Source organism: Catharus ustulatus, chromosome 23 (genome assembly GCF_009819885.2).
Source record: "Catharus ustulatus isolate bCatUst1 chromosome 23, bCatUst1.pri.v2, whole genome shotgun sequence".
Classification (NCBI taxonomy): domain Eukaryota; kingdom Metazoa; phylum Chordata; class Aves; order Passeriformes; family Turdidae; genus Catharus; species Catharus ustulatus.
The window spans coordinates 2,005,110-2,142,141 of record NC_046243.1 but is presented as its reverse complement, the minus strand read 5'-3'; the positions used below and the strand labels follow the sequence as shown (position 1 = coordinate 2,142,141).

The window sequence follows — 137,032 nt, the reverse complement described above, 5'->3', positions numbered from 1 at the left end:
AGACTGAATTGTATGTTCAAACACAATGGTGCTACCATGAAGCTGCTGTTACACTGTAGAACCGGAATTCTGATTTTGAAATATATTAAAAATGGGCTCACAGTGTGCACGTGCTCCGAAACAGAGGCAGGATCTGGTTTAATACTCAGCCTTTTACTTCAAAGGGTGTGATAGAAACAACATGCAGTCCCTGTGGTCGTGTTCAATGGGAGGTCATGGAAATAACATCCTTGAGTGGTTAATTCAGTTTTAAGTCTTAATTAATGCTCATGATTTTAATTGCTGCCCTGTGGCATTACCCAAGTATCACAGATATTCTGAGCAATGTGTGTTTTTATGACATAGCAGTTCAGTGGCAAACAAAAGATGAAAGAAAAGGCAATTCCCCATACGGGAAGAGCCGTGAATCACCTGTGACACATTTGGTGATGCGACAGTGTGACACCTGTGCCACTCTGAGCGGCTTTGCTGGGGCAAGGCTCAGCGTTTGGATTTTCACAGGGGCTCTGTATCAGGTTTTTTTTCCCCTTTCCCCACATCAGCGCTGCAATCAGAGAGGACAAACCACAGCATTGCCCGGGCGAAGGTGAGGACGTGAAGATGGGGACGAAGCACATTCCTGGGAGTGACACGTCCCGGCCGCCCCCGCCTGCTGCGCCTTTTCCATCTGCACCTGGGCAGGACCAGCAGCGAGTGGGTGTCCCCTGGCCCCGTGCCCGGCGCTCACACGACCTGAACACGCTGACTCCGAGAGACACAGAGGCCAGAGCCGGCACAGACTCCGATCCTCCAGCTCTCCAAGTTGCACAGACTTGTCTCCATGCACCAGTGGCAAATGGGAAGATAGGGAATCACCTCTCCATAGCAGCCAACTCCTGATATTCCAAAATCATCCCACTCCTGTACTGTCTCCAGCTTTCTGCAGATGGAGGGGAGGGAGTTGTGCCCTTTGAGCTCCTCAGCTATGCACCTTTGTTCTTCTTTCCATTCCCTTTCTCCCCTCCTTTGGCAGCTGATCTAAGGAAGAACTTGGCTGTTGGGAAGGGGCTGTTGGGGCCTGTCTGTGGAGACAGCCCAGCAATCCATGAGCACACATGAGCAATCCCTTCCCCTCCACACCCTGCACCACCAGCCAGGGACACTGGGATTGGTGGGTTCTGCTGTGCTGGGGGTCAGCAGGACAGGTGACAGCAGGGCCTGACCACGTCACTGTGCTCCTTTCTGCAGCCTGTTTGCTTGCCAGAGACAGCTGCTGTGTCTCTTGATCTCCCTTTATGTGGGAGCCATAAACTCCAAACTCCCAGTGAAGCTGTCCTGCCTGGTCACAACTGACAGAATTGTCCATCACAGAAAATATCACTGGCATCACCTGCTGAGCTGTGCTCCTGCCACCTTTGTGCTCCTCTTCACAGGGCTTACACACCAGGAGATTTTTCCTTATGTCCTTCATCTACTTTATGCTATCCCACATTTTTCCTGGAGATCTCGTAAGTTCTATGATCCTTTTGGGATGGTTTGCTAGTGCTCATTCACAAAGAACACAAACCTATCACCCATCCACAGTCCCCCACTCTTGGGTGGTCTCTGAAGAATCCAGGGAGCCCTGGAGCACAAATTCTCTTTTCATTGCTTTTTCACTGCTGATCATCCCTCTCCCTGCGGATAAAAGAGCGGACTTGTATTTCCAGGATTGGGAGCCAAGTTCCTTCCAGCACCATTGAACTCACGGGGCTTTGGAGGTGCATTCAGGGCCTCACAACACGGCTGCTGTCCCTGCAGGTGAGTGTGTGCAGCCCTAGCAGGGACAGAAAACTGCATTTGGGACAAAAAGTGACAGTAAAAGAGATGCTGAGCTGCTCCCTCAAATGCTGCCTGCACCGCTCTGTTTCAAAGCACACAGTGCAGAGGGAATTAAATCATAGCCCTGAGCAAGGAGCCTCCTCCTTTTAATCACACCTGACAATTTACTTGGAAACGGAAGAAGCATAAAGACGCCCTTTGTAAGAGAAAAAGTTCTACTGGAATACGACAAAAAGCATGAATAGAACAAAGGCAAAAAATGACGATTCTGGAAGTTGGCTCAGATATGATGAGTGATGAAAATCGTCGGGAATGCAAAGAAAAAAAAAAAAAAAAAGGGTGGCAACGCCTCCTGGCCGGGCTATAAAGATCCCCGAGGGAGGGGAGCGAGCACTCGCTGCTGCTGCGCTGTTTCTCCTCGCACCTCCAGCCTCCAGCATGAGCACCACTGTCCGGCAATTCTCCTCCTCCACCTCCCTCAAGGGCTTCGGCAGCCTGGGGGGAGGCTCCAGCCGGCTCTCCTCCGTGCGGCTCGGCCCAGGAGGTTACCGGGCCCCCAGCGTGCACGGGGGCTCCGGCAGCTTCTCCGTCTCCTCCCGCACGGTCTCGGGGCTCGGCAGCGCCTTCGGGGGCGGCTTCTGCAGCAGCGCAGGAGGGGCCCTCGGAGGGGGCTTTGGAGGGGGATTTGTAGGAGGATTTGGAGGAGGATTTGGAGGATTTGGAGGAGGAGATGGCATCCTGCCGGCCGGGGAGAAGGAGACCATGCAGAACCTCAACGACCGCCTGGCCACCTACCTGGACAAGGTGCGAGCCCTGGAGGAGGCCAACACCGACCTGGAGGTGAAGATCAGGGAGTGGTACAAGAAGCAGGCGCCAGGTCCTGACCGTGACTACAGCCCCTACTACAGGACCATCGAGGAGCTCAGGAACAAGGTAGGATGCTGGGATTAACGCAGTGACATCTTCATCAGAGTCACTTGTAAAGAGATGCTCTTGTTCTTAACAGCTGGAGGGAAGAGGCTTATCAAACAGCAGGTAATTAGTCTGAAATGACAACCTGAGCTTTGGAATAACAGTCACTGTGAACAGCAGGCACCAGATTGGGGTTTCTGTTCACTATTCCAATGTAGGGAGAAAGATGGGGCAGGAAAGGAGTCAGATAGTGATTCAGGTTACTTGATGCTACTTGCTGCCACACTGTCACCTCCTGCCTTCCTTACTGCTCCTGCCCCATGGCTGCTCCCTGTTAGGCTCCTGATGGAGCTCTCAGCAGGCAGGGACTTGTTATCTCCTGGCCCTGTTCACTGTTGAGTGATATGCAGATGGAGAGGAATAGTTGTTCTCACAAATATCCTACAAACAGATTTTTTTTCTATACCCTTTGAGGAGGCTAAAGGTAGAGGTTAAAATAGAAAGAAACTAAGAAACTCCTATGGGATGGTTTTCTTTGGGAGTTGCAGACACAGACACGAGTCCAATCCAGGGTTGGAACACATTGGGCTGTGGTAGGTGCTGAAATCTGGTGTGTGCCCTGCTCTAAAATACAGCAGATGAAATACTGGCCAAGGTAATTACTTTGTTCTTAGCAGCTTCCTGGATGATTCCTTCGGCCAAAATCTGCCGGAATCTGCCCATCCCTCCCTGCCCTGCCATTGCTTGCCCACCCAGCCCTTATCACTCATCCCAAGTGAGGGAATGAGGTGTGGGCTGGGGTGTTGAGCAATGACATACCTGGTCTGTGAGAGTAAATTCCTGGGAAATGGGGCAGGGTCAGCCCCTGGGGGAAAATCACATTCCTAAAATTTCTTGGGCTTCACCCTAGGGGAAAGGGCTTGCCTTGATGCAGGAACGTTGTCTGCAGATTCCAGCATGTTGGTGCGCTCTGATGGAGCACAGGAACATCTGGAGGCAGGAGCTGTCTCTGGATTTGAGTGATGAAGTGCTGAGTCTCACAGAAAACCACTCCTGATCCAGGGGAAGGCAGATCCTTCCCTCCCTCTCTCCCCTGAGCTGGGAAATGACCACATCAATATTCCTGGATTATCCCTTGGATAGCCCGTGAAGCAGAACCAGAGCTCTTCATTAGCTCGTGGCTACAGAAATTCCTGCTCACTAAATGGCTAATAATTTTCATAACTCATTGCAAATACTTGCACCTCAGGTGTAATTATGAAAGCCAAATGAGGCAGGCACAAGGCACTCCTTCCTTCCTCAACCCTTTTTTCCTTCTTAGCTGGGCTGCTCCCATTCCCAAAGCCTGGAGTGCTGCCAGGTCTCAGTATGCTGTGAGCACCTGGAGGTGTCACCTGGGCAGGGCCACGTGCCCATGGCAATGTTCCCAGCAGAGTCTGTGCTGATGCTCCCTCTTTGCAGAGCCCACATGGAAGTCCAGCCCCATGGGCAGGAGGCCCAGTGCTGCTCCAGTCCTTCCCTGGATGGGATCACTCAGAGTGGTTGAAAATACTTTTAAACTCTTTTACTTATCCCCCATCAGATTCTTTCTGCAACTGTTGAAAATGCCAACATCGTCCTGCAGATCGACAATGCCAGGCTGGCAGCAGACGACTTCCGAACCAAGTGAGTCCAGTGCCTCTGAGGGATTTGTGAACAAAGGGGGAAAGCTTGGCTGTTCAAAGTGCTTTTTTTTCTGCACCTGGGGTTGCTCCACTGGAGTGGGACATTTTGGAATAGTTTATTTTTTTATTATATTTATTTTATAATTTTATTATATTTATTTTGGAATAGTTTATCTCTTTCTGGGAACAGCACTGATATTTCTGCACTGTGAGAGCTGTGCACACACAAGGAATTAAAGATTCTTGGCAAAAATACACTGAGCTGGGGAAGGTAAAGACAAGAAAAATGCTGTATCAGGAGGGTGTATGGAACTGTGTGTGTGTCCCCAGGTTTGAGTCGGAGCAGGCTCTGCGCCTGAGCGTCGAGGCCGACATCAACGGCCTGCGCCGCGTCCTGGACGAGCTGACCCTGTCCAGAGCTGACCTGGAGATGCAGATCGAGAACCTGAAGGAGGAGCTGGCTTATCTGAAGAAGAACCACGAGGAGGTGAGCACAGAGTTGGGACCTACAAACATTCCTTGTGCACCAGGGCAACAGTCAGGCCAAACACACAGGAGTCTCTGCAGTGAGGGCTGTCAGGAGATGCTTGAGCAGGAAGGGGGAGAGAAATAATCCCTGCAGGCAGGACCCACAGGAGGTCTGTGAGGCTCCTGTGCTGGGTGCAAATAAGAAATTTCTCACCATGGGAAGATGCAATGTCACTCTAATGTGTTGTGTCTCTTTTTTCCATCAGGAAATGACGGCCCTGCGCGGGCAGGTGGGTGGGGAGATCAGCGTGGAGATGGACGCTGCTCCCGGCATCGACCTCACCAAGATCCTGGCGGAGATGCGGGAGCAGTACGAGAGCCTGGCCGAGAAGAACCGCAGGGACGCCGAGCAGTGGTTCTTCAGCAAGGTGAGGAGCTGGCAGCGAGCAGCAGGGCTGGGGCCGGGGCTGTGGCCGCTGCCAGGCTCTGAGGGCACGGCTTTGCCTCGCTGCAGACGGAAGAGCTGAACCGGGAGGTGGCCATCAACACGGAGCAGCTGCAGAGCGGCAAGACGGAGATCACGGAGCTGCGGCGCACGATCCAGAGCCTGGAGATCGACCTGCAGTCCCAGCTCAGCACGGTACGAGGGCTGGGCTGCTGGCAGGGCGGGGGTGCAGGGCTGTGCCCACCCTGCCCACCCTGCTGAGCCCATCCCCGTGCCCATCCCACAGAAAGCAGCGCTGGAGGGCACCCTGGCCGACACCGAGGCGCGCTACGGCACCCAGCTGGCCCAGCTGCAGATGCTGATCAGCAGCGTGGAGGAGCAGCTGGCCGAGCTGCGCTGTGACATGGAGCGCCAGAACCACGAGTACAGGGCCCTGCTGGACGTCAAGTGCCGCCTGGAGCAGGAGATCGCCACGTACCGCCGGCTGCTGGAGGGCGAGGACGCCCAGTGCGTGAGGGGCTTCGCACGGAGGGCGGTGGGAGCACACGGGTCATAGATACAAAATGTCTCAGCCCAGTCACAGCTTTCAGGGCTGGTTTCTCTGTTCATACCAGCTGTGGATGCCCAGTGCTCTGTGGGATGCTGCACTGGGTGCCTTTCCTTGCTGGAAAGGGCTGTGGTTCCTCTTCTCTCAGGAGAGGTGAAGTGGAGCAACACTTTTATCTCCATGAGCCTTCTCTGTTTTTTCCTGCCTGAACACAGAGCCTGTGTAGCAGCAACAATCAGTGTTTGTCCCTAACATCTCTTTGGTTTTGTGCTTCTTTTGCAGCATCTCCTCCCAGTACTCCTCCGCCATGTCCTCACACTCCGGCAGAGATGGTAAGAGCCCACCTTCCCCTCTGCCCGCTTCTTTCCCCTTCCCAGTCAAAGCAGAGTCCTTTAAAGCAGCATTTCCCACTCCCTTGTGGAATTTCCACCAGCTCTTGAAGAATGTGCAATACCAGACAATGTTTTAAGAAATTTCTTTCCTTCCTGCCGTGAGTAATTGTCCCCCTTTCCTTGGCAGTGATGACATCCTCCCGCCAGGTGCGCACCATCGTGGAGGAGGTGCAGGATGGGAAGGTGGTTTCCTCGCGGGAGCAGGTGGCACTCACCACCCGCTAGGACAGCAGGAAAGCAGCAAACTGAGCCAACAAGTGCCTGAAGCCATGTGTGGTGGGGTTGTGTCCCAGAACGCTCCTTCACCTGCTCCTCCTGCCCTCATTCCGTGCAGGTGTCTCTGGACACTTTTAATAAAGCTTTTTCTCCTCGCTCGTGCAACTGCAGACTTGTCTGACATGTGATCCCTCAAAGCCTCCGGGGTCTGTGTTCGTGCCAGGGAAAGTCCTCAGAAACCACAAGAAGCCAGGGAGAGGAGGGGAATGGAGGGTTCCACCTGGAGGGACAGGGGTTCTGCCTGGGACACACATAATTAGAGACAGCTTTTTCTGATGAACTCAGGGCTGAGTGAACTGGCTAAGACATAAACTGTGGTTTGAGGTCAAAGTGCCACGCGACCGATAATTAAACCCAACAAACTGAAGCTCAGTTGTCTAACTCTTGGAATCATAAAAAGTCACTTTCTCCTGTAAGCTGAACTTAGGTGGCTTCAACACAACTCCTGGTTGGCAAAGCTCATCTCTACACGCCTGCTGTCTCTTTTGACTGTCTTTAAACCACACTGTCAGGCACAAAAACTTTTTTCAGGGCTATTTATGCTGCCCCAGGGCTGCTCTTAAGAGGAACTAAAGTAACCATTGCTTAATCTGCACAGGGATGAGTAGCAATAATTTTTATCACTGTCGTGTGTAACAGATCACTGCTAAAACCCTTCCTTGAAACACCCAAGATAGAAACGACGCCTGAGGCTGAGCTGCTGCTCAGGATTAGTGACTCAGCTGGGCAGCAGCAGTTCTGGCTGTGCCTGTGCCCACTTGCCTGCTGGAGAGCAGGGCCAGAGAGGAGAGGAAATTGTTTTAGAGCCAAAAGCATGATGGAATCACTTTGATCCAACTTTATGCTTTCTAGTCTGCGGTAATTGGGAGCCCTGTGTATCAGTTTGTGTCCATCCCATACATCAAGGATGCAGACCTGGGGTTCAGACCAAAGGGAGAGGGAACTGTTTGTATTAAATCAGCTTCCCTTACAACAATGGACAAGAGGCTCCTGCAGCTGGGGCTCAGCTCGCCCATCCTTTAGGTGGACAGGGGTCCATTCATTCTCCCTCAGTCTCCCCATGGCATTACAGTCCCACTGAGCACTCCCTGGCCCCAGCAGGTTTGGAAAGAGCTGATGATGTCACACTGGGCATGACAGGACAGGCAAAGGAGAGGAAAGGAGATCGAAGAAGTGGGGAACCTGCCAGGTGTTTTCAGAGAAGGAAGTGTGGGATGATATCTCTCTGTATCATCACTCAGCAATTACAGAAAAGGGCAGGAAACAAGACACAGCAGAGTGCAGAGTTCATGGACTGTATTCTGCTTGTCCCTTTGCTGGAATGACAGACCTTCCTTGGAGAAAGTCTTCCAGGCCTAGCAAAACAGAGTTATCTCAAAAATGAAAACCAGATCAAGGAAAAATGCACCTGAGCCTCAAGCTGTCTCAGACTCTCTGGCAGCAGGCAAAGCTGCAGGCTGGAAATCCTGAGCAAACTGCTCATATACTTTTTTTTTTTTTTCCATCAGAAGAGAGTTGTTATAATTTACTTGTAAATGACCTTTTAAGTCTTGAACTGTCTGCAGAATGCCCCAAGTATATGAATACAGAAAAGATGTCTGCTAACCACAAATGCAACTGATTAAATATAAGTGATATAAGTATATTACTAATATATAGTAATATACACTAATTTCATGATTATAAGCCGCACGTCCGGGTGTCGGCAACTGTCTTGGGTTCCAATACAGGGTGTGATAAAAGGTTTCTGTTCTATCACCATCTGTTGAGGGTGGGGCAGTGATCCTTATCTCTGTGGGAGATATTCTGCTAATGGACCATGCATTGAAACCAGGCAGGGCATTGTTCTTTATCTCATGGGATATCTCCTGTTCATGGCCATGTTTATAAACCAGGCAGGGCAGTGTTCTTTATCTTTTCACAACCCATCCTTCCTCCAGCCAGGCATTTTCTGCTCATGGCCATTGAGTCCCACTGTGGGACTGATAAAATTACTGCATCCCACTGGGAGTTGCTCCAGCCAGGGGGAAGAGCCCAACATTTCTTACCAAAATAAAAACAGAGGTTTTGGGACACTAAGGGAACCCCTTTCTCCACTGGACTCCAGAGGAAAACCGGATTTCTCCACATCACCACTGGAGCTGCGGAGGGAAACTGCACCTTGTACAGGAGCACTGCTCCAACTGAGCCACATCTGTCACTGCAGGAGGATGCAGCCACCATGGGATGGGACTGCTGCCAACACCCTGCCTGACTGATGGGTGTCAGGTTGTACTCTGACTGTGTCAGGGTTTGGGGTTTGTTCTTTGTAGTGCTGTATTTCTATTTTAATTTCCCTAGTACAGAACTGTTATTCCTATTCCCATATCTTTGCCTGAAATCCCCTTGATTTCAAAATTATAATAATTTGGAGGGAGGAGGTTTGCATTCTCCATTTCAAAGAGAAGCTCCTACCTTTCTCAGCAGACACCTGTCCTCCAAACTAAAACAGCAACTTTTCATTCTTTGTCCATATATCAGCCACACCTGATTATAAGCCGCACTTTCGGGTTCGGACCAAAATTTTAGTCAAAATGGTGCGGCTTATAGTCGTGAAATTACTAAAAGGAGATGTCAGTCCAAGCTCTGCTGGCAGCACAGAGAGATGTGGCCCCTTCTGCAGCCAAAAGGGCACAGGGGAGAGACTGATCCAGCAGAACACTCAGCCATGTCTGGCATCTGTCACTCCATGCTGAGATATTTACATCTGTGAGCAGGGACAGCCTGGGATGAAATCCTGAGGAGAGCTGGGAGAGCTGATGGAAGAGCCTGGTTTGTAATCAGTGGATTCAGTTCCCCTGGGAGGATCTTATCAGGGGACATTCATCAACATATATTTGCATCAGTGAAAAAGGCTTTAATTCTGCATACAGCTCAGTGTAACCCTGTTATCACAGGCCAGAGCAAAGTCCAAGCTCAGCACAAGTGATCTCTGTGTGACATTACAGTGCTCTGAAGAAGGAAAATACCACAGAACTATAAGGTGATATATTGCTTGTTATTTACTCTTTGCTACACACATTTGTGTCAGTGAAACACGGACAAATTGTCTCTCCAAGAGGTGGACAAATATTGGTTTTGGAGAGCATTTTTCAGACTTGCTGCAAGCAGCAAGCACAAGAAGAAAAGCCTTGTCAGGATTCAGCTGGAAATTACAGTGAATGATGGTGAAACTTTATAGACAACAAAACAAAAAATGGAAACAATCTATGTCCTTGAAAAGTATTTCATGATGGAGACACAGAGAAATCTATGGGATATGCCTGTGTCAAGAGTAATATAAAATAACAAGAACACTGGCAATGAATAATGCTGAATTAAATGTCTTCTTTCCAATCTCTAAAGCCCCATGTGCTCCTCAGACAGTTGTTTTTACAATGCCCTCGAGGAGGAAGATAGTTGTTGTTGTTTCCATCCCACAAAGCATGAAATTGAGACTTGGAGGAGCTGAACGATTTGCCTGGAGTGACTTGCAAAGCTGGGATCAGACCCTGGAGCAGCTGGTGTCACCAGCAAGATGGAGATCAGCATCAGTGCAGCCAATAACAGGCTGACAGAAAGTGGCATGACAGGTACATCACCAGCCAGATAAGCAAATACTTTGTAAATATTTTGTAAATTGAGAACAGCAGGATTTTCCATAGGTGGAACATGGAAATTCAGCTGACAGTGAGCAGAGAGGAGCTCGGGCTGCCTCTGCCTCTCCCTGGCCGGGCTGGGTCCTGGCAGGCTGCTGGCAGTGCCTGCTCCAGCTCCTCTCCTCCTCTCCTGGCCCTCCTGTGCCTGGGCACCAGCAGGGACTTTGGGGTTTCAGACTCTGTGTCTGAGTCACTGAGTCCCCAAGGAAGTCTCCTGGATGTGAAAACACCTGGTGGTTCAGGGAGTATTTGTAGTAACGTGAAATGCTGGATCTCCTTCTTGGGGGCACATTAAACTTCATCTGCATTAGCCTAAGGAATAATCTTAAGCTTTAAAAATATCCTGATACACCCAAAGGATTTATCTCCAGTGAAATCTGATCTTCCTCATTTCCACTGCCCTGTTGAGTCTGATAATTCTGCTGTGGAGCACTCTTGGGAATAACTCCAGCACGTCCATCCTCTGGCACCACCCCACTCTCCCTCACACAGCCCAGGATGCCGACAGAAACCTGAAATAGAATCCCTTCCTTTCTATTTTTTACAAAGCTCATTACTTGGGAGCAACACCTTCGCCTGGGGGAGGCTCTTCTGCTCATTTACTCGACGCAGTAATTTTTCCTGGTCAGACCTGCGCTGCTGTTCCTGAAATGCCCGCAGGAGATCCTCGTGTGCTGTCATTGCTCTGCTCCCCTGTCATTGCTCTGCTCCCCTGTCATTGCTCTGGTCCCTTGTTATTCCTCTGCTCCTCTGTCATTGCTCTGCTCCTCTGTCATTGCTCTGCTCCTCTTCCTCCCTGCAGCGTTGCCTGCGAGGGGCTCCCAAGCCAGCCCAGGACAGCTCATCAGAGCATCGCCCCCGGCTGCCTGCAAGGATGTGGGGAGCAAATTTCCGTCTCTAGACTCCAGCCAGGAAGTCAATCAAAGCTAATTCAGGAAAGAACCTTCCATTAGGCATGGAGATTCCATCATTGGCAGAGCTCCTCATCACAAAGTGAAAATGGCTTTAATGAAATGAGGGCTGTGATTGCTGGCACAGCTTGAGGTTTGTTCTCATGTAAAAGCAAGAGCTGGTTAAAAAAAAAAAACAACCAAACTTTGAATTTTGGAAAGGAAAAAAGCTGCCATGAAGAACACACAATTCCAGGAAAATAATGACTGAAATTACTGCTCTCCTTTACAAAAGCTGTAGAAATTCTAATCACCTTTGGTAAGGTCTGAAGAGTGAAAGAAGGAAAAAAGGTAAGAAAGAAGGAAAGAAGGTTAGAAAAGGAAAGAAGGAAAGGAAGGAAGAAGGGAGGGAAGAAAGCAAGAAGGGAGGGAAGGAAGAAAGAAAGAAAAAGAAAAAGAAAAAAAAGAAAAAGAAAAAGAAAAAGAAAAAGAAAAAGAAAAAGAAAAAGAAAAAGAAAAAGAAAAAAAGAAAAAGAAAAAGAAAAAAAGAAAAAGAAAAAGAAAAAAAGAAAAAGAAAGAAAGGTGGACATCACTTAGTTTGCAGTAATTAAAAAAACCTCTCTACTCATGGTTGGTGTTCTCCTCATTGAAAAAATCACAAAATCACACAATCACAGGATGGTTTGGGTTGGGAGGGACCTTAAATCTCATTCTACCCCCCTGCCATGGGCAGGGACACCTCCCTCCAGACCAGGCTGCTCCAAGCCCCATCCAACCTGGCCTTGAAAAATGAAGGACAATAAATCTTGATTGGATTAAATGAAATTAAATGTTTGCTCAGCAGTAATTTTTATAATTCTTTGGTAGAAAAAAAGACCAGTTGTGCCCAGGCTGCAGGTGGGCTCCAGGCAGCCCTGCCTGACCCCTGGCTCCAAGCAGGACCTGGCCACCACTGTGGCACCAGAGCACCCTGGCTTGGCTTCCTGATGACAGCTCTGACCAAGGATGGGCACCCACAGAACCACCCCACAGTTCAGCACTGCTGGATTTGCAGTGTCAAGATAAAATTGAGCTTAATGAACTTGCCCATATGGCAGCAGCAATGTTTGTGAGCCAGGCTGCACCTGACACATTCTTTATGCCACGTGTCCAGGTGACCTGGATGCCAAACCCAAAGCTGAACCACACGTGGGTGAAAGCCAGCCAATATTAGCATTGCTATATTAATGTTGTTAATAAAATGAAAGATTCAGATGACAAAACATTTTAATTATTTCCCTTCTTCCTCAATTCAGCATTCCAGAATTATAACATTAGTTTAATAAACTTTTAAAAAGATATTTTCTACTGTTCTTTCTAAAGAACACCTAACACTTAGATTATATTGGAGAGTTTTCATGGTGCTGGTTGGAACTCAGATCTCTGTAGGGTCAGGCATCTCCTGAAATTCTCCACATTGCTGTTTCAGAAATCTTATGAAACATCCTGTGTGGCAGTGAATATTCAATGAACTGCATATTTGGTGTCCAGGAAATATCCTTTCATATTCTGGATAAGTATTTGACTATTTTGTCTACCCTTGAAAGCAGCAAAAGAACCCAGACCTCTGCCAAGGGGATGTTTTGACAGATGTAGGATAAAGAGAAGGGATAAACCAGCCCTGGTGCATTCCAGTGCAATATTCCTCTGTGCCCTCCTGGAGCATTTGAGGTCTAAAGAGCCAGACCAGGGGCTCACTCCACCCATGGCCATGTGGAATGGAACAGACTCTGGCTGCATGGCCCAGGGTGGTCTCCTGGCCCTGAGCCCAGGCTCTGAGGCCAGCTGAGTGAGGGGACACCCTTGCTTCTGGTCACAAAGGGGTCGAACAGGCTCTGTCAGATAGGATGCCTTTCCCACAGCTTTCACTTTCCGGGTAGACTCGCCCACGCCAGGGATGGATAATTGCTGTGGTGTTTCATTCCCCGGGCACTCTTGGGTATCGTCGGGTTTTTGTGTCACTGTTGTTGAGCTGTCATCACAAGTCAGACCTGATGATTCAGGAAGTAACATTTTTGATGTAGTTTTGAAACACGCTTCTGTTAACCAAAGCATCTTTCTGTTGTGGGATTTCTGGAGACAAACGCCTTTGGGGAATTATTTCCGGCTGAAAAAAAAAGAAAACACCTCCTAGCCAGGTCACAAGGAGGAAGAATAAACAGCCCTTCTCCAGCAGCACGATCCACAGGGACTGGTATAAATAGAGGACCAGGGGACAGAGGGATCACAGTTGGATCCTGCAGCGACCTGAGCACTCGCCTTGGGCTCTGTTGGCTGCGCACCCACACCATGAGCTGCACTGTCAGGCAGGTTGTCACCACCTGCACCCAGGGCAGGGGCAGCACGGGCAGCAATGCAGCTGGCACTGGCAGGAGGGTCTCCTCTGCCTCCTCAGGGAGACACGCTGCCTACGACCTGGGTGCTGTGGTTGGGAGCTTCTCCGGTGGCAGCGTCAGCGAGGGATTGCTCGGGAAGCAGCTGAGCGCCGGCAGCGCGGCCGGTGGGAGCTTCGGAGCCACCCAGAGGGCTTGTTCTGCCCTGGGATTCAGCACTGGAGGCATCTGCACTCGAGGCCCTGGTGGCTTCCCCAGGGCTGGAGCTGGCTGTGGGGATGGGATCCTGTTTGCTAACAACGAGAAGGCGACGATGCAGAACCTCAACGACCGCTTGGCCTCGTACCTGGACAAGGTGCGGCTGCTGGAGGGGGACAACGCCGACCTGGAGTGCAAGATCAGGGAGTGGTACGCCAAGGTGGGGCCCATCTGTGAGCCACGGGACTACAGCTGCTACCACAAGGAAATCGAAGACCTTCAGAACCAGGTAAAGCCTTGTTTGTCAAGAAAATTCTAACATTTCTTTGGGCTTTGCTTTCACATGTGCGCAGAGCCCGTCAAAGGGCAGAGGCAACGGCTCTGGAGGGGCAGCTGAAGTAATGGTTTATATGAAATGATGGTCTGTGGGAGGGGGATTCTGCATTTATTGAGCACTGATGCTTCAGCAAGGCTGGGTCCACCCAGCTGGCACATGGGTTTCCCTGCTGTTATGCCATATAATTGATTAATAACCCCAATATATGGAATAATTATAAAATACCCCAGGTAGGTGTTTCCTCCAGGGTCTTCTGGAGGCAAAGGAAGCTGCTAGCCCACACATTCTTCTTACAATTTCTTTTCCAGATCCTATGTGCAGCCATGGAGACTAACAAAATCCTTCTGAACATCGATAACAACAGGATGACTGCTGATGACTTCAGAGTGAAGTGAGTGCAATCCCCTGCTGGCCCAGGGAAGGGCAGGAGCAGGGTGGTGATGGGGAGATCCCAACCCTCTGCCTGTTACACTGCATAGTAAAACCCATCTCTGCTACCACTGGCAGTGTCTGAAGCAGAATTTGATCCTAAATTTTTTCCCCCAACCTCAGCTGAAGGCCTTTCCCTGCTTTGCTGACACGCTGACTTTGTTTAGGTACGAGACCGAGTGCGGTCTCCGGCAGAACGTGGATGCCGACATTTGCAACCTCCGGCCCGTGCTGGACCAGCTGGCCAGCTGCAAAACCGACCTGCAGCTGCAGTGTGAGGCTCTGACAGAGGAGATGTGCTGCCTAAAGACCAACCACGAGGAGGTCAGCTCTGCCAGGGAATTAAAAAAAAGGAAAATCCCCCCAAGTGTGGATGGTATTATTGACACGGTCATGTATTTTCTGCAGGAAATGAGCTGTCTGAGGAAACAGGCAACTGGAGATGTGAGTGTGGAGGTCAATGCCTGCCCTGGCCCAGACCTGAGGAAGATCCTGGAGGATCTGAGGTGCCAGTACGAGACGCTGATGGAGCGCAACCGCAAAGAGACGGAGCAGTGGTACGCCTGCAAGGTACCACAGCCCCAAAGAGCTGCACCCCAAGGGGGAAAGGGAAAAATCAGGGATTAGGAAGAGTCCTAATAACAGCAAGATGTGCTCAGATCTAACTGTACTGCCTGATTTCTGTGTTCCATCCTTGGCAGAGGGGTTAGAACAGAATAAACTGGGTGTCAGCCTTGCACTGTGGGGCGTGGGGAGGTCCTGGACACCACGAGCTGCAGTGGGGATGTGAGGAAAGGGCTGCTCTTTTCTGACCTTGCAGGTGGAGGAGGTGAATCTGGAGGTGGTCACAAGCAGCCAGGAGATCGAGTCAAGCAACAAGCAGGTCACTGAGCTGAGACGTCAGCTGCAGGCCCTGGAAATCAACGTCCAAGCGCAGCTCACTATGGTAGGTGATGCCACAAGGATTCACAGCTGCAGCTCTCACAGCCAGGGTTGTATTTGTGTCAAACCCAGGTACCTGTGTGTCTGTTCTGTCCTCAGAAAGAAAACCTGGAATCCTCTTTGACGGAGACCGAGTGTCGCTATAACAAATACCTGGCTGAGCTGCAGAACCAGATCTCCTGTGTGGAGCAGCGGCTGGCGGAGATCCGAGCGGAAATGGAGTGCCAGAACCAGGAGTACAAGACCCTCCTGGACGTCAAGTGTCGCTTGGAGCAGGAGATCCAGACCTACCACTGCCTGCTGGAGGGCGGCCAACACGACATCATGTATGCAAACAGAGCTGGGCACCCGAAAATCTCTGTGCTTTGCCTTAGAGGGATATGAAAATTTGTGATCCTGGTAGGAAAAGCAACACTGTGGTGAGGAACCAGTGCTGACCTGTTATGAGACAGGGCGATTAGAAAACCATGAGGCACCTGAGGATTTGCCTCTGATAAAAGTCCAGGGACATTTGATACCAAAGACCATTCTCAGGCCAGGGAATGGGCTGGGAGAGCCCCCAGAGTGGTCACAGCCCCTGGCACACTTGAACAACTCTTTAAGGACAATTTCACCAGGAGCTGGGCAAACAGTCATGTAACTGAGTTTTTATTGGCTTGGCAGAATGAGACAGGATTAGGGACCAGCAGCTAAATTAACTGAAACAATGAATTATCTAAACATTTTCAGTTTCACACAACAAATTTAATTAAACTTTTGGAAAATTTAATTTGTATGCAAAGCAGTTGGCTCTGCCCTGCCTTCCATTGACTGAGGTTTTGAAACAGCCAGGCTGTTAATTCCAGACACGGCTGCACACAAACAAAACTGCCCTGAGCACCCACCTACTCCCTTTGTTTTGTTGGGAGAGGAGGCTTGGTGTCCTGGAATGGTGGTGTCCTAACATGGGCTACCCTGGACTCTCCAGTCCTAAATTATTTATACAAAAATCAATTTTTGTTCCAAAATGCCAATTGTAAGGGCATTGTTAGTGCTTGCCCGGGATGTCAGATGGAAAAGCATCACTTGCCAGGTGACAGGAGGTGGATGGTGGTGCAGCTGACCCTCGGGGCTGGGACTGAAGAGAAGGAGCTAAATTCAGTGAGGAGGGCAGGGGGAGAGCTCCAGGGTGGCAATGCTGGGTGTCCACAGCTGCCTTTTTTTGCAGAGGGTCGGCGGGAAGAGGAGTCGGTGCCACATCAGCCGGGAGAAGCGCGGGGCTGAAGGGCAGCCTGTGCCAGCCCTGCCTGCCCTGAGCCCCCGGGGCTGCCAGGTGAGGGGGTCCGGGGCACTGGGACCATGAGATGCTGCTCAACAAGAGGTCTCCAGGCTTTTCTGGGTGATGAAAAGGGGCTGGAGGGGCTTTTCCCTGGAGAGAGGCTGGGCTGGAGTCAGGCACTCAGGATCTCAGCTGTGCCTGTTGGTGGCAGGGCACTGGGATGAACTGGGCTGCAGCTATGGAATATTTATTTATAAACTTCTGTGCAGAAATTGTGTTTGACACTGGGAGGTGCCCAGCAGTAAATGAGTGTTTAAGCAAGACTTTCGTGGGAATGAGGAACTGGAGAGTCAGTCAGCCACAAGGTTTTTCAATAAGGATAAAATTTAGCAAAGCTGGTGGGAAGAGGGAAAGAAAAAGGTCAGTACTAAAGCAAAGGGGTGTGAGAGAAAGGCACAGGATGCAGCCCCCCCGAAAAAATGATTCTTCCCACTCTCCAGGTCACTGCAGACCAGAGTCCCTGCCAACCCCACTGCACATCCCCTGAGGAGCTCTTTGAAGAAAAAGTCTTCTGGAAAAACAAGGCAAAAACAACCTGGGAGTTCTCAGCTGTGCTCCAGCAGCAGTCAGAGGGACTCTGCAGGACAGCATCTCCTGGTCACCCTGCTCTGATCCCACCACTGCCCCTCACTCAGGCTCCCCTGGGTTGTGGCTGTTCTCTAACAGCGACCAAGGCTTGTCTGCAATAAAACTTTGCTCCTGTTGACACAGCCTTGAACCTGAGAAATAATTTCTACAAGTAAATCAGTGTACAAGTATTTAATAAAATATATTATGAATCCACCTTCAGTCTCCATCCACACAGCAATCACTACAGGGAAAAAGGAAAACAAGCCATGTTTCCATCAGTGCTCCAGCTGAACTCAGAGGCTCGGGATGGGGATGGAGGGTGGAGGAGAAGAACCAGATATTTGAAGGAAGGGATATTTGCTACCAGAGGAGGAAGTATGAGCCAAGACATGAAGCAGAAAGTGGTGAGGAAAGAAACACCCAGAGAGGCTGTGCAGAGGGCAGGGGGGGAATCTCAGGGCTGTCTGACTGAGTCTGCTATCGAGAGAGACCTTGGAAAGAAAAGGTAGTCTTCACTAAAGTAGGTAAATGCTAATATAATACAATATAATATAATATAATATCACATATTATAATGCCGTATACACCACCTTTGAGTTATTACAGATACACACTAACAGGATAAAATCAAGACCAACAAGTTTTCTCCAATAATGCCAAAGCAGGAATTTTGAAAGCCAGGCTCTGCTGGACTCTCCACACCCTTCTGGTGGAGGAAAACAATTCCCAGAGAAAACACTAAATAAAGAACCTCTAAATGAATCTGTAAAAAAGGCAAACAGGAAGAACCAGCTGGCAACATGTGGGAAGATAAAAGGGTGAGACAAATTAATATGTGGGAGAGAATTTTTTTAAAAGTGAGACACAATAAACAGACAGAAAAAAAAAAAAAGCTGCTGGTGTTTTATTAGCCCAGAGTAAGGAATGACAAACACATTTAGGAACACGACTGCATTTTGCTGCGTGTGCAAGCCCAGGCTCAGGATCCAGCCTGTCCCTCCTCGCTGGCAGCAGCGCCTGAGCCATGGCTGGATGGACTGGGAGTGGTGGCACAGCCCTTGCTCCTCGTTGTTGGGCTCTGGCAGCCTTTCTCTCATGAAGTGATGGATGGGGATTGATGACTGACCTTAGACATAGGCCTGACATGAAGGATTCTAACAATAAAGTTTTGGGGGCTACGATGAGTCTGAATTAGTGCCTGTTTCTAAAGAGAGAAACAGCTCAGATGGTTCTGGTCTTTTCCTGGGCTCTGTCCAGGACACTTGTTAGCCCTGTGGAGTAATTGCCCTAATGAGCTCCTGGACAAGCTTTGTGTTACTTTCCCTGCTCAGTTCTCAATCTGCCATTCCTGCAGCACTAATTACACTGAGCATTTCGGGGTGGTTTAACCCACCTCGGTGCTGACACGGCACCTCTGAGGTCACTGCAGAAATGCAAGGCTGTATTTCTGTGTTTATAACCTGGACAGCAGTGGGGAATGGTGACAGCTGTGGAGACAGCACAGGAAGACACAGGCAAGGGAAGATAAATGAAATGGGGAGGACGTGGTGCGTGGAAGAACAGAGCAGGAGTGACCTGGTGCCTGGGTTGGCTCACAAGAGCTTGTTCTGTCCTCTTGTAACATGCAAATCTTGTAAAGCAAGAACAAACAAGTGCTTCAAAGGCAGACAGACTTGGGCTGAAGGTACAGGACAGAGAGAGCAGCCCAAGGATGCACAGAGCAAGGGTGGGTGCTCCTGAGAGAGGCAGGGCTGGTATCAGCACTCAGGCTGGTAAACAGACAATAAAATTCACTGTGACAGCTCCAGCAGATGTGTCTGTGTTGTAAGAGAGCAGGAACATGGGAATTACACCACCATCAGGGAAAATCCCTGAGGAATTAACACACCAGAGGTTTAAGGGATCAGTGAAGAAATGGGAAGAAAACAACTAGTTTTGTAAATTACTAATGCTGGAAATCAGCCACGAGTTCCAGACTGCACGGCACAGATAATTATCTCTGATTACAGGTACAGTGCATTAGGAAAAGCAGGCCATGTTCTGGATGATGCATAAACTGTAATTTCTCTACAAAAGTCTGTTTTATATGTAGACAGGCACAGTCTAACACCCACAGTAACTATTTGTGGGGTTTAGATTTTTGTTCATTGGCTTGTGCAACATTTGTAAAGAGTTACAAGAGATGAGCACAAGAGGAGATTTCTCAGCTCAGTACACTGAATAATATAAACTGCCAGTATGAACCACATACTGAAAGTGTAATGAAATTAAGAGACTTTTTAGCAGAAGTATGATATGAAGATAAAAGAAGACAGTCTGGGGAGTTCTGCCTGCCCTGCACCTTTGCCTGCCTGTCTGTGTTGCACCACTGGACAGTGTCTGAGTGCAGGAACAGCCTGAATATTCCAGGTTGTCGAGCTGTGACCTGATCCTGTGCCTCTGCAGAGAGCACAGGCTGAAGCCTTGCTTTCCCTGCCATCCTGCACTGTACCCAGCTCTCTGTTCAGGGTGGAATTGCTGCAGTTTCATCACCCATCACTGTCTCCATCTGTCCTATGAAATTCTCCAGGACTCTCTGCTGTGCTGACCTGCAGTGCCACCAGAGATGCACACGCTGGAGGCCTGACCTGGCAGGTCCTGGAAGGATCTAACACTCTTCATCAACTAAATCAGGGGAAGGAAGAAACCTGGTTATGTCCACCTCCATGTCCTGCTGAACTTCTTCAGCATTGCAAATGCTCAGAGTCTGCAGCTGTGAACACTCAGGAAGAAAGAAGCCAAAGCAGAATTCTCTCGATCTCTGAGGCGTATTTAAGCCTGTGCTGTTACCAAACCCACTGTGGTAATTATTTCAGTTGCCTTACAGGATTTGGCTAAACATGGTGGTATAAACCAATGAGTCACTAGCCAGGAAAAAGTCCTGGTCTGCATTTGAAGGATGGGAGTACGGCGCCTGGAGCCGGCTCAGTATCACATCAAAGAAGAGTTTAATAAGTGATGCCCAATGGCCATTATGCAAATTATTAATGGTAATTACAAGTGACAAGATAAAATCATATTCCAGTGTGGTTGCACAAACATCACTGAGGCAATGCTTATGAAAGCAAAGTTCTGTCGAAGCAGACACACCTTTCTTGTAGTTGACACAAGGAAACATTATCAGCTTTGATAAGCAAAGCAAGGTGAGCGTGTGGAGCCGGGCTGGGCACAGCGACAGCCACAGCTCCCACCAGACCAGACTGTCCTGCCCACAGCACCCTTGGGAATGTGGCATCCTCCTTCCTCCTCCTTCCCTGTGCACCAGTGTTCACCCTAATCCCCTCTTCCTCCCCTTTCACTCTCTCTTCTCGTCCATCAAGACTCAGCAGCACTGGCACTGATGTGTGTGACCATTGTTGATTGTCCTGGCCAGGGCCTGTTGTGGCTTCCTGCACCCCAAACCCAATTGTTTCCTCCAGTCCTACACTGAGGTTGTAAATCCTTTTGGGACATGTTTATGTCTTAGACTTGCACAGTCCTTTCCCTGTGTTCTGCCCCAAGGCTGTGTCCCAAGGCTACAGGAATACAGCAATAACAAAAGTGGAGGTAAAGAAATCAGTTTAGTGGGGCAAAAAGCCAGTACTGAGGGGAACAGAGCCTGTGCCTGCCTTGGTGCTGAGTCCTGGAGCCCTGACACGGCCATGAGGAGAGAGACAACACCACAGTTTGTTTTTAAGATACAACCAGGTTAGTCAGAGACTTCTGGGTGCATTTGCTGTATAAACACACGTTCCATGTCCCAGTGAAATTGGCAGGAGCCCAGAAAAACTCCAAAGAATGCAACTGCTTCCTAAGTACGAGTTCTTTGGAAGAATGGTCATACTGGTAAATTGGGATTTGAGAGTCCTGGACCATTCCACCAGGACAGGAGTGAAAGGTTGTACAGTGCTGCTGCTGTTTGTTTGGTGGAGCAAGACCTGTTCCTTCTTCCCATCACAGAACTGCTGAAGGAAGTGGGGCTGAGTGCTCCATGCCCACCTGTAGAGAAATGCCCAGAATCTGCAGTGTCTCCTCCTAAACCCAACACTCTACAAGGGAAAGAAAGGCACCCCAACCCTCCTGAACCCAACACTCTGACAGGGAAAGAAAGGCACCCCCAACCCTGTCTCTGCAGCTTGCTCTTGGGTAACTCCTGAAAACCTCCCCAGCAGAAGCCAAGCTCCAAGCAAGCATTATATTAATTTCTGTTGGCTCCAACAGCCACACCCTGTCTTCAATTATATTCCTCAAAATGACGGATGAAAGCCAGATTTGCTCCCTCTGCTCCTTTTTGCTCAGGATTTTCCCGACTGTGAGTCTAGGCTGTGTGGGGAGCACAGGGGCTGTGGATGGACTTGTATTTCAGGCACTGCAGTCTCAGTGAGGAATCTGAGCTCCAACAGACTTCAGCTCTGTCCTTAAGCAAGTTATTTCCCTGCACTGTATGAATAATGAATATTCCTGGATGCCGCCAGCCTTGGGTAGGCGGCTTTTTTATCATTTTTGATCTAAGTAAAGAAATAAATTATCCCACTGGAGAGTGGAAAGCTTTAACTCCTGCTGGTGTGAAGATGATCCTATCTAAACATGCTTGGGGACACTGTCCTACCATGGTGACACCAGTCACAACTTCCCAGCAGTAAAGGTGGCTGAGAGTGCGAGCGTTGGTTTTCTCTGCTCTTCCTCCCAGAGGTGACGCTGCTCTCAGAGCTCCCTCAGTGTCACCCTCGCTGCCAGCAGGGATCTATCACAGCTGCTCCTGTACCTGTGGACATCCTCGAGTCAAAGACTCCTTTGTGAGTAAGAGTTGCACGGAAATTCCACGCTGTAGGGAACAGAAGCTGTCGTCCCCCGGAGAGCAGAATATCCTCTCATTACACTCGGCTGGAGAAGGACACTGGCACTGGTGGAGCCAGTTCTCTGAATTCTCCTTTGCTGCCTGCTTGGTTGGGAGGTTTTACTCCTCTGACCAGCCAGGCTGTGCTGACACTTTCTACTGCTGCAACAAACTCCATGAGAAATGCAGAAAGCTTTTCTCCCTCTTGTTCAGTGCACAGAACAATCTTTGTAATGGCAAAGACCTGCGGGGTCGCATCTGAGTCCAGGGATCTGGAAATATCTCCTGTGGATACTCCCTTTCCTGTCATCTCCATCTTTATCTATCATCACCACAAGCTGAGAAAGTATGGACAGCAATTAAAGCAATTGAAAAATAACTTCAGCAAAGTCCTTCATGCACTGCAGTTGACATCAGCCTGCGTGTCACCCATGCACAAGGGACACTGAACAAGCCTGAGCTTCACAGTGTGAGCAACTTGACTTCTTGTGTTTGCATGACTAAAGGAATTTAAGCTATAAATAGGGAACTAAATCAATGGGGGATTTACCTCAGTGATTTTGGAAATCTCACAGTAAAGCAGGTATTAGAGCTGTGCCAGGTGATCAACATCCACATCACAGTGTCCCTGGTCTGTTCTCTACTACAGTCACAACTGTTCACACTTTTCAGAAGTGAGAAATTCTATTAGTTTTCCATTTTTTGTTTCACAAGCTCTACCATAGCATGTGATATAAAAATGGTTACTGGACTAAGAATAAAATAAATACAAATTAATAAAAGATAAAAGGCACTTTGATGTTATAAATACCAATGTTTCTTCTTTGTACATAATCTAGGGCAACTTTTTTTCTTGACTTGTTGCAAAGTTTGCATCATACAAAAAGCTGATGACTCATAAAACACTATTTTACTTTTTGGAATAAGCTGCTGACATGTAAAGTATCTTCCTTGTGAACTGGGATTTCTAGAGGGAAACTGCCTATGGGCTATTTCATCTTGGCATAAACAGCCAGACTAGCCAGCCCCGTGGGAAGAAGAAACACCCCACAGGTGACACCCCCTTTGGAAGGTATAAATGGAGACCTGCAGCAGCCACAGCCTGCAGTCGGACTCAGTATCACGCTCTGCATCTTGCTTTGGGCTGTGGGTTGGCGCTGCAGCTGGGCCTGGCCATGAGCTGTAGTATTAAGCAGACAACTGGCTCTCTCAGGGGCAGGACCAGCGGTGGCAGCTGTGTCATTGGTGGTGGCGGTGGTGGCGGAGCGCGCATCTCCTCGGTCTCCTCTGGAAGATACACGAGCTGCGGGATAGGAGGCAGCCGCGGCTTCTCCGGGAGAAGCTACTGTGGCGGTGTGAATTACGGAGGAGGACTGAGCACCGGCAGCTTGGTCGGTGGGAACTACGGAGGTGGCTTAGGAGCCGCTGTCCTCGGAGGATGCCCAGGCATGGGGTTCAGTGGTGGCAGCGCTCGCTTTGGCGGTGGCATGGGAGGTGGCATGGGGATGGGTCTCGGTGGAGGTGGTTTTGCAGGTGATGGCATTCTTCTTTCTGGTGACGAGAAGGTCACCATGCAAAACCTGAATGACCGCCTGGCTTCTTACCTGGACAAGGTGAGGTGCCTGGAACAAGAGAATGCTGACCTGGAGTGCAGGATCAGGGAGTGGTATGCCAAGCAGGGCCCTTTCTGTGAGCCACGAGACTACAGCTGCTATTACAAAGAAATAGAAGATCTTCAGAACCAGGTAACATCCCCTCTCAGCTGCTTGCTCTGGTGCTGGTTCATAACTCATTATCGGGAGTAACAAATTGTTGTTGTAAAATGCTTTTTGCAAACAGCTATTACAACATCTGCCTGTGGAAAGCCCAGAGCTCAGAGGTAAACTGGAGGGTTTGGGCTGTTTCTGTTGCTGTTTTTCATCAGACATATTGAAGGGGAAAATGTTACTTCATGGAGTGCATCTGGATGGGCTCAGTACTCTTTTTGAATTTAGTTTGTGCCAAGGTGGTCAAATAGATATATGGCAAGAAAAGAACTAAATATAAGTACATGATGGTCACATTAATTTGCCTGAATTTATATTATTTTCAGCATAATTCTGTTAAACTTTATTTCCTTTTTCTCATTAGTTTACTCTTTCATGTAGAATTCATGTAATTAAAACTAAGAAAAAAAGAGAACATTGCCATAACGCATTTAGAATAGGGAATTTAAAATTCAAAAATCTAGGATGTCAGTGCACAAAGATTAAAGAGAAAAAAAATCCAGGAAAGGGACTGAATAAGATAGTCTCATCATTAATTCTTGAAATAAAAATTTAAATCTCATGAGATTTGGATTTAAGAGGCTGAGGTGGATTGTAGCAGGTGCTGAACAGTAATTACACCTCCTGGACTCTCTGTACCTGAACCAAGAATTTTAGCATTTTAATGTCTTCACTGCCCTTCCCTGACCATCCCTGTGAGTGCTGCACCCCTCAGGTCCCCATCCCTAAGGTCCCCATCCCCAGTACCCAGGATTTTAAAAAAAGAGAGGGAGAAAGAGGGTCTGGTTGCACCAGGCAATGGGTGCCTTGAGCCCGAGGACATGGAGCAGAGCCAGGAACAAATGTTCTTTTTCCAGATTGTCTGTGCAACCATAGACAACAACAAGATCATTCTGAACATCGATAACAGCAGGATGACAGCTGATGACTTCCGAGTGAAGTGAGTACCTGGGGCTGTCCCCTCCTCTGTCACTGCCCTAAGAGCTCTCAGCCACTCTCCTGTGACAGGACAGGCTGGAGGCTGTGCAGAAGAATTCTCTCATTCATTGTCCCTAGAGCTGCACTAATTAGGGGCAGTTCCAGGAGGCGAAGTTTGGGATGCCAAGCTGGTGTCGAGTAGCGATTAAACGAGCAGAACGGTTCAGCCGAGCTGCTGTTCCAGCATGTGCTGTCTGTCAGAGGGGAAGTTTTGGGTTTTTCCTGTCAGAGCTCAGAAATGCTGGTGCTGTCAGGCACTGACTGCTCCTTCTTTCCCTCGCAGGTACGAGACGGAGCTGGCGCTGCGCCAGAGCGTGGAGGCCGACATCAACGGGCTGCGCCAGGTGCTGGACCAGCTGACGCTGTGCAGGTCTGACCTGGAGGCACAGCTGGAGTCGCTGCGGGAGGAGCTCTGCTGCCTCAAGAAGAACCATGAGGAGGTAGGTCCTGCCCTCTCCTGTACAAAGAATTCACTCCTGTGGGATCCACCACCCCAGCGTGCTGCTGCGGAGGGCGGTGGTTGGTGGAGAGCGCTGTGTGACCCAGGACTGTGAAGGTCCAACAGGGCTCTGCTCCCTGTGAGCTCCCTCCCTTCATTTTAAACCTGACCTGATCTGGATGGTGTTTCCAGGAGATGTGCTGTCTGAGGAAGCAATCGACAGGAGATGTGAGCGTGGAGGTCAATGCCTGCCCTGGCCCAGACCTCAGGAAGATCCTGGAGGAGATGAGGTGCCAGTACGAGACGCTGATTGAACGCAACCGCAAAGAAGTTGAGGATTGGTACGAGTGCAAGGTGAGTAAATTCCCACAGCTCTGACTTTCCCTGGCCAACACCCAGGCAATAGTCCCACAGGGATTTGTTGCATGTAAAAACCACACCAAAGGCTGTGAGAACATTTAGCATTGGTTCACACTCACCAAGTGACACCAGGGAGGGACACTGCCACCCTGTGTCCTTGTCGTGGGCTGAAGGGAGGGCTGCATGTTGGTGGGACTTGAGGTGCAAATTCTCTACAAAGCAGTAAGTGGTGAGAACTGGAAGGAGCAGTATTAGAAGAGCAAGAGGAATGACCAGCTAGGTTTACACTACTGCTAGGATGAGAGTTTTGACCCAAACCTTTCTCATTTCATGTCTTTGCTAACTCTGCTCTTTCCTTAATACTTAATCCAACTTTACTGCACATTCCCTGAAGTTTTTTATCCTGGATTGGTGATTTCAGATTGAGGAGGTGAATCGGGAGGTTATTACGAGTGGTCAGGAGGTGGAGACGTGCAACAACCAAGTGACTGAACTGAGACGCCAATTGCAAGCGCTGGAAATCGATCTCCAAGCTCAGCTCAGCCAGGTGGGTGATGAGCTGGTGCAAACCTCATCCATCTCACAGCAGTCACAGCTAAATGCAGTGTTTCTCCTGCCTGTCTTATGTCTCATATCACTCCTCAGAGGGACAATCTGGAGTCCTCACTGGCTGAGACAGAGTGTCGCTACAACAACCACCTTGGCGAGCTGCAGAGCCAGATCACGTGCGTGGAGCAGCAGCTGGCTGACCTGCGGGCAGAGATGGAGTGCCAGAACCAAGAGTACAAGATCCTGCTGGACGTCAAGTGCCGCCTGGAGCAGGAGATCCACACGTACCGCTGCCTGCTGGAGGGCGGCCAGCAGGACCTTATGTAAGTGGGCTTGAGACACACCAAAAAAAATACAGTAGGATACCCCTGGTCCTGACTATTTCAACATAAGGGCAAAGTGAAGGACCTCCCTTACTGACCTGTTGTCTGGTGTCATGGTGGTGACCTGCTTCCTCCCCTGTGCCAATTGCTGCCACAAGGAGAACGGTCACTGCAACATTTTGCCAATTTTCTGCTGAAAAGGGAAGCAGCAGGGACGCTGAAAATCTGTAATTCTAGTTTATCTGTCATTTCCCTCACTAAAATGATATTTTCCTGTCTCCTCAGTCAGCAAGGAGGAATTGGTCAGTCTTCGGGTATAGGAGGAGGAGTTGCAAGAAGCAGTGGGATAGGAGGAGGAGGCATCATTAGGACAAGCCACACTTACACTTCATCTGCCCAGATCCCATCCTGTGCAGCTGCGGAGATCCAAGGTAAGAACTGTTCCACTCTGACATTTCCACATCTTCTCTGCTCTAATGCAACACTGATGGGCTGGAAGAATGATCTTTCCCACGTAGCTTACAGGTGTCACTTGAAAGTTTTATTGTGGGGCCCCTGGGAAATACAGGACAGGAGCCATAGAGGAGTGGCTGAGAGGAGAACTTTTGGGAGCTGGGACTCTGCTGGGATGCATGAGAATTGCCAAAGGGAAGAGGGACAGAAGGGAGAGGGACAGAGCCAGCAGGCAGGCAAGCCATGGAGAACAAGGAGAAAGGACTGATGTGAAATGTGGGACAAAAAATCATCAGGAGAAAGAAAAGTACCCAGAAATCAGGTGGGCAGAATAAAAAGCAGGAATTGTGGGGATACTGGCAGGTAACTTCTAGTTCTAATTCATGGGGAAACTTCCAGCAAACTGAAAAGGAAAGAAGGAAATACAATGGCAGTTGGCCCAGGAGAATGATGTGAGCAGGGGCATTGATCTGGTATGGACCCTGATGCCATTTCCTCACCCTGATCACTGCTGGAGCAGTGTCTGCAGCTTCCACCTTTTGGCATTTTGATGCAGCCTGTGCTGCAGCCAGTGACAGTTCCATCTGCCAGGCTGGCAGGAGCCATCAGATCTTCCCAGGAAGGGGCAGTATTTATCTGAAATTCTAATTGAATTGGCTTGTGAAACGATCACGTGTAGGGAGTGACAGTGTGGGAAAGAATCTATTTTTGCTATAAACAAAGTAATGTTTCCTTTGATCTCTCCAGTGCCTTGCCGAAGGATTTGTGATTAAGCAGAGAAACGAGAATATCCAACAAGAGAAGCCTGAAGCAGAGCTACGATGAAGAGAGAGAATATTTACTGCATGTGTCTGCAGAGAGCACGGAGCGTGCTCGTCTGCATTGCTCAGCCGTGCTAAGCAATGTGTCAGAGGGATGAGCAGAGCATTGGGCCACATTCTGCTTTATTTTGCTATTTGCTTTTCAGTCTGTGTTGCTGTGTGTGGCCCAGCACCACGACTTGCTGTAGTCAGCCAGGGCTATGATCACTTATGTACCTGCTGGTGAAAAATGTCTCTAATAAAACTTTGCTTCTGCCTGATGCAATCAAGAACCTGTGTCTGAAACTGAGTTCCTTTCCAACACCAGGTGCTGATCCATGAACAAGGGGCACCTAAACCAGTCAGGATCATCCTGCACTGGGAACAAAGCTGCCCTGCCAGCAGGAGAGAGTGGCCTGCTGACCTGGCAGGTCTTGTCCAGCTCCTCCCTGTGTCACAGCCTGAGGGAGATGTTGCCCATTCCTGTGTGACACCTGCTCTGACCCCTGTGGACAGGCAGGACAGGCAGAAGCTTGTGTCCTTCCCAAACAGCATTGGGCTGAAAGACAGTTTGAGAGGAATTTTGAAAGTCAGTGATGGAACATCTCTGCTCTCATGCTCCATCCCCAAGCCTGGGGACTGTTTAGGATGAAATCTTGATCTCCACAACTGATTCAGTTTCTGCTGACATGGCTTATATTCAAACCATTTTATGGGAATCTTCACACTGGGAAAAGGACTAGAGGCAAAAGGTTTATCTCCTGTCTTTTCACATTGAGTCATTTACTGGTCATCCTCTGATTGCCAAGAGTTTCAACCTGAACATCAAGAGTGGTTGAAAGATCATCTTTGTGTTAAACACACCTTGTCTGGGGAGCTGCAGAGGGCAGGGTGGGAACTGAAAAAGTGCAGCTTAACAGAGAACAGAATGGAAAAAAAAGCCAGGTAGGGCCTTTGGACACCTAGAGCCACCTGATTGTCACAGACAAGGCAGATCTGTCCCTCCTTGGCCTTGTGCAGCTGGTGCTGAGCTGGTTTTGTCCTGGCACTGACCTGCCAGAGCAGCTGTGGGCCATGGTGAGCTGGCAGAGTCACTCTGGGTTTGGAGAACTTGCAGTTCAAAGTATTCTGAGAGTGTTTGAAGGATTAAATTGTTGGTCCAGAAAGCCAAGCAGTGGTGGATTTGACTGTTAGAGAGTCACATTCACCTGTGAGATGACCCAGTAAAGCAGAACTCCTGGTTATTCCTTTTCAAAGGCTGGAGGTTATGGAGCAGCCAGACTCAGGGCAGGAGGAGAACAGGTACAAAGACAAAACCACTTCAGGACTGGACATACAGTATAGTGTGGCACACTTTTCTATTGCCAGTTCTTTTATAGAGACACCAGTTTCTCTGATGATACAGAAATAGACTTAACATGGTAGCCAGTGCCTGAAGAAGTCCAACCACTAATGTCTCAGGGAGCAGGTGAAAGGTGCCCTTCTCCTGTTGTGAGATGCCATAGAGAGAAGATATCTCAGAGATATTTCTTTATTTCATCTACCAGACACTAAGCTTAATAGTATCCATGGGCAAGACAAGATAAAGCAGCACTTCAACATTTGCAGTGACTCAGAGGAGTGGCCAAAGGGAGAAGGTTTTAAACCAAAGACTAAATTAAACCTTATTTAAAGTTCAGTTCCAGCCTTACAGGAAGTCCCAGACTTGATGCAGAATTCTTTCAGTAGACATGTACACCAGCACTTCACAAGAGATCAAAAGAGATACAAATTGTGGCTATAGTGGCAAATTTCCTTGTGTTTGATTCCAGTGGATATCCCAGTTGTTCTCAGAGCTGTGGCTGAGAAATTGAAAAGCAAATCTTTCCCTTTCCATTCCAATTGTCTCCTCCTGCCTTGTTCAGTGCAAAGACAGACACTGAGATAACCACTGCTCCCTTTTTGGCCTCAATCCTTCCCAGTTTATGAGTCCTCACACTCTTGTTTCTAAAAATAAGGACACTGCACTGGACTCTTCCAGTTTCCAGTCTTCTGGAAACTCTTGGTTACTTTTCCCAGTCTCTCCTGGCAGCCCCAGCTGATTCCCACCAGCTGTGGGCTGGTTCCTTCTCTTGCAAACTGCTGCTGACATCTAGCTGCTCCTCCAGATTCCCTGGGCTCATATCAAAGACCTTCCCACCCTCCCCACCACGTCCAGCAGGTCCAAAGCGTGCACTTTCAGGAGCTGTCCTGAATTCCTGAGAGGTGAAAGAGACCTAATGACATGGTCAGAAAGCCTCTAATGATCCAGAAATGATGAATGTGCCTCTGGAAAGCCCCTGGGGGGTACAGCCTCAGCTCCTGGGACGCTCTGATGTTGTTTGTGGACCTACAAGTTGGGATGAGTCTGGAAGGCAGCTCAGGAGAGGCAGGTTGTGATTAACAGTTCCCCAACAGAAAACACCCTGGAAACACTTCATTTATTAAAGAGCTGCAAATTATGGAGCTGCAAATGTTGGAAGCTACATTTCCATAAGATTTCCCTATTTCTTTGTGCTGATGAGACAGACCCAGGAAGCTTATGAGTTCAAGTAACTGAATGAAAACATGAGGGAAAGCTTAATTTAATGCTTTAAGGTCTAGGAACAATTACTTAGTTTTGTCTTAATTTATCCAGGAAATCCTGGAGACGAAGAGGAAAAATAACAAGACAGAGGGAAGTGTGTGCAGAGCAAAGCTCTGGGCACAGGTGCTCGCTGCAGGCACACCGAGGTGAGAGGGGCAGAGGGGACTGAGGTGTCCCAGAGGAGCAGGAGTGTCCCCAGCTGCAGGCACCCTCCCCTCCCACAGAGCACAGCTCATCCCGTGTTTCTGCCTGCTCTACACTGATGTGCCTGGGTGATAACTGCGGGTGTGATAACTGGGGAAGGAATGTGTGCTCACTCAGGAGAGATGCTTGCTGCACACAGCTGTTGGGAAACTTCTGAGGAATCATCCACAGACCAGGCAAAGCTTCCAGCGACGCAGCTTACAGCAGTTTCGGTTCGCTCCTGCCACCACGCCCTGACTCCCAATTATGTTCTTCAGTCCTAGGAATGATTCCTTCCTATACACAATAATTTTATTAGAGCTTTTACCTGTTCTGAGCTTTGTTTCTGTGTGTTTTGGGCCAGACAGAGGCAGGCTGACATGCAGGCACCATGTCTGGGTCCGGCTGCCTCTTGGCTAGTGACAAATCTTGGAGTAAATCCTCTCCACACCTGTCTCCAGCCTGCTGGAGAGATCACCAGAATGCTCCTGCCTTTCATGGCATGGATAAGGAACATCCAAGGACACAGAGAAAAGGGGAGGCATCCTTACAACAGAAACAAGAGCAATAAAATGATGAGTAAATCCATAAATACTAGGATAAATCAGTCCTTAAGTAAATGGGATCATTTACCTGCCATAATAATAGCTGTTCCAATCCACAATCCTGACACTTCATCAAGAGTTTGAACTCACTTTTCCCTGGTGAAGGACATTTGAAGAATTTCTGAAATTCTTCAGAAGTGGATTCACAAAGCCATGCAATGCCTGTCCCTTGCTCCATGGCCACTGGAAAGGGAGAGGGCCATTGCTCTGGAGCCTCAGCAAAACACAGCCTAAATTTTGATTACAAAAGTTAAAGGATTTTTACTTTGCATTTTCCTTGCTTAGTTAAGATTTGGAAGCATTACTGATAGAAAGCCTCTGGTGTGTACGAAATCCAGCTTCTCCAGCCCAGGTAAAACTGCACAGGGCAATGACTGCTCTGCAGCTCTATCAGCAATTTTGTCTTTATATGTCCCAGGACAGCAATCCCAAAGCCCTGATTAAAATGCAGCATACATTGACAGAGAAATTGGCCATAGGATGTTTCCACTCCCATCCACTGTTTCAAAACCACCCTTTCCCAGCAACAATTACAATCCATAATGAGGAGAAGTGCAGAAATTATCTTTCACTAAACAACAGGAAATATTTAAAGCACTTTTACCTTCCTTTACACTCTCCACATAATAAAACAAATCCTTTGTGAATTGCTGGAGAGCCACAATCATGTATGAAGAACCTTTCATCCGTGTCCATTAAGAGAGCCCTCCTGTCTCACTTGTCTTGCAGCAGAGTGTTTCAGATTTGTCATTTTGCCAGTGGAGAGATTTAAAGGTTAATCTCTGTGTGTCTGATCTTTCCAGAGTTCTTACATCATTCTTCATACATCATTCGAAAAGCAAACTTGGTATTTCTTCTTTCTTTTTCATCTTACATATTCCAACCTCAGCACCTTGCATGAAAACTGCTTATTCAACTCAAAATAAAATGAAAATAAATTAATGAGAGATAAAGAGCTCTTTGATGCAATAACCTTTAATGATTTCTTCCTGGTATGTAATTTAGGACAGTGTTTTTCCTGGCTTAATGCTGTAAGTTTGCATCATAAACAAAAAGCTGATGATTCATAAAACATTATTGCTAATGTATTTTTGAAATTAGCAAGAGACATGTAAAGTATCTTCCTTGTCTACCAGGCTTCTTGAAAGGAAACTTCCCTTTGAGAAATTATTCTTGGCACCAATGGCTGGAGTAGCCAGCCTTATGGGAAGAAGCAGCAGTGGTGACACCCACTGTGGAAGGTATAAATAGGGATTGGCGGCCAGGACCAGCTCGCAGTCTGATTCCGTATCAAGCTGTGCATCTTGCTTTGGGCTTCTGCTTGCATTTCCAACCGCTGTCGCCATGAGTTGCAACATTAAGGAGACTATTACTGTGTCTAGCAAAGGCAGGAGCAGCGGTGGCAGCTGTATCATTGGTGGTGGTGGTGGAGCACGGATTTCTTCCTTTGGCATAGGCAGTGGCAGAGGTTTTTCTGGAAGGAGTTACTGCGGTGGAGTGAATTATGGAGGGGGACTGAGTGTTGGTAGCTTGGCTGGTGGGAGCTATGGAGGTGGCAACTGCTATGGCAATGGCCTGGGGTTTGGCCTTGGAGGTGGGGTGGTTGTTGGGGGTCTTGGTGGCGACTGCTTGCTTTCATCCTGCGATGAGAAGGTCACCATGCAAAACCTCAACGACCGCCTGGCTTCCTACCTGGACAAGGTGAAGTGCTTGGAGAAGGAGAATGCTGAGCTGGAGTGCAGGATCAGAGAGTGGTACGCAACACAGGGCCTGTCCTGCGAGCCCCGCGACTACAGCTGCTACTACAAGGAGATTGAAGATCTCCAGAACCAGGTAATCCCCCCTCGGGTTCTTCCTCTCCTTTTGAAAGCTTACTGCTGAATTTCCAGGTTGTTCCTCTCCTTTTGAGAGCTTACTGCTGAATTTCTAGGTTGTTCTTCCCCTTTTGAGAGCTTACTGCTGAATTTCTAGGTTGTTCTTCCCCTTTAGAAAACTTACTGCTGAATTTCTAGGTTGTCCCTTCCCTTTTAAAACCTTACTGCTGAATTTCTAGGTTGTTCCTTGTCTTTTAAAACCTTACTGCTGAATTTCTGGGTTGTTCTCCCCTTTAGAAAGCTTACTGCTGAATTTCTGGGTTGTTCTTCCCCTTTTGAAAGCTTATTTTGGAATTTCTGGGTTGTTCCTCCCCTTTTGAAAGCTTACATCTGAATTTCTAGGTTGTTCTCCCCTTTAGAAAGCTTATTTTGGAATTTGTGTTTAGAACCGACTGCAGTTGTTGGAGGAACTTTGGTGCTCATGAATGTCTTTGCAAACAAAAATTTTGGCAAATTTCCCTATGACATTTCTGAGTGTGGGGACACATCAAGGATGGGTGCTGCAAGGTGGTGTGGCTGGGAGAGTGCTCTGAAAGAGGAAAGGATGCTTTGGTACATTGTATTTGACTATAGAATTGTACATGTAATATTACCAATGTCCTCTGAGGAAGTGTAGTGGTGTCAGCCCCACAGGAAGAGCAAAGCAAACTATGGGACAATCAAAAACATACACTTTGGATTCTTTATCAATGAAACATTATCAATCTCTTGGTGAGAAAAGCTGAGAATTGAAACTGGTTGTCACAGTGACACAAACAGTCTGATATTAATAAGTTCACAATGAAATTTATGGCTAGTCCTAAGGTATAAAGACACCTTCCCATGCTCCCTGAAGGTCCTTGAGTCTGAAGCCCAGAACATGCCAGCTTGAACGTCAGTTGACATTGAGTATCTTAAAGAAGGTTCTTTAGGTTTATTTTTTGAAGCATCTTTGGAACTTGTCTTCAGATCTTGAAACTGGGAAATCCCACCCCACAACTCTTTAATTCCCAGCTCTATGTTCTTGATCTTTCTTCTGTGAGTAAAGGCAAAGCCACCTCCTTCAACTTCTCTGCCAAAGGGACAAGGTTACTTGTATAAGAAGGTAACAGAAAAAGGGAAATGTGAAGCGTTACTACCTAATTGCAAGGCAGAAAGACCTATAGAGTAGAACAGGAGAAAGGAGACATCTCTCATGGTTTGCTGTTTTCCAGATTGTCTGCGCAACCATTGATAACAACAAGATCATCCTGGACATTGATAACAGCAGGATGGCTGCTGACGACTTCCGTGTGAAGTGAGTGTCCCTCTGTGAACCTGCTGCCTCCCCCTGCTCCTTCCCAGCTCCCTGGGAGGCTCAGAGCACTAATTACAGAGGCTCCAGACACGTCTCCTCACCCCACTGCGGTAGGGCAGGATGATGAAAGGCATTTTGCTCCTGGTCACCAGCCCTCCCTTAATTAATGTTCTTGGGTAAAACGTTTAGCCACAGCGTTTGTGGTGAGGCTGGGGACGGGCACCTCAGGGAGTGGCCCATTTTCACCCCACACCAGTGCAGATGGGATCAACAAAGCAGAAAAGCAGCTGAATAAGGGATACCAAATATACAATGAGCAGAAGCAGGGAAAAAAACAAACATAAAGCAGTGCAGAAATCCAAGTCATGGTGCATTCACCTTGGACAGCAAAATGCAGGTGAAAGCACGAAGCTGGGGACGGAGATCCTGGCACAAAAAGAACCCATGTGGGACATGCCCATCCTGAATCTGTGTTTTCTGACACAACCCAGGTACGAGACGGAGCTGGCGCTGCGCCAGAGCGTGGAGGCCGACATCAACGGGCTGCGCCAGGTGCTGGACCAGCTGACGCTGTGCAGGTCTGACCTGGAGGCACAGCTGGAGTCGCTGCGGGAGGAGCTCTGCTGCCTCAAGAAGAACCATGAGGAGGTAGGTCCTGCCCAGACCTATGAGCATCATGGCTCTGACAGAAAACTTTGTGACAGTGCTCGGAATTTGAAAGATTTCAGGCAAAGATTTCACTTTCAGGGCACAGCTTTCCCACTAAACTTTCTGGGAGCTCTGGCAGGGGCAGTGTTGCTCCTGGGGTTGTGCTCACACTGGGAGTGGCAGAGGGGGGAAAGCTGCTGCTGGCTCCAGTGGATGAAGAAAGAAATTAGCCAACAGATTGGTTGGGGGAACATTTGCACCATCCTCCAGTGCCTTTCACAGCCACAGCAGGGAGGAAAGTCTCGCAGGGAGGGCAGTTCTTAGCCAGAGCTTTGCTCTTCTGTGCTGCCTTCCAAAAGCCAGTATGATCTGATCTGGGATTTATTTCCAGGAGATGAGTTGCCTGAGGAAACAATCAACTGGAGATGTGAGTGTGGAGGTCAATGCCTGCCCGGGACCAGATCTCAGGCAAATCTTGGAGGATTTGAGATGCCAGTATGAAACACTGATAGCGCGCAACCGCAAGGAAGTCGAGGATTGGTATGAGTGCAAGGTAAGCGACACACCTGTGCTGCAAACCAGGCTGACACACACAGCCCTGGGCCCAGGAGCCTTTCAGAGACCAGACATGATCCCTGAAATAAGCAGTTCTTCCTTCCCAGTGAAGCCTGAGAGCAGCACTCATTATACCCAGTGCTCCACAGGAGCCACAGGCCTGTCTGACCAGTTTGTTATGTCCCATCTGGAACAGCAGAATTTACCACAAGGCCTTGTGGTGTGTTGCTGGAACAGAGACATTCCATATTTGGATTAAAGAGATTGAATAGCCATGAGGTTAATGGGATTTGTAAAATGAATAAGTAGGGGAGCTGGTAGGGAACACCCTGTGCACAGAGAACCTGCCCTGCTCCCTGTTTCCTTCTGCTGAACACTCATCATGTTCTGCTCCTGTAAAAGCAAGCCCAGCACACCCAGATATCCCCTGAAGCTCTTTATCCTGGATTGGTGATTTCAGATTGAGGAGGTGAATCGGGAGGTTATTACAAGCGGTCAGGAGGTGGAGACGTGCAACAACCAAGTGACTGAACTGAGACGGCAACTGCAAACCCTGGAAATCGATCTCCAAGCTCAGCTCAGCCAGGTGGGTGAGGAGCTGACTCACAGCTCCAGCTGGTTCCTGCTGGGCTTCTCAGCATGAACAGCCAGAACCAACCAGCTCAATGGTGGTGAATGGCTCGTTCATTTTTGGATTGGAGGGTGTTAAATGGTTGTTGTTTTTTGTTTATCTTATCAGAGAAATAACTTGGAATCATCTCTGGCTGAAACTGAGTGCCAGTACAACACCCTCCTCGGCGAGCTACAGAACCAGATCACGTGTGTGGAGCAGCAGTTGGCTGAAATAAGAGCAGAAATAGAGTGCCAGAACCAAGAGTACAAGACCTTACTGGACGTCAAGTGCCGCCTGGAGCAGGAGATCCAGACCTACCGGTGCTTGTTGGAAGGAGGACAGCAGGACCTCATGTGAGTACCTCTCTAGATCCACTAGAGAATAAATGAAAATGTCAAGGACCTGTGTCACAGACTGGGTATCCAACCTGATCTTCAGTCCTTCTTAAGTTTTCTCTGAGGTGAAAAAGTTGCCTCAAGAACAACTTCCTTGTGATGAACATTCCAGTCAGAACTAAATGTCAGTCCTTGGGACCTGCAAAGCAGAACACCAAATAACTGCTGGTGACAACACTGCCACTCCTGGCATTACATGACATTGGTGACAGTCCCTTTTTTACAGTGAGATGAGTGAGAACTCATGCCAAGGGGGAGCACAAATGCAAAGCAACTCTGAAAGGGGAAAAAAATGTAATGTAAAATACTGTAACGCCTATAAAGGCCATAGTTTGAGACTTTGTGTCATGTACTCAGTCAGCAGTCACATGTAAAGTTCTAAAATTCCCTATTTCTCTCAACTAATTTATCCCACTAGTCACGGAGGAGGAATTGGAACCGGTGGAGGGGTCATTAGGACGAGCCACACCTACACAACAACTTCAGCTGCCCACTGCCAGCCCCAGGTCCCACCCTGCAAGACTGGAGACATACAAGGTAAGGGCTGTGTTTTCACAAAAGGAAAACTGTCTCTGTTCATTTGCTTGTGCACTAGGCACATTCCTAGGACATGTCATAGGGATCCTCTCAGAGCCACTGTGCTACAGGGGGGATCTGTTACAGTGCTGGTGTCACTGAGAAATGGGTTTAAAAAGAGCTTGTACCGAACATAGGGTAGAGGAAGCAAATGGGAGACAAAAAGGAGAATGCAGAGAAGGGCAGGGAAATAAAGCATGATGGGAAGATCTGGAAGAAGAAGCAAAAAAAAGAACAAGCCAAACAGACAAAACAAAAGAACAACACAAAAGCCAAAGCTTAGCAATAGAGTCTGGAAAAAGTGAAAAGAAGAGTAAGCCTGTAACTTTACAAGTGAAAATTCCCATTAAAGCAAATAATTTAGGGAATTTCTGGAGCTTCTTGGAGCTTCCTGGGTTGCTGCCAGCTGCACCAGCTTAGCAGTGCATTCCAGGAACAAGAGCACCACCAAGATCCGATTTCTTTTATGTGTGAAGGATTTTACTTGTGTTCCAGTCAAATAACGCTGCTGTGTTTTCTCTCCAGTGACCTGCAGGAGAATTTGTGATTAAGGAGAAACGGACTGGAAGGTGACAGGGAAACCCAAGAGAGTCCAAGTTCACTGCACCCTCTGTGCAGGGAAAGTAGAAGTAACTCAGCGATGCTTGGCCACGTAGCTAAAGGGGGTGTCAGGAGCCACCTCCTCTGCTCTGCTCTTCTGTTCTGCAATGCTGTAACCTCTAGAAGTTACCTGAGTTAGTCAGGTCACTTATGTACCTGCTGGTGAAAAATGTCTCTAATAAAACTTTGCTTCTGCCTGATGCAATCAACAACCTGTGTCTGAAACTGAGTTCCTTTCCAACACCAGGTGCTGATCCATGAACAAGGGGCACCTAAACCAGTCAGGATCATCCTGCACTGGGAACAAAGCTGCTCTGCCAGCAGGAGAGAGTGGCCTGCTGACCTGGCAGGTCTTGTCCAGCTCCTCCCTGTGTCACAGCCTGAGGGAGATGTTGCCCATTCCTGTGTGGATGGGAGGAGTCAGACAGGCCAGCAGAGCTTTCATCAGTGACAGAACAGTGACAGAAATTCCCAAAGCTCAGGCAGATGTGTATCCACACACAGGCACCACTCTGGTGCACATCTCCAGCTGCTCTCCAGATGTGTCAGGTTAAACTGGGAGATGTGCAGTGCTGGGGACAGGATGTCTGTCACAGCAGGTGTCTCCTGGCCCTGCCTGTCCCCAGGACTGGTGCAGTGTGAGCGTGTCTGAGCTGCCCCTTGGCAGAGCAGATCCATCTCCCCTGTGTCAAACCCTGCCCGGGGAGGGGGACCCTGCAGGGACAGTGCCCCTTCTTGTGGTGCCTCTTGGCAGAGCAGGAGCTGCTGAGATGGAAAACCTTCCTCAGCAGCCTGCTCTGCTCTTCAGACATCCATAGCTGTGCAGAGACACCCTCAGGATGTCCTGGGAGCCGTTTTTGTACCTTATCTCACAACGTACAAAGATTTCTCACACCTAAACACGTGTCAAATATTTTGGACTCCTTTGCTGAGAAATTAAAAACCATTTGAAACATCAAGGCAAATTTATTTTATTAAGTTCCGCTCCTGACTGTGCCACACGCGTGCAGAAGAGCCGGGAAGGAGCAAAGGGAGGGCGGAATTTTGGCTGTGAGGAAGCGGAGCAGGGACAAGAGTGATCCCTGGCGGCGGGGATGCAGCGGGGCCAGGGATGCTCATCCCGACAGCGGGGAGGAACCGAGGGCTCCAGCCGGCAGCGCTGCACCTTGTGGGGTCTCCTCCTGCTCTTCCCGGACTCGAATTTCTCCTTGAACAAAGCTCCGGAGCTGCTGCTCGCTCCTCCCAGCAGAACAGCGTGAATCAGATCCTCCGTGATGCTCATCGAAACTGAAATCCTGGGAATTTGGAATCTGACTTTTCACCTTCTGCTCCATCAGCACTGCCCCTCTTGTGCCACAGGATAAAATAGCAACCTGAAGCACTTGTGAAAATACTTACACTGGGTTGGGTTTTATTGTTTTTCCCAGAGGAAAGAAAAGTTTAAAATACCGATACTGGGTTAGTTTTATTTCTTTTTGTTTTTCCCAGAGGACAGAGACATCGAACATGCCTAAGAACACAGGGCAAATCTAAAAACTGTCCAGTTTGGACTGAGTCTGAAGCAGAGGTGCCATTAGCATTGTATTTCTGTGTTTGAAGTCACATAAAAATTTAAGAGCAGCTGGAATAATTAGTAATCCTGACTGGCATGCAAATGCTTCTTGTGCTGAAGAAGAAGGAAATGGAGAAAGTGCCTGGGAAATTCTGGCATTCCCAGCTCTCCCCATCAGGTGTCAGCTGCTCCCAGCTGGCAGAGCCAAAGGAAGCACTGACCTGGCAGTGTCCTGTCCCCAGCCTGTACAGTCCCTGCTCTGCCCCAGGTGTGCAAACACTGCTGAGACCTGAGAGCAAGGTCTGAGACTGCTGAAAGTGGAGCTTACTCTGAGCTTACACTGAGCTTACGCCGAGCTTACACTGAGCCAATCCTGACTGCGGCTAAGTGGAAGGAGTTGCTGTTATCCTATCCCATACAAAATAATGTGTGATTAAAATGATCTAAAAATGCATTGATCCACAATCTGCAGCAATTTCATCCCCCCTGCCCTGCAGGGTGGGCAGCGCTTCCTCTGTGCCAGCGAGCCCTGCGCCCACCATGCCCAGGGATCCCGACACGTTCTGTGTCTCACCACCAGGATATTGGGACATGGTTTGGGTGAATGATCCCCGGGCTGGGCTGCAGCTGCTCTCTAGAGGGCACTCGGCTCCCACCGAGCTGCAGAAGGCAGAGCCAGCGCTGGGAGCTTGGCTCATCCCTCCCAGGATGGGATGTGCTGGGGACACCCCGGTGCCGCAGAGCACGGAACGCGCTACCAGCCCTGGTATATAAATATATATAATTTTTTTAAAAAATTATATATGTATATATATATATATAAATAAATAAATAAATATACACACACATATATATACACAAATATATATACATATATATACAAATATATATATACACATATATACATACAAATATATATATATATATACACACACACAAATATATATATATATATATATATGTATATATATATATATATGTATGTATATATATACACCAGCCCTGCTCCAGCTCCACCGGTATTTGATGGTCACACTCGTTGATGTGACCCGGTTCGGCTTTCATTCTTCATTCCATTCTTCATTTCCATTCTTGAGGGATGGTGCAGGTGTCCCCCTGCCTCCCGCAGCTCCCAGGTGTTCTCCGGTGTGGGGATGCGTGGGATGAGCCCAGACTGAAACTCTCTCACCAGTTTGCTAATACCTGTTTGTTTTGCAAACGGCACGGGAGTATTTTGCATTGTGTTGTTAGGTGGGAGCACAGTGAAAGTCAGGGGGTGTAAATGTGCTGTAATGACCCTTTGCTAATGAGGAGCAGCAGCAGCTGAGACCCCAGAGACTCAGCTGGGCCAGGGGCTGTTCAGACCCACAATGAAGCAGTTCCAAACCAAAGGGTTTGTGCTCTCAAAGTCTCCTACGGCTCTGACTCACCTAATTACTGCTCCTATCACAAGCACCATCGCTCTGTTGGGTGGTGGAGCTTTTGAAGGTGCTCTTTAATGTTTCATCACCACTCGGCTCTGCAATAGGGAGTGAGTAACAGATCGGGTAGCATGCGGGCAGGATTTGTGCTTTTCCTAAAGGAGGGATGTTTGCTGGACCGGACACTGCTGGCTGCCCTTCCCTGGAGGACAGCAGTCACTGTCCAGGCCAAGTCCAGCTTTAATTATCACTGGTTTAGGTGCTGCATTAGGACCACTGGACACAACAGGGACAGATTCAGGGATATATTTATTCCCTGTGACCACACACCTCGGGGTGTGGGTGGACACCGAGATTACACCCTGCCTTGCAGAACAGCACAGGAGAGGTGGGGACTTTCTCACTTCAAAACAGATATTTTAAAACCCTTCACTTAAAAAAAAGCCTAAATAGTTTTTGGCAAAAGGGAATCACAGAACCATTTAGGTTGAAAAATCCCCCTAAAATCCTTGAGTCCAGCCCTTCACCCAGCACTGCCAAGGCTGCCACTTGCAGATGATTTTCACAGAATATCACTGAGATCTATAACAATACTGTGTGTTTTGGGTTGTGGGAATAAACCCAAGCACACTGGTTAGGAGAAGAATGAGGCACCATCTTTTGGCAGAATTATTTCTAATTATGAAAATGCATTTATAGAAAATTACACTTTTCACTGGAAATTGTTGGAACCGAAAGCATTTTCAACCTTGAATATTTCTGGATGGAACTGCTGCCAGGCACCCACAGCTGTTAGTGAGGGGGACAAAAGATTCCAAACACATCGTGTCCTCACTACAGAGTGAATAATTATGAATTGTTGGGTAGGAATTACTTTTTGCTTAGAATTCTCAATTAATCCACTATTTAAACAATAAACATGATATGTTACAACTGATCTAAATCAGATTTTTCCATTTTCAAACATCTGGCTTTTTATTGGATAAGAAAAAGATCCTCATCATTTAAATTTTAATGGAGAAGAGAACAGCTTCATGCTAAGTGTGAGGCAGCTGAAGCTCACTGGAATGAAGAGCAGAGTGCAAACAAGAATGATGTTCACCCTCCAACACAGTCCTACTGCACAGCCTGGCTTTCTTTTCTGCTATGGGATTATCTGGTGTTAATAAAACTGCCTGATGAGCATATAATAGGAGTTATTTTATAACATATAATTATGAGAATGAGTCATACTCCCAGGTAAATATTTCATAGTTTTTCTCTGCATAGCAACATACAAGAACTGAATTTTCCAACAAGACCTGACCAGAAGCAGGAAGGATGGAAAAGGATCCCAGTGAAGCACCAAAAAGCGGCCAGTTGTGACCCCACAAATGTGCTCAGCAGCCTCAGTGGTTTCTCAGTGTGGGGAGGGTGTGGATGTGGAGCTGGGAAAGGCAGAGCTGGGGGCTGAGAGGAGCCGGTGTGTGCCCACCCACACCCCCAGGCTGAGCTCTGCCCCAGCCCCTTCCTGCAGCCACACTCCCGGAGGAAAAGGAATCCACTCACACCTGGGCTGTGCAGAGCTCAGGGAACCCTGCCACTGAAACCCTGGGAGAATTCCTGCCCGTCCTGGGACAATTCCTGCCAGCGCTGGGTGAGCCGTTCCTGCTTAAATAGCCCATGCTCCTCCTTGGGCAGGAGCTCAAAAGAGTTTCATCACAGGAAAAGGGAGAGGCCTCATTGCAAACAACTGTAGAGCTGCCTGCCTCCTCCTCCTCCTCCTCCTCCTCCTCCTCCTCCTCCTCCTCCTCCGAGCACCAGCCCCAGATTCTGGAACGTTTCACTGCCCCATTTCACAGGTACCCCTGGGGATCACAGAATCCACACAATTCACACCATGACCAGGTTGGAAGAGACCTTCAAGATCGTAAACTCCAAGCCATGCCCTAACATCTCAACTAGACCACGATGCCACATCCAGTCTGTTTTAAAACACATCCAGGGATGGTTTTTAACACATCCACCACCTCCCCAGGCTGATCATTCCAGTACTTTATCACTCTTTCAGTGAAAAACTTTTTCCCAACATCCAATCTAATTTTTCCTTGATACAGCTTGAGACTGTGTCCTGTTGTTCTGTCAGTGCTGCCTGGGGAAAGGGACCAATCCCACCTGACTAAAATCACCTTTCAGGGAACTGTAAGAGTGATAAGGTCACCCCTGAGTCCTTCCAGTTCCTGGAGTTTACTGCAATCAGTTTTATGTGAAGGTTTCCCAGCCCTGCAGCTGCATCTCTGATTTTGCTGGAGACATTATCTAAGATCAGCCATGAAGCTCAGTGTGTTGCAAGGGCCTGGACAACACCATGAGACAGAACTGCAGAGAAAATCACCACCTCATAAAGCAGATTCCACCTTACAGCACCTCTGAAATAAAACATTCCTTTCAGGAACCATTTGTTCTGTAACTTCTATCTCAGATCCTGGCCAGGATTTCCAGACATGATCAATGTCAGGCTCCTTCAGTTTTAAGGAGCTACATTTCACTCTTGAAGTACATTACCTGCACAAGTTCTAGGGGGAAAATGGCATTAAATCTTCCTTTCATGTATCAAAAATGAAGCTATGAAATTGTACACAAGCATCCTCACTGATATTCAAACCATCCAAAAATGTTCTTTTGCTGAGGGAAGACAGGAAGATTGTCTTCCTAAAAGGAATGACTGATACAGAAGATGTAATAAACATTTCTCCAGGGAAAAAACAAACAAACAAACAAACAAACAAACAAACAAACAAAACAACAAAACTTTTCTGCAGAATTATACAGAACAACATTGATTTGTTGCCATGTCTCTGTATCAGGGGTGTCAAACCAACAGTTAGATGGGACATAACCCAGCTGCTTCTTGAGCCAAAGCAGCTGAAAGTACAGACGAGAATTTCATTCACTATGGGAGAAGAGGATTTCTCACTGGAGAAGATGATCCCCCAGACTCTAGTGAGTGTTGTGGTGAACCATTTCAATTCCAACAGGGGAGGTTTGCTCCCTGGGATGTTTCTGAGACAGGAGGAACGTGAGGCATGTCCTCTGCGTGGGCCAGGCTGTGCTGGGAGGGGCCTCCACCAAAAGCTGTTTCCACAAACAGTGGCTCCAACAAACAAAACTTAATTAGCAACAACCACCACCACAAAGGCTGAGTGAGAAAACAGTAATAGCCCAAATCAATACAGGAAATTAGTGTGACACGAGCTCCACCTACGAGGTAACAGACTGGGGTTTGCTGAGGATGATGAATCTGGGTAGGAGAGAAGGGATGAGAGGAACCAGGGGAGAAATGTCACAGTCTGAGCCTCAGGGTGCTGTGAGGGGGCAGATGTGCAGCTGAACTATCCACTGCACTGGGCAAAGATATAATCTCAAAAGAAGAAAATGGAAGATAGCAAATATTTCCTGCTTTTGGTCATGCTGTGTCTGGGAATGGAAAACAAATCTGAAGGAAAAATGCAGTTTTGATGTAGTTTATTGACTGAATCCCCAGACCAGGAACTTTACCTTTCTCCTCCAAGTATTGTATTTGTGCTGCACAGAGAAAACATCCTGATAAAATTCTGAATCCACTTCAGGAACATGAACAATGACACCCCCAGCCATGCCAGGAGAGACCAGCCCCAAGCCTCAAAGCTTTCCCAATTCTCTCAGTCCTGTACCTGCATTTGGTCCAAGCACATGAAGGGCTTTTCCCTGCAACAACCTGCCACACTTCCTTCCCTCAGCCTGACACAGAGCAGTTCTGCAGCTGTTGTGATACCATTTTTCATAATTAATTTGTTATTTATAAAACCCAATTATAGAGGTGTGATTGAAATAATTGCTGCCACGTGGTATTTGCCATTGTCCACTGAGTTTTTATGAGATATTACAAAGAAGTCAGAGTGGTTCTGTGTACCTACAACATGCATCCTACAGCAGGCTTTCTAAAAGCATAAAGCAATAAAGCATTGCAAATAAAGAGCATACATCATAGGACAGCAATAAACCTATAAAAATATAGGTTAGCTATAAAAGAAATCAGCCAGAATTCCTTGACAAATGTCTGGGCATTAGAAGAGAGACAGGAACATCCATTGCTGTGGCAGTGTGATGTTGTGCTGGGAGGGCTGTGACCAGGATGAGGTGAGTGGGATGAATTTGTTTTGGGTGACTGTAAACCAGTGCACTAGATCTCAACAGAGATCTCCCTAATTCAGAGCCACCCAACAGAAATTACACGTTTTGTGTTAATAAACAAATGGTCACAAACACTTAGAGGAAGGGTTAAGCTTCCTGCCACTGCCAAGCATCTCCCTTTGGCAAATTAAGGCTTGCAACCACCCATGGAAAGCAGGTACTCCCTTCCAAGGTGACACCCACCATGTCAGCTATAAATGCAGAGGAGGCTGGCTGGAACTTGGAGCTATGATTCCAGAACAACTGTAAGACCAGCTTTGACTTTTCACCCGAGTTCTTTGCTGCTGCCACCATGAGCTGTGGCTCCAAGCAGCCCCTGAAGAGCTGCCTGCGGGGGAGCAGCGGTGGAGGGGGCAGCTCTCACTCCTCGGTCTCCTCCAGGACAGTCACCTCCAGGACAAGTGGTGGGGGCAGGTTTTCTGGCAGCAGTTGTGGAGGAGGAAGCTCCAGGAGCAGCTGTGCTGGGGGAGGTGGTGGTGGCTATGGAGGAGGAATGAGCAGCAGCAGCTGGGGAGGAAGGCTGGGTGGGTATGGAGGGGGAATGGGCCACAGCAGCGTGGGAACGGGCTTCAGGTCAGGAGGGAGCGGCTTTGGGGGAGCTTATGGAGGAGGCTTTGGTGGAGGTGGTGCTGGTTTCAGTGCTGGCAGCTTTGGCAGTGGTGGCTTTCACGGAGGGAATGTGGGAATTCTCGCCTACGATGAGAAGCTGACCATGCAGAGCCTCAATGAACGCCTGGCTTCCTACATGGAGACAGTCAGGAATTTGGAAAAGGAAAATGCTCAGCTTGAGCAGTTAATCAGGGAGTGGTACCAGAAGCAAGGTCCTATTGGCCCAAAGGACTACAGCCACTATTATGGACAAATTGAAGAACTTCAAAAACAGGTAGGATGTTTTTGTCCAGAGAAGTTTAACCACTGACAGACTGAGAGCTTCACAGGGAATGTTTTCATAATTTGTTGTTTCTCTTCTAGATTGTGGCTGCAGCTGTGGAAACCCACAAGGTGCTTTTGGACCTGGATAATACAAAGATGACTGCAGAAGACTTTAGAATAAAGTAAATATACATTTCTATTTTACAGGCACTGACTTCCTTCCTCCTGCTTTCCTGAACTTAGTTTCATAGATTCATTCCATAAACAAATATCAATCCACAGGGACTTGGCTTCCTTCTGCTTCCACAGCAGTGCAACTGAAATAATTTGTGAAACTTCAATTTTTTTAGTTTTCTTAGAGTGATCTTTGACAGGAATGCTGCCTATGGCTGCAGAGCCAGAGTCTACAAAAAGTTTTATTTTTAAGGAAATAAAAATTGGGATTTTCTGTCACTGAAAGTCAGGTTGACCAGATAGATGGAATCCACACAAAGTTGCAGTAAGAAGAGATGATGAAAGAGACCACAAAACACATTTTAATATTAAAGCTTGATATTAATATTAAACTTACATTTATTTAGTATAAAGAACAATAACTTTATGTTATTAAGTATATATTATTAATTAAATGTTAAGTACTAGCTGATTATTTCCTAATTGTGATGGCTGAGAGATGCTGCGTGCTCCAAAGTACAGACACAAAAGCAGACACTGACCCAGCAATAAGTGAATTTTCCATAAATAATGTCACTTAGAGGAGAATGAGGTGCCAGGAGCAGGGCTGACCCCTCTGCACTGTCCCTGGCACAGGTATGAGATGGAGACTGGGCTCAGGCAGAACGTGGAGGGCGACCTCAACAGCCTGCGGCCCTTGCTGGACAACCTGACCCTGACCAAGTCTGACCTGGAAATGCAGTTTGAGTCTCTGAAGGAGGAGATCATCGACCTCAAGAAGAACCACGAGGAGGTAAGAGCCAGCTCCTTGAAATGCACACTGGAGATGTGCTTGAAACGCTGACCAAGGGGCAGGGCAGGCCCCTGAGCTCAGCCCCCTCAACAAGCACTGACTGGGAAGTCAAGGCTAAAAAAGTACAACACAACCCCCCCAAAGATAGATAGATAGATGGATGGATGGATGGATAGATAGATAGATAGATAGATAGATAGATAGATAGATAGATAGATAGATAGATAGATAGATAGATAATGTTGTTGAAAGGCTCCATTTATGTTCATTGCCCTTGGGCCTGGGTTTTCCCTGCAGGAAATGAAACTGCTGCAATCCCAGTCCAATGGGGATGTGGATGTGAAGATAAATGCTGCTCCAGGAGAGGATCTGCTGAAAAAACTGAATGAGATGAGGCAAGAATACGAAGCCATTATTCAGAAAAACCGTGCAGAGGTTGAAAAGTGGTATGAAAGCAAGGTAAATGCTGACAACTCTTGGTAAGAACTTCTTGTAGAGGAATGACACAACATTAATTGCTTTTACAAAATAATGGTTGAGTCTCATTGGTCAAAATGAAGTCAGTCACAAGTGGGCTTGAACTGCTCTGGCAGAGCTACTCAAGCAAGTTTAACAGCCCCATTCTAGCAGAGGCCCTTCTGCAAATTGTTGTGTTCCAGATGGTCCCATGATAAACTGCCATGCTGGCTCTGTAAGTAAAACTCAGAATCTCCTAATCCCTACATTAATTTTTCAGATGGAAGAAGTGAGTCAACAAGTCCACTCAAGTACCCAGGAAATAGAATCAAGCAACCAACAGATCTCTGTGCTGAGACGTGAATTCCAGAGCCTGGAAATTGAGCTGCAGTCGCAGATCAGCCTGGTAAGGTCACAACTGCTCCTCATCCAGATGTGCAAAGAACTGAGGAGCTGCTGGAATGGCAGGATGTGACATTCCAGCTGGGACAGTCAGTGAGGATTTTTGGTGCATCCAATACCATGTGGGACTTTATGTTGGGCATAAGAATGATCTAATGTTGGTGTCATGCTAGGGGAAAGCAAGACAGCACACATGGGGAACTTCTAGAGAAGAGGCCATTTATTGACCAAAATGCAGATATATTTATAATGAGGATCACAAAGCCCAGGCAGAACAGAAAATTATTGGACAAAATAAGAAAACCATTTCTGTCACATACTCACAGTCCAGTTACTTCTAAAACAACAGGTGTATAATCTATGTTCTTCTCTTTCTGCCTGGGAACATCCACAGCCCCAGAGCTGTGTATTCAAAACAACCTGGGAAGGTTTTCGCTATCTTTGAGAAATAAGAACTGTGTACTTTTCACAGCCTGAGAAAACCCTGACTGAAAATTTCCTAGGCCACAAACAGTGCCTACAATCTAATCCTGCCACATCCCCACAAACACTGCATTGTTTCCCCTTGCAGATTGACTCTCTGCAGTCCAACCTGGAGGACACAGAACGGCGCTATAACATGCAGCTGCAGCAGATCCAGGGCATGATCGGGCCCTTGGAGGAGGAGCTGGCCAGCATCCGCTGTGAGATGGAGAGCCAGAACGAGGAGTACAAGATGCTGCTGGGCATCAAGACCCGCCTGGAGCAGGAGATCCAGCAGTACAGGGCTCTGCTGCAGGAGGGGCAGCAGGGTGTTAGGTACAGATATCAGTTAATTGACTTCCTAATTAACTTCCTGTACTCAGCACTGGTGTGGCCACACCTCAGTTTAGGGAGGACATTGAGCGCATCCAGAGGAGGCAACGAGGATGGTGAGGGGCTTGGAACACAATGAGGAACAACTGAGGGAGCTGGGATGGTTCAGCCTTGAGAAAAGGAGGCTCAGGGGTGACCTTATCACGCTTACAACTCCCTGAAAGGTGATTTTAGTCAGGTGGGGTTGGTCCCTTTCTCCAGGCAGCACTGACAGAACAACAGGACACAGTCTCAAGCTGCAACAAGGGAAAATTAGGCTGGATGTTAAGAAAAAGTTTTTCACTGAAAGAGTGATGAAGTACTGGAATGATCAGCCTGGGGAGATGGTGGAGTCACCATCCCTAGATGTGTTTAAAAACAGACTGGATGTGGCACTGGGTGCCATGGTCTAGTTGGGGTGTTAGGGCATGAGTTGGACTCAATGATCTTGAAGGTCTGTTCCATCCCAGTGATTCTGTGAATTCTGTGAACTTTCTATCAATGCAATCAGGGAAAGAGGAACAACAATGTTTGTATTAGGAACTGGTGCAAGGGATTAATCTTCAACATATTTACTACAAGCACAAGAATTCACATGGAATCTAAATCTTAGCTGGCAGCATGCAAAGCTGTACTTTTACCAAAGTGTTTAGAATTGTAATTTGCCATTTCTTCCCCTAAGTACCATCAGGAAGTGCCATTATTTGAGAAAATGAAAGGTAAGAAAGAAATAACACACCCTTTCCTCCTTACAGCACTTCACAGGGAGGAGCTGGTGGTGGATCTTCAGGAGGAGGAGGAGGAGGAGGAGGAGGAGGAGGTCATGGAGGAAGTAGTGGAAGAGGAAGCTGTTGGTCCCCAAGTGGACGAAGCAGTGGAGGAAAAACCGGAGGATCCTATGAAAGATCTTCCTCTTCTGAAAGTGGAGGAGGAGGGAGTGGAGGAAGAACAGGAGGTGGAACCTGTGGTAAAACTTCAGGTGGAGGAGGTGGCAGTGGTGGTGGAGGAGGAGGGGGTAAATCCTGCCTCTCCCGCTCTTCATCTTCCCAGTCCCAGCCTGGCGACTCTTGTGAAAGCCCAGGTAAAAATGGAATTTAAAAATACATCCTGCAATTCACAATTCTCTCTGAATAGCAGGAAAGGATATAACAATTTCCTTCCTGGAAATATTTTTTGCTGGTTTTTTCCTGGTCTAGTTTTAAGGCCACTCTGACATTTGTTCTTAGTGACAAATCAACCTGAGCAGCACAAAGGATGGCATGAAGGGTTGTGTCAGAGGATGGTGAAAAGAGGAAATGGAGGGGGAAAAGGGAAAAAATGGTGCCAAATCCAAAGAATGCAGGGAAACAGGAAAGTCAGAAATTAGAAATGTCACTGGCATTAAGCAGGGGTTGGTTAAAGCAGGGTGGAATAGTTGGAACACTTGAGACATTTAAAGTATTAGGGGCATTGGCTGCAAAATACTGAAGCAGCAAAAGGTGGAGAGTGACCAAAGGGTCTGATCCATATCTGATTTCCTGGCTCTGGTTCCAGGAAGTGCTGAAAACATGAAGCTCTGCCTGGAAGGAAACAAAACATTGGAGAGAGGAGCAGCCATGGAGGAGGTGTCTGAAGCCATAAAACAGATGAGACGGGGTAAGGGTACAGGTCCTGGCAGCACCTGGCAGACAAAAGCCCAAAAATGGTGAAAATGAGCAGGAAGATGTAATTTTTAAAAAGATTCAATTCCACTTTGGATTTTTAACGAAAAGATGGAAAACTGTCCTGCTTTGAGGTTTCTATTTACTCCTTGTAATGACCAGGTTCAGTCAGGCTCTGTCCCAAACACAATTTCCACTGCAGACTGACAGTCAGCCGTGACATGAGAGTTGGCTCTCGCCCAAAAGGCCTGAAGTCATCAGTGCAAACAGCAGGAACAGACACTCCTGATGCTGAAAACAAGGCAGTGAATTCAGGATTTTGTGTCATGAGAGAGATTATTTAGTAAAATTTGGTGTAGATGAGCTCTAGTTTTTAAAAAATTCCGACATAAGCTTTGCAAACTCCTCCGCAAAATTTTGTTCCTCTGATCAAACATCCTCTGCCCTGCAACACTTCAACATATATTAATGTTTGGTAGGCAAGATTAAAGCATGTTATGTGCCATCTCTCTTCCACTTATAAAAATCTACTGTAAATATCTGTACACACACAAATGCAGATTTTAAGTTCACCTGTATCCCAAATTTAAATTTAAATTTAAAGTGACTTGATGGCTGAGAACAGAAGCAGATCCATGTAGTTAATTGCTAAATCTGCAGGAACTCTGTATAAACTCAGGTCTGACACTGCCTGGACCTTTCCAGAAGGCTGGGAACAACCCTGGTGCACTGAGAGCTGCACGGGTGATACTTAGAAAGTAGAATAAAGTTAAAAATGTGGAATTCTCTGTTTTCCTCCATCTTTCAACAGGGAGTTTTAGAAGGGCTGAGGAGTGATCAGCAAGACCAGCACCTTCCACTGCACCTCCCAGTGAGGCCTTTGGAGCAAGCAAGACTCCACTGAGCAGGGCTGAACGTCCCCTGCCACGAGCAGGAGCCAACACTCGTCCACTCATCAACACTGCTCACTCCAGGGGCTCCTCAGAGCTCTCTGCATGTCCTGTCTGCTTCTTCCAGCTGGGTTTCTGGTCCAAATCACTGTTACCTGAGTTAATCTCTACTGTGATTGGTGTTCCTGTGGAATAAATGCTAATAAATCTTTGCTTCTCTCTGATGCAACCACAAAGTTGTGTCTGGTCCAAGCTCCTTTGGCAGAGATTTTTGTTTGAATCAGTTACAAATATCAAGCCCTACCTCTGGATGCACAATGATGTGTCAGATTACCCACGAGACCCGAAGTTTGCAGTGACATATTCACCACTTAAGCCTCACTGGGCAAAACTTTGCAGTCTGCACTGCCAGGAACAATGTTCTACTCAGTCAAAACCATTCTGCTATTGATTTCCATCAGGGACAAGAGGGTGGGTTTAAAGGAACTGACTATTCCCTACAAAACCCCTTTAAAATATGAGCTCTGCTGGGAATTTCACTTGAAAATAACCCAGAAGTTTTCTCACAACACCTGCTCACAGATCCATCCTTTCCCCTGTGCACTTCTCCCCTCACCTGCTTAAGCCCAAACAGAGTGATCACTCCATGAGCCTTTCTCTCTCAGTTTTACAACCATGAGGTTTGGTTTTTTCCCTCTGAGGAAGGCACCAGCCATGGGAGAATGTTGGGAAACACACACTGAGTGGGAGACCGTGGGAACGGGAATCCTGAACGCCCGAGTTCCAGGCAGATCTGTGCCAGTGATTCACGGTGTTGCCTTATGCTGGGCTTTCAGCCATGAATTACTACTGGAAAACAACAAAAAAAATCTGATTTTTTTTTTTTCCTGACCATAGTCTCTCTGGGGGCTGGAGGAGCCAGCTCAGCTGCATGAAGGACTCCTGCACACACAGCCATGGCAGGGTTGTTTACCAGGATACCCCCAGCTCCCACCTGTTGCAAAATCATCTTCTTCATTTTTAATCCCCTTGTAGCATCACATCTTGTCTCTGTTTTGCTCCTTGTCCCCTGAGCCTACTTTCTCCAATTGCTCTGCTAGTTTTCCACTTCTGGCAGGTGGTGACAGCTGTTTCTCAGATCTGTCTCTTCAGCCCAAATTAAGGAATACTCCCAGTCCAGGAGCCCTGCTTCTCATATCTCCTCTAGCAGCCTGCCAATTAACCTCAAAAATGTTCCTGCTCAGGAGCAGTGCGTGCTTCCTGGCTGTCCCAAGGTGATTTACAGGCCATCACCTGGCCTCTGGCCTCACAGTGACACCCAGCAGGCTGTTGGGGTGGTTGGATATGATTTACTCAGCCTGTCCATGCTGGAGTTCACTGCTCTGTCACTGTGGCACCACTGACACCTCTTGCTCCTGTCTTTCTTTCCAAAAATATAACTTACTTTTAGCATTTTACTGCTGGTTATCGAATTCTCAGGCATCTCTGCATTTAACCTTGCAGAGGAAATTCTCTTGTATTGATCCCTGGGGGAGCAAAGCAGAAACTGAATTTGGAGCGTGGGAAGGGCAGTGAGGCAGTTCAGGGGCTGAGAACCCAGGGCTGAGCACAGACATGCAGAGGGTGCAGCGTGTTGCAATACTCAGTGCAGTTCTGCTGCTGATTTAAATGCTTATTTTGATATGTTATAATAAGTAAAAATTTCCGAGCCATATGGATAAATAATCCACTACTACTGCTTTTGCAACTCAGCATTGATTGTGCTGTTTTTTCTTTATCTAAAATCTGTGGTTTTCTTGACAAGATGTTTTTATAATGGTTATACATTTAATGAGTCTGCATCTACAATCAGCTTCATAATATGGTTTATTGCAGGCTGTGGTATGTGACTAAATACAAATCACCAATAAACTCATGAAACCCCCTGCTTAATCATGGCATTAGCACTCATTACAGACAAAAAGCAGACAGAAATGAGATGGTTTCTCACCAGACCCCAGAATAAAAAGCCAATTTTAAGGATTCTTTCCTTACTACATTTTGCATTACAAAATCTGCACCTGGATTATCATTGGCACTTGCTTATTGAGGAAACAGTCTTACATGGAGGAACAGAGCTGGAAAACTCAAAGCATTGCAAAGCAGGAGTGAAAAATACAAACACTGTAGTGTCAGGTGTCAAAAACAGGCTTAAAGTGGGACAGCAGCAATACTGAGGGGTGAGGAGAACTTTGCACTTTTTATTTGCATGCATCTCATTAGTCATTAATCAGCATAATAACCTTTAATTTTATGAGCACAAAGTGTTGCAATTCGGATACTTATCTGGTGCTCCTATTAGCACTCTGAGAAGGTAATTGTGGGACGTGTTGGAACAGGATCTTCAGAGCAACCTTAGGCAAAAAGCAACGTGCACACACTCCTGAGTGTTTGGCTCCAGAGCTGCCAAGCAATCCATGTGTCCATTTGAAAGCAGAGATGTAATTTCCAAATTGCCTCTGTGTATATTGTGCTGATGTCTCCTTTGTTGAGCATTCATTGTCAGCCCTGTTAATTGCCAAATGCTACCCAGGACATCTTCATGGGCTGCAGGATGAGTACAGCAAGTAAATCATGTGCTGTGGGGGAAGGCAGAGCCCACCTGGGCTGTCCCTGAGTGTGTAAATCCTCTGCAGAGCTCAGCCCAGCAGGACCTTCCAGATTTCCATGGATTTCCTCCTTCCCCACCCCACATGAGCAGAATGTCCCACACCAGTGGCTCTGCCAGCTGGGATCCCAGTGTCCCTGTGCTGCTCACAGGACCCTGCACTGACCAGATGTGGGTGTCCACAGCTGCTGCACAGCCCAAAAGAACTGAGGTATCTGAACCTCAGAGAGAGGCAGAACCCTGTTCTGACTGTGCTGTTCTGTTTTGGTACCAGCAAAATGAATTATTCCAATCTAATTGCCTTCACCCTGTAAGAGACTGGGGAAATGACAGTGGGACAGCTCTGATTGTGGCTCAGAAACTGCTAGAAAAACTGAGAAGAAGGAATTAGCAGCCTGCAAAGTGTCCCCAGCTGTGGGGCACACACATCCTGACCCACAGCTCTCACAGCTAAGTGGCAAAGGCTCTGTGGGGATTTTTAGGATCTGAGGAACAGCTGTTCTTCCTATCAGCCTCACTGTGTGGAAGGTCCAGGTTATCCCTGCACAAAAGGTTGTGCTGGGGGAATGCTGGAGGTTTTAAACTTCACAGGCAAGCCCTCTGCTTTCTTGTTTGCTTTGCTGTGTCTAATCTAAATTTTTCAGAAACTACAGTGATTTCACTCCAGTGATTTCACACCAGTGATTTCACTAGAACATGAAGCACTGAAGCAGGAATGAGTGAGCACCATCTCTGAGGTGAAAACAGACCCTCTCTTCTTATAAAAATTTCTGATAAGAGTGATGGGAAGAACATTAAATAGATGAAAAGAAACCTGAGGCAGCAGAATGACATTGAGTTAAGGGAAATGTTTCAATTTCTCAGCACACAAGCACAAAAGGGAGAACACATTTTCTCCAGGTCTGTTTGGAATGCAGCAGCTCCAGCCTGTTGGAAAAGTCTCCCAGTTGTGCAGCACGGGCTGCTCCCAGGGTTTGTCATCACTCTGGTGATGGGGAGTCACTTCTTTGATACTGATCACAGAGACCTGATTAAAAGGAGCACAATAACAGAGTGAGAGCGCAGGAACATCAGCAGGGCTGAGCTGTGGCAGGTGCTGGGCTGGGGGAGAAGCACAGCTGGAACATTCCGGCACTCTGAGCCCCAGCACTGCCGGTGGATGCAGAAATAAAGGTCCTTACCCTGCCCTCGCTGGGAAACAGAAATGTTATATAAGGTATGGATGCTGCTTCAATACAGAAACATTGATGATTCAACTGTGCATCACATGACAATCCTAAACCTGATGGTTCCTTTTTAGGTAATTCCATAAATTTATATAATCTATATAATATATTAGTGAAAAGCACTAGAGAACAGAAATCTTTAAATCTTTAATCTTTTAATCAGCTCAGAAATTAAAAATTCATTCTGTTCCACAGAGCAGATCTCTGCTTTACAAGTATTTGCACAGTCAAATATTTTAAAATAAAATAAAAAAAATATTAAATCAATCAGGAGGGAATTCAGTGTGTGCAAATTTACAGGAACTACTAACAAAAACAAAATAGCAGCAATGCTAAACACAAAACAGGAACATCCCACGAGCATGTGACTGAGAAGTTACCTTGGATCTATAGGTAAAATCTGTAATTTATGATCCTCCTTTATATACAAAGAGTAATAACAATACAAAGCTAAAATGGAATGTCAAGGTGAGTGGAAGTTCTCCACCCTTAGTGGTTTGAATCTTTCTTTGATGTTATTTTTTAAAGTATTTTCCAAGACTGCAATAAAACTTGTCCTTATCAGAAGAACTCTCCCATATGGACAAATCTCTGAATAGTTACATATGGAAAAAGACAACAGTAAAAAATAGGAAATAATGTGGGTTCTCAGAAGAGAAATAAACAGATTAAGATATTGTTTTGGCAATTTTTTTACTCCTTCTTTAATCATTTCAGGGAATTCTGCATTTACTATCACTAAGAAACCCACAGATCTTCTATCTGGGCTATGAAAAGCATGTTTAGGGAACATACCTGGAATCACTGATGGGAATTTGAACATGATAATCAATTTTACTCACCACAGCAGAGTTTGTAACAAAGGGTCCCACTGACCAAAGCAGCATTACCCAAACCCAGAGGCAAAACAGCATGAAAAAAGAAAAGAAACATTTTGCCTGTAGCAAACTCCATCTTTCTGCACCAATAACAGCCTGTGCTAAAGCCCAGAAACTGTTTGTGCTGCTGAGGTGTCACTACCAGCCTCCAGCTGAGAATCAGGAGAAATTATTCCATCACCAAACTGCTCAGAATCTTTCATCATCTTTCAGCCATTGAGAGATCAAATAGCAAGATAAAATCGGGAGGTTTTGAAAGCAATTGTGTAAGCAGCAATAGAGCAATGCTGGCACAGATGTGGCACAAAGGCCAGGACAAAGGATGCGGTCAGGAAATGTTAAATAATCTGGATTTACAATCAACATCCCACCAAGGCAGCCTGTGGAAAGCAAGGATTCTGCTGCATTGTCACCTCCAAGGCCAGCAGAGCACAAATGGCAGCTCCTCTGCTCCTGCAGCTGAGCTTTGGGGGAGATTGCCACATTTCATTAGTACCTGCAGTCATTAAAGGCTCCATAACCCCACAGAGAGGAGGGCAGGCGATGAAGACATTTCAGACAGAACAGAACTGGCACTGCAAACTGTGCATGAGCTCCAGGGCAAACTGGGACAGCTTGGGTCCATCTAGAGCAAGACACAAATGCTGGTGGTGTGCTGGTACTTGCACATCTCAGACACTCAGCTTTGGCATCCAACCCACCTAGTGAGGATGGAAACTCTTCCATCTGGGGAGTTCAGTGTTGCCCCATTTCTTTTGTGGTCTCAACAGTCTTGTTTCTACTAATTTGTGTAAAAAGTCTTTCAGCTCTTCTCTCAGAATGCTATTTTAATCTCAAATCTTTGCTTTAAGAACAGTAGATATAATTAGTTTATCACCTACAATATATGACACATTAACAATAGAGGGAATGAGCTGCTTTATATTAAATGATAAAAAAGTCTTCCCACACGCTCATTTTTAAATCATTGTCTGCAATAAAACAACTTCTAATTGGGATACAATTGACATTATAATACAATTAACACATCCTTATCTACCTTCTATTTTAGACCACCAGTGAAAAAAGTCCAATATTATTTTTATGTTTGAATTCTAGGACTTGGCTGGCTGTGTGCTGCCTTAGCGCTTTCTTCACAAAGGAGGGATTTTGACTTTTAAACAATAATCCCTCTGCATTCCTTGAAATAGCCTGTTCATGTTAAATAAGGTGTTCTCTGAGTGCTGGCAGGGATTCACGAGTTGGACAATCTTTATAGACCAGTCACACAATCCTATTACTAAAACTCTTGCATTAGCATGTATGGTGAGAAATGGAACAAAAGCTGTGTAGAAAATGAAATGCACCAAGTTGGAAAGAGCAAAAGAGAACAAACAACAGTCTTTAGCAACAGCAGCTACAAAACCTTTGCAGAAGAAACACCTATTCCAGAAATCACTAAATGAAAATAACGCTGCCCAAAAGAAGAGAGATGTTGAACTTTCACCAAGCCTCAGAAGCCCCACTGTGGGCTGGATTGCCTGAGATAGCTGCACAAAAATACTGTTCAGCAAATTATTCTTGGCACAAACAAGAAGTTTGGTAAATGCCCTGGGAGAAGGAAACACCCTGGTGGTGACACCCAGTGTCAAATGTATAAATAGAGAGAGCTGGGGATGAAAATTTGCAGTCCTGAAGCTTATCAGGCTGTGCAGCTATATTTGCGCTTGCGGTTTGACTCCTGCCTGCTGTCACCATGAGCTGTGGCACCAAATCTTCGAGCAGCACCATCAGAATTAGCAGTGGAGGAGGAGGAGGTGGTGGTGGTGGTGGTGGAAGATGCAGTGGTGGAGGCGGTGGAGGGGGTAGGTCTGGTGGATACTCCTCAGTGTCCTCACGAAGATACACCTCTTCTGGAGGCAGCGGGGGCTTTTCTGGGAGAAGCTTTGGTGGAGGAGGCTCCAGGAGCAGCTATGGGGGAGGCTTCAGCAGTGGCAGCTGTGGCAGGATCAGCCGCAGCAGCTACGGGGGCAGAATGAGCGGGGGCAGTTACGGAGGAGGAATGAGCTGCGGCAGCATGGGAGGTGGATTTGGCGGAATGGGAGGTGGTTACGGAGGCGGTGGATACGGTGGAGGTGGATTTAGTGGTTTTGGGGGCAGTGGTGGCTTTGGTGGTGGTGGCAGCTATGGTGGAGGCAGTTTTGGTGGCATGGGTTTTGGGGAGGATTCTGGTTTGCTCTCCACAAACGAGAAGTTGACCATGCAGAACCTCAACGACCGCCTGGCGTCGTACATGGATAAAGTGCGGCGCTTGGAGGAAGAAAATTCCCAACTTGAGCATCTGATCAGGGAGTGGTACAAAAATCAAGCTCCCTCTCAGAGCAAGGATTACAGCCAATATTACAGAACAATTGAAGAGCTGCAAAACCAGGTATGATGTACTTTGACTAACTTGGAACAGGTTCTTACTGGAATGGCACTTTCCTCATGCAGCACAAGGTGATATTCTCCTTCCTGGAAGTAGAGTGGTGTGGGGACCAGCTCCTGTGCACATGCTCTGCCACATGTGCATTTGGGGCAGGAAGCATTGCTGGGTGCAGTGGCAGATCAGCACCAGTGCCCCATCCCTGTGCCATGCTCCCTTCAATGCTGGGCTGCTGCTCGCACGTTCCTCACTCTTGAACAGCAGAGCTAATCCTTGCTTGTGTTGTGGTATTATTGCCATTTTAATTAGATGTTTTTGTGAATATACAGGATGGGCCAGCATGTGCAGCTAGTCTCATTCCAGCCCTCAGCTATTTAACAGTCATGTATCTCTTGTGATGTATGTATGTCTTGTCATGCATGTTCTTGTGTGAACTTGGCTGTTCTCAAAAGTAATGGAAATTCTGCTTTCCCTCTGTTTTTTGTTAGTTGGGTTGGAGTTTTTGTTTCTTTTTTCATTTTTAATGAGGAGTTATTCTTTCTTATAAGGTATTTTAATGAGTATTTGTAAACACAAATTATTACTGTAAACCAATATTATTTTATCTGGAAGCAATAAACTCATCTCTCTCAATAGTTCCTGTGGCTCTACTGAGGCTTGAAGGCTTGACATTGCCATAATCCTCTTCTGCAAGGTGTTTGTGCATAGATGTTTCTTGTCTCTGTCTGAAAAGACAACTGACTGAATAACATCTGCCCCCTCCCTTTCAGATTGTTGGTGCAAATGTGGATCTCAATAGGATGCTTCTTGACATGGACAACACCAGAATGACTGTGGATGACTTCAGACTGAAGTGAGTCATTGCCTTCCTGGCTCCATCCACTTTACCTCCCTTTATCCCCAGGAGTTTCCACTGCCAATTAATCTTTGTAGAAGCTGGAGACTTTTGGCTACAATCACAGAATAGAGAATTGTTGGGGAAAGCATGCTGAGAAGGATTGCTTATTATTTTTCTCCAGACAAGTTCTTGAAGAGACACATTTAAGGGACTCCATTCTAAGTTTCTCCATCCTTACATGTAGGTTTATAAGCATAATCCTCATGGTATAAATCTCATAGAGAGAAACTTTACTGAAATCAAACACAGCTATTGGAGAAATCAGACAGATCTTCTTCTAAGATTTGACCAGAGATGTAAGATGGGAACTGTCCATAGCTGAGATACCAAACAAAGAGGTCTGGCAGCACTTTTACTCTCTTTCTTGTCTGTCATTCAGGTATGAGACTGAATACACTCTCCACCAGAGTGTGGCAAGTGATATCAATGGATTGCGCCCACTTTTGGATCAACTGACTCTGTCCAGATCTGACTTGGAGACACAGTTTGAGTCCCTGAAAGAGGAACTGATCTTCCTGAAGAAGAACCATGAAGAGGTAAGTTCCTTCACACTTCAGTAATTAAGGGCAACACAACACTCAAAGAATTTCCCCTTGTTTTTTCCACTAGCAGTAACCAGGTTTTGGGCACAGGTTTTGATCATCCAACTTGACACAAGCCAGCTTTGATGTTGAGGAATGTGTAGAATGTGTAATTCTCTGTGTCATGAGAAACCAGGTCAACACCTGAGACCAGGGGAATGAACAGCTTCCAGTACAAACTACATTTTCACTCATGGAAGGAAAATTGGATGGGCTATATGGAGGAGTCAAAAGAAAGCATTTTTACTTTCCTCAATGATATTTCCCACTGAGAAGAAAAGATTCCCAGTGCATAGAACTCCTTAAAACCCTGTGGAGGCAGTGCCAGGGTCACTGTGCATGCAGCCCTAGAGCCTCAGGAATGGCAGAACTGTTCCATGGCAAGGGCAGGCAAGGCCCTTTTTCTGGAGTCATGGGCTGTGTGAGGATCTCTGTCCTTTTCCTTCCCTTCATTTGAACTGTTACATGCCATTGTAGGATGCCATTCCTCCTTACCTTCACCCACTGAGAACCTCATGGGGTTTTTGTGACTTTTTTTCAGGAAATGAGAGGACTGCAAGGCCAGTCTGGTGGAGATGTCAGTGTGGAGGTCAATGCTACTCCTGGCATTAACTTGATGGAAAAATTGAATGAAATGCGCTGCGAGTACGAGAGGCTCATTGAGAACAACCGGAAGGAGGTGGAAAGCTGGTATGAAACCAAGGTAAAGCACAGGCAGGCTTTGGTAACTCAATCTTTCACAAAGTATCACAAAATACTGGATCTATTCACAGCCAGTGGAAGGCAACTTATCATGTGTTATTTAAGGGACAATAAATTTTAAATTATTTTAGGGAGTTTCCTACAGCAGGTCAGTCCTGGAATATCAGTTATGTGGTAAAACAAGTAAAGCCTCTGTGTTCCAGCAGCCAGTGAATTACCAAGCTGTTGGTTTATTGGAAATAAACAATCTGTATGCATCTTTATTCTTATTAATTGATTTCCTGATGCTTTTACGATAACCCCACAATGTTTTCTAATTATTAAAAATGCCTCAATTTTGGATGTTAATTTTTCAGATGGAAGAAGTTAATCAACAAGTCCACTCAAGTGGCCAGGAGATACAATCAAGCAACCAGCAGATCTCTGAGCTGAGGCGTGAATATCAGAGTCTGGAAATTGAGCTGCAGTCACAGATCAGCATGGTAAGGAAAGGCATTTTATTCACCTGTGACACAGTTTGTATGTGAGAAGAAGAGTTACAGACAGCAAGCAATCCATCCAAGGAGAATGAGATAATGGATGATTTATCTTCAATTACACACTTTTCTTTGAGGATTTGTGAAGATCTCCTGTTTCAGCACATCCCCACTAACACTGCATTTTGTTTCCCCTTGCAGATTGACTCTCTGCAGTCCAACCTGGAGGACACAGAACGGCGCTATAACATGCAGCTGCAGCAGATCCAGGGCATGATCGGACCCTTGGAGGAGGAGCTGGCCAGCATCCGCTGTGAGATGGAGAGCCAGAACGAGGAGTACAAGATGCTGCTGGGCATCAAGACCCGCCTGGAGCAGGAGATCCAGCAGTACAGGGCTCTGCTGGAGGAGGGGCAGCAGGATCTTGTGTATGTACTGGCACAACACAGCTCTGTGTGACACCCAGCTGCTGCTTAGGAAATGTAACAGTGGAGATTTGCAAAACAGATTCTGTAATGAAATGAGGCTGATCTTGGCCAATCGCCTCCCAGGTGTGAGGTATTTCATTCTGTTCAGAATAGAACTCGTGTGAAGAAAAATTAATGCAGAAATTCTGAACTACCAGTTTGAGGCTGGACAAGGAAACCCAAGTAAGAGAGCCTGGTTCCAGGAAAGCCAGGAACTGAAAAGGCAGGAAAAACTGTAAGCAAAAAAACCTAAAACCAAACCAACCAGTTTTCCAAATCTTAAAAGTTTCTGAAAGTTCAAGCTACTTCAGCCTCACTTATGCTGTATGCCAGCTTTTCTCAGAAATGGTGCCTGAAACAGCAGCTAGTTTCATTCTTTCTGACTTTGAGCCATACACTGATGTATGTGCCAAGGAATTTCAAGGCAGAATAAGGGGAAAAACAAAAGCTCTTGCACTCAAGTTGAAGTTGAAAGAGAGAATCATTTTTGGCACTGCCTCAGTTGTTTTGCTGTGCAGGGCAGGGTTCTAACCAGCCCAGAGAGCCAGCAGCTGTAGCTCAATGGCTTTTGGCTTAAAAAATGCTATTATTAACTTTTTTTTTTCCTTCTTTCTCTCTCTTTGCAGAATCCCATCAGGAGGATTAGGAGGCATGGGAGGAGGCATGGGAGGTGGTAGAATTGGAGGTGGTGGTTATTCTGGAGGAGGAAGAGGAGGAGGTGGCGGCATGAGCGGTGGATATGGAGGTGGTGGCAGCGGAATGGGAGGAGGAATGGGAGGAGGAATGGGAGGAGGAAGCTGTGGAGGAGGAATAGGAGGAGGAAGTGGTGGAGGAGGAATGGGAGGAGGAAGTGGAGGAATGGGAGGGGGAAGTGGTGGTGGATGCATTGGAGGAGGAGGAAGAACCTCAGGAGGCATCAGCAGCTCCCACTCCTACTCTTCATCTTCCCAGTCCCAGTCCTGCAGGAGTGGCGGTGAAAGCCAAGGTGAGAACTGTGGTATGGGCAGAGTGTTCTCTCCTTCACATCCTCACTAATTTATGCACTAATTTATACCAACACTCTCTCCCAGAGGCAAACAGTACTAAGGATAAACCAAAATTTCTGGAAAGTATTAGATTTACTGTTACTAACAATTCTTTCCTCTTTGTGTGCAAAGGATCAACTCCACTTTGAGAGCACACAGTCCATTTCTATCCCATTTTGTGGGTGATATCAGCTGATCCTGTAGTTTAACCTCAGCTGGTTTTCTTCACCTGTCTCATTTTTTGCAGCCTCATAAATCCCACAGCCTTTGTGCAATGCTGGAGTTTTTCCTTTTTGCTTTTGGAATGCTTATGGCCACTCCCACATAATCCTAATATCTGGGGGATGCTGGTATCTCAGACATCCAGGACTGATGAAGTTCGTGCTTGCTTTGTCTTTAAACAGGATATGGAAGAAAATCTTTTGACTAAGAATCTACACCAAGGATCCTCCACTGCAAGACCTTTCAAAAAGAAACTGGCCCAAATCCGCTGCATTCCCCACACTCCCAAGGAAAGATGATGCTCTCAGCAGTTCCTGGGAGTTGCAGATTCCACCTCTCCCCCTGCCCTGCATGCTCTGTGCTGCTTCTGCCCACAAAGCTCTGCAGTTTCAGTCACTGGCACTCAAACTGCTGCTTTACAGATCCAACCTGGTACTCAGGTTACTCTGAATCAGGAAAATGTCTCTAATAAAATTTAATTTCTGTCTGATGCAACCAGAATCCTGTGTGTGGTTTTTCTTTCCTTCTGTAGATGTAAACACTTAAAAAACACAAAGCCATGCCAAGACACACCTCCAGGTAGAGAGGTTGATGATACACTCCAGTAGTTGATAACAAAATTTAGAATCAAAACACAGTCTCTGAGCTGATCAGAATCTTCTTGGGCTGTGCCTTTTTTTTTTAAATAATGTGGCAGATATTCTCAAGAGCTGAGCTCTGAGACCCAGCAGATGAATATCAGCCTTAAAGGGACTGCAGAACCTCAGCACTCAATGACTGCAGGGGTGTTGGCAGCACATGAGTGTCCACAGAGGAACACTAATGATTATAGAGCTGTGGTTGTAAAATGAAACTAATGGTTCAATTCACAAAAACCTCGATGGATACTCATTGGTTTAACCTGGAAATGCACAGATAAGGGATCTTGATTTGAAATTATAAGAAGTGAAAGGGAAGTATAATTTGCAGGAACTTTGCAAAGTTCATTTCCATTAAATGTTAATATTGACAGTCGCACTGGATTATAAGCCGCATGTTACAATCCAGAGTGTGATAAAAGGTATCTGTTCTGTCACCATCTGTTGAGGGTGGGGCAGTGATCCTGATCTCATGGGAGATATTCTGTTAATGGGCCATCCATTGAAACCAGGTGGGGCAGTGTTCTTTATCTCCATGGGATATCTCCTGTTCATGGCCATGGTTTATAAACCAGGCAGGGCACTGTTCTTTATCTCCATGGGATATCTCCTGTTCATGGCCATGTTTTATAAACCGGCAGGGCATTGTTCTTTATCTTTTCACAACCCATCCTTCCTCCAGCCAGTCATTTTCTGTTCATGGCCATTGAGTCCCACTGTGGGACTGATAAAATTACTGCATCCCATTGGGAGTTGCTCCAGCCAGGGGGAAGAGCCCAACATTTCTCACCAAGATAAAACAGGTTTGGGACACTAAGGGAGCCCCTTTCTCCACTGGACTCCAGAGGAAAACCGGATTTCTCCACATCACCACTGGAGCTTGGGAGGGAAACTGCACCTTGTACAGGAGCACTGCTCCAGCTGAGCCACATCTGTCACTGCAGGAGGATGCAGCCACCATGGAATGGGACTGCTGCCAACACCCTGCCTGACTGACGGGTGTCAGGTTGTACTCTGACTGTGTCAGGGTTTGGGGTTTGTTCTTTGTAGCGCTGTATTTCTATTTTTATTTCCCTAGTAAAGAACTGTTATTCCAAATTCCCATATTTTTGCCTGAAAGTCACTTGATTTCAAAATTATAATAATTTGGAGGGAGGGGTTTTACATTCTCCATTTCAAAGAGAAGCTCCTGCCTTTCTCAGCACACACCTGTCCTCCCAACTAAAACAGCAACTTTTCATTCTTTGTCCATATATCAGCCACACCTGATTATAAGCCGCACTTTCGGGTTCGGACCAAAATTTTAGTCAAAATGGTGCGGCTTATAATGGTGAAATTACTGTACATGTAAAAGGGCCTGGAATGTTCACTTTTGGATATAGCTACCAATGTATTCCAGCAACTGAGGGGTCAGAATTCCAGGGAGGCTGCCCAAGGGGAGGGTGCATCTCACCTGCACACAACCTTGCAGGCTGAGCTGCACACAAGGGAGGGGCCTCTAAGGTTGAGTTGAGAGTAAAAGAAAATGTGAGCTCCACAAAAGAGGAGCAGCACTGCTGAGTAACACAACAGATGCACATGGGATTGAGAGAACAGATACAAAATTAATTTCCAGAAATACATGCCACACTGCCATGCAAACTTTCTCAACACTTGGAAACCATTCAGGGAAGCAGAAACACTTGACTTCCACCAAGCCAAAGTGTGCTGGCATTGTACTGACATGTTAAACAGAGTTTGCAGGCTTGTTAAACAGAGTTTTTACTGCATAAATTCTGCCAAGGACACGGAACAGGAACAGTGGGATTCTAGTAATGCTAATTTCTCCTTCTTTGGTTTAGAAACTTGGACTACACCCACCATGCAGAAAGACCCACGGTGCTCATGATAAATGCTCTGAGGATTAAGAATTGTGTGTATTCCAGAGCCCTCTAAGGGAGGGAATTGCATTGCCACCTCCTACAGCTGCAGGTGCAGGGACAGGAACCTCCACTGATGTCATCCATGCTTTAAACTAACCTTGGAAGAGTACTTATTTCCCTGACTCCTAATTACTTTGCTGCCCAAACAGGCACTAAGTGCTACACATCATACAGTGAAATCCAGAAGAGGTTAAAACAGAATGAAAACAGCAGCCACTGAGAGACCCAGGTGGAGGGAAGGAAGGATTTCCAAAATCATTTAACATCCATAAGGCACAGTATTGTGTTTGTGTGGAGAGGTGTGGGTAGCAGGGGATACAGGGGGATTTCTGTGAGAAGGTGCCAGAAGCTTCCCCGTGTCCAGTGGAGGCAGTGCCAGCCCAGGACAGCCCCAGGACAGAGCCTGGCAGCGATGGTGGCACCACCTCAGGGCCAACAGAGCTACCAAGGGTCAACAAACCTGCTCAACTGCAGCCAGAGAGAGGAGTGGGCTCATTTCTTCTTCTGCAATGTGGAACCTTCTCCTAAAACAGCTCTGTGTTGAATCCATCCTCCCTCTCTGGGGATAAGCTGATTTTGAGGTGGCAATTCACAGCAGGTCCCACCAGCTCCTTGTGCTGCCTTTGCACAGCCCAGTGACTCTTCTGCAAGGCTGATACTTAATGCACAGCTGGAAATCCAAAAATTTGTTTCTCTTCGAGGCTTTTCTCAGTTTCACAGGAGCCTGATTAGTAAAGATGGAAAAAGCAGCTCACTGCCATTCCCTATTGCAGTGGAAAAAAGTACACAAGTATTTCTGACTGTCTGTTGGGTGGTGCAAGGTATTCTGTCATGGTTGCAAAATACCCTTCACTGTAATGAGTTCTGGGAATGATGATATTTTTTAAGATCTAATCTTTGTCTCTTTTAATCAAACTTATTTTTTCATTGTATTGTATACTTCAAGGTTGTATTCTGAGAAATTGCTATTTAAATACAGTTATGAAAATACGCAAAGTAAAATATTTCTCCTCTCAATTTCCTCTGAGTCCGTTTAAAACTGTTACAATAAAATTAGGAGCCCTTTGATAGGAAAATATTTAATATCTTTTCCCTTGCACAATGTTATTTTTGTGGCTGTTCTGCAGAGTTTTCTTCAAAAAGAGAAAAGACTGTGATCCACGTGCTGCATGTTCAGAGAAAGCTGAATGCCAGCAGGACCTTGTTCAATACAGAGTGAAAAATTCAGAGTCAAGTTTTCTTCTGTAACAGACATGGGAATGTAGTCATACAAAATTTTATTTCAGTGCATTAGTTTCTATAAAGTTGATGTAAATTTTAAATAAATCTATGAATGAAGAGTCCCTTGGAAGCTGCTGATGTTATGAATCTCAGGTGGAAGACCAAAGCTGAGGTACTGAGTTTCAAAACATAAAAAATGATGGACACAGGCAATAAGCAGAGACTTAGCTGCCGTTACCAGCAACATACTGCCAGGCTAACAGAAACTGAGAGATACGACATTGTTCAACAAAATATCCAACAAGGAGCCACCCATATCAAATTATAGTGCAGCTAGGTGTGAATCAACTGAGACATATTTGCACTGAATGGTAATGTCTTTTACTTACCTCAGACAAAATTCCTCTTAGCACATCATTTTTGGCATGAGCACCATGGCTGGCAAAGCCCATGGGAAGCTGGACTGCCTGGCAGGTGACACCCACCCGGGCAGGTATAAATAGCCAGCAGCAAGGACAGCCTGCAGCACTTGGATTCCCTCAACCTCGCTGTGCACAGCTTTGCATATCTGGGGCTAGAGAGCTGAACCCTTCACCATGAGCTGCAGCATCAAGAGAACATCCAGCACCTCGTACAGGAGCGGAGGAGGAGCTGGTGGTGCCTGTGGCGGCAGCAGCGGCCGCAGCTCCTCCGTGTCCTGCCGGCGCTACGCGTCCTCCGTGATCGGCGGGGGCAGCTACGGCGGGGCAGCGTGCGGGGGCTACGGCGGCGGCCTGAGCATGGGCGGCCTCGCCGGGGGCTTCGGCGGGGGCTTCGCGGGGAGCTGCGGCCCTGGCGGGGACCTGCTGCTCAGCGGCAATGAGAAGGTCACCATGCAGAACCTCAACGACCGCCTGGCCTCTTACCTGGACAAGGTGCGAAGGCTGGAGGAAGAGAACGCTCAGCTCGAGCTGCACATCCGCGAGTGGTACAGGAAACAAGCTCCCAGCGTCTCCAAGGACTACAGCTCCTACTACCAGACCATCGAGCAACTCCAGAATCAGGTAGGATCCTCCTGGTGCACGTGGCTCCATCTCCCACATGCTCTTCTCTCCTGGAAGCCTTTCCTCCTTCCTCTCTGCCTCTTCCTCCTCCCTCCATCCCCAGCGCTGGGCTCGGCCGTGCTGGTGCTAGCACAGGCACAAACCTGCTGAGCTGCACTCCCATCCCCTGGCTGAGCAAACCCCAGAGCAGCCCACGGGCAGCAGGGCACAGCCCGAGGCACCAGGAGCTCCAGCAGCCGCAGACGCGCTGGCTCACGCAATGCACATCCCACGATGTGCAGGTGGCTGCACAGCAGCCCTGTGTGGTTTGCAGCGCTTCCCCCTGCTCCCACCCACATCAGCTGCATGGAGAGAAGAGCCAAAGCACCTTGGTGGCAGGATCTGAGCTCCCTTTGTCCCTTCACACTCCTTCCTACATACCCTGGTGGAAGGACTGAGGTCTTCCCTTACAATCAGGTCACACAGTACCAAAAAACAGAGCAAACAGACACCATGAATTATTGCATTATATGGAAAGGGCTGCAAACACTCTTCAGGACACATGGGGGCTGTCCCTAACTTTAGAAAAGGAAGAGCATGGATTTGCCAGGATGGTCTGTGATAGCACAAGCTTCCCTGAAAAGTAAATCTGGATCATTACCCTTCCATGTGGGCCCTGCACTACTGCAAGAAATAATTCTAAGACTCACAATAACACCCTACCAAAGCTTAGAGCTTCTTTCTACTTCTCCTGGAAATCAGAAAGACTCCTCTCCACCTTCTTCTTTTGCAGATTATTTCTGCCACTGTGGACAACAACAGAATGCTTCTGGACATTGATAACAGCAAGATGACTGCCGATGACTTCCGAATGAAGTGAGTACCTCCCTGTGAACCTGGTATATCTGTCAAATCCCTCTCATCATCTAAGAAGACACGGGAGGACAGCCCTGGGTGGTATTACTGAGTCATACTGTTTTACTGGAATTCTGATCTTAGGATGTGTGCTATTGCCTGTCAGCATCTCATTTCCCCATTTCTGTCTGTGTGTGTGACACAGGTATGAGAATGAGCTGGTCATCCGTCAGACCGTGGAGGCTGACATCAATGGCCTGAGAAATCTCATGGATGACCTGACTCTGGTTAGATCTTCACTGGAATCCGAGCTGGAGTCCCTGAAGGATGAGCTGATTGCTCTGAAGAGAAACCATGAGGAGGTATGATCCAGTGATAAATAGCACTGATCCATTGATCCTCACACTTCCCACCATCACATAGCAAGTCAATTTTACCTGATGCCATGGCATTGCCACTCCTTTGTACCATGGTGCTGCTTTGCCCCAGCACAACAAATGACCTGTGTGTGTGCTCTTGTGTCTCTCTCTGCACTCCCTGCAGGAAATAAGGCAGATCCAGTCCCAGACTGGTGGTGATGTGAGTGTGGAGGTCAATGCTGCCCCTGGAGAAGACTTGACAAAGATCCTGAATGACCTGAGAGATGAATATGAGCAGATCATTGAGAAGAACCGCAGGGAGGTGGAGCAGTGGTATGAGGTCAAGGTACATAGCGATGCCCAGAGTGAATCTCCTGGGCAGGGACAGCCCAGGCCCCCTGGTACCAGGACTGGCTGAAAGGGAGAGGCTCCCTGCACATGTGAGTACTCACTCAGCAAATCTGCTCCCTTGTGGCTCAGCAAGTGTCTCTGGGGTTTGACTCTGCAGATCCAAGAAGTCAATCAGCAGGTCACCACCAGCAGCCAGGACATCCAGACCAGCAGCCAGCAGCTCAGCGAGCTGAGGCGCGAGATGCAGAACCTGGAGATCGAGCTGCAGGCACAGCTCAGCACGGTACGTGGGCAGGATCTGCGGGCCCTCCCCTCCTTGGCACGGGCAGGGAGCCGTGGAACTCTGCTCCTCAACTCTGTGTTTGCCTTTTAGAAAAGCTCTCTGGAGAACTCCCTGGCAGAAACCGAGTCTCGCTACAGCTTCCTGCTGCAACAAATCCAAGCACAGGTCAATTCTGTTGAGGAGGAGCTGGGCAGCATCCGCTGTGAGATGGAGGGACAGAGCCAGGAGTACAAGATGCTCCTGGGTATAAAAACCCGCCTGGAGCAGGAGATCCAGCAGTACCGGGCACTGCTGCAGGAGGGCCAGCAGGATCTTGTGTATGTATTTCATATTATAGCAAGGGAGTAAAAAGAAATCCTCATGTACTAATTTACCCATAGAGACTTTTTGTCCCTGAAGCTGCATCAACATATCTTTCAACTGAATATTCAGTGTTAGTAGGTTTTGATGAATTCTCTCTGTTGGTTTTTTTTTTCACAGTGCCTCCCAAGGAGCTTTCCAAGGAGGTGGAAAATCCTCCCAGTCATATTCTGCTTCCTACTCTCATTCCCAGGGTGGGGACATGTCAGGTAAGTTAACACTTTGTAAGCATGTGATTATTAGTGGGTTACATCTGTCCCAGTGGCTGCAATGTATTTGGTCAGAAAAAAGTTTTGTAGTTTGGGTGGGGAAAGATTCTGAGGTCCATTAGCCTGGAAGTGAGAAACCTCATTACTCCATTGCAGCAGAATCAGGAGTTCAAATACAGCAAGTGTTGATCTTCCCTCTGCCTAAATACAAAATACAGTTTATAAACTTTTGCTTACTGGAATAATAAAAATATACAGTTCTGAGAAAGTGCCCAGGGTGCTGCTGGGCATGGAGCCGCTGTGACACTGCTGTAAGAATTCCACTCAGCAGGAATGCTCAGACTTTCCCTCAAGGCAGTGATTTGCTTTGCGTTCTCACAGGGCAATCAAGAGTGTGCTAGAGCAGCAGAAGAGACCCTGGCACCGTCCAGCTGAGATGCTCCGACCATGGGCGGCGAGAGACACCCCAGAGTTTCTGCAGCACGGCCGGGGCAGAGGGAGGGGTTGGGAAGATGAGCCTGATCACCTCCCCCAAAACCCCTTCCTCTGCCCTCCAATGCTTGGCTTACTCAGCTTGTCTTTGGCAACTCATTCCTTGTTAAAGGGCTCACACTCTGCTGGTAACTCTTCTCCAATAAACCTTTACAACTGCAATGCAAATCACAACATGTCTGAGAAAATAAATGTAACCAATCTTGTGTGGGTACTTATCCACCAAACAGGGGCTGTGCAGTTGTAGTGGGTACTTGGTCCCAGGACAGTCCATTTTGCACCAGGGAAATGGACACACTGCTGGGATAAAACCACTGAGTGAAAGCAAATATCAGAAGTGTGAGCATGGCTGTGTGAGGTGAGACAACAGCCAGCCTCTGCCTAGGGGAGCTGCTGGGTGGGGCTGCCAGAACTCTCTTCACAAGCAAGAGGTTGAATATAGAAAACTTCTTGTCAGTTCTTGACACAATTTTCCCTGAGACATTAAAAATCAGTTACCATTTTGTTTTTTAATGGTCACTAAGGGATTGCTTTCTGGCCCCTTGCCTTGCCACTTGTACTAAAGAGAATGAATTATGTGAGTGAAAGGAGAAAGAAAATACAAATAATGGTAACTATCAGCAGATCAACTGTTAATTTACTAAACTGTACCCAGTGGTACTACTGTGAGTTATCTGAGTCCATTAATCTCATCACAGCTGGAGTACTGTGGGAAGGAAGGTGTGACTCAGGAGAGGTTGTTCCAGTATGAAGGGGCTTCCTCACAAGTATTTCTTCACCTTTTGTTGCACAGAGAATGACATATTGATGGCTTCTGTTAGGAAAAACAGACAGCAAGACAATGGATCTGTTTCCTTCAGTACAATGCACCAAAAACACTCCAATATTTTATGATAGAAATTTCAATCTAAATACTGATATAATACCAAGAACCCAATTTCTGTTGGTACACACAGCTGACTGATACTCTGCCTTTAGAGAAATGAGAGACACATCCTTTCACTGAAAGTATTTTCTGTATTTTACTGCTTAAGAACATAAAATATGTAACATAATTAGAGATAAGAGGGCAGCTCCTTTAGATGTATTTCATTTTCTGAAGATCACAGTGAAGCCTTTTTCAGTCCCTGACTGTTGTGCACCACATACACAAAATCAGCCATGTATGACGTACAGATACCTGTTTGTCCCTTCCCCACTGATTAAACCTGGTTTCTAAGATTTCCCATTTCATTTCACACTGAAGGATTGATCTGTTAGGGTAATGAAATTAAACACCTTCTCATCACAACCAATTTAGAAGAGTTTGATTTTGTTTAGGTCCTCTCTCAGTAATACATACCTTGGCTCTGCCAGCACAGCACCCTGGCTGCAGCCTGCAGTGAGTGTCCACAAAGAATTCACTTTCTACTCCTGTTGAAAAACTGACAGCATCAGGAATTTGTCTGAAAAAAGCCTGTATACAACGAGTAAAAAGTTAATTTCAGCTTGAAAGAGCATAGGAAGTGATGTAAAGCAAATGCAAACATGACTTTTGTCTCCAGAGGTTGCCAGAACATCTCTTTTGAGGTCAAATTATAGAACCTTAAACTACAGTTGATGTATATAACTAAAGAATGAAAGGTTACAGTAATTTCACAATTATAAGCCTCATGTTACAATACAGGATGTGATAAAAGGTATCTGTTCTATCACCATCTGTTGAGGGTGGGGGCAGTGATCCTGATCTCCATGGGAGATATTCTGCTAATGGGCCATCCATTGAAACCAGGCAGGGCATTGTTCTTTATCTTTTCACAACCCATCCTTCCTCCAGCAGTCATTTTCTGTTCATGGCCATTGAGTCCCACTGTGGGACTGATAAAATTACTGCATCCCATTGGGAGTTGCTCCAGCCAGGGGGAAGAGCCCAACATTTCTTACCAAGATAAAAACAGAGCTTTTGGGACACTAAGGGAGCCCCTTTCTCCACTGGACTCCAGAGGGAAACCGGATTTCTCCACATCACCACTGGAGCTTGGGAGGGAAACTGCACCTTGTACAGGAGCACTGCTCCAACTGAGCCACATCTGTCACTGCAGGAGGATGCAGCCACCATGGGATGGGACTGCTGCCAACACCCTGCCTGACTGATGGGTGTCAGGTTGTACTCTGACTGTGTCAGGGTTTGGGGTTTGTTCTTTGTAGTGCTGTATTTCTATTTTAATTTCCCTAGTAAAGAACTGTTATTCCTAATTCCCATATCTTTGCCTGAGATCCCCTTGATTTCAAAATTATAATAATTTGGAAGGAAGGAGTTTACATTCTCCATTTCAAAGAGGAGCTCCTGCCTTTCTCAGCACACACCTGTCCTCCAAACTAAAACAGCAACTTTTCATTCTTTGTCCATATATCAGCCACACCTGATTACAAGCCACACTTTGGGTTCGGACCAAAATTTTAGTCAAAATGGTGCGGCTTATAATCGTGGAATTACTTAATTTGCTTCCTTGTAATGTTCCAGAAGCACAGAGAAGCATCAGAATGATCAAAAATACAGCCCTCTCCCAGAGAACTCCCAGGAACTCCAGAGCTGCAGTGTCTCCCCATTTCTGAGCCAATTTGGAGTGTGAGGTCTTGGTGCAGTGGGTGGCACTGGGCAGAGTCCTTGGGAGTCTCTACAGCAGGATCAGCTCACTGTGGAGTCCTGCTGCTGACAGCACAACATCCTCCACACATTTCTGCTGATCCACGGGGCACTAACCCCCACCTAGGGATGGGCCAGGGCTGTCCTAGGGACAGCACGCAGCACACGTGTGCCAAAGGCACAGCAGCACCCACAGCCTCTGTCTGAGGCTGGCAGGGGCTCCAGAAACCTTGTGCTATTTCTGGGATCAGGTATCCTGACACCACTGCCTCCTCCCAGTGCTCACTTCACTCATCCATGTTCTTAGAAAAAGCCACACACTCGTTCAGTGCTCTGAAAAGACCTACAGGATAGGGAAAAAAAGGCAGGATATGGAAAAAAGGCTTTGGCAGGGAGGAATTTAGAATTCCATTAGTTACCATCGTTGATAACCGGAACACATGGAAGCAGATGGAGAGAAAGAGAACAGGAAAGGATCCCTCTGCTGGAAGAGCTTCATTTCCCTTGGGAAGTCTCTCTAAATTTGTCCTTTTTCAGTGGTAGGAAGGACTACGAGTAATGATTTAGATCAACTGAAGAATTAAAATATCTCACATTCAATAGGATTTTCTGTAGGTCTGTACACATGCAAGTTTATGAGCTCACCCCATGGAATGACACAAGAGAAAGATGAGTCCATAATGGGGGGCTGTGGAAATCCTGCAGCTCTGAATGGACTGAAAAAATGCACAGGTTGGGCGATGCTGCAGGACGATGGATGACAGATGAGGAATGTACAAATGGAGTTCCTGACTAAACTCTTGGGAGTAGCACTCTTCTTACCAAGACCACATTTGACTCATTTACTGGAGAATTAATTACCAGTAATTGTATCTAGGATTGTCCTCTCCCTCTCGTGTGACTGAAGACAATCATCCAGGAATGGCATCACAGCCTCTGTGGAAACCACAGGCTGCTTTTGGTTCTTCTGCCAGTTTGGAGTATCTGTTTGTGGCTCAGCATCCAACTTCACCAGTGAGTAAACAGCACTGGGAAAGGACTCCCAGCATTCCTACTTCAAACAAACTTCTGACTTGCAGAGGTCCATGGGGTGCACTATGAGCAAAAGGTCTGCCAGGGGAAGATGTGATTTCAAAGCTCTTACAGCACCTTTGAATGGCTGAGGAGCCTCAACATCTACAGCAGAACATGTCTGACCTCCTCCATCATCACAAGGACTGAAAGGCAATGGCTCCTGTGTAACTTTCTTTTGGTCCCTGGTGGTATTTACCAGGACCAGAGAGTGCTAACATTTAGCTATCTCTCAGAAAGCTCACATTTAGCCAGCAGAGAAAAACAGGAGGCCTTACTTGACGAGTTCCACAAGAACTTTTATTTCATGTGAAGGGAGTCAGGCAGGATTCTCTCAGAACAAAGCCATATTTATAAGTTCAGAGGGGATTTAAACTACAGCCAATAAAAGTTTATACAAAGAACAGCATCCAATCTAAGTGAGAAGTTCTAAAGGTAAACTGGCCAATTACACAGACTAATTTCTAACCAATTATCTTCCAAAGTGTTAGGAGAGTGACCAAATTCTTAAGGAATTTGGCTCAACCTTGGTATCTAGGATACCTTATCTATTACAGCAAGTTCCAGGGGAAGATGGCTTTGGAGGAATTGTATCATCCAACTCCTGAACAGTCTTGGCTCTTCTGGTTTGTGAAGTAAATCAGCATGGCCAAACTCACAACAGCCAACTCAGGCCATGTACACAGGACAGTGGCCAGAAATGCACATGGAGACAAGGAAACAGCCCCAGGTTACAGAACAGAAAGTCTAGAGATTAAATGTTTGGGATGCAGTTATGGCAGAAAGGGTGGTTAGATCAACTATTCAAAAAAGAGAGGAACAAAGAGACAGAGAAAAGGCACCTGGTGATAGTATGAAATTACAGCATTGGGAAATGTCAGAAATTGTTGGGTCAGGTATTGTGATGCAACGATGCCGAGAAGGAGTTTTAAAATCAACACCTCTGGCACTGATGCCAATGAGCAATAAACATCTCATAGGGGAGAATAAAAGTGCATTTCAACAATCTAATGAGGAAAATATGACTAAGGAATCACACCCTGTGAGAAAATAATTTTTATTTTTTAATAATGATGACTCAGTCTCAATAACATATGCAAAACACCTGGTTCTGACGTGTGGATAATTAGAGAGCTACCAATAAAACAACAATCATAATTATGCAGATCAAAGGATTACATTATCACAGATATGGGGGTGGTGGTGTGTCAAGAAAGAGGGTGAATGGTTTTCCATGATTCTTCAGTCAGCCATAACACACATTAGTAGCTTTTATGGATCTTATAATCATTATGGCTAAGAAAAAAAATCCTGCTTGAGCCACAACTGCAGGGTGTGTGTAAGTAACAGCATAAATGGAGAAACGAATAACAAAATTAATGGGTAAATTATAATTATAATTTGATGGATTCCCATCAAAGTTCAACCCTCACATAATGAGGCCCCTTGTTTTTCAGACTTAAAATTCACATTTTCCAGAAGTTATTGAAAGGCAAAATTTCCTTTCCAAAGAAGGACTTGTCACAATTTGCCCCTTACAGAAATGGTGCAGTTGTTCAGCACCAAGGGACAAAAGACTGAAGTTAAGGGATCTAGAGGGTCATCACACCTACCTCTGTTATACAAAGATAAAATCCCCAACACCAATTGCCCAAGATCAGACGTGAAACTCTTCCATCCACAGCTCTTGCAATGGAAACTCTTCAAGACCCTTCTGCCTCCCATTGTTAAAATTTCCCCTTAGTTTCCAGACCAAACACACTCAAATCCAGATTGTGCCCTTTCCTACATGGACAACAGGATTATTCTGTATTTCAAACAGCCCTGGTACCATTTTCCTCAAGAGCCAGTTGATAACAATCTCAGCCTCCATCTGGCCAAGCCAAATCCTTTCTTTCCTCTCCCAGGACACAGCCAATGCAGCCATACAGATGTCATGTACATATTTCAGATAAGATAACCTCTGAGTGATTGGAAATTTGCACAGAAATGCTTAAAAACTCACAACTTTAAAATGGCATCACTGCATGCTCATGAGACAGGAGAATTTCCTGGAAGTGATACCACCAGATTCTGGTGAGAACAGAAATGACATTACTGCTGTTAAGCTCATTCTGCTGTGATTTACCACTAAATACTCAGAGAGACAGTACCCACAGTGAGCTTTCTTTTCTAGGGAAAAGAAATTCTAAACCTAAACTCTAGATTCTGACATAAAACCTAAATTCTCAGGGATTCTGTTTCCAGAACTGGCAGTTCCATAGGCTAATTTGAACCAGCCTCACGCAGAGGATGCCTGAGTTCATTCTTCTCCAAATCAGAAACTAAAGCAGAGTGATTAGGTGGTGCTTTCACCACCTGTTTTCAGGACAGAAGAAAATGACTCCAAAGAACAAAGAACAGCTATTAAAATGAGTCTCACTCACTAAGTAGCCAGCAACAAACTATCTCCAACAAAATCTAACTGACAGCCACCCACCCGAAATTACAGTGCCGGCTTGGTGTGAATCAGCATGCAAACACAGGACCTGGGGGGAGGGCTGTCCCAAGCCCCAAAAGAAATTCCCCTTAGCGCATCACTTTCAGCATGAGCACCACGGCTGGCAAAGCCCATGGGAAGCTGGACTGCCTGGCAGGTGACACCCACCCGGGCAGGTATAAATAGCCAGCAGCAAGGACAGCCCGCAGCACTTGGATTCCCTCAACCTCGCTGTGCACAGCTTTGCATATCTGGGGCTAGAGAGCTGAACCCTTCACCATGAGCTGCAGCATCAAGAGAACATCCAGCACCTCGTACAGGAGCGGAGGAGGAGGTGGCGGTGCCTGTGGCGGCAGCAGCGGCCGCAGCTCCTCCGTGTCCTGCCGGCGCTACGCGTCCTCCGTGATCGGCGGGGGCAGCTACGGCGGGGCAGCGTGCGGGGGCTACGGCGGCGGCCTGAGCATGGGCGGCCTCGCCGGGGGCTTCGGCGGGGGCTTCGCGGGGAGCTGCGGCCCTGGCGGGGACCTGCTGCTCAGCGGCAATGAGAAGGTCACCATGCAGAACCTCAACGACCGCCTGGCCTCTTACCTGGACAAGGTGCGAAGGCTGGAGGAAGAGAACGCTCAGCTCGAGCTGCACATCCGCGAGTGGTACAGGAAACAAGCTCCCAGCGTCTCCAAGGACTACAGCTCCTACTACCAGACCATCGAGCAACTCCAGAATCAGGTAGGATCCTCCTGGCGCACGTGGTTCCATCTCCCACATGCTCTTCTCTCCTGGAAGCCTTTCCTCCTTCCTCTCTTCCTCCTCCCTCCATCCCCAGCGCTGGGCTCGGCCGTGCTGGTAGTAGCACAGGCACAAACCTGCTGAGCTGCACTCCCATCCCCTGGCTGAGCAAAGCTCAGAGCAGCCCACGGGCAGCAGGGCACAGCCCGAGGCACCAGGAGCTCCAGCAGCCGCAGACGCGCTGGCTCACGCAATGCACATCCCACGATGTGCAGGTGGCTGCACACCAGCCCTGTGCGGTTTGCAGCGCTTCCCCCTGCTCCCACCCACATCAGCTGCATGGAGAGCAGAGCCAAAGCACCTTGGTGGCAGGATCTGAGCTCCCTTTGTCCCTTCACACTCCTTCCTACATAACCTGGTGGAAGGACTGAGCTCTTCCCTTACAACCAATTTTTTTCATAATGAGATGACTTAGAGCATCAGGGACAAAGCCTCCAACACCCAGAGTGCAGAACATCATGGGTTTGACCATTTCCCAACATAAATGCTCTTCTGTTCTTTTCCCCATGGAAATATTCTTTCATCAAAATATTTGGAAAGCCAAAACCTTGCACACACCAGTCCCTGTGACATGGCAATTCAGAAACTTTCTGCAGCCCCTACAGTAGTCCACGAAACAATTCCAAGACCAGCAGTGACATTCTACCAAACATTTGTAGTCCTCTTTCTGTGTCCTCTTTCTGCTTGTCCTGGAAATCTAGACACAGAAAGATTCCTCTCCACCTTCCCCTTTTGCAGATTATTTCTGCCACTGTGGACAACAACAGAATGATTCTGGACATTGATAACAGCAAGATGACTGCTGATGACTTCCGAATGAAGTGAGTACCTCCCTGTGAACCTTGCCTCTTTTCTGTCACAAATTTTATGAGACTCATGAATGTAGGTGGATGAAGCCCTGTCTAAAGTGGTATGATCAAGCCTACACATTATAATGAAATGAATGGGCAATGCTTTCCTCTGCACAGGTATGAGAATGAGCTGGTCATCCGTCAGACCGTGGAGGCTGACATCAATGGCCTGAGAAACATCCTGGATGGCCTCACCACCACTCGGTCTTCACTGGAATCTGAGCTGGAGTCCCTGAAGGATGAGCTGATTGCTCTGAAGAGAAACCATGAGGAGGTATGATCCAGTGATAAATAGCACTGATCCATTGATTCTTCACACTTCCCACCATCACATAGCAAGTCAATTTTACCTGATGCCATGGCATTGTCACTCCTTTGTACCATGGTGCTGCTTTGCCCCAGCACAACAAATGACCGCTGTGTGTGCTCTTGTGTCTCTCTCTGCACTCCCTGCAGGAAATGAGGCAGCTCCAATCCCAGACTGGTGGTGATGTGAGCGTGGAGGTCAATGCTGCCCCTGGAGAAGATTTGACAAAGACCCTGAATGACCTGAGAGATGAATACGAGCAGATCATTGAGAAGAACCGCAGGGAGGTGGAGCAGTGGTATGAGGTCAAGGTGTGTAACAATGCCCAGAGTGAATCTCCTGGGCAGGGACAGCCCAGACCCCCTGGTACCAGGACTGGCTGAAAGGGAGAGGCTCCCTGCACATGTGAGTACTCACTCAGCAAATCTGCTCCCTTGTGGCTCAGCAAGTGTCTCTGGGGTTTGACTCTGCAGATCCAAGAAGTCAATCAGCAGGTCACCACCAGCAGCCAGGACATCCAGACCAGCAGCCAGCAGCTCAGCGAGCTGAGGCGCGAGATGCAGAACCTGGAGATCGAGCTGCAGGCACAGCTCAGCACAGTACGTGGGCAGGATCTGTGGGCCCTCCCCTCCTTGGCACGGGCAGGGAACCGTGGAACTCTGCTCCTCAACTCTGTGTTTGCCTTTTAGAAAAGCTCTCTGGAGAACTCCCTGGCAGAAACCGAGTCTCGCTACGGCCGCATGCTCCAACAAATCCAGGCTCAGATCAACTGTGTTGAGGAGGAGCTGGGCAGCATCCGCTGTGAGATAGAGGGACAGAGCCAGGAGTACAAGATGCTCCTGGGCATCAAGATGCGCCTGGAGCAGGAGATCCAGCAGTACCGGGCACTGCTGCAGGAGGGCCAGCAGGATCTTGTGTACGTTCTCTGTTTGCAAATAACGACACAAATTTTATCCCAAACTTTTCTCTCTTGGCACTCCCGGAAGACAGTGAAAGATATTTTACTTGTCTGTAGCTTAAATCTAAATTCAGCAACTTTTTTTCATGGTGTCTGCATTGAAATGTGTCTGTCAAAAACTTCATAAGCACATCAAACACAGAGGGAAACACAGAGTAGATTATTACTGACAGGTTTGAGTTAATCAGTTCCTCTTGACCTGCATGTGCGGATTGAGTTTCATGGAATCACTGTGCCAAACCAAACTGTAATGAAGTTCCTTCTGTCAGCAGATGAACACACACAGTTGGACTGTGAGAATATAAGAATTATACTGCAACAGTCTCTTGCTATCTCTGCTCTCACAATTTTCTAGGAAAATACAGCTGAAGGGAATGAAACTAAAAAAAAATATAAATATATTTGCAAGATCCAGGAAAAGCTGAGCTGTTACATGCCCTGCACATGATGTCAGCATCTATTTATTGTTCCCTTCATTAAAACTTCTTTCCTTTTACAGATCATCTCAAGGAGCTCTCCAAGGAGGAGGAATGTCCTCCCACTCCTACTCTTCCAGCTCCTACTGTCATGGTCAATCTAGTGACAAGGCAGGTAAGAAACATCTTCCAAAGAACATCCAAACTTATGGCTTTCACATTTTGTGTTTCATCCCTTTTCCTGTTAATTCCAACCTTGTGCTCTGGCTTCCACATCTGCAATTGCAGCAGGGATGAAACCATTCAATATCAAAGCTCTTAATTTCAAAGTGGTTTGGCTGCAGTTCCAGAGACAGGTTAAGCTTCTTTCCCATGCTTCTGCTAATAAATGGATATTTAAATAGTGGATGAGTCTGAAATGTCAGTGCTGCAAAGAGACTCTTGGTTTCCCTATCACAGCAATGGTTTCTTCTTTCTCTCCACAGGGCAGTCAAGAGTGTGCTAAGATTCCACTGTGTTCCCTGCAGTCAGTGCTGTGGGATCAGCCTGGCCCTCAGCGTGGTGCCAAACCAACCACACACACTGTGACCTACCCCTGCACAGACTGCTCCCCAGCTGCTACTCATGAAATCAAAATTAATCATTACTAGGCTTTCCATAAAACTTCTACTCCTCCTCCCGTTTCACACTGTCCATCACTGTGATCACTGTGCTTACACACAGTTCTCTGCAGTGCACTTGGTTCTCTGTTGAACAACAATTCCTCGAATAAAGCTTTACCTGTCTGCAATGCAAAGAAAACTCTGTGTCCAGCAGTCTGTTTGGTATATTAATATTCTGGTTACATTTAGGTGTAACAAGTCAGATACACAAAGAAATTAAGGTTGCATGAATTATGTAATATGGCTCAAAAAAATGTGAATCCTAAATGATATGATGACTGGATAAAATCCTGGAGATGAATAAAACACATCCACGTTAAACTCAAGGGTGACACCTATGGGGAAAAGAAAGGGGTGGGAGAATGCCTTTTTCATAGCATATGTTGCAAAGGGTGTGCAAGTAGTTGATTTGCCAATTCATCAGCTGAAGTGAAAAATCAGGATTAATTAACCCCAAAACTTCATTAAAATTTTGTCAAATGAAAACCACCTTCCTTAGAGTCGCTGAACAAGAAATCAATCCCATCCAGGCAGCCCCAGTGCCCGGGTGAGAGCTCTGCCTCATCTTGTTCCATTAAAGCAAAGGGTTAGATCAGGAAATGAGTGAGTAGTATGAAAATTCTACTAACCCAGCATTTAGTTGTTGGGGTTATTCCTCCTGCCATGCTGGAAAATGTGAGCTCAGGTCTTTTATCTGAAAGTTCCACATGGAGGAGTTGTGTTCCTTCATTCCTTAGGGTCATTCCCATGGGTGCAGGCAAGGTTCAAGTTTTTGTTACTAAACCTGCCCCACTTCGTGTTCCACGAAGGATACACGAGTGTACCACGCTCAGCTTATTTGGGCTCAACAGAGGAAGAAAAAGGGTGAAATATCTCAGTCATTTCAAACTTGGAAATCTGCATCTCCGTGTTTGGTTCGCAGGGCTGAGGAAGCTGCTGAACAGGGTCAGCCACATAGCAGGGGAGTGACTCCACTGCCGCCCTGTCCCAGACCCTGGGTGGGTCTCAGAGCCTTCATTGTTCCCTGAACACCTCCTCAATCACCTAAATCACATTTCTTATCCCGTCACGCAGCTTTACATTTACACTTTGGTGTGCAAAGAGTCAGGACAGGTAAAACATCACTGATTTGGATAACAAGGTATTATTTTAAATTGCATCAAACTGTTCCATGTTACAATCCAAGCTGAATTCTCAGCACAGCGGGGAAAGGATGAGTCAGGGAAGCAAAGGTTTGTAAAGTCAAAGCAAATCTGCCTCTCCCTGGAGTCTCAACAGGATTCTTCTGCTCTGTGCAAATAACAGAGACTCCCTTATGAACCATCCCAAACCCCTCAGCTCTAATGGACTTTGGGAGCAAACACCTCCTTTAGGCACAGTTTAACTAGAAAGAATGTCTGCAATCCCAGGCTGGCTGTTGGGAGCATTCCCGAGTCCCTGCTTCCCTTCTGCTCTGTTTTAGGTGGGACAATTTGCAGTGCCAGAGGGAAGGAAAGCTGTGTTTGAGCCCCATCCTGCTCCAGTGTCACATCCCTCAGCTCTGTACCAGGGACAGGATGTATCTGAGGCTGACAAACCACATCTTTACCAGGATTTATCTGTGGTCCCTCCATTTGGGTCGGCTCCCCGGCATCCTCTGATGGCAATTAAGGAAATAACAAGTAGGATTTGTTATCAAACTGCTCAAAGCATTCTCAAAATTAAATTAAAGCCTCAGGCCTGGGACACAGTTCCGTGAAAAACATGTTTTACTGTTTTGGCAAAATTTTAAAAGGTTTAATAAAAGGATAATAGGAGACACACATAAAGTAAAGGGTTAAAACGGCTGGGTGCTTGGCAAGTTGTTAAGAGCACACGGTTGTTTCAGGAAGATTTTTTAAGATATACCTTACAATACATTAATTTGTTGCATATTTATAGTTTCTTATGTATAATAAAAAATTTTGGGAATTGTTTAGTATGGTCACTTTTTGGGTTTGTTTTTTTAGAGTATGCATGTTTTGTGGTTTGTGGTTTTAATTTTTTTTTAATCATTTTTTAATTTGGGTGGTGGTCCTGGCCTTTTGCAGTTGGTGAGTGTTGATAATTGTTGTGTTAGTTGTAGGGCTTTTATTACACGTTTAAGGGCTGTTATTTTAATTAGGCAGGTAGTTTTAGCATACTATTTCTAAAAAACTCATGTTTAACTTTTGCTATTAGAAGAAAAGAACTTATATTCATACAGAAAAGCTATTTTAATATTATACATATAGCACTTATCCTAATAGTTGTGATAAGCCAATAATATGTTATGCACTTATAACAGCTCGTACAAGGAAAGAACAGATTAATTAATATCGGTATTTTATTTTATTATATTTATTTTATTATATTATTTTTATTTTATTATATTATATTTATTTTATTACATTTATTTAATGCCCTGGATTCGATGGCTGTGCTTAGCAGCGGGGCCTGCAGGGGGCGCTCTGTGCTGCTCCCGCTTCCCAAGGCCCCAAATCCCAAATTCTGGAAATTCATCATCCCCAGATGGATAATACAACATTTTTCAGGAGGTATGATGAAGATAACAGGGTGAAATGGCAGTTTGGAGAGAAATTCAAAACAAGAACCAGTATTCAGTGGACTGGGCTCTGCAAGGGGCTTCACTCTGGATCAGGATTCTGGCACATCTGGAGGGTTTGGACCCTGCAGTGCTTCCATCTGCAAGGGCAGTGTCAGGCATGGACAGGCACAGCAGCCACTGCTCCTCCTGGTGCCTTTGAACAGTCCTGACACTCCTGGCCACAAGGAAATGGAACCATGAGGTGACAATGCAGATTCTGGCACATCTGCAGGGTTTGGACCCTGCAGTGCTTCCATCTGCAAGGGCAGTGTCAGGTATGGACAGGCACAGCGTGTCAGGTATGGACAGGTACAGCAGCCACTGCTCCTCCTGGTGCCTTTGTGCACAGTCCTGACACTCCTGGCTACAAGGAAATGGAACCATGAGGTGACAAGGCAGATTCTGGCACATCTGCAGGGGTTAAACCCACAGCAGTGCTTCCATCTGCAAGGGCAGTGTCAGGTATGGACAGGCACAGCGTGTCAGGTATGGACAGGTACAGCATCCACGGCTATTCCTGGTGCCTTTGAACAGTCCTGGCACTCCTGGCTACAAGGAAATGGAACCATTGAGGTGACAAGGCAGATTTCCCTCTTGGCCCACCACCAACGCAAGGAATGAGAAAAGAAACTCTGACTCACTGTGCCTGTAACAAAAAGCAAGAGGAGAGGAAAAGAAGCTGCTCCTGTGATATTTCTGACATTTACCAGCCCACCATAACCATGAAAAAACAGCAGCAGCCAAGTTAAGTATGAGAATTCATGCAGGAAAATCCTTTCTCTCTGGAACAATTTCTGTTAGGTTTCACATCATACATAACACTTTGGAGTGCTAATCCCAACAAACCTCACAATTTCTTTAAGTGCTTCCACACTGTGGCTGCATTATCCCTGGAAGTGTTCACAGCCTGGCTGGAGGGGCTTGATTCAGTGGAAGGCAGAGGGTGGCAGAGGGTGGAACTGCTCTGAGCTCCCTCCCCCCAAAGCATTCCACGATTCCACGATAAAGGACAAGTGACAGTGAACACGTAGTCTCAGCACACTGGGGCTGACTCTCAGCGCTGTTTTGGTAGTGCCTGAAGAGAGGTTTCTGCACGCTGCAATTACCGCTAATAGCTCGGTGTGGGAGCCCACGCTCCGCGGCTCCGCCAAGCCTGGCTCCAGGGAACACCTTTCCTGGCACACAGCTGTGCTCCCAGCCCTGCAGCCTGCTCAGGGCTGCCATCAAAGGCACCACAGCCTCGCTAATCAACGGTTTCTGACAACAGTCCCAATCTTAGCTCAGTTCTTTCCCACAACCTGATGTCAGAATATCAGAAATCACTGCTGTATGCAGAAGTTCCTGTAAGGGTTTGCCTCACAGCACTCACACACACACACACAAAGATTTTTAACAAATTCCAACAACTCCTTTCTGTCAAAAATGCTGTTAGAAATCATGTCACCAGATTTTCTCAGTTATTAAAGCTGAATCCATTAGGAAAGCATGAAAAGGCACTCAGAAAGCACTTCAGTCACTTGCTTTGCTGGAGGTGAGCTGCCCAAAACACAATTGGCACAAACCTCAGTCTTTAATAAAAGGAAGATTTGAAGCTGAATATGGGTGTCAGAGTGTGGTGGCAAACCACAGCTCTTGGTTAAGGTAACAGCCAGGACTGCCTGGGAAGGGACTTGCCTGGTACACACAAACATGGGAAAGTCCTTCATGAAAGTGGCACAAACTGTCCAACGCAGTGAGAAATCCCCTTTTGTTCCCTTAAAGTTGTGTGACCAGCCAGGGCAGCCAGAACCAGGCTCCAAAGGGGTTTCCATGGGCTGAGAGTTGCCATGAGAACCTGGCAGCAGCTCCACAAACCAGAGCTGCAGGGCTTGCCCTCATAGAACAATAGTTGGATTTTCTCACTGAGCCCGACCAGATATCTTCAGGGTCTGAGAATTCCTATCAAGAAAAACTGAGTATGAAACCACTTGTAGGATCAGGAAAGCCCAAATACAAGGATCCACCAGGAGGGTACTAAGAGAGCTCCTCATTTTCTAATTAGATCCAGAACTAATGTTTAAATTAACATTTAAGGCTTGCACAGTCAAATCTCTTCCCTAACTGGAAGCTGTGACTTACCCCTATGACCAGAATATATTCTTAGAAAATTAACTAGAGAAATAACAATCTCTAAGTCTATAAATACAAGTGTGTGCATGTAAATATATGAGCACATAGCTACAAATAATAGACATACAAATGTTTTAGACAGGAACAGAATAAAACAGCTCAGCTCTGTGCTATGAGCCCCATCTACTCTGTGTCCCTCCCAAATGCAGGATTTCTTTTTGGGCAGGAATTTTCCATGTGGTGTATGGGAAGATCCCTGTGGATAGCCCCATGGCTCCTCCCTCAGTGAGAACCATGGCAGGTGTCCAAGAGCCACCTCTCCCCCAGCCTGGGACAGGTTCAGTCCCTTGGGCTTTGGCAGGGGAGCCTGCGCTGCCTTTGCTGCTGCCTGCACAAACCTGACTTTTGGAACACATCCTCCTGTCAGTTGGATGTTTGACTCTCAGATAATAGTTTCCAGCCCAATCATACCTTGCTGAGATTTACCAGCCAGATAACAAGTTAAAGGAAGTGTGAAAGTACATCCAGCGAGTCGATTTGCACTCCCTAGGGCTTGGTGCCCCAACTGAGCCTTCCTTCTCACACAATCTTTAAACACACGATAAGAAAATCTGGCTTATTTTCCTCTCTCAGGTACTTTACTCCCTGATTTGCTTTATCATTAAAGTTCTGGAATAATGGAGGAGTCAGGAGTTTAAAGCTAGTTATGTTTCTAGGGAAACAGGGACAATAATGAAGCATTTCCAAACCGCAGCCAGTTTCAAGGATTTGTGAAATATTTACACTGCTCCCAGTTAAGTATTTGAGCTCTTCAGGAGGATCTTTTTTGTATTTTCCTCATACCAATCTGTTCAAATGTTCTATAAATTGCAATTATTGAGAAATTCAATTCTGTGCCCCAACAGCAGTGCAGCAGCTTGGGCAGGAATCATTCCAGTTCAGCTCAGATCATTGATCCATCATTTCTGTGCTGCCACGAACAAACCAGAGCCCTGGACAGAAATGTCTTGTCCTGTGTTTGACTCTCACAATTTCTGTTAACACAGAACCCTTACACAACCTTTTCTCTCACCTCTTTCAGTGCAGAAACTATACACTCCCTTCACCACAATCCCTCTACTTTGCAAAAATAGTCATTTTGAGCAAATTCCCAGTGTTGTTCTGCTCTTCTCAACCCTCTCCAGCCACTCACAGCTGTGTGTGCATGTGCTGGGACCTGTCTCTTCAGCACAGCTACATTCTTGTCTCACAATCTGTTGGCACATTCAGATTTATGGCACTGCCAGGTTTGTGAGGATCTAAAAAAAAAAAAAAAAAAAAAAAAAAAAGATTTATGATGGGCTGTAAAAGCCAGAGAGATGAGAACTGTTCCTTGGGCAAACCATAACTGCAGTTACCTTGCAGATCAGGCTTGTTGTCACTGGTTCTTCCCAGAAGGAAGTTTAAAAGAAAAAATTGAAAATTTTGTGCTTGAATTAAAAAGCTCTAAATGTTTCATGCCTCTGATCTTCAAAAGGGGAGAAAAACATCCCAAGCTGTAATTTTAAGAGGGCCTGTGATATGATCAGTGGGGAGGGTGGACAAAGTTCATATGAGCAAGAGAAGAGATGGAGACTAAAAATGTGCATGTGAAAATTGTGAAAAAGCAGCACATTTTCATTGATGGAAGCAAAGGCAGAAAGGAAGAATTACCAGAAGGCACAAACAGTTAAAAATTGAAAAGGTAAATCCAGAATAATAAATTGGTTTTGCTCATTCATCCATAGATGCATCCATGGAACTGCAGGCACTAACAAAGTTGGTTAAAATGTTCAGCAAGTTCATTAAAGTGTAATTGCATTAGCAATCCCTGGAAGCAAATTCAGCAGGATGTGAAAAGAATGAAGGGTATACCAGTGTCCTCAAGGGCAAGAAAAAAGGCTTCACAGGACAATGAATAAAGCTGCCCTGAAACAATATCAATGATTTTACAAAGCAGCAGCGACTGACAAGAGAGAGAAGATAAAGGTAAAGCAGAACCAGGTCTCAGCCAGGAGCTTGGGCGTGACTGGATGACTTTGCTTGAAAAAATGTGTCTCCCTTCTCCTCTGATAAGGTGCAGATAAGAGAAATTCCCTGTGCTGACCATTCCTTATTGGGGAAAAGCTGACCCCACCATAAATTAGGTTTATAGTACTGGGAGAAAAAGAGACCTACACTGAATGCTAACAGCAACTTCTGCAGCTTGCCATACTGAAGGCTTCTCCAAGCATTTAAGTACACATTCTCACAGTGAGTCCCTACAAAAACAAACACATGCAACCATTAAGGTAAAACAAATGGAAAGTTAAAAGATTTAGAATTAAGTTTTAGCAAAAGTGCTGTGTGAGGGATTGATTGGGTACTAGAGGTTTATTTGGTGTTATAAATCAGATTAATCCATTTGACTGCGTGTCCCAAGCCTTTCTTCTCCTGACACTTCCAGCTGCACTTCCAAACTGCTACTAAGAATTGCAGTTCATTCTTTGGGAGATTCTCCCTGTAAGTTCATGCAAACCTGACCTGCATCCAGTACCTGATCAATTCTAACAATGCAATATAGGGTGACTGCTGTTTTTACTCCCAGATATTGCAGAGAGCATTCAGAAGCCTTCCAGATCCCAATTTTCATGAGTTGGATCATAAAATATTATGCAAGCATCACAGATGCACTTTTTATTTTGCAAAAGCCAAAAGTACACTGCATTGAGGTCCTGATATGGGAATCCAGGGAATGCTGAATGAGTACCTAGAGGGAGAGATGTTCATCTTGCACCAGGAGATAGAACTCAAAAAGAACACACTGGTATTTATTCTCCTTTCAGCTTCTTGCTTTTCTGTTCAGTGAAGAAAAGCACATGCACCGATGCTCTTTACGCTCTAAGTAAGGACTTTATTATTTAACAAAAAATAACTCTTCTCCAGTTGCTGTCTCTCAGGCACCTCCAGACACCACTATTGCATCTGTTCTCAGCCCTTGGAGCAGTTACTGGCTGGGCAGGTTTGTCCCACCCAGGGCGGAACAGGACAATCAGGTCTCCAGAAGGAGCTGGCGTGTCCCTGGCAGCAGGAGCGTCCCTGGGCCTGGGAGGAAAGGCAGAGTTACAGTGCAGGATGGAGAGCTGTGGAAGGCACAAGTGGGTACAGAGAGGAGAGAGCTCTGCTGTGGTGTCCCCAAGCATGGCACATATCCTGTGTGTATCCAGTGAGTTATTCCATGAGTCACTGTGGAATTGCTGCTCCTGATACGGCCTCCTCGTTACCTGGTGAAGCAGGAGGTGCCTTGGCCAGCCTCCCATTTGCTGTTTGCTGTTTCCCTCCCTGAATGTGCCCCACAGTTTGACACCTCTGTACACAGGGGGTGCAGCTCATTGTGTAGCCTGAAACACCTGGAGCATTTTTCATGGGTATAAAAAGGCCTGGCTGTTCCTAAGAGGTGCAAGCACTGCCAGGCCAGAACTTCCTCTTTCTCCAAAACACTTCTGAGGAGTTCCACAGAATTTGGAGGGAATGAGAAAGAAAGAGAATGGAAGGAAAGCTCTGAGGATCCCCTTGTGTGTTAGGGATGCTCAGGGAGGAACTCACAGTAACAAAAACTTCTGAAAATCCATCTTGGATAATAGAGGACCTGAAAATTTTAGCAATACCATTTTCATGACTCTCAAAGACCAGAAGACTAAGTGATTTTGTTTCTTCTCTTTGCTTCTCTCTTTCAGTAGCAATCAAAGGACTCAGTGTGTAATCAGACACTTGTTTCTCCTCACTCCCCAGGTACTCAGGGATGTCATTGCTTCTCTCTGCTACAGACACAGCCATGGCTGCTTCAGAAGGATTCTTGTGTCTGCAGAAAACCACACTCAGACACAGCACTTTCTCTGTTAGCCCAAATGGAACCGAGAGTAAAGACAGAAAGAGTGAAAATTTCCTTTTTTAAAGGGAAACTTCTCAAGGGGAATGCAGAGGGGTGGGAACGTGAGGTCCACACTCGGTTCACCATCTGGGCTGGTACAAGCTCTGTTATCAGGATGAATCACTGTTAAAACAAGGCTTTGTGTGACTCCGCGGTGGCCGCAGCTTGGCCGCGGTGGGTGCGCTCCTAACCCCTTTGTTCCCATGTAGGTAAACTCCAACCAGGTTCAGGAAAATTCCCCTGGGTAGGGAGGCGCCTCCTCCAAATCCCACCTTTAGCTTTAGATCCCCCGGGGGAGGGGATGGCGTGTGGAGGGGCCGTGAAGGAATCAGCCCACTGCAAAGCACTGACCAATAGCGGAACCGCCGTGTTGGCACAAGGCTTAGGGCTGATAAATTCCATGGGTCTCAGATAACACATTCTGGAGACAACTCCCATTGTCACCGACATAAAAGCGGGGCTGTGGGGGAGCAGGGATCAGGAACCACTGAGGTGCAGCTTAGCTTGAGTCCTTGCTTTTCCTCCCCATGGCCAGTTACAGCTTCAGGCAAACCAGCTCGTCCGTGGCGGGGGGACCCGGAGCTCTCCGCTACAGCGGCAGCTTCAGAGCCCCCAGCATCCACGGGGGATCTGGTGGCAGAGGCGTGTCCGTGTCCTCTGCCAGGTTTGTCTCCTCCGGCCTGGGAGGGGGCTATGGTGGGGGCTATGGTGGGGGCAGCTTCAGCAGCAGCTTCAGCTATGGGGGTGGCCTGGGCGGCGATGGGCTCCTCTCGGGAAATGAAAAGGCGACCATGCAAAGCCTGAACGATCGCCTGGCCTCCTACCTGGAGAAAGTGCGTGCGCTCGAAGAGGCAAATTCTGACCTCGAAACCAAAATCCGAAACTGGTACCAAAAACAAGGACCGAGCCCAGCTCGGGACTACAGTCCTTATTTCAAGACTATTGAGGACCTTCGAGATAAGGTAGGTGTTAATATTTATCAAAAATCATCTTACATTTCCACTTACAAAGGAAGCATGAAAACCCAAAGAATTCCTTAGGGAGCCCCTAGAAAACATTTGCAGGTCATGGGAAGGAAAGAGAGATGAAAAAGCAGGGAATGGGTGGGGGGAAAAGTCAACATCAGTATGGAATTATGTACTTTTTAAATGCTAGCCACGAGCAGTGGGGGATGCCTGAGTACTGAAGTCTGATCATGTTTGCTTTTAACAAAGCATATGTTTATACACACACATATACACATGCCGGTCATGCACACACATATGACCAGTTCATGTATGTATGACCATATATAAACTGATATATAATGTGAGCCAAGCAGTGACAGCAACCTGCCAGAGAGCTTGAAAACCCTCAGAGGCCCAGGCACACTGCTTCAACAATGAAAATAAAAATGGATTTAAAGTAATTTCTTTTTTACATTTCCCATACTTAACCCTGGAATGAAGTGAACGGAAACATTTGGCGAAGGAAAAAAGGAAGCAGCAGACATGAAGTAATCAATCCCATATATAAATGCAGGATTTGCCCCAGGAGCCTTTGGGTACCTGATAACAGATTGCTGAGGTGATACACACCCTGCATAACACAGGGAGTAGCTGATTAACTATGTAAATAAATGAAAGAAAACTTGAGGTTTAGTTTTCTGAGTTCAGCCTGGAGTTCATGACCGCTCCCACACAGGTTGCTTCTCCTTGCTGCAACCCATCCACATTCGCACCTGATTCAAAATCTGAGCTTTGCTGATGGCAGAACTGGCAAGGGGATTTCCTCCTGTTAGTATTTTTTTCCCTCCTTTCTTTTGCTCCCCTTGGTTAGGGGTAGGAAACCATACAGCTGGGTATGACCTTTTGAGTTTTCGAAGTGGCAGGCACAGAAAACATGCTAAAAATGAACAGATTCCTTCTACATAAAATTTCCTTCAGAGGCTTTAATGATGCATTAAAAGAATCAATAAACACTATCCTGGGTATTCTAGGGAAGAAAAATGTGATCAAAGATGGACTCAAAGTCCTCTCTCTCTCAGCTAGCATTGTCTCACTGTGGAACTTTTACCTAAAGGCACTTCATACACCAGACATGAGGATGTGTCCAAAACAGAATCCTGGCAGAAGTATGTGATAAATCTGTGTGACCTGTTTGCTGTAGAACACTGATCCTTCCCTACACCTCTATTTACTGTAGCTACGGATGTAATAGACTCTTCACTCTTATCTGCACAGCAGGGAAGCTGATAACAGTTGTTTCAGCCTCAGTAATGAGCTCTCGTTGTTTGCAGATCCTTGATGCCACCATTGATAACGCCAGGATTGTGCTGCAGATTGACAATGCCAGGCTGGCTGCTGACGACTTCAAAACCAAGTGAGTGATTTCTGACAGGGAGAAGATCTCATGAGCAGGCAAAAATCCTTGTTGAGCCAAAGGGCAGTGAAGCAGGAATGGAATGCCCCTAAAACCCCTGTATCAATATTGGTTTGATCCTGTGCATGCAGTTCAGCCCTTCATGTCCTTGCTAAGAGCACCATCTGCACACTGAAAATTCTGTATAATGTGAAATATGTGGAGAAAGGTTTAATGCTCAATGACATTTGCTCCACCACAAATCCTACAAACCCAGATGCTTTCATACTGTGTTTCTTGTGATTCATCAGTGAACCTGAATGGGTTTGTTTTGCTTTTTTAAGGTTTGAGACTGAGCAAGGTCTGCGCATGAGCGTCGAGGCCGACATCAACGGCCTGCGCCGGGTCCTGGATGAGCTGACCCTGTCCAGAGCTGACCTGGAGCTGCAGATTGAAGGGTTAAAGGAGGAACTGGCCTACCTAAAGAAAAACCACGAGGAGGTAAACCCCAAGAAACACGTTTGAAAGTGGTACTGGAAAAACAGCTTGGAGATGTGGAGTCCTTCAGGATTGCCCTGGGCTCTCCAACAGTGAGGAAAATATTTCTGTGTAGAGTAGGATCCCTCCTGCCAGTATCTCAGGGGAGTGAGTCAGCCTTAGCCCTTGAAGAAAGAACAGAAGGTTCATAATGTTTTCAGTTTGCAATTGAACCCTCTTTTGTCTCCTCTGCCATTCCCCACAGGAGCTGAGTGCCCTGAGAGGACAAGTAGCCGGTCAAGTGAGCGTGGAACTGGACTCTGCTCCAGGCATTGACCTGGCCAAGATCCTGGCAGATATGAGGGACCAGTATGAAAACATGGCTGAGAAGAACAGGAAGGATGCTGAGGCCTGGTTCCACAGCAAGGTAAAACCCCTCCATATTGTACAAACACTAACCAAAAAATCAGTGAAAGAAACAGCTATTAAAACACACAGAGAAATGCTGTGACAGCCTTAGGTCCCCCACATTTCTCATGGAGTGTTTTTTCATCTCAGACTGAGGAGCTGAACCGTGAGGTCGCCGTTAACACCGAACAACTGCAGAGCAGCAAGTCCGAGGTCACCGACCTGAGACGCACCCTGCAAGGGCTGGAGATCGAGCTGCAGTCCCAGCTCAGCATGGTGGGTCACAATTTGCACTGCCTGACAACTCCCCACTGCAAAGGGCCCATATTTCCCTCCCTACCCAGAGTCCTGCACTGGCAGCAACCTCTCCTGTGTGTGGTTTCCCCTGACAGAAAGCAGCACTGGAAGGCACCTTGGCCGACACGGAAGCGCGTTACGGGGCACAGCTGGCACAGATCCAGGGGCTGGTTGGCAGCATCGAGGCACAGCTGGCTGAGCTCAGAACTGACATGGAGCGCCAGAACACCGAGTACAAGATCCTCATGGATATCAAAACTCGGCTGGAGCAAGAGATCACTACATACCGACAGCTGCTGGAAGGCCAGGAGTCCCAGTAAGAATCTTTCATTTCATCTGACCATGCCATGGTGCTGATTTACTGCAGCACCAGGAGTCCCAGTAAGAATCTTTCATTTCATTTGACCATGTCGTGGTGCTCATTTACTGCAGCACCAGGAGTCCCAGTAAGAATTTTTCATTTCATTTGACCATGTCGTGGTGCTCATTTGCTACAGCACCAGGGTACACACAATTAAATACTCCTGGAGTTCTACAGTTTTTATCAAACTAATTTTTCTGGACTATAGTGGGGGTAGAAATGTTACAGTTGGTATTCACATGAAGTGAGGCCTCAAAGAGTTTCTAAATAGGAAGGGGAATTGCACAGTAGATTAACAGCAACTAGAAGTTGGAAGTGATCAGCTGCATCATAGTCAGGAAAAGTGCAGTTAATAATGTTTTACAGAATATAAAATCTAATGCCTAATTCCCATAAACTCCCTGTTACCAGGTAGAGAACCTTTACCCAACAGGAATCAGTGTGGGAGGAAATACAGAGTAGAGAAGTGAAGGCAATCACTGAGTGACTCCCACATGGCAGCACAGCTCTCATCTCATACAGCCTCAAGGAGGAGAAAAATGAGGCAGGGGTGGAAAGGTTTTGGTTTCCTCTGTTACTTATTTTCCATAATGGCTTTTCCCAATGCAGTTTAAAAATATATTTCCTACAACAACTCCCTGTCCTTGCTGAGGAGTGCAGGGAGATGGGCATCTCTTCCCTGACTGCACACAGTGTAGCTGACTGATAGACAATTTGCTTTCATCCATCCTCATCTCATGCAGCATTTGATGTATTAACTCTCCTTTCAATTTTTCTCTTTGTTCCACAGAATGTTTGGGTCTCTTTCAGGAACTGCTGGTAAGAATCCTTTCTCTTTCAGGAGAAGTTTTATTTTATAAAATATACATAACTGGTATTCGTGTCTGTTCTAGAGACTGGGGTCTGCATAATTTGTCACAGAAAAAATAAGTAACAAATTATGTTAGAATGGAAAAAAATCAGCAATTAAAAGATGTCAGACATCAGAAAAACATCTCAGACTTTGCTGGAGTAAAGGCTAAGGAAAGCACAAAACACTTAATCATTTCCCTAGATGAAAGGACACGGGAATTGAAGCTTGGCCAGCTCGGGGGAATTGCAGGAACATGCCAGTAAAACCTGCCTTGGGCTGTTAGAGGTCAGCAGTGTCATAAAAGGGATGAGTCAAATCCAGGAGATGGAGAAGAAAAGTTCTGAGAGAAGGGAATGAGAGATGAGGCCCAAGCCAAGCCCAGCATCCATCACAGAGTGGTCTGTATGAGCTGGGCTTAAGTAATTGCTGATCTTTCTCTCCATGTTATTGCAGATAAAAGAGACAAGCACTGAAGGTCCTTCAGAGGTCATCTCCAAACTGAGAAAAAGCAGACAACACATGTGGATTGAGATGGAGAAATCACTCTGAACTGCTGGAAATGACGAAGCACAGAAGGCTCTTGGCCACACAAAGTTTAGGCAGATTTATTCATTTAGTGATGATTAAGATGCAATTTGGGTCAGCTTTACAATTATTTCTAGGTTTTGCACGTACTGAATTGCTGCATCTATTCAAATAAAGATGATATTCTTGCAATCTTTGCTTCTTTGGAGTTACTGTGATATTTCACTGAAGTCTGGCTTTACTCAGGCAGGGATTAGCCAGCCAGCCTCCCTGAGAGTGCTCACAATGTGGGGAGCTTGGGCTCCATCCTGATTCTTGCTGGCTTCTCTTGCTACCAGGGGCTTGGAACAGAGGCAGCAGCAAGCCCAGCCCCTTGGTGGGGAACACAGGAGTGACCTGGGTTTCTCATTTCAGTGCTGTGCACTCTGCAGAGCAGGAGCAGTGGGATGGGAAGTGGTTCTGGAGAGCAGCAGGAGCTGGAAGATGTTTCATAGGGTAAAATACAAAGTAAAATACTGGCTCATAGATAATTCCTGCAGGAGCTCCCAGGGGTGAGCCACAGTTGGGAGAATTCTTCACTTCCATTCCCCATTCACACAGAGCTTACAAACATTTAACACCAATTTCATCCCCCTTACCTCTCATGCCATTGCAAGGATAATTATCCCAGCTGAAATGCCAAGTGGAATCACTTAGTTCCAACACCTTCAATCACTGATTTTATTTTCTACCAGCTCTCTCCGAACTGACAGCCAAGGAAACTTTTCAGGGGTTGTGCTAAAAGCAAACCAAGGCTCCAGCCCAACCAGAACATTCCCAGCTCCTGCTGTTACCAGAGGCACAGTTTGCTCCACAGCTGGGTGGAAGGAAAACTGAAAATATCCCAACACTGCTCTCCCCCAGAGTGGATCAGTTTGCAGTCTGTGTTTCAGGGAGACATCATAAAAACCTTCAGTACTTTTCTCCTTGGCACTGGGGAATGTCCATGATCCCTTGTTCACAACAGATTAATGGGGTGTTCTCATGGCTTGGAGCACCCAAAGGCTCTGGACCTCCTCTCTCAAGGTGGGGCAATCCTCTCCAATCCAAGGAGCTGGTGCTGGGTTTGGTTCAGCAGTGACTCAGGTGACCTTTCAACATCAGCTGTCACTTCTGACAGGGACAATCCCAGCTCAGCCTCTGGAATGAAGCACGGTGGCATTGAGCAGTGGCTTCACTTTGACAGGAGAGAAGAACAGCCAAAAAAATAAGCCACAGAGAAAGGGAGAAGATGGGGAGAAGAGGGGGAAAGATGGGCAGAATCAAAGGGAACAGTGGCCCAAGAGGCACAGGGGGTGCAGAGGATCCAGCTCACCCCCATTTCTGTGGGGTTCACTTCTGGAAGAGCCAGGAGAAGAAGATCTCGTGCATTCAGTACAAGCAGCTGCTGAGTGCAGACACATTAACACATGCTTTGTACCAAACTTATTCCCTACAACACCAAGACCTGGAAACTTCCCTACATGAAAGAACAAACACCTCCAGGTTTGTATTTTAATCCTAACAAATCCCATTCCCTGAGAGCAACTTCTTGTGACAAAACCAGTCAAGGTGGGAGCTCACTGTTGCAGATTTCTGGTATTGTCCAGTTGCAAATGTGCAAATCTGACAAGAAATTCTCATGGTCCAAGAATGCAAGCTATAAAAATCCTGAATTCCTTTTTTAATAGCTTAATTTTAATTTTATTTTATAATTTTACTGATTTTGTCCTGTATCTGTAAGGCAATGAAGGATTTCTGGTGGAATTATATAAATCACTCAGACACTATAATTTTAGAGTCTGGTTCAGGAAAAAAAATGTGTTTTCTAAAGATATGTCATGTCTCCTCTGAATGATGGTTTTATCACTCATAGAGTGATCACTGAGATGACAAACAAGCTGCTGCTTGACTGGAACTTGCTGTCCTGAGAGGAGGGGCTGCAGTGTGTCAGCTCCGTTAATCCCACAGCAGAGGTAACAAAAGAGTTGGTGCAGCACAGACATGTCAGGGAATGTCTTCCAGGAAAGCTCTGTGGAAGATGACAACCAAGGAGCTCAAGCACCACAGGTACAATGCTGGAGTCTGTGTGTCAAGACATTGAATAAGGAATTTCTGAGCAAAGGCAGTGAGACCAGAATAAAGGCAGAAAGAGCCTTTTTTAATTTCTTTTTTTTTTAACTTCAGCAGGTGATTGGCTTCTATTTCCTTGTATAGCCTGTAAGGAGAAAATGCTGTAGAAATCATTGTCTAAATAATGTTATGGGGCATGATCTCTATTGGCTGTTTGATTTATTTTGTTTTCAAATTATAAACAGAAAGAAACAGCTTTTATCTAGCTGGTTCTGATAAGTGTTCATCTGATACTGATCCAGCATGATGCCTGGGGCATGTTAGAAAGCAGCAAAGTGTGTTTCACCACTGACCTGCCAAAGGAGTTATCACACCTGAGTGAAAGAAGACCCAATGAAAGTCCCCAAAGTTTCCTACTAAATTCTGTGGTGTTTTGTGGCTTGGGTTTGTTTAATGGAGTACGATTTGCTTATTGTGGGTTCTCTCAGTTGAGCAGCTCCTGGCAGTGCACACACCTCAGGGCATTGACATTGCAGGGGTCTTTAAGACAATTTGACAATTTTTTATCTTCAGGAGGGCTTGTCTGAACTTGTTTCCTGAGCCACCAACCCTTGGAGACACAGGGATCTGGCAAGGTACACAGACCATTAATCTGCCCAGCAGCAAAACTGAAGGGCTGTGGCAAAGGGCCAGGTTCAGTTTGAAACACGTTCCCAGAGCAGTGAACACCCAGCCGTGTGCTCTGCCCAGCCTGGGGTGAGTGGCCGTGCCCAGAGCCAGCCTGGGAGGGCACATCACAGCTGGGCTCTGCCATTTCTTCCCTCTCCAAGAGAAAATGCTGTGCATTCCCTGCTCCTGCATTAACATCTCAGCTGGGCTCTGCCATTTCTTCCCTCTCCAAGTGAAAATGCTGTGCATTCCCTGCTCCTGCATTAACAAATGTCAGAAACCACCTTGGTTTATTCCAACAGCTCCTGTGAGCTTTGGGTTGTCCAAAATCCCCATCCTGAGTTCTAAGCTCAGTTTCTGCTCTGTCAAAGACTGTGCTAAAAACAATGCTCTTCTTACAATGCTTTTAGCAAACATTTCAGTTCTCTTATTTAAGCTTTATTTGAGGTGCCTGTGTTGTGCAGGGTTCTCTGCAAAGTCCTGGCTGCCACACTGCCCAGGCAGCCCAGGCAGCAGGGCAGCTCTGCTGCTCACACCTCCCACATCTGCCTTCCCGGGCTGTGCAGGGCAGGCAGGGCTGAATTCCTCAATTTCACTGGTAATTTATTAGCTCTGTAAAGTATTTCTGGTTCAGACTCCTGCTTTAAATGAAGGATTAAGATGACTTCTCTGAGTGTTTCACAAGACTTATTTTCAAATACTACTCCATTTCCTCGTGCACACTGGCATTAAACACACCTATTGCTATCAGAACAGTGTTATCTTAAACCCATTCTCTTTACATTTTCCAAAGTAACAGGATCTCAGTCCTCCCACACCTACTCTTTTAACTGAGTTGTTGCAATCTGTGTTACCTTTCTGGACTATTTCATAACAATTTAAAAATTTACTGTTTCCATGCTCCCTTACACACTGATGGATGCTGATTGTTCTTCACACAGTGCCATGAATAGATGTTCTTTGTACTAAAAATTCAGACTCCAAAATCTAAATATTAGTTTCAAGAAAAGATCAAGAATAAGAACATTTCTAACTCAATTCCAAAATTTTAAAGGGAAAAATGCAGATTAAAAAGAAGGAATAACGGTGAGATGAAGAGATGATTGTACATTTTTCAACAAAAGGAGAATTTTACTTAAGCCTTGTTTTTAGAAAAAGTTGATTTTCTGAAGGTAGCCATGGTGAGCATTGTAAATAGGCAAGTGGGTGGGGCAGCACTCACTTTGTTTTTCCATTCTTAAATGTCAGAGAAGTAAACTCCAAGTTTCAGAACTATAGCCTGAAGAAATAACATCATCTGATTCATGCCTTTTGTTTAATTAAAAAAAGAAACCCCAAGCCCCTGCGATGTGCTGCCAGCTCTGCTTGTCAGGAATGTCATCATAGTTGGCCTCACCTTGAGGGAGGAGAAATTTTGGAGGGAGGGCTGCAGTGGGGTTTGTCTCCCAACACCCCATCATGAGGATATAAAAGAGGCACCGGGGCAGTGAAGGCACAGCTATCTTCTCTTGCCAAGCTGCAAAACTGACCTTTGCTCCTTCTCGTGCCTCAGCCATGGCCACTTCCTTCGTGAGCTCTTCCTCCACCTACGGGGGCGGCTTTGGGGGCGCTGGGGGCAGCAGCTCTCGCCTGTCCTCGGTGCGTGCCGGAGGCTCCTACCGGGCCCCGAGCATCCACGGCGGCTCCGGCGGCCGCGGCGTCTCCATCTCCTCGGCCAGGTACGTCTCCTCTGCAGGAGGAGGCTGTGGCTTTGGGGGCAGCTATGGAGGAGGCTTTGGAGGGGGGGCAGTCTGTGGCTTTGGAGGGGGCTCTGGCTTTGGAGGGGGGGCATCCTGTGGGTTTGGAGGGGGCTCTGGCTTTGGTGGAGGATTTGACCTCGGTGCTGGCTTTGGTGGCGGCGATGGCCTCCTCTCTGGCAATGAGAAGATAACCATGCAGAACCTCAACGACCGCCTGGCCTCGTACCTGGACAAGGTGCGAGCCCTGGAAGAGGCCAATTCAGATTTAGAAGTGAAAATCCGAGACTGGTACCAGAAACAAGCTCCCACCAGCCCCGCCCGTGACTACAGCAATTATTACAAGATAATTGAAGATCTCCGAGACAAGGTACGACATTCATATGTAGAGGAGTTAACAGCAGGCAAGAGAATTATGGAGCTGCATGTTCCATGTCTTTAAAATAAGATTGATAAAAAAGTATTGAATTCCTCATCCCAAATGCATTCAGGTCCTGAGCATTCTAGTAGAAAAGAGTAGCCTCTTCTCAATTTAAACACCAGCTATCTTATCCTGACAATGTGATGTTTGTTGAAATTAAAATGATTGCAGTAAAAGTTGGCAAAATGTGTTTAGAATTATCAATATATTTATTCAGGAATTAAATAGTAAAAAATGTGATAGGTAGGCCTCAAAGGCTGGAAAGATAATTCTCCTGGCTACAGATAAGATCAGGTGTTGTACAAACACATTTCCCTGTTATGGTTCTAATCTGTGTTGCACAGAGTATCACAGACCTCTGGTTTGCTCATGGAATGTAGCTCAGATATTTTATTCACAGGAACCTTTCTCTGTTTTAATTGCCAGATCCTTGCTGCTACCATTGACAATTCCCGGGTCATTCTGGAGATTGACAACGCCAGGCTGGCTGCTGATGACTTCAGGCTGAAGTAAGTTCACCTGGAACACATTTGTCTTCACTCTGCTTGTCTTCACTCTCTCAAAACAGTTTTTTCTTTACTAACTTCAGATGCAAAACACCCTGGCAAGCAAAATCCATTGAGGAAGGACCAATTCAGAGAATAAACCTGACAGAACAGTCAGATTCACTGAGCTGTTTGCAGGATCAGATATATATAAATGTCTTCGGGTTTTTTTGTGATACTTAAATATTTTTACTAGCCTGAATCACAGGGGAAAGAAGGCAGGAATAGGTGGGATTTTCCCTCAGAAGGAAACGAGTGGCAGGAGGAGATTGCTGTGGGGCTGCAGCAGTTCTCTGCTGGAGTCTCAAATTTAGAGTAAAGTGGGGCTTTTCCAGCTCCCAGGCTCAGCAGTACATCAGATGATAAATGCATTGTAAATACAGCAGATGATAAAGGTCCATGTGCAGCTGCCTTCCCTGCATCAATGCACCTGCAGGTTTCTATTTTCCCTCCTATGTCCCTGGCCCACCTGTGCTTTCCTACACACCAAATCTGGGAGGACACTGCAAAACTCCTGTCCTGTGTGACAATGTTTCTGTTGATGCTGATAATCACGACTAGATTCTGCAAGGTGAAGTGTCAGGAACAAAATCATACAGATTGTCTGCTTCCTTATGCCGTAGTTGGACATTGGAAAAAAACTGATTTATTGCTTTTAGTTCTAAATCTGTATGTTTTCATCTACATTCCACTGCTCCTCCTATATGTCATCATTTTATAGCTGTGTCAAATACAAATTTGGACACGTTCCAGTGCTTGTTTCTTTTCTGAACTGCAGGTATGAGAACGAGCTGTTCCTGCGCCAGAGCGTGGAGTCCGACATCAACGGCCTGCGCCGGGTCCTGGACGAGCTGACCCTGTCCAGAGCTGACCTGGAGATGCAGATTGAGACTCTGAAAGAGGAGCTGGCTTACATGAAGAAGAACCATGAGGAGGTGAGAGTCCTGGCAGTGCAGGGAGGAGATCATTCCCATGTGGAATTTGTCTCTTGTAAATGAAATATGTAAGCTACATGTAAATACATGTGTCCTGTGTGAGTACACAGAGAGTGGGGAAGCTGCAATGAGAGAGAAAATGTGATGAGTGTTTGATGTGTGTTCCATCTGTGGTACTTGATAGCACTGGTAGTGTGTACCACAGCAGGGATTGCTGGGGGTAGGAGCAGTGCAAGAGGAGGGAGCCTGATCTTTCAGTGTCCTCTGCCTTCTGCCCATGCAGGAAATGAAAGAGTACTCGAACCAGCTGAGTGGAACAGTCAATGTGGAAATGGATGCAGCTCCTGGCATCGACCTGACCAGAGTTCTGGCTGAGATGAGGGAACAGTACGAAGCTCTGGCTGAGAAGAACCGTAAGGATGCTGAGGCCTGGTTCTTCACTCAGGTAAAGTCACACAATGAACAGCACAGCCATGCACTGCCCTGGCAGGTCCCCACCTCCCTTCCTCAAAATGATTGATTTTTATACACTTGTATGTGATTTAACAGTTGTTTTTCCTTTCAGACCGATGAGCTGAACCGTGAAGTTGCCACCCACACCCAACAGATACAGACCAGCAAGTCAGAGATCACAGAACTGCGCCGCACCCTGCAGGGGCTGGAGATCGAGCTGCAGTCCCAGCTCAGCATGGTACAGAGCTGCCCCAAACACACCTGCCTCACCCTGTCCCCTTCCTCTCCTCCACTCCCCTCCGTGGGACAAACATTCTAACCTGTTCTGCCATTGCTGCTCTTTAGAAAGCCGGGCTGGAGGCCAACCTGAGGGACACAGAAGGGCGATACTGCGCGCAGCTGGCTCAGATCCAGGCTCTCATCACCAGCGTGGAGGAGCAGCTGGGCGAGCTGCGCTGCGACATGGAGCGCCAGAACCAGGAGTACAAGATGCTCATGGACATCAAGAGCCGCCTGGAGCAGGAGATCGCCACGTACCGGCAGCTGCTGGAGGGGCAGGACTCGCAGTACGTCACTGTCAGGAGTTCTCTGATGGGCAGATAAGGGTGACAACAATCAGTGGAGCAGGGGCTGGGGCTGAGCCTTTGGAGTCCCCGGTGCTGTCATAGCTCAAATCTGCATTGGTGGCATGATGAATTACAAAAGGCACCAGGTTCCATATATATGTCTCACTTAATCCTCTGGTTGCACTGGAATTAGAGCCTTCAGCCTAAGACAACCAAAACCTGCTCCCTGTATTTCTTTAGCTCCTGGTTTTCTCTATTTGTGCCCAGAGGTGAAAATATTCATCCTCACACACCAGTATCCCCAGCTAGAAAAGAGCCTGGAACAGACTCCAGCTAACTTTAGCAAATCTACATTGTCATGCCCATTTCTCATATCTGATCTATACATGGAATTACTTTTGCTATCTGAGGAGGAATCAGCTCCTTATGTAGTTTCTAGAAGAGGCATTCTGAGGAGAGGAGCAGTATAAGGAGACACCTCAGGACAAGGAACTGGTCTGACCACTGCTCCCATTCCCTCTCAAGTACATAGGGGTGGATTTCAAAGCTGAAAGCACTTTAACACCACCTCTAGTAACAGCACACCTCAGAACCAGCCATTGAGAGCAGCCGTGTGAAACCCACACAAATTCCTAAATGGTTTCAGGGGACAGGGTCAGGAATGGTCATTAATCAAATATTTCTTTTCTACAGGTTGACAGGACTGAACCCCAAGGATGGTAAGAAACATTTTTATTTAATGAGAGGCTGAAATGAACAGGCAAAATAGGATTTAATCAACCTTTTAGCCTTGGATTTTTCTTACTACCACACATTCCTTTCTCCCCACAATGAGCATGTTCTGTATCATGTAGAGACAAAAATATAATACTTCATTTTGTGTGCATTTTTGAAACCAGTAGATTGCCAAAATGATTGCATGAACTGCTCATGGAATTCTAAAATACCCAAATTCCCAAAGATTCCTAAGTTCCTCTGCTGATTCACATAACACACAAGATACTTCCAAATCCATACCTGATGTGCACTCCTAAGGTTTTCTGGATGAGGACCTGGAGGGAAAATGGATAAGATATAAAGAAATTCTGCCTTTGATATGTTAAATATCTTGTGAGGAAACAAACAAACACAACCTCATCATTCAGCTCCTCAGGGTCTTGGCAGGATTTTATTGGTTTTTTTTGTTCCCTATTTAATTTTTTTTATTCCCTCTACAACAGCATTTGGAAGAGGTCTGCGCTCTGGTGCAGAAGATGATGGAAAATCTACTTCTACCCGTGACAGGAGATTCTAGTAAAGAAATACTGAATCCCCCGTGGACCAGTGCAGCCTCCACACTGGCTAATGCTGAGAGAAAGAGTCTTTCACTTCCCCAAATCAAAAGAATGTATCCAAGAATGTCTTTCCTTAGATTTGCTCTGACTTTGTGTGAGCACTGGCTGGCTGGGTTGGAGATGCCAAGCCTGTTTTCTGCTGGTGCTCTGTTGTGTCCTAACAATAAAGTTTCTGTTCTGCTTCTGCAAATAAATCCAGTCTAGTGGTGTTTTTTGGAGCCATTGTGGCACTGCCACACACAGCCCAGAGCCCCTCCCAGCACGGGCTGCTGGAACCCAACCAGGGGATACTCTGGGAATAACAACAGCAATCACAATAATAACCTTATCTGTCCATTCATCACCATCTTTATGATTATTTTTAAACTGCCTTTAGATTCTGACAGCTATCTGGAGCTAGTATCAGTTAAAAACAGAGAAGATAAAAAAAAATAATCCTTAAGATCTTTGTTCTTAATTCCAAGGGCACAATGGGACTGCAATTCATGCATAAATAAAATGCATCTCTGAAAAATGCACATATTTGTGTTCCTGCACTACCTACAGCACCAAGGCAAATTTCCTCAGCTCCTAAGGAAATAGCAGGCACAGTCCAGGTGAAACAAATTGCTCAGAGTTTGCTGCAACTGTTTTGATTTTCTCCATCAGGAAGAACATCTCTGGCCCTTGTCACTGCTGTCCCGCTGTTTTAGCCACAGCACTTTGTCCCAGCTACAAATCCCCCACCAGTGGAGCTGAAGGGATGCTGATAAACCTTTAAGAGCCTGGTGAACCCCAGAGGCACAAAGCAGTTACCTAAGCACTGTGCTTTGCTCACATAATGTGGCTGGAAAAGGCATCCTTAGCCCCATCACTGGACACTCAATCCACACAATGGTATCTGCAAAAATGATATCATTTCTAGAATTACATCTTTTATTTCCCTTCCAAGCTCCTTAGAGACGCTTTTTTTGTGTCTTCTGTTTTCTGACATTTAAGAAAAAGAAATATACACTGCTGGCATCACCAGTTTGGCCATGAGATCTTTGTACTGCTGTAAGAAATGCAAATCCTGCTGGCATTCCCACTGGAAGGAGTTTGGAAGAGTTTCTGGAAACTGCAGCAAAGCAACATCACAATCCACTAGAGAGGAAAACCGAATGGTATAAGTGATATTTTTTCCTGATCCAAAACCTTGATGCCTATGGCCTGTATCACTGAAACAGCAAGAGAGGGAATTCCTCCAGCCACAGGCAGCTGCCCTTCCATTTGTATTCCACATGGAGGAGCTGAATCAATCAGTGATTGTTGCAGGACATTGACCTGTACAATACAGTCGTCAAAATATTTTGCCTGTATTTAAACTGCAGCCTCGAAATTCAGCTCAGTTTGCTTCCCATGTTCCAATTCAGTAAAACAATTCCCAGCTGAAGCAAGCTGGGACTGCAGAGCAGCGCCCATCTCCAGGGAGCAGAGCAGTCCCCATCCAAGGGTGCCATCTGCTGACAACACTTCATTTCCTTACCCTGAGTGTCACTTCCATTCCCTGCTCTGGATTAAAGAGGTGACTAACCCCAAATTCAGCACTGCAGCCTGACAAAGAGTCATGTCAGTGTTTTAAATAAGTTGTTTGGTCTTTTTCATTGATCCTCAACATGTGTGGATCAAAACTGTGTGGCATCTGTTCCAGTTTGGAAAGGCTGAGCTTCAGGGGAAGCATTTTCCATGTCCCAGATCACCTGTACTTTGGATTAATTTCAAGAGAAAATACAATTCTGATTTTCATCGTGTGGTAATTCCAGGACTGAGGATCTGTGATGTCTCACATTGCCAGCCTCACTGCCAGGCTGGGTGGGAATGCCATGGAGTAATTTCAGGTGAAACAGAGGATTCATTTTATTCCACATTCTATTCTGTACATCTGTGTGTAATTCCATCTCAGTGTGATAGTGTCTATGAACTAAATTGCTAAATTGAAAATTCAATCTCAAATTTCCGATCTGGTGATATCTGCTGGATGTCATCAGTTCCATTATAATTTGGGGGTTATTTTCAAGTTAGGACCTCAGTTTTTGTCTGATGCTTCAAGCTCATCCCCCTCCCCAGCAGAAGGGCTGCAGGGATGGATGGTGGCTGTAAGCAGAATATTTGGGGAGAGCCAAACTGGAAAACCCAATTTTCAGCGATTTCTTTCCCCAAACAGTTAGAAAGAACAGGATTTCTACAGCAGGAAGTGTCTGAGGAAAAAGAGGAGCATGTGCTCAATGTAAAGGGAGCTGGGGAAAAGGAGAGGAGCAGGTGCCGAGCAGAGCCCGAGCCGCAAGGAGGAGCCCGAATGCTGCTCCCTCGGGAATCAGGAGGCACCAGGGAAGCTGGAGTGCAACAAATCCGTATTGCTGCAGCGTTCCAAATGAGACAAACGGGGGAAATCACATCCCTTGGTGTAACTCTGCTCCATGAGGTTCTCCTCACCGGGCAGGATGGGCAGCAGGGCCAGGGCACGCCCTGGGGAAGGGGTTCAACCTTCACCTCGGTAAGGAAAGCAGCTGCAGCATTTCTGGGAGAGCTGTGCCCACTCAGCTTCCTGCCTTTTCCCAGATCTTCCCCCTCGATCTCATCCCTCAGCCATGGACTAGAACAAGGGAAGGCAAACCCACCAAACCCCGCAGCTGCCACGAGACCACTCCCCAATTTACACCCCCTACAAGCACGAGAACAGGACAATCTGCAACAGCCACCCCTGACCCTTCCCTGTTTGATGGATACAGAAAATTATTGAGACTTTTGAGAAAAGACTACTCCTGCATGATTGTCAGGTCAATTTTTAGAGCTGGCAGCTTGAAATAATCACTTAAATCTTTTGAGTGCTGTTACAAACTCATAGTGTAAATATTTTCTATAACTAAGATAAATATCTCAGTAGTATTAATGCTGGGAACAAGAAGAAATCTTTGCATTGCTCCCCATTGAGACAAGACCACTGAACCAGGACTGCACCTCAAATCATGAGAAAATCAGTATGAAAGTATCTAATTCTCATGTATTTCCCCTGGAAATGGGCAGCAGAAGGGAACAGCTGGGCATGAGTGACTCTGGACTGGAGGTTTAGTTTGGAAGCTGGATGACTTCATGAAAGCCTCACGTTTGCCACAGGCTGAAGCTGTTTGGTGGCTGATAGGATGGACTGCATTTGAGAATCCACAGATCTGAGGATCCACGGGTTTCTGGAATTCTACAGCCTGAGAACTACCACAGAAAGTATCTGCAGAGCCCCATCCCTGCCCCAGCTTCCCATTTATTCCCTTCATGAGCAGGAAAATAAAACATACTAACTACAGGGTTAGAGAGAAGTCTGAGGCAGAGTTGATCCTGCTCCACACCTACGGATTTTGGCCACACCTCACTATTATCATATGAAAAGAAAAAGAAAAAAAAAAAAACCCAAACAAGCGAAAGGAAAGCAACCCGGTATGTAGCTGATTCCAAACAACAACAGCGTGCAGGCTCATAAATGCTTCAGAATTGACCAAGAGGAAGCACGTTTCGTGATGACACAATCTTGTTGCTGTAGTCATTCATCGAAGGGAAACTCCCACAGGAAAAGGCATAAAGCTGCTCAGGGAAGGCGAAGAGGCTGCTCAGTGCTAGACAGCCAAACCTGGGGTTCGATTCACACAGAGCTAAGCATGAGCACCAGCCAAGGCCCTTTCCAGTTTTTTTCTGGGTCCCTCAGGGGTAGTTCAGGGTGTGGTTTGGCCCAGCAAGGAACTTCTTACAGAGCGTCAAGTGCAGATGGTGGTGCCAGCAGCACACATCCCTCCTTCTCTGCCAGACCCTTCTGGCTGGCTGCAGGAGGGGCACCCTGGGGAGGCTTCGGCGAGCACTATGGGGAAAGCATCTTCCTGGGTGGGAATGAGAAACAAACCATGCAGAACCTGAATGAGCGCTTGGCTGCCTACCTGGACAAGGTCCGTGCCCTAGAAGCAGCCAACGCTCAGCTGGAGAGCTGCATCCTAGAGTGGCACAGGACAAAGTCTCATGGAAAGAGGCATGACTTCAACCAGTACGAACAAAACGTCACTGACATGCAAAGACAGGTAAGTCAGAGCTGGGACTGTGTCATTCTGTGCTCTTCTAAGGAATTGGGGTTCTTTATGCTGATGGCTTTCCTTTAAAGAAGTTAAATAAAAGCTTTGAAATGTTAGAAATCCTTAGGAAGGTAGTTCCAGGATCTGGGCATAAACATTCGTTGTGCTCACAAGGAGGAGACTGGGTACAAGAAAAGCTGGAAGGGGGCGAGGGGGATTCTGCAGAGACTGGCAGAATAAAGGGATCCAAGTGCTGCCAAGTGCTCCTTTCTGTACTGAAACTGGGGTTTGAGTAACTGCAGCTGGCAGAACTTGGTCTTTTTGACTGCACAGGTCTTGAGCAAATTACAAAGCAGGAGGAGTGCAGAGCCTGCCTCTCTCCTGCCGCTGTCTCCAGACAGACTGGGGCATTCCAGCTCTTTGATTCCTGTGGTAGCAGACAATGAAACTACAGGAGTTTTGGGACCAATGAGCTTATGTAATCAGATGGAAAAATACTTCATTGTAATTAAGAAAATAGCAGTGACAAATTCCTTGTGGATGTTTTCACTATAATTAAAAGGAGAATTTCTGGTTCCTGCCAGTAGTTAATATTAATGTTCAACAGTAACTCTTTCAATCTCCCAAACTCACGTGTCTTCAAATTTAAGCATAATATTAATCTGTATTCATAATGAACATCCTTAGCACTGTAACCATCTGTGTGACTAATCAGTGTAATTAACTTTACATACCCATATGGGGCAAAACCCAAAGCTCTTCCAAAAGCAATGCTGTCGTTTGCCCTCCGCTTTTTATAATACAATTACTTGGCACTCTCAAGATCCTGAGAAATTCTTTTTAAAAAGGCTTGGAAATGGTATTAATTCACATCTTTGCTGATTGGGGCCAAGGATTTAATCAAACTCCACGCTCACAGCTAAAAGTGTTGCCTCCAGGCAGTAGATGAGTGCTCGGACCACAGCCTGTGTACAGAAAGCCAGAACTGTCATCACCCATTTCTGTTTTAAGGATAAAGAAAGGTCACTGTCCCCAGGCCTGGCACTTGGGCACTTTCCTTTTAACAGAAAGAGAAATAAAAACCTGTTCATCAAGAACATACATGTGTTCAGGTTGGTTTGGAATTAGTAAATCAGAAAGATTTAGGAAGACAGTAAGCATAAAACCATGATGCTGCTTGGGCCAGCATCATTTAAAGCCCTCATTTCTGAATAGGTTGTACCCAAACCACTTATTTTAAACACTCACCCCTTAAACAGCTGTCCCTGGCCACAGACACCTGGAGGCTGGTGGCTGTCCTGGATGTGGAAGGAAAGGCCAGGAAAGGATCATTTACAGGTGACAATTCAGTGATTGAACCCAGAATTTTTACTTTCTCTATAAAATATTGCAATTAGCAGCATGTCTGCCAGTAAAACCAGTGAAAATATAGCATCTAATTATTAACCATAATTAAATTCATTAAATGTTGCTTTAAAAGGTAAAACTAATTTAGCACCTAAAATAAAATTTAGACTAAATTTAGGGTCCTGTATCCAATAATCCAGAATGTCTGTGATATGCTGCCTGTCTGAACTTGGAGGCATATAATCATTTGAGTCCTACATTTTTTAACCACACTCTCCTGGATACCGGGATTCAGAATGAATGCCTGATGGAGCAACAAGTTTTGGGGAAAGCCTGACTCCATCCTAGCCCAGACACACAATGAAATAGCAGCTGTTCTTCAGGGAACTGTCTCATTCATCACCTTGTGCTGCTAAATAAGCACAGTGATCTACAGAGCATTCCAGGAGATGGGACAAAGGATATGAGAGGCAAAGTCAGTGCAGGATTTCTTGGGAAATCCCTGTTTTCAGAAGAAATTGGAGTGTATTTCCTATACAATAATGTGGGAGTTTTTAATGAAGCTGACACTTTGCAGCCTGGTACCAGAGACACAGCCACGTTCACGGTGGATGCAGAAAGGAATTCCATGTGACTGTGAAGAGATAAGTGGCACATGTGAGATCCCTGCTGGCTGCAGAGCCACTGAGGCCACACTGCAGTGGGCAAAGCACTGATGAGTGCTCAGATCCCCCAGAGAACAGCACAGCGATTCTGTACACAGTACAGAGCTGAAGAACTCTGGTTGTTTTCTCGTTGCCTTGTTGTTTTCTACAAGGCTGGATTCAAGAACTGCCTCCTCTCTGTCACCAGATTGCAGGCAGCCACGCATTCAGGGCATTGTTATAGTTCTTGAGCTGGCCTTGATCGTGTCCCAGGGCAGTATCCGAGGTGCTGCTAATTGCCCAGGAATGCACAGTCTGTTAGCAGATTAGTTAAACATTCCGCAGCACCTTCTGAACCTTTGACACTTCAGGAGAATTCTGTCATTTCCTTGTTTCTTTGTGATTCATTGAGGTGTGGGAAATTTACTACAAGGTGTAGAGTGCTGTAAATGATTTCTGTACAACAACAGTGCCCCTTGGTTTGCTCTGTGGATGCTGAGGGATCACAACCACACTTCTCTTTGTGTTAGAAAAGGACACGATGTATTTGTGATTTCCTGATAACTATGTATGAGTTCCTGCTGGAGTTCTTTCAAAGATTTGGCAGGGAATATTGAGCTTTTTGCATTCAGATCTGTAGTTAAAAGCTATTCCATGTTATCAGGGACACATGAGCCTTTTAAGTGCATGCCGAGTGCACCAAAGGAATGAGATTGTGCTTCATCCTGCACTTTTTAGGGTGATTTTCAGATCCCAAAGCAAAATCGGACACCTGTATCAATCACTCCATGCTGCTGGTCGATTCAGAGCAGCTTTAGGTGCACAACTGAATGGACCAGAACAACCAGAATTGTGCATGTAACTCCAGGCTGAAGCCTGTGGTGGGTTGAGGGTCCTGCCAGTGGGTGGCTGCCACCAGCACTGCTGTAAATCACAACCCCAGCTCAGCTGGGTGTTCATGCACAGGCTGCTTTCAGCACAACATTAACTCCAGTATTCTGATTGTACTCAGACACAGCTTAATGGTTCTCACTGAAATTTGCCCTAAAGATGCCCAAGGCAGCTCTGTCAGCAATGCTGAACAGGATCAGAATCTGCTCTGAAAACCAGAGGAAGGCAGTGACTGTTACTCTGTTACAGACCATGAAGTTTGTGTAATGGAATTCATATCCTCTACCTGGCCAGGAATAAGATGATGCCTCCTGGTTCATATCCTTAAAAAAAGTAAGAAAAAGAGTAAAGTAAGATTATGGAAAAAAATTGCAAAACACTTATATGAATCAGGAAACTGAATTGCTTTTATTCCTATGGTCTCCTTAGCATGGGAATTCCACTATTTAGATTCTTCCTATGAGCAGCAAAGGGGCTAAACCAGCACAGATTATTTACTATCACCCCATGGCAACACCAACCCTCCTGTTGGATTCTCTGTTTTCCAGATTGAGGATAGCAAGATCACCAATGCCAGCATCCTTTTACAAATTGATAACGCTAACATGGCAACTGAAGACTTCAGGCTCAAGTAAGCTCTTCTTTGGTTTCCTCATTAGATTTGAAAGAAGATTAAACTAAACACTACTTTTCTTGCTAATCCAATAAGGAAGTGATTTTACTGAGGTTTTCTGCTGATAGTAGAAGAATAAAAACAATGTAGAACAGGGGGGAAAAAACCAAAAGTATGTAAAACCCACAAATGATTTCTGAAGAGCTTTGAGTCACCCTGTTTATGATACTTAGTGCAGGTCCTGACGAGCAGGTTTGACAGCAGACACTTGATGCTTGTGACAAAAGGCACTTCAAACTGTCATCTGGGATTACAAATTACCCCCTCTAAGCACTGCACTTCCCAGTCCAGCCCAAATCTATTTCCTGGACTTATCACCTCTTCTGCCCAGCTCTGCAGGGAGCACCTGTCCTTGTGGAGCTTCTGCTTTGGAGTCCTGTGCACTTTAACTGAGCTGGTGCAGTCTGATTTTCAGTACATTGAAACAGAGTTCTCAGATCATCTAAAAACACAAAATGTTTGTACAGAACACTTTCCTTTTCCAAAGGAAAAGATTTGATGTTTCTGTGAGTGACTTCTTAGGAATCAGGAAGATTTCTCTTTCAGCTATAAAAAATATCACAGCTTTTGGTAAAATTGCAACAAACTTGGAAACCCTGAGCACTGCCAGTCTTTCATTATCAGTCAGTAGTGCCATAAAAGGAACCAGTGGAACTGCACTGAGGGATGGGACTCAGACTGAGTTTATTGGGTGAATGGAGAAGCAGCAATAGAGCCCACAAAACTTGGAGTTAAAAGGAGAGATGCTGAGGAGCAAAAGTGCTTCCCAAGCCCAAGGGAAGACACAGCAGCATCTCCCTGCCCTTGGCTCACCACAGACACTGCAGGAGGTTAGAGAGGAATGTCAGTAACTGGCTTCCATCACATTTTTCTTGTTTTTCTGAAGGACTCAAAAGTTGCCATTTTGGAAAAACTACAGCAATCAGTGCTTGCTGATACTGTTTTCAGGGAATTGTATTCTCAAAGCCTTCACAACCTGGTGAATGTTAACATGCAAAAAGGGAAGTGAAAAAAAGAAATTTTATTTCCTACCATATAGTAGGAGTTGCTAGGGATAAAGGAAAACGAATAAAACTCATTTTATTGTTAAAACTGCTCCAAAAATATTTAAATAATGTATGTTAGAAACAGAATTGGTTTGGTTGGTTGGTTGTTCTCTCTAGTTCCCTACATAAACTAAGCAATTCTACTTCTCCTTCTACAAGAGCCTGACCAGGCAGTTCTCAACATGCACGTTGTGTCTTCTCTTTGCTCATAAAGATACGAAGCCGAGAAGTGTCGCAGGCAGGGAGTGCAGCTGGATGTGGAGAACCTGAGGAAGGAGCTCGATGGCATGACCATTATTACCACAGATCTGGAAATGGAAATTGAAGGCTTGAGAGAAGAGCACATCCTCAGGAGGAAAGACCATGAGGAGGTAGAAAAAGTTGCACTTGGTAAAATCCTATCGCACAAATCTTTACTACCGTGTAATTAACTGAGTAAGACCCACAATCTGTAAGTGGGATTGATGATTCAGGACCTAATCCTGTTTCTGAGCAGCCAATGAGACTCAGGTGAGGCAAAAAGTCTGTGTCTGCTTTACCAATTACACTGGGGTTTCAGAGAGAACAGATTGCTGGAGTCTCTCCCACCCATCTGTCACACACAGCTAATAATAACTGACATATTGGACAGAAATGTTCTCAGAAAGACTTAGATATAAATACACAGAGTGCTGCCGGGTTTTAGTCATCACAGACTTCTTCCTCAGTTCTGAATATATCATTTCCCATACTCACAGAACCACAGAGGGGTTGAGGGTTGGAAGGGATCTCTTTAGGCCCCCTCTAAACTCAGCAGGCTCACCCAGAACAGGGTGAGCTAAGCAAAACAGATTTCAGATTCTCAAAGGATCAAAATTAAAAACAATGGTTGGTAAAGTCAGGCAAAATTATTCATTCTTGCAAAATCCTAAGCACAGTAATTATATAATTCTCAAAAGCCACACTACTCTGAATTCTCCAGAGCTTCACTCAGTGCTCTCTGTTATTCCCACATTTATAATTCCACTGTTTGAAACACGCTGGTTTCGCTTGATCTGGTGTTTGCAGTTATTACCTAACAGCGGACCAAACGTCCTGCTCAGTGTCTGTGGGTTATTAAAGCAGCCAATAAAACCCAGGGCTTGCTCAGGGGTAGGGGCAGCTGCCTTAGGCTGACCCCCTTCCAGCCCAGGAGAGTTCTTGGACACAGGGGACAAGCAGAGCCATCCCTGTGTCCAGCTGATCTGCATTCCATGATGTCATACCCCAAAAGGCTCCTTTGCTTGGGCTCTTTGAAAATGGTACCAGGCACAGAAGGTTGTGCTACACAGAAAGGAATGTTACCCTACCTGCCCGACTGGTCCTGTAATTATGTTGTTTACACAGTAATTATATGCTTTAATCCAATTATTCCTTTAACAATTACATAGAACTTTTACATTACTCTCCTGTAAACTTAGTTATAGTTCCATAAATATTAACATAAAGGGTAAGAAAGATGAAATTACTGTTAGATTTTCATCAAGGTTTTGGGTTTCTAATAGATAAATAAATAAAAAATGTCAGTGCTTCTTCATTGAGTCCATTTCTTCCAGAAACATTCTATGAAAATATCTTCTCATGTTTTTTATTGAGTTCTGCCACAGAAGCAACTATGTCACTGGTTTAAGTCACACCACAGTATTATAAATATATACATTTTTAAAATAATGTTAATATATATAGCAATTATCCCCCAAAACTCTCTGGGATTCTGTGGCTCTCTAAAACTTTCTACTTCCATCAATGAGTTTGCTTGTTCCCTCTGCTAACACATGAACAGGATATGGAAGCAAATCGCTCCTCACAAGACTTCAGAGTCAACGTCAAAGTAAACGCAGCCCCCCCTGCAGACTTAGGCAAGATCCTGGCAGAAATAAGAGAAGATTACGAGGCCATCATTGAAAAGAATCGTCAAAGCCTGGACAACTGGTACAAAGAACAGGTAAGAGCTATTCCCTGCTCATTTCCACCCCCCCTGTGGCTGGACCTGCCTGAGCAGAGTCTGAGAGCTTTTGTCTTGCTGATGTTCACAGAGTGCAGCAATGTCCCTAGCAGCAAGCCCTAATCCCGAGCAGATCCAGCGCAACGAGAACGAGATCAAGGAGCTGAGGAGGACTTTGCAGTCCTTGGACATCGAGCTACAGGCACAGATTAGTAAGGTATCTGCTGCAGACATCTTGGGCTGCTCACTCATTCCATGTATTCTCAGATGTCATGGACCAATTCTCCATTTAAATCCACAGCCTAGCATAACTTTATTGCAGTTGTTAAAGTATGAGGGAAAGTGGAATTTAGATCATGCTCAGCTTTGCCAAAATATGCAAAATAGATTTAGCAACTGCCACCAGGAAGTGAAAAATTTATGTCTCTTCTTTTGACAAAATATGAGGAGAAGAAGAGAGGGAATAGCTGACTCCAGGTCTGGAAAGAATCTGTGTCCAGCAAACAGACAGTAACACAAAGAATGCAAAGGTCATATTTACAAACCCTGTTATCAGGCATGAAATGCACAAACTGTGAAAAGTATTGGTGGGCAACTTCCACAAATATTACACGGCTCTTACAAAAGTTAAAGCTCACATCCCAGAGACCTGGAGGCTTTGGAGCAGTTCTGGACAGTTCATGCAGAAGGGACAGACAGACAGCAGTTTCAGGAGCAGAGCTTTGAGCAGAACGGATATGGGAGGGATAAATGACTCAGTTTTGCCTCTCATGCACACACGGCACAGCTTTGTGGTTCTGCTGCCTTCACAAGAATAGTTATGCAAATGCATAAGTGTTTAAATTACCACAGCCTTAATTTTGCAATCTTCTAGCTAGAGACCAAATTTGCTGGTATTTCTGTGTTGTATCTACCACATAAATAATAATCATGGTCTTGGGATTATCTGCCCGGTCAGAAACACATGCTGGAAGACACCTTGGCTGACACTCGGAATTACTACGCTGCTGCACTTCAAAATATGCAGCAGATCATCTCCAGGTGTGAGGAGGAGCTGAGCCAGGTTCGGCATGACATGAAGCAGCAAAATAACCAATACAAGGTTCTTCTTGGGATCAAAACGCGCCTGGAAAAGGAAATTTCCACGTACCGCCTGCTGCTGGAAGGGAATGCTGACGGGTAAGGCAGAGCTGCCCCGACTGGAACAGATGAGACTCCTCATATTTGGATTATTTATTTGTTTGTTTATGCTTAATCAAAGCTTGTGAGTCCCAAAGTACATCAAGGGTTGGTATTTTAATGTGACGGATCATAATAAAAAGCCAGAGCCGCTTAGAGTGCAGAGACACTGGTATCCATGTAATTTGGATTACTTAAATTAATAAAACTTTTTATTAAAAAAAGAGTAAAATTCTCCATTCCCACAGCATGGCCATCTCAGCATAGGAGAACACTGGCCTCGTTTTTATTCTCTCATCTGATTTGTATGAAGTCAAAAAGGAAGATCAGCAGCCTTTAGAACTGCAGCTCTCAGGCAGGCAGGACAGAGTGGCCCCAAGTGTGAGGCTATTTGTCAGAAACCAAACTGGGATCAACCAGAGCAACTCTGAACACAGTGAGCCAATGACCCTGTTCCTGGGAGCAGCAGTGAGTGTGCCCAGAGATGGTTTCCAGTGAGAGTATCTACCAAAGGGAAAGCTCACATGGTATAAAAACATCATTATTTTTCCTTTTTTTTTTTTAATTTTATCTCACAGTGGGATGAGGTCTCCTTAGAAACAGTGAGAAGGGGATGAATAACTTCTTGACATTAGTGTAACATTATTTTCTCTCTATTTCATTATCTTCACAGGACAGCAAGAAAATCTGAAACTAAAGGTAAAAGTTCCTTACTTTGTTCTCTGTAGTGACTTTTAATTACTGTCATTTCCAATCAAATTTTAGTCAGGGCAATTTGAAGCTCACCTGAGTGAAGTGTGGACGGTGTGCATGGCAGGCTCACACAGGTCTTTGAGCAGCATTTCAGCGGTTCCTGGCTGCTGGGAAGGGCTCACTGCAGAGCCCAGTGGGCTCTGAGCCCCAGCCCTGCCAGTCACACACAGCCACAGCTCAGGCTCCAGACTGAAGCTTTCCTGGGATGTGAGGAGGCAAGGAGACTCCACTGGGAGACTAAAACAGCGTTAGGGCTTGAGAGCAAACCGAAAATCTGCATGTCTGGAAACTCATATTTTGGCATGGGCATGACCTGCAGACATCCAGGATAATCTGCTGGATTTGCATTGGCTGGGCTGTTCCTTTGTTATTCATTTGCTCTGACCTGGACCAGACCCAGGGTGACTTTCTGGCAGCACATTTCACACAGAGCAATAACAAATATTGACTTGAAGGAAAACAAGCAGAGAAAACTTGGTTGAGGAGGCAGCAAGCAAATGGCTGTAAATGAGGCTTTCTCTGCATCACCTCGTCTCAGCGTTGCTCCTTGGCTAATTAAACTTTCTTTTCTTTCAGAACACTCTGAGCTGAGCAACAGAAAGCTCAAAGCGATTGTTCACGACAGCGTGAACGGGGAGGTGGTGTCCTCCACCATCAACGAGCTCCCCCCACAAGCCTGAAAGCTCTGCCAGGCACCGGCAGCTCCCTCTGAACAGCGAGCCTTGGGCTGGCTCCCCGTGTGTGCAGCAGGGACCCTGCAGTGAACTTCCCGAATGAGCTGCAGCCTGACCCTGCAAAGTGCCGCACACAGCTGGGTATAGCTGACATTGGTAGTTTAAAGAGCTTTTAGTCACCAAAACTGCTGAAGAAAAGCTGTTGAATTAAAGTGACTGGCTGAGCTAGTGACAGATGTATTGTGCACATCTCCCCAGGGCAGGAATATCCATCTGGGATTCAGTTATCGCTCTGCAAATTAGCTGTAATTTAAGGGGAATAATCTCTCAACTTTTTTCCTGGTCTTATGCCTCTCATCATATACCTCACTATAGCCAATAAATTTTTATCCATTATTTGTTCTGGTCCTTGGAATATTTGATTTTTTTTGCTTTCCCTTACATATCCCCAGTTCACTGTGATAGTGTCACTGACATGGCTCAGGACAGCCAAAACCTCATTGTTTCAGGAGGGACAATACTGGGAAAACACAAAAAAAAAAGAAAAGAAGGGACACGATTTACAGGTGACATTTACATGAGCATAACTATTCAACTTCCCTATATACAACTTTTCAATGTCACCAGTTAAAACAGCATTACAAGTAGGAGTGTTGCAAAGTCACTTTACTATAAATAATCTTCTGGAAATGTTTCTTTATTCTTCACTTTGAGAGAAATTTTCCAGCACTGTCTTTACAGCTTTCCCTCAGATTTTTTCAGACACTCATTCTTTCTTGATGACCCAGGTAATTCAGAAAATCTCAGTTATTTGGTCTCAAATGAATGTCCACTGTCTCTGTGGAAGGGTTCTGCAGACAGGCCAGGGTGGTGTTTGTCCTGCATGCAAAGGTCAGGGAGAGCTGTTGGCCCCAGCCAGCCTCAGGCTGCCTCCCTTTCTCGGGTCACCACAATGCCCGAGCCAGCAGCAGACCCTGACAGAGATAAAATCTGGGCAAGGAAAAGAGAAATGTCATTAGGATGTTTAAATGAGGAAGAGTGTGAGGCAGAAGGAAGAGAGACCAAATGGAACATAATGAGTGTGTCAGGGATTTGCATTCCAAAGTAATCGCCTGCGTGTCCAGGGCAGTGTCGCATTCATGAGCGACATTGTCACCGTGTCCCGTCATCCGCAGCACCACGGGCTCTCACAAAAGGGCTCCTTCACCTGCCTTGCTTTGAAACAGGCCTCACAAAGAGGGGAAATCTCGAAGGAAATGCAGATTAAACTGAACAAAACCCACTTCTGTGATACAGTGATCTGCTACTGGCATGTTCCAACCAGTTCCTGATCCCCCTTTGCCCCCCGCACCCCAACTCTCCACCCTTGTTGCACAAAGAGATCCCAAAAGCATTGGATGGATTACCTAATGGTTTCTTTAAACTGGGTAAAACTTGTAATACAGGATTAGTAACTCCTGGCTAATTAAGAGTGTCCTTCCTTATGGCTTACCAGATCTAACAAGCCAGACCTGGCGTTTGCAGCATCTGGACAAAATGTGCCCAGGTCTTCTTGAACAATTTTCTGTGTTATTTAAAGATATGGTCATTTATCAGATGTACACAGCAGAGCCACATGGCTGTGACACAAATAATTATAAAAACTTTTAAGTATCCTTTTATTTCTACATCAAAGGAAAGTATGTGCTTTGTGCTGCGTTATTGTGCTGAACTACAAGAAAGAAGAAGGAAAAGCAAATAATTGAAGTGCTTTATGGAACACGCCTGCCCTTATTTCACATTCCTGAGCGATGCTCTGGCTTTACTCTGCCCTGGTGTCCCCTCATGCAGCGATGAGATGGGCTCCCCATGTCACACTCAGCTGTGCTCAAGAGCTGCTGGGTAAGAGGCAGCAGAATTCCTGTTCTCTCCTAAGAAGCAGCAGAATTCCTGTTCTCTCCTGCTGACAGGGAACAGAATTCCTGTTCTCTCCTAAGAGGCAGCAGAATTCCTGTTCTCTCCTAAGAGGCAGCAGAATTCCTGTTCTCTCCTAAGAAGCAGCAGAATTCCTGTTCTCTCCTGCTGACAGGGAACAGAATTCCTGTTCTCTGCTAAGAAGGAGCAGAATTCCTGTTCTCTCCTGCTAAGAGGCAGCAGAATTCCTGTTCTCTCCTGCTGAGAGGCAGCAGAATTCCTGTTCTCTCCTGCTGACAGGGAACAGAATTCCTGTTCTCTCCTAAGAGGCAGCAGAATTCCTGTTCTCTGCTAAGAAGGAGCAGAATTCCTGTTCTCTCCTGATGAGAGGCAGCAGAATTCCTGTTCTCTCCTAAGAGGCAGCAGAATTCCTGTTCTCTCCTGCTGAGAAGGAGCAGAATTCCTGTTCTCTCCTGATGAGAGGGAGCAGAATTCCTGTTCTCTCCTGACGAGAGGCAGCAGAATTCCTGTTCTCTCCTGCTGAGAGGGAGCAGAATTCCTGTTCTCTCCTGCTGAGAGGCAGCAGAATTCCTGTTCTCTCCTGCTGAGAGGGAGCAGAATTCCTGTTCTCTCCTGCTAAGAGGCAGCAGAATTCCTGTTCTCTCCTGCTGAGAGGGAGCAGAATTCCTGTTCTCTCCTGCTGAGAGGCAGCAGAATTCCTGTTCTCTCCTGCTGAGAGGGAGCAGAATTCCTGTTCTCTCCTGCTAAGAGGCAGCAGAATTCCTGTTCTCTCCTGATGAGAGGTAGCAGAATTCCTGTTCTCTCCTGCTAAGAGGCAGCAGAATTCCTGTTCTCTCCTGCTGAGAGGGAGCAGAATTCCTGTTCTCTCCTGCTGAGAGGCAGCAGAATTCCTGTTCTCTCCTAAGAGGCAGCAGAATTCCTGTTCTCTCATGATGAGAGGCAGCAGAATTCCTGTTCTCTGCTAAGAGGCAGCAGAATTCCTGTTCTCTCCTGCTGAGAGGGAGCAGAATTCCCACTCCACTCCACCACTGATGATTTTAAGCTTCTCTTACACCTGTGCTGCTGCACAGGTCAGACCAGCAGAGCTCACAGCACCATCCTCACAGCTCACTCCGTTACTGACACCATCGTGCACTGACAACTCCAACACAGCCATTTGAGTGTCTTTTACTAAGTGGAATAAACCAATTAGTCCTTAAGCATACAAGTAGGAGTTACACCACATCTGTTTGTTCCTCGAAAAAATTGCTTATTTCTGGGGAATCTTTCACAGCTTCAGAATGCTCTGCACAACTGCAGATCCCCTTTTGGTTGAACAGCTCGTGACACCGTGTCACCAGCCGTGTGTGCCCTGTATCTGGTGGTTACTCATTACCTCTGAATTTGTGCTCTGGTAGATAAGCTATGCATTCCTTAATGTATTTAGGGTGGGTCTGCACCCTAAATAATAAATAATGATGCTAATATTTACCACCTGCATGCACTGTTAACATCACATTCTCACACCATGCTGAGAGATGAAGTCAGGGAGATAATGAATGGGGGCACTATTATCATTCCCCTTTTATTGCCTGAGAAATTGGAAAAAGAGATGACACAACTCGCTCAAGGCTGCAAAGAAAGTCACTGAGAGCCACTAAATTAGAATCCATCACTTCACAGCTTCTACTTAGCCCAGCTATTAGATAATACAACTTCCTGAAGAGCCATTCCCCACTCACAGGCATCCTGTCAGTATCTGATGGCTCGGAAGAGATAATGCCATTGATTCATTCCAAGTGTTTATGGCTGGTCAGGACCCTGCACATACTCAGATGATGTTCTTCAATGCACCTGTGCCAACAGCCTGACATGTGAAATGAGTGCTGTACAGCACAAGCCCTGTGCTGGCAGCTCTGGCAGCTCTGCAGTATTTGGGAGACTGTAAGAGCACAGGTGGTGCTGCTTCTGATTTCAGAGCAGTGGCTTGAAAGGAAGGAAATACTCAGGACTGTGATGATGTATGGCTTTAAAAAGACTTTGTTAATTCATTGTATTGAAACTGATTGAACTCTGCCAGCTCGTATTTGTTCTCCTCCAGTGTTCCATACACACAGAAGCACCATTTCAACACCAAGTGATGGACCCAGGCACAAAGAAAGCACAATTTGAAAAAATATAAAGTATAAAAACAACACCCTCCAAGTGAATAAATTCTATTTCCCATAAATGGAAAAGGATAGCAAAGAAACATGAGCAGGAGAGAACAGCATTTCTCAGTCTAAGTGAATGATGCAACAATACTTCTGCAAACCAACAAGATACAGGAACTTGGCCTATAAAAGGAGGCTGAAACCATCAGTGCTCACAACCGGCTCCTCGCAGTTTCACCTGCCATTTAAGGCAGTCCTGCACGGAATAATCCTCTGCATGATTTCCAAGAGCCTTGACTGCACTCCAGCCAGGGCATGAGTCACAGCTCATTTCACTCGTAGAAATGTTAAAACTTATTAAGGTGTATTACAATAGGCAGCTTTGGTAAGTGAAGTGTTGATCCCCTGGAAGAAGTGTGCGATGAGGTAATGCAGTCATGGTTTGTGCTATTAATCACACATTCTTCTGGGGAGCTGGCCCCACACTGCTGGGGTTCAGCCTTATTTATCGACAGCCACATCTGTAGAATGAAAATTTTTGCTTTCTGCCTTCCTGGTTAATGCGGATGCAAAATTAACAAAGTCATTTCAGAAGCAGAAGAATAGAAATGTTGCCTTTATAGCACTGCTAAACCCACGAGTTCTATGGACTATTGAAGCAGAGAGAATAGGTAGAAGAGCCGGTAAAACATTTCACAATGTCCACACCCTGACCTATAAAGGTTTCTAAAGTTTTGCTAGGAGATGCCTGTTCCTGTGTATGAATCATTTAGAAAATCTATAAACAGGGAAGCGAGGAAAGAATAATGCTGGAGAGGCTGCACCCCCTGTCCCCCCATGTCCTGCATTACACCACAAAAGCATCTTAATTATTGACTCTACCTGGACATTTGGCTTGGTGAAATCCCAACTAAAGTTTTACCATGTGTTGTTTCCTCAGTAAAAGTTTGGATTCTTTTCAAGCTGCACTTTTATGATATCATTAATTGTGTGACTATACGGAAATGACCCACTTGAGCTCCTGGCCTAGGACTGACACAATCAATTGTCTCCAAAAATATTCCATGAAACAGAAGCGTCAGTGTCAGACATTTTTGGAGTGTCCCTGTTGCAGGAGCTCCCAGTGTAAGACATGACCTAATGGCGAGGCAGGTGCAGGGCTGCCTCTTCTGGACATGTTAATTTGCTTTTTGAATGCCTGAATATGCATCAGAAGCTTAAAGGCATAAAATCATAACACCAGCTGTGGTAAAGACACTTTCAATAACTATATAGACTTCGGGGGTAAATTTTTTGGCTTTCCAATGTCCTAAGGACAAGTCCAAAGGAGTCAATGTGACGGGCTGTAATTAGGCTCTATAGAAAGCAACAAAAATGAGGAATATAATTTGGAAAAATGTGTTTCAATTAAGAGGCATAATTGGCTGGAGCAGGCAGGGAAATGGAGGAACAAACAGGCTGAAGTAGCTACAAACTACAGTTCTTCCTTAGAACAGAAGTTAAAGGTGTGATGCCTTTAGAGAAGTACCAGCTTTGGCTCAGCTCTGCACCCTCAAACCAATGTATGAGAAAATAAAACATCAAATGCATCAAACAAAAAACTGGGAGTGACTCTTGCTAGAACAATTTCAAAGCAGGAAATCTGTAATGCTGCCGCAAGCAGACAGAAATTGTGATAATAAAGTTACCTATACAGGAAAGAAAACACATGCTTATGTCGTATTAATGAGAAAAATCACTAATTTTTGAAAGTCATTCCAGCCTCAGGCTCTGCTTCCAGGTTAATCTCACAAGAGACAGTCTCAAAACATTCTGAGAATGTATTTTCTCCTACAGGAAAAAAAAAACAACAACATAAAAACACAACTAAAGAACCCAGAAAAGGGTCTACAGCCTATCACCGGCTAAAAACTGAGATACTCAAGCATCAGTTATAGAAAAGGGTAATGAACGCTCCCTGTCCTCAAAGACTCAGATGCCAAAATTTAGAAAATTCTTCTTGCTGCCTAACCCACTTCACACACAGCACTGAACTGCTTAACTGTGCCTGGTGGCTCTGAAGAAAAATATTCCTCTAAACGTTTGGCCACAAGAGCGAGACAACTAAACTTCCCGTGGATCTAGGGCCAGGAAAGTGGAGAGGATGAGAACTTTTGTTATGTAATCCCTAAGTTTGATTGCCTGGTTGAAGCTGGGGAGGGCTGGAGGCAGCTCCGTTCCGAAGGTCGGTGGTGGCCTCTAGTGACAAGCAGGCAGATCCGCACGGAGCCTGTCCCTGCTCCTGCGGCTCCTCGGGGCTCCTGAGCCTGGGCAGTGACTCCGAACTGCGAATTTCTGCTGCAGTTTGTGCAGTGAGTGTCACTAACAGCGCCACGCTTCCTCCAGGGAGCACGGAGACGGATTTTCGGCCTGTTTGCTTTATTTGGCTTTTTTGGTATCTGCTTTCCTGACACAGATCTTGACGCCGGGAGGGGATTTTGGGTTCCAAGCAGCTCACAGGCTGCTCCTGGGTACAAATCCCGGCAGTGGGGATGCCGTGGGATCGCTGGGATACAAAGATGATATTCCAGAGCAGTCCCAAACAAGAAGGTACAGCTATGCAGGCACCTCCTGGCACTATGAGTGCACTATGAGTGCAATTTTACTCTGGGGAAAAATTCTTTTTCATTTGTGGGTTCCAAGTATGACACAAGTGAGATGCCCAGAACCACAATATTTTTTTTTTCTTTTAAAGTTAGTAAAAATGTACACAGGTATGAACACATGCAATACAGTGTGTTTGTATTCATCTTTTAGGGTGTACCATCAGTGTGTACCTATATTTGCACAGGGCTATGAAAATCCTATTTGCCTCTTGAATCACAGAAATTTGCAATATTTTTCATGGGCACTCCAGCATTAGAGAACTGAGAGAGTCAGTGGGCTGAAATTCTCTCCAGTTCACTGGTTTTCTCATTCCCCTGACACTTCAGTTGCACAGGGTTTTTCCAAGGGAGCGAGATTTGCCAGCAGTCCTGTGTTAGAGCTGATCTGAATGGCACTTTTGGGGAAGAAAAAATGAAGGTTCGTTTGTGTGGCCTGGAGCTGTTTTCGTTGGCACTGAGATCTGATTCTGTTCAAGGAGAGCAGCTGAGACAGGAAAGGCAGCTCCTGACTTTCATTTTCCACCTGTGGCTGGGGAGGGATGGAACCCACACACTGCCTCATGCACCACTCCAGGGGCTGGAACACCTCTCTAAGTACCATAAATATGTAATGTTTTAACTTACCCCTCTGGTCAAAGCTCCAAGCAGAAAGAAATAAGATGCAGTGGTTTGATGATTGAGATATTTTCATTGGACAAAAGATAAAAAGGAGAGGGAAATGAGGGGAAAATATACGTGAGGCAGACAGTGTAAGATCTTGAGCTGCAAATGTTCAGGGCTTAGGTGAATCCAGCTGAGTTGGTGACATCATCTAAAACTTTCCTCTGATCCCATTCAGCAAAGCACAAAACACCTTTGGAGAGAGCAGGCTTCACAGGAATTGGCATTAACAGGAAGTGCAAAGGTATTTAAGAAAAGAAGGAGGGGAATATCTCAGACCCAGAAATATTGAATACTGGAATAAGGCTGGAGCACTGAACATGGAATGCATCTCCCTTGAATGCACTTTGCACAGCGATGTCCTTTCAGGGCTGTAGTGTAGATTTCAGAATCAAACTCTTATGATGCTAAACCCAAACACAGAAACCAACAAGAGAGTCTTGGATTTCACTCCTAGAATGGATCATCTCTAAAGATTTTGCTTTGTTTCAGTCTCTGTGTCAGCCAAAAGAAAAGCATCTGTTCCACCTAAAGGCAGCAAAAACGCAGACCCACAGCTGGGTGTGTCTCTTTTCCTTGAACTCTCCAGACTGGTTGCCCATGGCTGGTTAGCACAGGTGAGTCAGCTGGAATGGCATCCACATTATCAGAGCCCTGCAGAACTTATCTCCATGGCCCTCTAATGCACATTCAACTTCAGTCACACAGGCGACACTTCATGAAATCAAACAATTCATTAGCGTGGCTATAAATGTTTTATTGTGTCTATAGGCAATCCACTCTGACCAAGCATGTCATGGAGGGGAAGTGCTACCCATGAACCCACAGATTGCCCTCTACAGCTCCCACACCTCAGTCTGGGCTGAAACTGCTCTGCTGAGCTAAAGCACCAGCAAACTGTCACAGCATTTCTTCAGAGCTGACCAAAACTGCAGCACTGCACAATAAATTTTTAGGTTGCCCAACATCTATTTAGTAACTTACTCTTACAACCAATAAAATAAAAAATAAATAAAAGGAGGCAGCCCATGTTCTTACAGATAATTCCTGGGCATAGTCCAGGGGTGGAGGACACCAGGGCCACTCCCAAGTGACCTTGAGGAGCCCCTCACCCTCCAGCCTGGCTGGGGCCTCCTCCTTCCCTCACTGCCATGGCTGCAGCTTCAGGGCTCTCTCTGGCAGCTTCCAGTGACTGATAAAACCATGGAAAAAAGTGTACTGAACCAACACCAGGAGCAAACCCCTCCTCTGATGTGAATCTATCCTGATCCTAGCAAGTATTCTTGCAAATATTCTAGCTTTTTGAGGAGGATAGAAGCATGTAGAAAATTATAAGACCAGAGAAATTGTCAGTAAACAATCAAGGGATGAGAATAAAAAGAACACTAAGAAAATTCAGCCTTGTATCTTTTCACATCAGGTTTGCACGATGCCATTGCTCCTTGCTTCCTCTTGCATACATCTTGGATGCTTCTGCTGAATAGTCCAGAGGGAATAATTGCTGGAGGTTCAGCTTGAACAAAAGAGCAGAGCCATAACACCAGGCAATGTCTGACCTAAGCCTGATGCTCACCTTAATTCAGATCACTGACTTCTTTTTTCATTTGCTTGCTAAATGAACAAATAGAACCTCCAAATGATGTTTAGAAAAAACATCACCAAGGTAACATGGAAAGTAATTTTAATACTGAGAAGACAAAGTAGAATGTTTGCTCTTAAACAGACTGTAACACAATCCTGCAGAGATCTAGGCAGTGAGATACAGAGCCAAGGGATGTAAGAACTGCAGGATCTCTTTTATACACCTCTTACAGTCTAAAGGTGTAGACTCTGCTCTACTAAAATGAGTAATTCTTACCCAGCCTGGATAATTTCAATGGACAAAAGACAACCCACCCTGAGTGTCTGTAATGACACACTAAATGTTTCATTTGCCAGTGTACTTTGGTTTCACATCTCATAATGGCTTTTTTATTACAAGTTACACCCAAAGAAGTCAAAGTCCAAAGACACTCAACAGCATCCTCCTAAGAAAAAAAAAATCCTGCCCTGCACACTGATTTTTGGTTTGGAAGCTGTGTGTCCAGAACAGCCAAGTACAACAGTTTAACTTTCTGCCTTGAGCCAACACCAGTTAGACTGATCCCTAAATGGTAACTTAAAAACTTGGCAGTACTGATTCCCTAATATATGGGGTATTCCCTAATACCCAACTGTTCTGGGTTGGGTGCTCTCAGAAAGCTGAAGGTGCCTCCAATGCACATTTCAGTGCCTCCAAAGCTGCATGTGTCTCCAATTTCCTTGCCCCAAGGTGGGAGATGAGTACATACAGCAGCTGCTGTCACTAACACAAGCCATGTGTGTTCATTGTTCTGCCTGACAACATCAGTAACACACATAAATACTGTTCAGTGTGTGCCCCAGGAGCTGCAGCTCCACACTGCCCCAACCCACACCTGCCACCCACCCTCCTGCAGCACTAACAAACCCTCAGCAGTCAGATTCTTCCCTTGCTGTACAAATTCTCCATGCACTTTCTGTATCAAAGGTGCAGCACAGACAGCCCAGGAGCCTCCTCCACATGATCAGCAGTAGGATTGTTGAGTCTCTTCATGCCATGGAAAGGCAGCTGGTTTCCTGTTAATGACACAGCCCCCAGATTGGGGACAGATCCCTCAGCATGGCACTTGTTAGCTGGAGGTCTCTGATGAGGCAGGAGGGAAACTGTTTTGCTTCAACCTCAGCCACACAGGAAGGCTGGAGGTTCATTCTGCTGGAAGCTGGAACTCAACACTTCCTGCCACTCTATGGACCTCAGCATCTCACACGTGAAACACAGTGGGCTGTGAAAAGTTTCCAATATTCTCATCCCTCCTACCTCACTTAAGGACAAAGAACTACCCTCCCCACTCAATCTCAGCTGTACTGAAAGCTCAAATTCCACTTGCAAGGGTTTTCTAATAGCAGATGAATGTATATTCAATCCAAGCTGATGGCAACAGCCTCCACTCTTCACTGGCAGTGCAGATGTTGGTTTGTGCTTACTATGAAATGAATTCACATAGTAGTACAGCTGCCTCCTTTCTAATAACTTATACACTGTTCTAGACTGTCCTGAGGCCCAAGTTATTGCTTACTCAACAAATATAAATATTTTAAGTCTCTTGTCACATACAGGCAACTCTCATTTTAAATTCATGCACTGTGCAGGGGGCTTAGAACTTACTCATTTGTTCCAAAGGGCTACAGAGAGGATTGGCTGCAGGTACATAAATGGTTATAAATTATTCAATAGATCATTTTCTGTTATCTGTTATACAAAATAACAAAGCAAGCAAACTACCCAGGGAGTGTTCCTCAAACACAGACGAACAGATGAGAACCCCTTCCAATTACGGGGAGTGGGGGCAATATCCTGCATGCTCTTTGTGCCGATACTAACGACACTCTGCGTCAGCATAGGTGGGGTTTCCAGCCACAGTGCTTCCTCCTGGACTGTATAAAGGTGCAAGTGCACACTCAGCTCCTAGCTACCATCTCCATCTGTGCTGCTTTACTTTACCTGCCTCAGTCCAGAAGACAAAGAGCACAATGGCATTCTCCACCCGCAGCATCCAGTGGAGCTCCAGCAGCCGTGCCCAGACTGCCGCGCCCAGCGTGAGCAGTGTGACCTCCAGGAAAATGTCCCTGCAGAAGATCCAGGCTCCCAGCGTCTATGGGGGAGCTGGGGGCTATGGCACCCGCATATCAACCAGCACCAGCTCTGGCCTTGGAGGGAGCCTCCAGGTCAGCATCACTGGGAGCGATGTGCTGCTGGCTGGCAATGAAAAATCAACCATGCAGAACCTGAACGATCGCCTGGCTGCCTACCTGGAGCGGGTGCGCTCACTGGAGAAGTCAAACTCCCTGCTTGAGACGCAGATCAGGGAATGGCATGAGAAGAACACCGTAAGCGTAGGGCAGGACTACAGCTCCTACTTCAAAACAATTGAAGAACTCAGAAGCAAGGTAAGAGATCATAGCCTGCCAGAAATATAGGAATCGCAATTATCAGTGAGATGGAGAATAATCTGTTGTAGAAAATGTACTTTTCCAAATTGTAATTGGCCTACCTGTGAAGAAAAAGTTGATTTTTGGTCATTTGTAATACCAGATATATGCCTGCAGTTGTGAGTAATCTCATACCTGAAAAATCTCAAAATTTACTAGTTCTATGATATTTGCCTTAGGTAGCTTTAATTAGAGAAAGTACTAATGATAACCTACATATTTAAAATTAGTTTAGCAACAGTCTATTTCAAAGTGTTTTTTAGAAAAGAAGGGCAAACACTTAGAAAAAAATTAAAGACCACTACTTAAAATAGTAAATTACTACTGGAAGCAAAGAAATATTCCCAACAATCAATTGACAGGTTTGTCAAATCATGTTTCCAGAACTTCCTTTAGTCATTTCCCTTTTATGTTTTATCAGTTTCACTTCCCAGCACTTAAAAGCAAATCCCTTCAGAGAGAAGTTCATCTCAACTGTTTGATACACTTATTTTATGGCAGGAGAATTTGTCTTTTGGACATCCCTAATTCCTTTCATGCACTTCAGATGGAACTTAGCTTAAAGCCAGCTGACCAACAGACAGCTGAAGGGAAGGAGGATGAAGTCTACTTACAGTATTCATTCCCAAGAAAGGATCAAGTGTGAATTTCTGTGCAAAGTTTTATTGCTTGTCCACCATTCTCTTCAGATTGCAGATGCCCAGATGGAAAATTCCAGGCTTGTCCTGCAGATTGACAATGCCAAGCTGGCTGCTGATGACTTCAGGCTGAAGTAAGTTTCATGATTTTATATCAATTCTCTTCCATGCCTCTCTTATTTAGGAAAGCTTCCACTTACTGGAATGGGTGCCAAGAAGTGAATATTTTCCAACTTCAAGTTTAATGTAAACTTCACAATGACTGTGGCAGTTATTGATTCTAACATTTACTCCAAACTGATGACAAAAGGCACTGCATTGTACAGGTTTGAGAATGAGCACCTGCTCAGGCAGAGTGTGGAGAGCGACATCACCGGGCTGCTCCGTGTCCGTGACGACCTGACTCTGACAAAAGCTGACCTGGAGTCCCAGATTGAGAGCATCACTGAGGAGCTCGTTTTCCTCAGGAAGAGCCACGAGGAGGTGAGAGCACCTGACCACTGCCAGCTTCCTCACTAGGAAGCATTTCTATCCATCCTGGAAGCAGTATAACCATGTGTGGCCCTAAGGGATCAAAGGCTGAACACTCCTCCATTCCAGGAATCAAAGGGATGAAGGTTTTCTCTAAGAAAAATTTACAGTTCAGGAATTATTAGCTCAAAAAGTACACAAATGGGAGCCAAGACTTCTGCCCTCATTCCACAGGTCAGGCTCTGAGGAAATAATTTTTATGATATATTTATCTATGATACAACATTTATTGCTATAAGGCAAGTAAACTGCTCTAAGGTGAGGCGCACTAAACAGTATTTACAAGGTGATTAAGTTGTCTTGCCCCAAGGTACTATTAAGGATTAGTTGTACGTGTGTAGATGCTGAGTTTGTGTCCAATGGGCAGGGGTGACAGCTCCCTCAGTTGGTGCTAACATGGTCCCCATTGCTGCAGGAACGGGACAGGCTGCACAAAGAAGTAGGAGGCTCTGTGAACGTCGCAGTGGATGCTGCTCCCGGCATCGATCTCGCAGCCATCATGGAAAACATGAGGAAGCAATATGAAGAAGTGGCAGAAAAGTACCGCCAAGAAGCCAAAGACCATTATGAAAATCTGGTAAAGTCAACTTCTTAAACACTATCAAGAACCTCAGTCATGCCTGGCTGGAGTTCACGGTCTCTCCATTCCTCATTCCAGATAACAGAGTTGCACCAGGAAGTTTCCGTCAGTGTTGAGAAGCTGGAGGGCCACAGGAAAGAGATCACGGAACGGAGACAGGTCTACCAGAGCCTGGAGCTGGAATTACAGTCCCTGCTGACCATGGTAAATAACAAAAAGCAAAATAAAGACTGTGGATAGTAGAGTTACACAGATTTACAATCAAAATGCTATTTTAACAGAAAAATGTATCCTCTGAATAATACATCATTGTTCCTCCCATGCACTATAGAAACAGACCCTGGAAGGCACTCTGGCTGAAACAGAAGCACGCTACAGTTACCAGCTTGACCACATACAGCAAGCAATTTCCAGTCTGGAGGCCCAGCTGAGGCAGCTGAGAGCTGACATGGAGGCTCAGAACAGTCAGTACAGCACCCTGATGGACGTCAAGACTCGCCTGGAGATGGAGATCGCCACGTACCGCCGGCTGCTGGAGGGAGAGGAAATCGGGTGAGCACACACATGGCTCTTGCGTGTTGGCTTGGGTTTGTTGGCAAATCTGCCTCTCTGCAAGTGCTTTGGGATGGGGAAGCCCATTGCCCAGTTTTCAGCCACAGAATCAGAGCAGGTTGCCATTCAGGCTGGCATTTTGGGGTGGGCTCTCCCAGCCTACAGACTCTGTGAGCTGGGCAGTTGGGTAGATGTTCACACACCAGAACATCAGTAATGCAGTTTTTGATCAACTTGTCTGTGTGGGTTAAGCAGAGAGTGGAACTTCCCCCAGATTTTACCTGTTCAGTTGTTCTGGCTCAGGAACTAGTTGGGGTGTACCTGTGTGAGCTGAAGTCCTGGTGTTGCAGAGATGAGCCTGCAGATTAACTGCACCTACAGCTCATGCTTAGCAAGTTTCACTTTAACTGAGAGAACTCGTTTCACTGAGTTATCTCCTGATTAAATATCTTGATGAAAGGGGATTAGCTGTCTTGATCAAACACATAGGAAATGCACAAGGATGTTTCTTCAATACATGAGTTGTCATATATTTACATTTTCTAATTTTCAATTTGAACAGGGATTTAGAAGCGATAGCGTCGGTAACAGAGGCTGAAAAAGGTATGTCCACCAACTTCTTTCTGTTTTGATAGCTGCCTATTGAAATGTTATGGAATGAAGTAGCCTGATATAAAACAGCAGCTTCAGAGCAAATAATCAGCCAGTGGAATCTTGTATTAAGAAAGCAATCAACTGTATGGCTATCCTATGGGGAACATACAAACCTGGGTTTATATATACAATTCAGGTGCCCAGTGTGAAATCACAGGTTCACCTTACCCATTCTGTAGTTCTTTGAGTCCTCAGAGAGCAAAGAGAACAACAGAGTTACTGATTTCCCCTCTGGAGAACTGCAGAAGTATCTGCTTCTCCCTGCTGGCAGCACAGGGAGACTGAGGCTCCCAAGTAACATTAACTTTGTCAATGTACATTGCACTAAATTACTTCTCTTTTCAATTTCCTTAACAGAATCAAGTAAATTTAAGAAGATCAAGACAATAGTTGAGGAGGTGGTTGATGGCAAGATTGTCTCCTCTGAGGTCAGAGAGATTGAAGAGAAGATGTAAACAGCACCAGCAGAAAAGATGCCTCTGAGTTCCCTGAAGCTGATGCCAAAACTAAAAGATTTAGAAAGAATCTGATCTAAACTCCAGAAGGATTAAAAAATGCCAAAATATCAAATCTTTTGTTGTGGTTGTTGTTTTTATGGGGGAGCATTAATAAAAATCTGTAAGTCACAACATAAAACACTTTGGGTTTACTTACATAGTGATTAAGTACCTTGAGGAAAAAAAAATCGAATCAGCCTGCTATGAATGCATAATTGCTTCCAACACCAATAAAAAAGGAAGTATTAGGTTTTTAAAATGCATTAAGACATTAGTTCAGCACATCTTTTCTGAATGTGAACTCCCACTCAAACATAAAGCAGCTTCACTTCCTTGAAACCTGATTTTCAAATAAATAAGAAGTGTCAATTTGCTTTTCATAATATATTAACATGAAAAAATCAATTGGAGAAGCCTATTTGATATTTTTCACATTCTGTGAATCACCAGGGACTATGGCAAGCCAAGGTATTTTATCAAGAAGAATATATTTGAAATATCTCCCTCTCTTTCAAACCTTCCTGTGCCAATAATGTTCCCTGTCCCACAGAGAGGCCCCTGTGCCACACCTGGATTATCAGTCCCAGAGTTTACATTTTCCTCTTGAGAACATAAACACACAAAGCTCTTCCCTATGAAACCTCACCTGTCCAGAGCTCTGTACTGTACATAAACAGCTGCCAAAGAACTAATCCTCTGCTTTCAGTGCCCAGAGTCACTGAGACCAGGCTATCAGCTCATTTCCACAGAAATGCTTCACTTACACCTTTGATCTTCCGCCCTTTTCTGCCCCAAAAGCACCCCATGCTCCTGGGTGCGGATAAATCAAAAATTAACACATTTCAGTTCACAAATCCAATGATATAATTAAGCCAGGACAAAGGAAAACCAATTTTCCATTTATCAAAAGAACTTCAAAAGAAAAATATACTGGCTTGGGAGGGTTCCCATGCCCAAACCTGCACCCAGGAGCGCTACATTTGATCTTTAGATTTGTATTATAAAAAGCACCAAGTACAGATTTCTTATTTTGAGGTAACAGCAAACTATTTAGCAGACACAATGGTCAGTTCCCAGCTCCAAAGTACAAACTCTTATATGCTGTAGACTATATGCTACAGACTGTAAGCATATCACTCTGAGGTATTTCAGTAATGAAAGGGTTAGGGCATAAAACAAATTCCAAGTCCTTTTTGGTATAAGCATATTCATATTTTCATATTAATGATCACCCTGAAGCTCACTGAACATCCATGTGCCCTTGGACACCTGATGGTCACTTTTCTTACTTCCTATCAAGCATTCAGGAGCACTAATCCAGCAGAGGCTCCTGCCAGAAGAGCATTATGAAAAGAAAGACATTCCTGCCACACAGGCTAAGAAGCAGGGATCAAAGGGATCACTCTGATGACTTAGCAAAATCCTGTAAGAACAGCCCCAAATGCAGGAAGCACCGAATCTGCAATGACAAAACAATTATTTAGGAGGGATTTAAATGCGAAAAGAACTTTTTGTGCTCCATTGCACATGGCAGAACACAACCGTGATGTCTCAGCTCCACCCCACCCATTTCCCCTCATACAAATACCTGGAGGGCACCACATTTCCACTCCCATTGGCAATTTCGCTTGGCACATATCGTTTCGCTTGGTCAGAACACACTAAACTGACATCCCCTCCAAACAGGAGGGGGAGAGAGTGTGAAAGCTCTCCCCAGGAGGTGGGGACTCCTCCTGAAACACCCCCTGCCGTGCCTCTATAAAGCTGACCGTGCTGCCGCTGTGCCCTGCTCTCTGTTGTATCCTCCACGGGGCGGATCCGGGCACCTCGAGCACACCATGGCCCTTTCCGTGCGCACAAGCAGCGGCTCCCGGCCCTTCTCCTCTCGCAGCGGATTTGGAGGGGGATCCCTGAGGATGTCCAGCTCCAGTGGTGGAGGAGGCTATGGTGGCAGCGGGCTTGGCTTTGGTGGGGGGTCTGGTGGAGGGTTTGGTGCAGCTTCTCTGCTGGGCTCAAGCTCTGGTTACGGTGGGGGCTTTGGGAGCAGCTCAGTTGCAGGATTTGGGAGCAGCTTAAGCAGTGGCTTTGGTGGAAGCTTTGGAGGTGGTTTGGGTGGTAGCTATGGAGGTGGCCTAGGCAGTGGGTTTGGAGGAGGTTTGGGAAGCGGTTTTGGCAGCAGTTCAGGTGCTGCTTTTGGAAGTGGCTTTGGTGGTGGCTTAGGGGCTGGGTTTGGAGGTGGGTTTGGCCCTGCTGGTGCTGGTGATGGTGGCCTTCTTTCTGGCTCAAAAAAAGAAACTATGCAGAATCTCAATGACCGTCTGGCTGCGTACCTGGACAAAGTGAGATCTCTGGAGGAGGCCAACACCGAGCTGGAGTGCAAAATCCGTGAGTGGTATGAGAAAAATGGCCCTGGAACTGGCACCCCTGGATCTGGGAATGACTACAGTAAATTCTACCCCCTCATTGAAGATCTTCGAAACAAGGTAGTAAAGCAATGTATTTAATATATCTTTGTATTTGTAATTCATTTAATAGCATGATTGAAAATAACAAATTTCTTTTGGAAACCAAGAGCACATTTATCCTTTGGTACTGACCCTTGCAGTGACCTCTGTCACTGGTGACATGTTGGACATTAAAGCAGTTCTGTAGTGTAGCTGTGTCACACAATGATTTGTCTAATCTGAATAAAGGAGAAGGCAGTGTTGGAATGAAGTTCTACAAACCCTTGTAGAACACAAAGTTTAAAGCCATTATGAAGCCATGAAGGCTTTGGGCAGTAACATCATTCTCTAAATTCTGATTATATTTTAGATCATCAATGCAACCATCGACAACGCGAGGATCATTCTGCAGGTCGATAATGCCAGACTGGCTGCTGATGATTTCAGACTGAAGTAAGGATATCTTAATGCTACAAAAACTCCTAATATCTTAGGGAAAAAGTTATTTTGTATTAAAAATCTCTAGCATTGTAGAATACTTGTAATATAATTATTAAACAATATTATAATAACTATGTGTATTAAGTTTTCCTATTAAAGTTAAAATAAAGCACATTAAAAGTTTGCATTTGATCTCACTGGCCATGTAAAAAATAATATTTAATCCTTTATGCATAGATATGAGAATGAAGTGGCTCTTAGGCAGAGTGTGGAGGCCGACATCAATGGTCTGCGCAGAGTCCTGGATGAGCTGACCATGACCAGGGCAGATCTGGAGATGCAGATTGAAAGCCTGAATGAAGAACTGGCTTATCTCAAGAAGAACCATGAAGAGGTTATTTTTTTTCCTTTGTGAATTAATAACAAGACATATAAAATTGTGAAACATCAAATTACTCCCGTATTTAATTAAGCCAGTGGAATGTCCTGAGTTTCATTATAGGTTCTGTTTGCTGTTTTTGAGTTTGCTAAGTGAAAGAGTGCGAGAACCAAGCTACAGATCCTTGTTGAATATTTCTTTATATATTTTTTGGTAGAACCATTTTGTCTTTTATTAACAGAATCTTCTCTTTATTTTCAATCTCTGCAGGAGCTTCAGGGCATCCAAAGCAGTGAATTTGGCCAAGTCAGTGTGGAAATGGACGCTGCTCCAGGGACTGACCTGACCAAGCTTCTGAATGATATGAGGGGACAGTACGAAGTCATTGCCGAGCAAAACCGCAAAGAGGCCGAGGCGTGGTTCAATGAAAAAGTAAAAACCAGAGAGAGAAAACTCAGCAAAATGCACAGGAAAACGAGTTCAATACTTGGAACAGTAAAATTACACTCCATTCTTCTTTGTCATTTCAGAGTGGGGAGCTGAAAAGGGAGATCTCCACCAATACTGAGCAGCTCCAGTCGGGAAAGAGCGAGATCACAGATTTAAAACGGACTCTCCAGAGCCTGGAAATAGAGCTGCAGTCTCAGCTCGCCATGGTAAGTTCTGGGAAGCTGCTGACTGCTCAGAGCCAATTCAGCAACTTCAAAAGTCGTTTTAGACCTAATCCTATTCCAAAAAATTGAGGATTTGCATTTGCTTCCGATTAAATCCTATATTATTTTAGTTCCTAAATAGCAGTAATATATCTAACTGGATTGCAAAGAGCATGTCACAAAGCAGATGAGTTTTTACATCACATTTAGGGAAGTGACAAGGGACAGATTTCAAACTGGTGTTTTCAAAAAGAAAATAAAACCTTCTAAGTAATGCAGCTGTGCTCACTCCCTTAAGCTACTTCAGTTGGTTTTATAAAGAGATTTTTTTCCTTAACCAGAAATTATTTCATTTCCTTACACAGAAAAAATCCCTGGAAGACACTTTAGCAGAAACAGAGGGTGGTTACTGCGCTCAGCTGTCACAAATCCAAATACAGATTGGGAACCTGGAGGCCCAGCTTTTCCAGGTCAGGGCTGACATGGAGCGCCAGAACGCGGAGTACCAGCAGCTCCTGGACATCAAAACTCGTCTGGAAATGGAGATTGAAACCTACCGGCGCCTGCTGGATGGAGAATTTGTGTAAGGAACTGCTTGACACAAAATATCTCCTTGGTTTATTTTCTGTAACAAAATCCTTTCCAGGAAAAAAAAGAGGTAAAATAAGTGGAACATTCTCCAAGCGAAAGTAAGGCACATACGGTGATCTGAAATATCACTGTGACTGAGGAGAGTGAGCCATTCTGCTCACTGTTTAAATAATCTATCACCATGAAAAGGGAATTTATCCTGACCATGTGGAACATCCCAAATAGTGCATGTCTCTGATTCCCTTTTAGGGGCGCTGGACAGGCAGTTACGTTTGAAAGCTCATCCCTGACAGGGTCCAAATCTCAAACACAGTCACTGGATTCTTCTCAAGGTAGGTAGAAAAAATAAAATTTTATTTCTAAGGTCATTCTTATAAATCAAATAATAAATGTTATCTATCCTGTTTTAACTACATCATAGAGTTCATTAAAATGAGAAGGCAGTTGGAAAGGAAAAGGGGGTACTTTCATGTGTTGCTTTGGTATATATTTTTAACACATTGATAAATTTTTTTTGTTTTGTTCATGATGTTTAGATCCAACCAAAACTAGAAAGATCAAGACAATTGTCGAAGAAGTGGTAGATGGAAAAGTTGTTGCATCCCACGTTAAGGAAGTTGAAGAGAAGATATGAGGCACAATCTGATGTGGCAACACATCCATTTGCTCCAAGCCAAAATGGATAAATAATTTTATTCTTTTGTATGAAGCGATAAAACATTTGGCTTTGTACTAAGAATCTTTTAGATAAGACAAAGTCAGCACTTTCATTCCTTGCAGACATGCAATATATTTCCTGCTTCACTCTATCAGCATTACCTGTATGATTTCCACGGTGTTCTTTAAAAATATCAAAACTCTGTTCAACAACCAGAAATACGAAGCACACACTTAATCAGATTTGCCTTTTTATAATCTTTAGTAATCAACAGATAAAATAATTTTGCTGTTCTAACCTCATTTTCCAGCTTTCATCCCTAATAAAAAGGACTCAACAAGCTTTAAGGTATTAGTGTCTCTTTATTCTCCATGGACCTCTCCAGCTGTGTGGTGAGCCAGCAATAAAATATGAACATTGAAAGCAGCTGGAATTCAATTCAATTCCATAAATCCTAGGAAATATGCAATTGCTTACACCTACCTGCCTTTAGCCTTCAGGAATCTCAGAGCCAGGTGTTCCCTTTACATCTGAAAAAAAAAAAAAAAGAAAAAATAAAGCATTAGTTTATACCATCCCAAGTGCAATACCTTGTGTTTGTCTGATGGATTCCTAATGGTTTTCTTATGTAACTGTTCTCATCCCATCACTGACAAATACTGCAAATATTTTGGGTTTAGAACTACACAGAAAAAGGATAATTGAGACACTTGCAGAAAAGAGAATGGACAACAAAACCTTTCCATCTCAGTCCAGGTCAACTGGAAGACAGTCAGCTAAGGAAAATAAAA

General features: G+C 46.0%; 12 protein-coding genes across 15 annotated transcripts in view; all 12 read left to right on the top strand.

Moving 5' to 3' along the window:
- LOC117006568 (keratin, type I cytoskeletal 14) overlaps window positions 1-6,614 on the top strand; it is a 13,710-nt gene extending 7,096 nt beyond the window's left edge. The window contains exons 2-9 of one of the 2 annotated variants that reach the window (XM_033079093.2): window positions 2,415-2,733; window positions 4,295-4,377; window positions 4,707-4,863; window positions 5,111-5,272; window positions 5,359-5,484; window positions 5,576-5,796; window positions 6,119-6,168; window positions 6,356-6,614. In XM_033079093.2, coding sequence (XP_032934984.1) covers window positions 2,415-2,733; window positions 4,295-4,377; window positions 4,707-4,863; window positions 5,111-5,272; window positions 5,359-5,484; window positions 5,576-5,796; window positions 6,119-6,168; window positions 6,356-6,453 — 1,216 coding nt within the window. In that variant the 3' untranslated portion in view covers window positions 6,454-6,614. Of the gene's footprint in view, window positions 1-2,191; window positions 2,734-4,294; window positions 4,378-4,706; window positions 4,864-5,110; window positions 5,273-5,358; window positions 5,485-5,575; window positions 5,797-6,118; window positions 6,169-6,355 lie in introns of those variants that run through there. The other variant, XM_033079092.2, reaches the window with a different exon arrangement.
- A 6,786-nt stretch (window positions 6,615-13,400) lies between these two features.
- LOC117006572 (keratin, type I cytoskeletal 19-like) lies at window positions 13,401-16,645 on the top strand. The gene is made up of 7 exons (XM_033079098.1): window positions 13,401-13,931; window positions 14,288-14,370; window positions 14,576-14,732; window positions 14,817-14,978; window positions 15,229-15,354; window positions 15,450-15,676; window positions 16,558-16,645. Exons 1-7 carry the CDS (start codon window positions 13,401-13,403, stop codon window positions 16,643-16,645), a joined length of 1,374 nt encoding a protein of 457 aa, XP_032934989.1.
- A 6,398-nt stretch (window positions 16,646-23,043) lies between these two features.
- LOC117006569 (keratin, type I cytoskeletal 19-like) lies at window positions 23,044-28,054 on the top strand. Its single transcript, XM_033079094.1, has 8 exons — window positions 23,044-23,838; window positions 24,717-24,799; window positions 25,121-25,277; window positions 25,469-25,630; window positions 26,058-26,183; window positions 26,282-26,508; window positions 26,794-26,939; window positions 27,709-28,054. Exons 1-8 carry the CDS (start codon window positions 23,269-23,271, stop codon window positions 27,732-27,734), a joined length of 1,497 nt encoding a protein of 498 aa, XP_032934985.1. The 5' UTR covers window positions 23,044-23,268; the 3' UTR covers window positions 27,735-28,054.
- Window positions 28,055-32,498: 4,444 nt separating this feature from the next.
- Window positions 32,499-37,800, top strand: LOC117006570 (keratin, type I cytoskeletal 13-like). The gene is made up of 8 exons (XM_033079095.1): window positions 32,499-32,987; window positions 34,222-34,304; window positions 34,796-34,952; window positions 35,344-35,505; window positions 35,968-36,093; window positions 36,247-36,473; window positions 36,934-37,052; window positions 37,617-37,800. The coding sequence occupies exons 1-8, from the start codon at window positions 32,499-32,501 to the stop codon at window positions 37,640-37,642; spliced, it is 1,389 nt and encodes a 462-aa protein (XP_032934986.1). The 3' UTR covers window positions 37,643-37,800.
- Window positions 37,801-45,168: 7,368 nt separating this feature from the next.
- LOC117006266 (keratin, type I cytoskeletal 15-like) lies at window positions 45,169-52,100 on the top strand. The gene is made up of 9 exons (XM_033078641.1): window positions 45,169-45,759; window positions 45,849-45,931; window positions 46,560-46,716; window positions 47,014-47,175; window positions 47,453-47,578; window positions 48,146-48,372; window positions 49,164-49,489; window positions 49,942-50,043; window positions 52,039-52,100. The coding sequence occupies exons 1-9, from the start codon at window positions 45,169-45,171 to the stop codon at window positions 52,098-52,100; spliced, it is 1,836 nt and encodes a 611-aa protein (XP_032934532.1).
- Window positions 52,101-57,424: 5,324 nt separating this feature from the next.
- On the top strand, window positions 57,425-62,943 carry LOC117006567 (keratin, type I cytoskeletal 10-like). 2 transcript variants are annotated; one of them, XM_033079089.1, is made up of 9 exons: window positions 57,425-58,099; window positions 58,864-58,946; window positions 59,371-59,527; window positions 60,114-60,275; window positions 60,631-60,756; window positions 60,952-61,178; window positions 61,844-61,950; window positions 61,984-62,202; window positions 62,647-62,943. In XM_033079089.1, the coding sequence occupies exons 1-9, from the start codon at window positions 57,425-57,427 to the stop codon at window positions 62,670-62,672; spliced, it is 1,782 nt and encodes a 593-aa protein (XP_032934980.1). In that variant the 3' UTR covers window positions 62,673-62,943. The 2 variants fall into 2 exon arrangements, with proteins under 2 accessions (XP_032934980.1, XP_032934979.1); XM_033079088.1 differs by having other exon boundaries at window positions 61,844-62,202.
- A 4,134-nt stretch (window positions 62,944-67,077) lies between these two features.
- Window positions 67,078-80,444, top strand: LOC117006571 (keratin, type I cytoskeletal 14-like). Of its 2 annotated transcripts, none has more exons than XM_033079097.1 (8): window positions 67,078-67,288; window positions 68,061-68,143; window positions 68,328-68,484; window positions 68,666-68,827; window positions 68,990-69,115; window positions 78,986-79,212; window positions 79,754-79,845; window positions 80,156-80,444. In XM_033079097.1, the coding sequence occupies exons 1-8, from the start codon at window positions 67,118-67,120 to the stop codon at window positions 80,173-80,175; spliced, it is 1,038 nt and encodes a 345-aa protein (XP_032934988.1). In that variant the 5' UTR covers window positions 67,078-67,117; the 3' UTR covers window positions 80,176-80,444. The 2 variants fall into 2 exon arrangements, with proteins under 2 accessions (XP_032934988.1, XP_032934987.1); XM_033079096.1 differs by lacking the exons at window positions 67,078-67,288; window positions 68,061-68,143; window positions 68,328-68,484; window positions 68,666-68,827; window positions 68,990-69,115 and adding exons at window positions 76,487-77,078; window positions 77,877-77,959; window positions 78,107-78,263; window positions 78,446-78,607; window positions 78,770-78,895.
- Window positions 80,445-89,349: 8,905 nt separating this feature from the next.
- Window positions 89,350-94,383, top strand: LOC117006677 (keratin, type I cytoskeletal 19). Its single transcript, XM_033079233.1, has 8 exons — window positions 89,350-89,936; window positions 91,253-91,335; window positions 91,659-91,815; window positions 92,057-92,218; window positions 92,350-92,475; window positions 92,592-92,812; window positions 93,648-93,676; window positions 94,164-94,383. Exons 1-8 carry the CDS (start codon window positions 89,502-89,504, stop codon window positions 94,181-94,183), a joined length of 1,233 nt encoding a protein of 410 aa, XP_032935124.1. The 5' UTR covers window positions 89,350-89,501; the 3' UTR covers window positions 94,184-94,383.
- Window positions 94,384-98,348: 3,965 nt separating this feature from the next.
- On the top strand, window positions 98,349-103,167 carry LOC117006636 (keratin, type I cytoskeletal 15-like). The gene is made up of 8 exons (XM_033079181.1): window positions 98,349-99,101; window positions 99,579-99,661; window positions 100,476-100,632; window positions 100,916-101,077; window positions 101,198-101,323; window positions 101,431-101,651; window positions 102,345-102,370; window positions 102,872-103,167. The coding sequence occupies exons 1-8, from the start codon at window positions 98,550-98,552 to the stop codon at window positions 102,943-102,945; spliced, it is 1,401 nt and encodes a 466-aa protein (XP_032935072.1). The 5' UTR covers window positions 98,349-98,549; the 3' UTR covers window positions 102,946-103,167.
- A 3,325-nt stretch (window positions 103,168-106,492) lies between these two features.
- Window positions 106,493-116,618, top strand: LOC117006635 (keratin, type I cytoskeletal 23-like). Its single transcript, XM_033079180.1, has 8 exons — window positions 106,493-107,061; window positions 110,483-110,565; window positions 111,868-112,024; window positions 113,455-113,616; window positions 113,708-113,833; window positions 114,575-114,795; window positions 115,469-115,494; window positions 116,125-116,618. The coding sequence occupies exons 1-8, from the start codon at window positions 106,513-106,515 to the stop codon at window positions 116,226-116,228; spliced, it is 1,428 nt and encodes a 475-aa protein (XP_032935071.1). The 5' UTR covers window positions 106,493-106,512; the 3' UTR covers window positions 116,229-116,618.
- A 9,028-nt stretch (window positions 116,619-125,646) lies between these two features.
- On the top strand, window positions 125,647-131,082 carry KRT20 (keratin 20). The gene is made up of 8 exons (XM_033079179.1): window positions 125,647-127,581; window positions 128,313-128,395; window positions 128,588-128,744; window positions 129,208-129,369; window positions 129,451-129,576; window positions 129,704-129,924; window positions 130,487-130,527; window positions 130,936-131,082. The coding sequence occupies exons 1-8, from the start codon at window positions 127,165-127,167 to the stop codon at window positions 131,031-131,033; spliced, it is 1,305 nt and encodes a 434-aa protein (XP_032935070.1). The 5' UTR covers window positions 125,647-127,164; the 3' UTR covers window positions 131,034-131,082.
- A 1,697-nt stretch (window positions 131,083-132,779) lies between these two features.
- On the top strand, window positions 132,780-136,462 carry LOC117006633 (keratin, type I cytoskeletal 12-like). The gene is made up of 8 exons (XM_033079176.1): window positions 132,780-133,558; window positions 133,890-133,972; window positions 134,198-134,354; window positions 134,610-134,771; window positions 134,870-134,995; window positions 135,358-135,575; window positions 135,833-135,915; window positions 136,120-136,462. The coding sequence occupies exons 1-8, from the start codon at window positions 132,914-132,916 to the stop codon at window positions 136,215-136,217; spliced, it is 1,572 nt and encodes a 523-aa protein (XP_032935067.1). The 5' UTR covers window positions 132,780-132,913; the 3' UTR covers window positions 136,218-136,462.
- Window positions 136,463-137,032: the final 570 nt, after the last annotated feature.

Excerpts from the sequence above, each read along its gene's own strand:
- LOC117006633 (XM_033079176.1), top strand. The coding sequence starts at position 132,914 with ATGGCCCTTTCCGTGCGCACAAGCAGCGGCTCCCGGCCCTTCTCCTCT. Across the intron at positions 134,355-134,609 it reads TCAAGAAGAACCATGAAGAG|GAGCTTCAGGGCATCCAAAG; the intron begins GTTATTTTTTTT and ends CAATCTCTGCAG. Across the intron at positions 135,916-136,119 it reads GTCACTGGATTCTTCTCAAG|ATCCAACCAAAACTAGAAAG; the intron begins GTAGGTAGAAAA and ends CATGATGTTTAG.
- LOC117006570 (XM_033079095.1), top strand. The coding sequence starts at position 32,499 with ATGAGTTGCAACATTAAGGAGACTATTACTGTGTCTAGCAAAGGCAGG. Across the intron at positions 34,953-35,343 it reads TCAAGAAGAACCATGAGGAG|GAGATGAGTTGCCTGAGGAA; the intron begins GTAGGTCCTGCC and ends ATTTATTTCCAG. Across the intron at positions 36,094-36,246 it reads TCCAAGCTCAGCTCAGCCAG|AGAAATAACTTGGAATCATC; the intron begins GTGGGTGAGGAG and ends TTATCTTATCAG.
- LOC117006635 (XM_033079180.1), top strand. The coding sequence starts at position 106,513 with ATGACACAATCTTGTTGCTGTAGTCATTCATCGAAGGGAAACTCCCAC. Across the intron at positions 107,062-110,482 it reads TCACTGACATGCAAAGACAG|ATTGAGGATAGCAAGATCAC; the intron begins GTAAGTCAGAGC and ends TCTGTTTTCCAG. Across the intron at positions 113,834-114,574 it reads TACAGGCACAGATTAGTAAG|AAACACATGCTGGAAGACAC; the intron begins GTATCTGCTGCA and ends CTGCCCGGTCAG.
- LOC117006677 (XM_033079233.1), top strand. The coding sequence starts at position 89,502 with ATGGCCAGTTACAGCTTCAGGCAAACCAGCTCGTCCGTGGCGGGGGGA. Across the intron at positions 92,219-92,349 it reads AGGCCTGGTTCCACAGCAAG|ACTGAGGAGCTGAACCGTGA; the intron begins GTAAAACCCCTC and ends TTTTCATCTCAG. Across the intron at positions 93,677-94,163 it reads GTCTCTTTCAGGAACTGCTG|ATAAAAGAGACAAGCACTGA; the intron begins GTAAGAATCCTT and ends ATGTTATTGCAG.
- LOC117006636 (XM_033079181.1), top strand. The coding sequence starts at position 98,550 with ATGGCCACTTCCTTCGTGAGCTCTTCCTCCACCTACGGGGGCGGCTTT. Across the intron at positions 101,324-101,430 it reads TGCAGTCCCAGCTCAGCATG|AAAGCCGGGCTGGAGGCCAA; the intron begins GTACAGAGCTGC and ends GCTGCTCTTTAG. Across the intron at positions 102,371-102,871 it reads AGGACTGAACCCCAAGGATG|CATTTGGAAGAGGTCTGCGC; the intron begins GTAAGAAACATT and ends CCTCTACAACAG.
- LOC117006567 (XM_033079088.1), top strand. The coding sequence starts at position 57,425 with ATGAGCTGTGGCACCAAATCTTCGAGCAGCACCATCAGAATTAGCAGT. Across the intron at positions 59,528-60,113 it reads TGAAGAAGAACCATGAAGAG|GAAATGAGAGGACTGCAAGG; the intron begins GTAAGTTCCTTC and ends ACTTTTTTTCAG. Across the intron at positions 60,276-60,630 it reads AAAGCTGGTATGAAACCAAG|ATGGAAGAAGTTAATCAACA; the intron begins GTAAAGCACAGG and ends TTAATTTTTCAG.
- LOC117006266 (XM_033078641.1), top strand. The coding sequence starts at position 45,169 with ATGAGCTGTGGCTCCAAGCAGCCCCTGAAGAGCTGCCTGCGGGGGAGC. Across the intron at positions 47,176-47,452 it reads AAAAGTGGTATGAAAGCAAG|ATGGAAGAAGTGAGTCAACA; the intron begins GTAAATGCTGAC and ends TTAATTTTTCAG. Across the intron at positions 48,373-49,163 it reads GAGGGGCAGCAGGGTGTTAG|CACTTCACAGGGAGGAGCTG; the intron begins GTACAGATATCA and ends TCCTCCTTACAG.
- KRT20 (XM_033079179.1), top strand. The coding sequence starts at position 127,165 with ATGGCATTCTCCACCCGCAGCATCCAGTGGAGCTCCAGCAGCCGTGCC. Across the intron at positions 129,370-129,450 it reads AAGACCATTATGAAAATCTG|ATAACAGAGTTGCACCAGGA; the intron begins GTAAAGTCAACT and ends TCCTCATTCCAG. Across the intron at positions 130,528-130,935 it reads GGTAACAGAGGCTGAAAAAG|AATCAAGTAAATTTAAGAAG; the intron begins GTATGTCCACCA and ends TTTCCTTAACAG.
- LOC117006572 (XM_033079098.1), top strand. The coding sequence starts at position 13,401 with ATGAGCTGCACTGTCAGGCAGGTTGTCACCACCTGCACCCAGGGCAGG. Across the intron at positions 14,371-14,575 it reads GCTGATGACTTCAGAGTGAA|GTACGAGACCGAGTGCGGTC; the intron begins GTGAGTGCAATC and ends GACTTTGTTTAG. Across the intron at positions 14,733-14,816 it reads TAAAGACCAACCACGAGGAG|GAAATGAGCTGTCTGAGGAA; the intron begins GTCAGCTCTGCC and ends TATTTTCTGCAG.
- LOC117006571 (XM_033079096.1), top strand. The coding sequence starts at position 76,632 with ATGAGCTGCAGCATCAAGAGAACATCCAGCACCTCGTACAGGAGCGGA. Across the intron at positions 78,264-78,445 it reads TGAAGAGAAACCATGAGGAG|GAAATGAGGCAGCTCCAATC; the intron begins GTATGATCCAGT and ends CACTCCCTGCAG. Across the intron at positions 78,896-78,985 it reads TGCAGGCACAGCTCAGCACA|AAAAGCTCTCTGGAGAACTC; the intron begins GTACGTGGGCAG and ends TTTGCCTTTTAG.
- LOC117006569 (XM_033079094.1), top strand. The coding sequence starts at position 23,269 with ATGAGCTGTAGTATTAAGCAGACAACTGGCTCTCTCAGGGGCAGGACC. Across the intron at positions 23,839-24,716 it reads TAGAAGATCTTCAGAACCAG|ATTGTCTGTGCAACCATAGA; the intron begins GTAACATCCCCT and ends TTCTTTTTCCAG. Across the intron at positions 26,184-26,281 it reads TCCAAGCTCAGCTCAGCCAG|AGGGACAATCTGGAGTCCTC; the intron begins GTGGGTGATGAG and ends ATCACTCCTCAG.